General features: G+C 44.2%; 1 protein-coding gene across 1 annotated transcript; it reads left to right on the top strand.

Moving 5' to 3' along the window:
* The first annotated feature begins 25,959 nt into the window (after positions 1–25,959).
* On the top strand, positions 25,960–115,537 carry LOC147712962 (vomeronasal type-2 receptor 1-like). The gene is made up of 5 exons (XM_086919747.1): positions 25,960–26,000; positions 54,572–54,863; positions 87,320–88,156; positions 113,636–113,863; positions 115,457–115,537. The coding sequence occupies exons 1-5, from the start codon at positions 25,960–25,962 to the stop codon at positions 115,535–115,537; spliced, it is 1,479 nt and encodes a 492-aa protein (XP_086775873.1).
* Positions 115,538–144,179: the final 28,642 nt, after the last annotated feature.

Raw genomic sequence — 144,179 nt, forward strand, 5'->3', positions numbered from 1 at the left:
GCCCATTCCCAATTACCAACACCTATTTTACTACCACTGAAGAAGAAATCCGCACTTTATTATGGGATGGCAAGGCGCCTCGTACAGCTCTCCGAAAGGGTACACAGACAAAATATCGAGTTTTAAATTTCGATATACAATAATATCGAAGTTTAAATATCGATGGGACAAAATATCGAAGGTAAGTAATATCGACAGTCTTAATATCGATATTAGTATGATATCAGTAATATCGAAGTTTTAAATATCGATGTCAATAATATCGAAATAAATAACTTCGATGCTACTAATATCAATTTTTAAATAAATTTAGTGTATATTATATTGTATTTATTATGTTTTATTATTTATTTTTAATGTAATTTAATTAAATATTGTCTTTTACTACTGTAGTGGGTTGTGGGTTTATAGGGGAATAGGGTTGACCCTTCCTCCCTCTAGGCTCTCCACTCGGCTTACGGAAGTTCCCCAATGCGGGAGCCCACACGCCCGGCGGACGGCCCTGCCCTGGAGCTGCCTCACTGCTATTACATTAATTTGCAACTTACTCAGTGCCCTATCCAGACATCATCCGGGTGAGTCTCATACCTTAGACCCGTTTCTCAAGCACACTCCTAGCTGGACAGCACTGACTGGCCTTCTTTCCTCAGCAGTGCTACTATCCTGGCAAATACTCCTTCCCGCCGCCGGTCCTGCGCAACAAGCCACGATCCTCCACTTAGCCGCAAGTTAAAAGGTAGCCTTCCTGTCCCTCACTTTCGGTTTTCACGGGGCAGTCATGCACAGACCCGGTTACGATGACAACCGCATAGGTTCACTGCCCTCGAAACTGCATCCATGATGTAATTCATACACGCCAGCGGTTGGCCACTCCTCTAGACACTCACCGTACCTGCGATCTCACAATCTGGGGCACTCACTGTGAACACCTGTATGCTGACGTTCAACAAAACTGCATAAATCATGTATATAACAGTGCTGCATGATATGGTCCTTACTATATTCCTCTGAGCAATTATGATTGCGATGACAACCGCATAGGTCCACTGTTCTTGAAACTGCATCCTTGTTGTGACTTATTCACACCAGCGTTTGGCCACTTCTCTAGACACTCGCCGTACCTCCGATTGTCCTCCACTGATGAGATCACGCATGCTGTGATTAGCTGTTCCCTTAAGGAATTCTCACTCACTTTATTCACTTGATGTCACCGAATACGCTCTGTTGTGATATTCTCTTGCTGATATATTCCATTTTTCCTTTCTTCTTTAGGCTATTGTGTAATGTACTCCTTAGGCACAATATTTTTGTCCTGATGATGATCCCGTGTATTATGGTTAAGGGATCGAAATGCCGTCGACTTACTGTAACACCATATATGTGCATGTATACCGAATGAGATATGCAATTAATGGTGTAACTGAATTTCTGTTACTTTTTCATCTCTCAGAAATCGCTCACTTTCTGTCTAAACATCTCTCCTCTGCCTTTTCCTATCTTCCTACTTTGCCAATTTGTAAGCGTGAGGGCACAGGCTTGTGTCTCACTCTTTGTGAATGTAAGGTATTTTCCTTGTTGAATTTATTTCATAGTAAAAATTTGTGATCACTGTCCGGCTGGACAAATCACGCTACTCAATATAGTTCCATTGTGTCTATATTCATCTTATCTGGTACTTATCTATGCATGGGACCACTGTTGTTAGATAAAACAGTGGCGTCACTAGGGTTGGTGTCACCCAGTGCGGGTAACTCATGGTGTCACCCCCTCACGACTTACCCCATGAATCCATGATGCCCCCCAGATACCCTTACATGGCCCCCACATCTGCCTTGTCAGAGCTGAATGCTCAAGTTTACCAGTTCAATGTGTGAAGGTCATTCAGTCCAGGTGCATTCTGGTACTTGTTCATGTGTTTATAACAGAATGAAGAAGCCTGCAAGAACAAGAATGCAAAACAAAAGCTCAGATTTTGGGGAATTCTCAGGTTTGCATCAGATCGTACACAACCTAAGTAACCTGGGGAGAAGTGAATTTGCAGTTACAGAGACTAATGGCAGGGCCACTGGACTTATCTGATTTCTGTGTAAATGTGGGTTTACCGCACTTGCCACATAATTCACTGCTGGATGCATTAAATCCATATTTCACCAAGAAATGTGCTTTTAGTTCACAAGGATCAAAGTTCACTATAGGAGAGTAACACACATGCTGCTACACAGTGGGGGCTGCATACAAAGGCGCACTGGTCTCCTTTTAGTTGCAAATTGCTCTGTTCATGTGCTAAACTGGTAATTTTGAGGTGAGACGCCTACGTGGCCGTACAGTGTGTGTCACCCTTGGCCACTATTAGGCCAAATGTCCCTTTTCTTGCCGCATAATTCAGTTGGCGTTCCTATGGGGACAGAGGAGATTTCACGACAGGATGCCGCGGCAGTGCCAGCCATGTCAGGCGTGACATGCGACCTCTTCTGCCCAGTCTCTGGCGTGCTGCCGGGGGAACCAGTCTGCTGGGAAGACGCGCCGTTCCCCTGGGGTCTCGAGGCCAGCCCCTGGTTCCATCTTTCCAAGGCCCTGGCGCGTCTCCCTGCGTCTGAGAGGGGGGAATTAGAAGGAGGCGCTGGTCGCTCCAGGGTCCTTTGATGGGTCCAGGGAGCCACTCTAGCGCCCACTCGCAGGGGTTATCTTGCCAAAGCTCTAGCACCAAACACTCTTCCCTTCCTCTCCCGTCTCCTACTTTCATTACCAATTGCTTCCCTCTACTCTTTTTCTTTTTACTCCACTAAATCTTTCTTCCTTCGCTCTCCGTACCTCTCCATTTAATTTATTTTGCCTTTTCACTCCAGGTCTCTTTTACTTGCTTTGCCATCTATCCTCTCCTATGTTCAATTTAGTTCCTTTCGAACCCTTCTCTTCCGGTCTTCCTCATCGCTGGGTCTTACTTTCCTTTTCTTTCCTTGTTCCTTTCTCCTTTCCCTTCCTTCTCTCCCTCATCAATCTTTTCCCCTTCCCCTCAGCTTTCAAGACTACTGTTGGCACCAACTCTTTTTGAATGCATTTTTGCCCCCCACCCCCTTTGCCTGTGCGCGCGGATGAAGGCTCTGCGCCAAAAAGTGACTTCTCATTGCAAATGCATAATTCAATTTAACTCTTCACCGTCTCCTCCTGTGAGCTGATATTTCTAGGTCTCTTGTCTGGCCACCTCTCTGTGAGTCTGTCTCCCCCCCCCCCCACTTGGCTGTACCCTTCGCCCCCCTCTGGTCCTACGTTCTATCCTTCAACACTCTCGCCCCGCTGCCATGCGCCTCAGATGTCCCAACCCATACAAGTTACACACGCATTTTTGAACACGTAACGTTTGTTTCGAACTCTGAATGTCAATAACAGGGTGCATGGTTCAACATCACAAGGGTGAAACGCCAAGTCAGTCCCGCTGGATTTTAAACATGCCACTTAGACACTCTGGACATTGGTGCCACAATTGCATTAACCCACTGCGCCACCTTACCACGAGGGTTGCAGCATTGGGCTGAGGTGCTTATGGAACACAATGATATTGGGTATGCAATAGTGGAACTATTGTGGATAATTTCAGTACAGGTAATGAGCCTGTCTGTGGGAGCAAGAGGCGAGAAAGAGAGACAACCCTCTTCTATAATAAAGAAAACAAGGGAAGCCTCAGGCTCTCTGTGGCCATAACAAACGCCCAGCATTAACCCACTCCTACCCAGCAAGAAGGGGAGGATGGGCAAAGATGAGGCGAAAACACGGAAGAAAAAAAAGTAACTTACAGGCTGGGGCATTCTCTCCTGGGACTCCAGATGTGACGGAAAGTCGCGCAGCAGCCATCAGCTCTGGAAGGAATTATTCCTGGGAGCCCATCGCCTCTTCCTCCACTCTGCCACTTGCTTTCACTTTGTGTTAGAGGGCAGGGGCCGCCCCTCCAGCATGGGGCTTCTACCTGCTCAGCTTTTTCCACGGGGACTCCAGGGTGTAGGGCCAGTGCCTTCACAACAGGCTCTCCTTCCCCAGGGAGGGGGGCTGGGGCAGAGACAACAGGAGGGTCAGGCCTTGGCGCATGGTTGAAATACTACCAGCACCCCAGCGGTCTCGTGCAGGCATGCAAGGGGGAGGCTGTCTCATGCTGTAATGCAAGGGGGGCTGTCTCGTGCAGGCAGTGGGCACTCTCGGGGGGGTGGGGGGCTGTCTCATGCAGGCACTGTAGTGGGAGGCTGTGCAGTGCCAGGTGCACGCTTGTCTTCCTCTGCAAAACCCCAGGAGCAGTGCTGAAAACGGCGGGCTCGGGAGCAACGTCACGTGAGTGACGTTTCGAACGTCGCTGACGTCGTAGCCTAATTGGACAATAATCTTGGCCGGCGGCCGGGTAAGGTTCGAGAGACTAATATTATTTTGCATTTTGGTGTCATGGACTCCGTGACACCAAAATGCAAAATAATATTACTGTCTGTCGAACCTTACCCAGCCGCCGGCCAAGATTATTGTCCACACAGACCACGGTGTCACCCCATGTCATGGTGTCACCCGGTGCGGTCCGCACCCCCCGCACCCTCCTAGTGACGCCACTGAGATAAAACTATGTTACCCGAGGTCCTGTGCTGACTCGTTGGGTGCCCTTGTTGTTTTCTTGCTATGAGGCCCATTTGTGGCAAAATCAATATCAATATCAGGGAAGGTAAATCTTCCATCAGAGGTCCTTCTTCCCTGTTCATAATACTAGGCTGGATTGCACGATCTCCTTTTTACAGGTGCTTGTAAAGACCAACTTCCATGAACACAGCTTTTTGGCAGTCATAATTCAACCGTCAACAACCCTCAGCCACACCCAAAAAGGTGCAGTTTTGTCAAATTCCCACCTGGTTGAGGCCACCAGAGAGCAGATTCATCCAGTGATTAATAATCTGTTAGCTAAGAAATGAGGCGCATAGGAATGGTATGTTGTCACTCTGGTTCACACTGACTAGTCTATACTTGATTTAATCAAGAACAATAAGGAAAGGAGTGTCCACTATATTGCATAGTTTCTGTCCCAAATGCAGGCAATCCAATGTTAACAAATATAACAATGATGACCAAGAAGAAAGATTCAATCGTCAGGAGTCTTAAGAATGCGTCCAGTATCCAACTTTTGTTGATTTTTCAATACATTATAATTTTCTAGTCAGCCAAGCCAATGTGTTTCGTCCTCTACGGACTTCATCAGGGTTGTGCTTTCCAAACATGTGACTTTTCAGTAGCAAAAAGTATGGCGTCCTGTTTTAGTGTCTTTATGGGTACTAAATCCCTATTTGTACTATCCTCAGAATTTTTCTGTGACACTCGAACCCTGACACAAGAAGGAGAAAGATGATTTAGGCGGGTTCTACACCACCCAAAAAGGGATTTTTATATCTGAACCATGCTCCATCATAGTCGGCCATATTTTTCTAATTTGACCCAGTGACCAGTGGTTCACAGTTGGATCTTTGATTTTTTAGATTCTAGTATTTACTAAAAAGTTTAGAAATATATAACTCCTGTTCTACTGATTTGATTTTTTTCATTTTCCTGTCAAATAATTCATTAAAAAAGCACTCATCTTTCTAAATTGGTGTGGAATGTTTATTGTCTTGTGTTTTCACTTTATTGCTGTTTATGTGCTGCTCAAAAACTTTATAAATTGCCACTAAGTCACACCTGACTGTTTTTTTTTTGCTCAGCTACATGTTTAGTGACATTTTTGCTTCTCCCTTGAAAGGGATATGGCTGCTGCTTGACCAGATCTCACACCCTAGTCAACCAACATCCCATTTTCTCACAGCAACCTACATCACCCTCCCCCTGGATCTCTTGTAATAGATCTGTTCTGTCAACTCAACCTTGCAGCTGTTTGAGTAAGAAAGTGTCATCCAGTTTTACCTGAAACCAGCAATGCAAATGGGTTACACACAAAGGGGCATATTTACAAGATAAGGACGCAGCACAATGCTGCAAGCTATCATGCAGAGCTGAGTTGCACCATTAGGAAAGTGTAGGGATACCATGTATTTAGAACAATACAACGCATCCCTGTGATTTCTTCTGTGCTGGTACACAATATGCTGCCTAGCGCCACTGCAAGCACCCTTGCACCATGGTGCAAGGATGCCTGTGTTGCAGGGATGATTGTTTATGAGCAAGAAGGGACACATTTCTACACCTAAATAATCATTGACAGCCTTTTCCTCCTCTCACATGTGCTGCAGAATGCAGCACACATGCAAATAGGAACACATTAGTTAAAATAAATGCATTTTTCCTCATTGCGCCACTTTAGCGCCTCCCCTGGGGAGGCATTAGAATCTGACGCATCCTCAGGTTTACAAAACCTTGTAAATCGGGGAATGTGTCAGAATCCTTGGGTGCTGGTTGGCAACACCCATAGCAACACCCATGGATCACCCCTTTCACACAGAGTAATGCATTGAAGGGGGCCATATTTACAATGCCAATTAAAGGCACGCAGAGTGGCTTTGTGTGGCCTTTTAAATATGGACCAGCACACTGCGCCACTGGGGCATCGAAAAAAGTGACACTCCAGTGACGCAAGGGGCTTGTAAATATGCCCCTCAGCATATGCAGATAATCTACTTGAAAAAGATTTTTAGCAATGTGAGGGTTGGCTTGCAGGATGTAATAGGTGTAAGCAAGCTCTTGTACAGGGTCGATTCTTTAACTCTTGCCAGTAGTAGCTCTTCGGAGGAAGACCTGACATTGCTCATTCAAATGCCCCCTTGTACTTTAGATAGGACAAATCATAAGCCAATGGACCCCAAACCTGGGGGCCTATTTAGGAGTCCATGCGTCACTTTTGCGCCACCAGTGCGTCACTTTTTGTGACGCACCTGTCACGTAAAAAACGCACCTTGTTCTGCTATATTTACGAAGTGTTGCATCTAGGTATATGTGTCACTTTGCAAACCCCTGAGCTACATTATACCTGCGCCAGGTATAATGTATGCAGGGAGGGAGTTCCCCCCGGAAGAAAGCGTCGTAGGAGTCGTGCAGCGATATCTATGAGATTTCGCTGCACCACTTCTAGGACGCCAATGCGTCAAAACCTTACGCCTGCCTCATGGCAGGCGTAAGGGTGATGAAGGCCCTTTCACATGGAGCTTGCCCCATGTGAAAGGAAACATTGCTGGAGTTGCGTAACTTCTGTCACACACTCCAGCAATGCATCACTTTTGCGCCATACAGATTCGTCAGAAATACTGACGTATCTGTAACTCCTTGCGACATGATGCATCATACAGTAAATATGACACATCCATTATGTTATAAGGAGGGCGCTCTGAGAAGTGACGAATCACTGCTTTCACGGAACGATGCGTCACTTCTCATAAATGAGGCCCCTGGAGCCTTAGAATTTATGTTTATCTCTGTTAACACACAGACATAAGACCACACAGAGAGAAACAAAGGTGCATGCATTTTAAAGACGCAGAAGGGCACAGGTGAATACACAAGGCGTACATACACAATATAAACACACATGAACTAAAATGCATTCACACATATAGGCCAATAGAGGCTCCGGCCCCCAAAGGCCTGCTCACTTGCAGCACATATACACAGCTATAGGCTCACACGTGTGCAGTCATTTTCTCAATACATTCTTTACCAGTTGCAAAAAAAATATTCGTAGACATCACATGCACGTGATGGCACAACTATGCAATATAAAAACACATGGACATTGAAAAATGCACCTAGAGCATATGCATAAAGGTAAAACGGAAGTAAGATTACAATTTAAAGATGTGTAAAATCTTAAATAGTAGATGAGCGTCAGTCCACGCAGACACACGCATGGGCAGCCGGGGTGGCAGCAGCAATACAGAGGGCACGGATAGGGATAACAGTGCCAGTGCTGTGTGGCCAACGCATCAGCAGGGGAAGCTGAGGCACAGTGAAAATGCGAGACACTACCATTAACCATTTCAACACGGCTTAATTGTGGTTTGTTAAAGCAAAAACTTCTCTGTAACTCAGTTACATGTCTGCTGTTTGAACGCTAGATGGCATCTCTCACCATGAAAATGCTCATGTCAGAAACGAATCGGTCTGAGTGGAAAATAAACAAAGATGGCATTGTATTCTGTAACTTAAGCCAAGTTCTAAGTAATGAATGCTTTAAGTGACTTATACATATTTTGCTGCAATTGTGAATTAATAAATTGTATTTAAGTATACACAACCATTGGCTATTATTGGAGATTTGGTGGAGGTTTCCATCCCGATATACTCATTGTAGTTTTCTCCACCACACTGTAAAGAGACTGGGGCTTGCTGTTTCCGGCATGTATGGTATGCATGTCTTTAACTTTTGTGGCAAATACACTATTTCAGAAAATTGAATGAAAACTCGTTACAGTAATTCACTTAAGCCTTTTAGTTCCGCTTTATATTTCACTTTTTATTCAATCTTGCATTCCCTGAGATTGTAAGCTATTTCCTTGATTTTGTGTTTCACACATTGTAGTTTTTCGTGTTTAAGTTAAGTTGGATTTTAAATAACTAATAAAATAAGTCCTTAAATTATTTCACTAGCTGCTACCTATCTGAATTTCATCAAAAGCTGATTTTTAACACATTAAGGTAAATGATTGTGGGCGTACATATACATTTATCAAGGCATAAAGTACTCACATACCCCATAAATGTTTACAAACATGCAGACTTTATTCATCATTCCTTAACTGTTTCATAATAATTATTTTCAATGTATATTTACTTTGTCGTAATCAGGCTAGGTTACCAACTTAAATCAAATGAAAAAAATATTCTACCATGTACAAATAAACAAAGGCATTCAGAAATACATTGACACAAAGCATATTAATATAAATAGACAGATAGTGGCTGTGATCCATATTTTCCCCGATTTCATAATCTAACTTCTAACTTCTAGAATTCATACATTGGACTTTTATAAGATGTGTCCTGCTTCGATGTAAAATTGCTTCGTCAAATGAAATTAATTTCGTCCCAGAAGTGGGTACTCTCAAAGATGTCTAAAATTCTTCTTGTTCAGAGTAATTCAATAAAGATGGCACCCAAATACTCTACCATAGAGTCTAAACGTAACAATCACATATTTCAGTCAAGCATAATTTATATAGTGCAGCTTATCACCCGAGAGCGTATCCAGGCGCTGTGCCTGGGTCTTAGTTGAAGAGTAAAGTTTGGAAATCCTTCCTGAAGTGGGTCAGGTAGGGTGAAAGACGGAGGTGAAGGGGAGGGTGTTCTAGGCTTTGGTGGTGAGGTGGCAGAAGGAGTGTCCTCTGGCGCAGCAGTGGCGGGTACGAAATATCTGTGCGAGGGCTAGGTAAGTGGAGCGGAGGTTCTGAGAAGTTGGTGGAAATTTAGGCGATGGTTCATGTAAGTGGGTCCTTGGTCGTGGACGGCTTTGTAGGCATGGGTCAGAAGCTTAAAATAGCATCTCTTTTGGATAGGGAGCCTGTGGAGGTGATTTACATGCTGGGTGATGTAGGTCTTCTTGGGTAGGTTGAGGATCAGCCTGGGTCCTGCTTTCTGGATAGTCTAAAGTCCTTTCATGAGTCTGGTGGTGGGTGGTGCCTTACTTAGAGTGCGTTGCCGTAGTCCAGCTGGCAGGTCATGAGGGCATGCATCACCGTTTTCCTGCAGCTAAAGGGGTGCCACTTGAAGACCTTGCAGAGCACGCAGAGAGTATGGAATCAGGCTGAGAAGACGGTATAGACCTGACGTTTCATGGAGAGTTGAATTAATGTGTGAGGTATGATTGTGAAATGGCTGAAGATTTATGAATGATGGTATGTGTGATTTGTTGGTTCATTTTTTGTGTCATTTTTCATTGTTGTTATATACTTTTGTGGAATTGGATCTGAACTTCAAACTATTTATCCTAAGTATTCCTAAATAAACAGCTATTTAATAGCACCTGGATGCGTTGAACTGTGGTCTATGCATTTTTGCTAACTTTTTGGTTTCAAGTAGAGTATCAGTATTGGCATCTTCTCTCGTTGTTTAACTATATTAGGCTCAGCCTTACTCATTAGAGCCATCCCTTCGTTTGTTATTGGCTGGTCATGAGGGCATGCATCACCGTTTCCCTTCAGCTAAAGTGGTGCCACTTGAAGACCTTGCAGAGCAGGCAGAGAGTATGGAAACAGGCTGAGAAGACGGCATTGACCTGACTTTACAGGGCGAGTTTGCTGTCTAGGATGATGCCAAGGCTGTGTGTAAGGTCTTTCGGAGCGGGGCTGGGTCTCAGTTCTGATGGGCACCAGGAGTCGTTCCAGAGTGCGGTGAGTCTGCAAAAGATCATAACTTCGGTTTTGTCCATGTTGAACTTCAGGTAGTTGTTCTTCATCCAGGCTACGACGTTCTTCATACAATTGTGGAAGATGGTTTGTGTCCAGGAGGGTTTTACGGAGAGGGAGAGGATGAGTTGGGTATAATCAGCATAGGAGTTCATGTCTTGGGATAGGACCATATCTGCGAGAGGCAATTTGTAGATGTTGAAAAGGGTAGCAGGTGTGGCCCGTGCAGGTAAGATCAGTGGGGCAGGGAGGCAGGCTGGGTGGGGAGTCAACAGACGATGAGGGAAACTTAAATTAAAAAAAAGAAAAACACTTACCTTGTGCTTGCAGCGAGTTCAAGGGAAGTGTTTTTCGTTTTTATTTAAGTTTTCCTTGTTGTCTTCTGTCAACTCCCCCCCACCCAACCACTCTTACCTGCACGGGCCACACCTAGAGGTAGGGCTGAGTGATGAGCCTTGAGGGAAGCCGCAGATGGTATGCTTGGGTTATGGGGTGAAGGGACGAGACAAATTCTCTAGAAAAAATCTGTGAGAAAGGATCTGAGCGTGTTGTTCATGATTCTGATCTGGCATAGTCAACAAATCTGTGATGTGAGACAGTGATGAAGGCTGCAGAGAGGTCAAGCAGGATCCGGGTTGTAGATTCTTCTCTGTCGTGCAGGATGCGATTGTTCTCTGTTACTGCAATGAAGGCTGTCTCAGTGCTGTGATTGGCTCTGAAACCTGATTGATGGGCTTCCAGCAGGTAATTTCTTTCCAGGTGTTTGGTGAGTTGTAGGTTGATGTCTTCAACAGTAGTTCTGGAGCATGCTGGGATCTGCAAAGGGTTTCTTGAGGACGGGTCTAACCTCTGTGTGAGACCAGGCATCAGGAAAAGTGGCTGTGATGATGGAGGCATTCAGGATGGTGGTGAGTGTTGGGTTTGAAAAAACCCATTCTTATTATATACTAATTCCGTAGGTTAACAGTGTGCAGCTAAATGACGTTCAATTTGCATTCACGTTATGAAACCCACTGAGTTATCCTTGTAAAGCGTAGGCCACAGTTAGCAAGTGTGACTCCATTTTGTATTTCGCAATCCCCATCAGGCTGTGTCTGAACTAGGTCTCATTATTCGTATTGCTTGCCTGAGCAGAACACTGTATTCATCTATTATTTCCTTCCCTGCTCAAGGTTGGATTCTGCCCTCACATAACTATCCTTGTGTGTAACTTTGCTCCCATGTTAGGAGACGCGAAGCCTCAGTACAGCAACCTTGAGACACTGATAGCCCTCTGTGCCTGCATGGTTCATGTTCGGCATGAGCCGGTAACGTTCCACTGTGGGCGTGGTTGGAGGCTCTTCGGAAGCTTCATTATGTGCTGTAGACTGTTGCGGGGTCAGTCCCTTGGCAGACATGTTAGGGTGCAGGTCAGATTGGACTCCTCTGCAGAGTTTTGCTAACAAATGTATGTTTATATTCTCTACTGTCTGACCGACTTTTCATTCTTGAGAAGGCATAGCAGGTGGTTGTAAGTAACCCGGGTGGCCCCTAAGGGCCACTTCCTTCATGAGCTGCAGGAGATATTGTCTTTTATGAGGTTAAAAAGTCAATGGGGCATGAGTCGTGGGTGCTCTCGAGTTGATGGAGTTCATTAGAGCAGTTTAGTTTGTTGAATTGTTCCTATGTGGTGTGTGGGTTGTCAGCAGTAGCGGTAGTTGTAATATTGAGGTGGCCGGTAGGTTAGGGATCGAAGTTTGTGTAGATGGTTGCTTCTTCTTGTGGAAGTGGTCAGTGAGGGCTTCTCAGAGCTGCTGTGAGGAGGGAATCAAGTTTTTGGTGGCTGACGGTCAAGTGAACTCTCTAATGAAGGTGAAGAGTTCCTTGGTTTGGTTGGTGCTGGTCTCTATTCTGTGCGTCAGGGCCTCTTTCTTCATGGCTTTCAACTGGCAGTGGAAGTTGTTGAGAGTGGACTTGAAGGTGGCTCGGTCAGTGTGGTTCATGTTGTACGCCATTTTCAATCCCGTTGCTTGCATCTGTGCTTCTATGTGCTGAACTTCAGGGTGTACTATTTGGCTTGTTTTGTGGATCTGTGCGTTTTGTCTGTGGGAGTGACTCGGACGGCCATGTTGGTGATCCAGGTGTTGAAGTTCTCTAATGCTTGATTCAAGTTAGTGGTGATGTTTGGCAGTGCGATGCTGAAGGCATTGATCCACCAGTGCTGAGTGACCTTGGCCCATCTACGGAGTGGAGTGGTGTGTTTATTGGTGGTGGTACAGGGGGTCAGAGTTCCATAGTTTGGCTGTATCTGATTCTGTTGCTGGATGTGAAGATGAGGTTCAGAATGTGTCCTGCTTTGTGTTTGGGGTCTGTGACCAGTTGCTTGAGGCTGATGTTGGCCAATCTTTCAAGTAGGCACATGGAGTTGATGTCAGTGGGGTCATCCAGGTGGAAGGTGAGGTCTCCAAGGAGGACACATTTCTTGGGTTCAATGGCAAGTGGGGTGATAAATTTGGCAATGGCATCAAGGGAGGCCGACTCGTGGTCCCGGTGGTTTGTAACCAAGGGTGTCTTTGATGGTGATTTTGTCGTTGGTGCAGAGCTGGAAGTTCATGTCTTCCATATTTGGCATGGTTTTGTCATTGGTAATGGTGCAGGTAATCTATTCTTTGTGAACAATTGTGATGCCACTTCCATGTCTGTTGGCATGGTGTTTCAGCTTGTAGAAGATAGTTGTTGCGGTAGAGATGTCTGGGGCCGTTGCACCAATATAACGCCTGCTTCTGCATGACATTAGATTTTGGTGCTTCCTCAGATTTACAGATCCTTGTAAATCTGGGGAAGAATCAAAAAGCAATGGGTGTTGCAGTTGAACACCCACAGCAACACCCATCGCACGACACAGAAAACTGTGTGAAAGGGTACTATATTTACAATGTGACATTAAGCCACACAAAGTGGGTTAACACCACTTCGCAAAAATTATGCAGGGCATTGACCACTGGTACATCATAAAAAGTAGGGCTGGGCATAGTTTGCGAACTAGCGTTTTGCGAAGCTACGCAAAGTGCACTTTGCACTACGCGAGCTAAGTGTAGCACTTCGCGAACTGCGTAGTAGCTGTTTTCACTGTACAAGATGTGGTTTTCAATGATTGCACAGTGCGTACAAGCATTCAATACTGTGCAATCACTGAAAACGGCATCTTGCACAGTGCAAGCTGTCGTTTTCTGCGGCTCGAGTAGATTTTTACTCGAGCAGCAGCTTTCTCAACCCGGACTGGTAGTTTCTCATCGCGAGGGGTTACGAGCATACTCGACCACTCGCAATGAGAAACCTGACCTCCCCGCGTTGAGAATCTTACTGGGAGGTTTATTTTCCATGCTCGGGATCAGCAACTTGATGTTGCTGATCAGGAATGAGGAAAAAGTCTTGCCGGGATGTCATTTTGCTCGCTCGCGGTCGCCGACTTTACGTTGAGGACTGCGAGCAAGCAAAAAATTACCGCTGCACTACTCTACGCCACGCTATGCGTGTTTGCACTGTGCTACATGCAGTTCGCATAGTGCGAAGTAGTGCAAACTTTGCAAACTACGCGAGCGTAGCGTAGTGCTTTGCCCAGGCCTAATAAAAAGTGATGTTTAGGTGGTGCAATCCCCTTGTAAATATGCCCACTAATGGGTTCATGAAGGCCTGGGTCTGTCCCTTGAGGTGAATGAGGTCCTGTAATGTGCTCACCAAATATGCTCTCATTTGGCTGATGGTGGACTACTGTCCCTGTCTACCATGTAAAGTAGAAGTGGCATGAAAATTATGAATGAGTAGTTGTGACTAATCATATTTATCTGTGTTGCTGGATTGGAGGCTTACTTGCCCATGTTTGTTACATACTTCTATGCACTAACCTAGATCCATGGGCTAACAAAGTGAGTGTTGTAAGTGTACATAGATGTGGCCTATCTGGTGAATTGAATACAGAGTGTGTATGAGGGAGCTAGAGTAATGGATACTTGTGAATTGTATTTTGTGTGACACTGGCCAGTTTCTGTTCAGAAGATGGTGGTGAGGGTTTTTTTCATAAAGTGGAGCTCTATTGCTGACATGTGATAAGCTGGAGGAAGGAGTCCTAGGCACTGAAGTGGGTAGAGGGTATTTGGAAAAAAAATTGAGTTCTAAATATCGGGAGAAGAAAATATTGGGCAAATATATTGTGTTACAAAAATATTGTGATGCAGATATTCTGTTGTAAAAAATACTGTTATTTTCAGGTAAGTAATATTGTTGTGAAGAATATTATTGTTATTAAAATAGTTTTTAATAGTATGGGTGTAAAAAATATTGCATTTGAATTATCTTAATGTGTTTTAGTTCATATCAAAGGTCAAAATATAGCTTTATTCGATCGATTTTAACAAGGAAAATCATAAAAGCACATTTAATACAGCATAAAAATGAGTACGAGGCTCAATCATAAAACATACAATTTTAGAAATAAAACAAAAAATTTAAGGTTGTGCAAATTATGGCTGTCGGGGAGCAGAAGACAGTTAATTCATGGACGCTCTACACCTTACTGCAAATTTCAGGAAGCTAGTAGCTGCAATGATTGTAAGTTCATCTTCGAGCATGTATAGCTTGAGTAAGGCTGGACTGCACTGTCTTAAGCCCCACAGTTTCAAGAGTGGGAGGAGATGTTTCCTTCTGCCCCAGTCATAAAATTTGCAAAATAAAATAACGTGAATGTTGGATTGTATAGAAACATTGTCACAGGGACAGGCCACCAGAGTAGTCGACCAGTCATTTATGGTGGGGAATGTTAATAGACGGAAGAAACAATCCGTCCTCATCCTTGTTAGCAACAGTCTCGTGTAGGTTGTATGAATCGGGGAAAGATAAAGGGGAATGCCAGCATCATAGAGTAAGAGGTTGTGGTGAGCGATCAATGGTTTATTACTTTCGAGATAAGAGCGTCTGTCTGAAAGTAGACCTAAACAGCGATCCTTGAAGTCCTTTTTTGAAATAGTTTGGCACATAGTCTGGTTAATATACAAATCAGCCAGATCCAATGAGATTAAAAATTTCTCTACATAGGCGAGCCAGGGTATTTTTCTTGAGTCAGTTAGGGCCATACAGTCCTTGATTACATCTTGGTTCAGCACCGTTTTTTCCGAGGACCATACTTTATGCCATAGTAAGATTGGTGCGATTTTGATAATGTCCGAGGTATGTACACGTGCGAGCTCATTGTGACAGACTGTGGTTGAAATAGATCGAGGAACAGCCAGCAGAAATCTTAGGAAAGCACTCTCGCTGGTTTGTATCTCTCCACAGTCCGCCAGACCCCAGATACAAGCACCATATGTTGCGGTGGAGACGCATTTGGCAGCAAATATGTAATAATACTTAGGCTCGGTCTCAAAACATCCCTCTAGCCCTACAACAGTGTTTGGTTTTTCATTTCAAGAGCAGCGTACAGCTGCGGGCTTTAGGATCGGATCACAGTGTTAGTGATCAGCTCCATTTTATTAATAAGAGCAGGTTTGAATTACTGACATAGGCCTGCAGGTTTCCTCCCTTTTCCCTCCTTCCTGCCTAGTGACTAGCTACGATGGCTGAACGCCATGGTTTAGCCTATGATGACTCAATGTACCAGTCCATCTTAGACAACATGCCGAGTATTTTAGATTCACTTCCTACACCAACAGTCAACACGACTGATGACTGGACCAAAGTCCTAGCACTGAAAAAATCTCATTCTCGGACGCAGACTCATGGGATTATCATGGCAGAATACATGAGAGCCAGTTGCGCACCTCCCGGACTCATAGTTACCAATGCTCCACGACTTTTTCTTAACGACAAACCATTTCTTAAGGATTGGTCGATGATTGCCTGGCGCTGCACCCGTGACTGGCTAATACTCATTATTAGTACAGCCAAACGGGTAGCAGACGCAATTTTGGTCGAAATACAAATCCTGGAGGGACAGATCAAGGCAACCGTCACTACCAACTTTAAGAAATACAAAGACGAATCAGATAAAACCAACAAAGAATTTGCCGACTCCATTCTTCAGACTAAGCTAGATAAATTTAAGAAAGATTTGGCCAAGTTTAGTTTGGAAACTGTCTATCCCTACACTAGTGATAACTATAAAGCCCCAGACTTCAACAAGCGAGGGAGAAGATATGGATCCAATTACTCAGGATCTAGTTCGGATACAGGGAGTGACTCTGAGGCCAACAACCAGTCACCGAATGTCGGACCCAATCTAGGGAGAGGAGGTAGATATCAAAACTTTAGGGGCCAATACATTATGCCAGGTCAATCTTGGTGGCCACCGGGACCTTGGGGATATCCAGGTAATTTCCAGCCACCTATGGCTCCATTTCCCGGTTTTCCAAACTTTAACAATCAGTCTTTTTTAGTGCGTGGCCCCAGACGGTCACGGGGCAAAAGAAGACCGACACAAGGACAACCTCAGGTCCAATGGGAGGATACTGCAGGCCCCCACGCAGGAACTCTGAGTCACACGAGAAGGAGTGCCCAGGAATAAGAAACACTTCTGAAGAAAGTTTGGTAGTCAACCTAAGCCAAAGAACTCTATCAGACATTGAGGAAGCTGTACTGAACAAGGGTCTAGGGTTTGTGACGACAGATGAGGGTGACCCATTTGTACTTCAAATTGAACTAGCACAGTTCTTTCGCAAACTAAGGCTTCACTATTTCTTTAAGAACAAGAGTAGTGAGGAATCAGAACAAGATATAGATACGAATACAGGCTTGAGGACCAAATCTACTTTCTTACCTCCAGCACATGTCATACCACACCAAATCCTTACTTTCGAACTGGCAGTCAAAAATGACATAGAACAAATACAATATTGCTCCAGATCTGGCTATAATAATTTGACCTCAGCTGAGAGACAGGCTTTAAAAACTTTGGCCCAAGACGGGACTATAATTGTGAAGCCCGCTGACAAAGGGGGCTCCACCGTTGTCCAAGATGTGGAAACATATAGGGCTGAGTGTCTCCGCCAGTTGAGCAACAACAATGCGTATCAACTCTTGACTACTGATCCCACTCCTAGATTGATGAGTGAAATCCAAGTCCTGGTTGAAGAGGCCTTAGCAGAGGGTTGGATAACCACTTTAGAGGCACAATTTTTGCAAGCTAAACATCCTACTATGCCCTATTTCTATACCATACCGAAGGTGCACAAACCACAGAGAACTCCACTGGGCAGGCCTATAATATCTGGCCAGGGCTCACTTTTAGAACCACTCTCTGCGTTTGCGGACTACTTCCTCAAACCCTTGGTACACGCAACGCCTACCTATCTCAAGGACACCACTGATGTCCTGAGAGTAATCCCTGACATAGCCTTTGATCGAGAGACTGACTATTTAGTCACTCTCGATGTAGAGTCCCTATACACCTCTATTCCCCAGGATGCGACTCTAGATACCATCAGATCCATCCTGGAGGAAACGGAACTCGACTCAATCACCCCTGTGCCTTTCATCATGGCGTTGGCTACCATAGCCATGAAAGAAAATGTCTTCATGTACGAGGACCAGGTATACCATCAAATCTCCGGGACCAGTATTGGCAGTATTTTTGCCCCTTCCCTAGCGAACCTATATGTTCATAAGTTCGAGCAAACCATAGTACTGCACCCCACCAATCCTTTCTTTCCATCTATAATTTGGTGGAAAAGGTACATAGATGACATCCTTATGGTTTGGAGAGGGACCAGTGAATCGGCCCTTATGTTCCACCAATGGCTCAACAGTCAGAACAACTATTTCCGCTTCACTATAGAACTGAGCAAAGAAAGACTGCCTTTTCTGGACCTCTCTATCTATAGTACCGAGACAGGTTTAGAGAGTGAACTATACCGGAAGCCCATGGCAAGAAATTCCCTCCTGTTGTATGAAAGTCAACACCCTAAGTCTCTGAGGGATAATCTGCCCTTTGGGCAGTTTCTCCGAGTACGCCGGAATTGTCCCACTCCAGAAACTTTCAAACGCCATGCAGGCGACCTCTCTAAGCAGTTGTAGCCAGACACTATCCCAAAAAACTTGTCCAGTGGTCATATAAACTAGCAGCGAATAACCACCGAGCTGCACTACTTGAACCTCGACCAGAGAAACCACCTTTGGATCGTTTGACATTAGTGAGTACTTTTAACACGAAGTCAAACCACGTTCAGCAAATTATCAGAAAACACTGGCGTATTCTGAATAGTGGCAAAGAGAAAATAGATTTCCCGCTCTTTGCCTTTAAACGCTCTAGAAACCTAAGGGACTGTCTGATACACACTCACCCCCGAGCCACACCCAGGAGAGAGGTAGGCACTCTGTGGGACCTGCCTCCTGTGGTTGGTCACCATCCTTGCGGAGCATGTTCTGTTTGCCCTCTGACATCTAAAATCACCAGCGTGGACATTGGCACTGATCGGCCTTGGGAACTGCGACAGTTCTCTAACTGTAACAGTTCCAACCTGATCTACCTTATAACCTGTACGTGCAATGAACGCTATGTGGGAATGACCACGAGAAAGGTGCGCCTGAGGATGCAGGAACACAGAAGCACTTTTCGGTGTAAAAGAGACATTTCGAAACTCACCAAACATTTCATAACACACAACCATGCAGAAACTGATTTTAAGTGTCATGTCCTGGAAAAACCATTCATTCCACCACATGTTAGTGATGTGTCTAGGTTTCTGTTCCTGCGAGAACAAAAGTGGGTTTTCAAACTGGGCACAGATAGACAAGGACTGAACGATGACATACCCTGGTTCAACCTATCTTAAACATATATGAAGACAGGTGTGAGTGTCATGATCTTTACTTGAGATGTACTGAACCTGCTGAGTAATTGTGGTGATTGTATCCTTACATATTTTACTGCAAGCAGGGATTTAACAATATGGACAGTCACTTACGGTATTCTGTTTGTGTGCCCTACAGGTGTTTGGTGACTTATCCGAACCACATAATTCAGCTGGTGCGGTAACTATGTAGGCTCTGCGAGTTGAGCGTATCACATCTTCACTCTTAATTAGGGCTTGACGAGTGTACCACACACTAGCAATATCCTTTGTATTGAAGTCTCTTTTCCACTATGGTACGCACTGGAGTTCTGGCTTGAGGTGTGATTTATATATTTTGCCAGGACATATAGGGAAATATTGTCATGACTGCATCCCTTTATAAACTACAGAGGATAGTAACATTACGTCATTTTGGTAGTTCCTCTGTAGCCCGCTATCTCGCCTCATATTCGGTGGCTTACATACATCGCTAGGGTTTTGTGTAGTCCTTTACCCGAGAGCGAACACCATCGCTACTTGGAGCGGAAGCTGTACCAGAACTACACAAGCCTCGGGTGTGACATCACATTGTAGTCCGCCTCCTGGCAATCCCGCGAGATCTCGCGCCAGAGCCCCGTTCGGCATCACGAACAAACCGAATGCAGACAGAGGCACATACTTGCCCCCCTCTGTCATTATTCAATCCCTTACACCAATATTTGAGGAGTGACAACGCGACTGACAATAATAGTCATCCCAACCCTTCGGTATAGCCCCTCCTCCGGAGGTTCCGATTGGTTGGATTTTTCAGACCAGACTAGTGATATGGAAGGAACAAAGGAAATTCGGTGCCTCCCCCTGACTCAGTCACAGTCGGAGACAACGACGGACAGGTAGGAATACAGCCCCACTGTTCCCAACGCAATAATTTTGTATCCAGGCGGCTTTCCAGTCTGTCCACCGCCTTTTAACTTTTGACTAAGCTACAAGTATGTGAGTACAGACTTAGTCCATAGCTAAAATGGAAGGGATAGGAGGGTTAATAGGAACCTGCGGGTAGATGTTGGTTTACTCCAGGCATAGAAGACCTTGTGATTTTGTGTTCTGTACATGGTCAGAGTAGATCAATGCTTGATCCCTCTGTTCTCTGTATTTATGAAGTCGGTTTCTATTCTTGTAGAGCGGGGTCTCACATATCCTGAGCCAGGTCCAGGAAGAGGTGAGGTCCACTCCCCGGACACTCTGGGTGAGTAATGAAGCTGTATATGTTTGAGAAACGATGTATCTCTTTTAACAGACCATGATAGCTGATTGTGATTTACTTGTACGTTTGTCCCCAACAGACATTATTAAGTCATCAGGTGCCGATGAGAGGAGTTGACACAGATGAAGGAATAATATATCCTTTACTGGTTCTTCACTTGTGTGTTTTTTTGTATAATATTTTCACACTTTATTCACTCACAAGCAGTAGCATATATATAGAACAGAGACCCTGACGAAAGCCTGGGGAATCTCCCGGTTTGGCTGAAACATGTTGGTCTCTTCGCAGCTATTTGTGTGGACTGCGACGATTATGTTACACTGTTCTTGTTTTTAACGGGGAAGGGGCTAACGTCTATTAAAACTGTTTTTTTGTTAAGTTCCCTATCCTTTTTTAACCACCACATATATAATTTTTGCACTGCACATTCCCATCGTATCAACACCATGTGGTAGTACCTAGTGAATGTGGGTCGCTACCCCGAACTGAGTATCAGGGTATACTAGTGGTCTCAATGATCAAGAGACACAATACCCAATAAGGATTACCAAATGAGAACATTGATTCATACAAGACTTTTGATGGGAATCCATAACTAGGGGTGACTTACGTTTACTGGAGCCTCACGTTTTGGTGATATGGTCTGTTAGATCTACTTTGCTTGTTCCCATGTACTTTCGACATGGTGACAAGACTATAGAATCACAATTTGGATTTCTAAATTAGACCCCTAAGTTTTTTGTTTATTAGCAAATATGTCCAACAAAATCCTAACCGGTTTCCCACCTAGTTTAGTGGCAAATTTCTTTAAGGCTCCAATTTGTCTGATAAAAGCCAAATTTCGAGTGTGTACGGCATTCTTCCATGAACCTGTGCTGCTAAAAAGTATACCCAGGTAGGTGAAGGTTTTCGTGAGGCTGATCTTGGTTGCGTCAATGAACGTATTGCAGGAAATGTTCTTTTTGTTACTGCAACACATTGTAAAAGTTTTGCTTACATTGATCTTGAGACCTCTCGAACCCATAAAAGTTGAAAAGGCTGACAATGCTTTTTGAAGCCCTAGTTGGGTCCTGGACATGATAACAGCGTCGTCCGCATATAAAAGAATTGGAACCGCGAGGCCATTTATTTTTGGGTAATCAACATCTAGATTGGCCAGGCAGTCAGCGACGCTGTTAATATACAGATTAAAAAGAAAGGGGGCAAGGATGCAGCCCTGCCTGACCCCCTTTTTGATAGTAAACTTGCTCGTACAGGCTCCGTCCTTTCTGTAGCGAACCTTGGCCCCAGCTCCTCGATATAGTTCTTTTATAAAGGCTAGGATGTTAGAGTCAACGCCCATGTCAATGAGGGTAGACCAGAGTAAGCTGTGGTTAAGGCAATCAAAAGCAGAGCTTAAGTCCACGAAAGTCATGTATATATTGCCCTTTTTTGCCATCACGTATTTGTCGATGATCAAAGCTAAGTTTAAGCATTGTTCCACTGTCCCGAGACCAGAAACAAACCCATATTGAAATTTAGACAAAATGTTATTTTCCTGAGCCCATGTTTGTAATTGGTTCAGCAGGACTCTCCCAGCCACCTTCATCATGGAGTCCAATAAGGAAATTGGTCTATAACATTTTGGGTCCGTTCTTTCACCTTTTTTAAAAATGGGTATTATGATCGCTTCTTGCCAAGTTGCAGGGAATCCTTTGTGGGCATAAGAGTTGAGGACGTTTGTAAGAATAGGTGCCCATAGTTGAATATTGTCTTTAAATAGATCTATAGGAATTCCGTCCGGGCCGGGAGCTTTGGCATTAGAGCTTTCAAGGATGGCCAATTCCACTTCTGAATAGTTAAAGTAGATGGATAGCGGGAACGGCTCTGTGTTGTTGATTTGCGGCTCATTACTCTCCATTGGTTGAGTTTCGAGGTTAAGTGGTTCAATCTGGTCATCTAATTTGTACAGTTCGGTGAAATGATTTATCCAAACTTCTTCCGTGATGGCAATTTCTATGAGGTCTGTTGACCTGTTGCTAAAAAAGGGGGCATTGACCTCCCTCCAAAAGGCCGTATTGTCTCTTAAAGTGCTAGCTTTCAACAAAGCTTCCCAGGCCGCAGTTTTCAGTTCCTTTTTTCTGTTTTAAATTGCCTGTTTATAAGCAGCACGGGCGGATCTTATTTCCACCCGATTTTTTGGAGATTTATTAAGGGTAGCCTTCAGAATGTTATGAGTGTTTGAACACTTATGGTCAAACCAACCACGACTCTTGGAGACATTGTTTTTGTTGCTATTTCTAGTCAAATTTTTTCTAATTTGTAAGGCAATTTGGTCAAAGGCAAGGATGATTTCTTGTGGATTGGGAGGGTATTCTAAGCAAGACCGAAAGAGATCAGGGGCAGTTTTGATCAGATTTTCAAGAAATTTCGATGTATCAATTTTTGCCCATTTAATAGTGTACCCATTTCTTGATGAAAGAGATATAGTATGTGAGAAAAGATTTTCTATGTTGCTCCCAGGCTTAGTTCCACTGGAGGGGGAATATATTTTGGCACTGATGGGATAGTGATCGCTCAGAACCAGCTCCTCTCTGCTGATTTCTAGGGAGTCGCCATGATGACTGTGAGACAAGAGGATGAAGTCTATTGTCGTGAGCGATCCCCTTCCATGAAATGTGGGTAGAAAGTCGGTCGGGGGCGCTGTTAAATCGTTGAAAAAGCCCAGATCCCATTCATGTAATAGATTGTTCAGTTGGGATCCCATGGTTGAATGTTCGAAATGGGTAGTATGTTCATCATTTGGGGCTCTATGATCACAAACCCTGGTTCCACTGTGTGGGCATAGGTGACAGTTAAAATCACCTAACATAATTAAACGTCTGTCTGAGCAGGACCCTCCCATACCCTTCTTTATAAGTTTGGAAAGAAACTCTATGAATTTTGGTTGGTCGTCTCTCTGTGCACTGTTATATAAATTTAAGATGAGAGAGCTGACAGCCTCTTTCCCGGACATTTTGAAGGCCTGTAGGGAGCGACCAAAGGACTTTGAGCTAGAATCGGTTGGGGTGAGCTCAACGCGTTCTAAAGATACATTTAGTCTGTTTGAGACGTAAAAACAAAGACCACCCGAAGGCCTACCTCTGCTTGACTGGATGGATGGGGTAAAGTGTGTGCTATAGCCGTCCAGGTTTGTAGGTGTCAGATCCCAACATTCCTGAAACGCTATGATGTCAAAGGTATTTATATAGTTCAGGAAGTTTGGGTCCTTTGCTTTATTTGAAAGACCGGCTATGTTCCAAGTTAAAATTGACATGTGTTGGTCAAGATCAGAATGAATTAATGGACGGTGATGAAGGCTTAAGTCGGGGTTGAGAGTAAAAGGGGAGCCAGAGATCCATCAGTTTGTGCGATTCCCGGCCCAGGAGGGCCATGTAACGGGGACATGTTAGAGGAATCCACAGTGAGTTGGACCGAAACAGGTTCCCCAGGTTGACTTGGAGATGGGCCCAAGCTATCAGGAGACGGGGGGGTTTTAGTCATGTTATTGGGAGGTAATTGGTTGTTTGATGGTCAGTCAACCATTTCTAGGGTTGAGAAATAATTACTAGTTGGAGCCCCTCTCCACCCCTCTGCATAGGGGTGATCCCTTCTTGGGTTCCAAGGATAATGATCCCAGTCCCTCCTCCTGTTACGCGTTTCTACTTGAGTCCAACTCCAGCCTGGGGATTGGTTCCAACTAAGAGGATAATCTTGTTCACGAGGAAACCTTGGGGGATAGAAAAAGGACAGACGATTAGTGTCTATACTTCCCTTTCTCTCCAAGGTTGACCAGGAACATATATAACTGACTGTCTCTGGATTATCAAAATTGATGATAATACAGTCCCCCTTTATTCTTTTCCTTGTTTCCCCAATCCAAGAAACTCTACGAACCATAGAAAGTCTGCTTTTACAATGTGAGGGAAGGGGTCTGTTAATCTGGAGCCACTGCATGACTTTATTTTTTAGTGACCAAGTGGATTCGCTCATATTTTCCTCCAGTTCTGGGACCCCCGTGAGGATCACAGTATAGGGGCTTGCCTCTGGAGGAAGATGGACTGGCCTCTTTAAACTAACTGGATTGCTGGTAGTATCGTCAGACTGTTGGGTGGCCGAAGGTTTAGGTGAAGGGGGCTTTGATTTTGTTCTAGGGGGGTCAGCAGTTGTTACTGGCTTTCCATGTGCTTGTTTAGTGGTACCCTTGGTGTCTGTTGGAATCGCTTGTGTGATAGTAGGGGTTTTAGGGATTTTTCCTGTGGGTAGGGGAGTTTTATGAGTTAAGGATGGGGGTACAGGTTTCTGTACAGTGACTGCCTTAGTGTGATTGGTAGTCGTGGGGGCTAGTGAAGCTAGGGTGGTGGTAGGTGGTTTAAGATGACTTGTGTGGTTAATTAATCTGGCAATCTGCTTCTCGATGTTATTTAAGGTTCGCTCAATTGGTAGTAGTTGGGATTTTATGAGATCCTTGATTGTGTCTTGCACATGTGCGTTGAGCTCAGGGTGGTTTATATTGGCAGCATCATGACCCCTCTGAGCGTCATCCAGCAATGCAGCTGTAACAGAGGGGTCATCCACATTAGCAGGCAATGAATGAGTCGCATTATTTTGATGGTTGGTACGAGGGGATTTTTTAGACCTGGTGTGCTTTGGTAGGCAGTGCTGCTCAGTCTTAGCTACTGGCCTTGTGCTATCTTGTTTGGGAATGGCACCCTCCCTTGGCTCCCTATCAGTTTTTGTGGGGGAAGCTACTACTAGAGGTGGCGACTCTATCAAGGGTTGCGACTCTATCAAGGTTAGCGGGGCAGTTTGAGTGGGGCTAATCACCAGAGTGGGTGTTTTCTCCAAATCTTCCAGAGTAACTTCCCCTAGAGATAAGTGAGTGACAGATAAGTCGACACTCATTGGGATAGTGTGGAGTTCAGCACGAATTTCCTGCAATAGTGGGACGTTAGTTTCTTGTTGAATAGGTGTTTTGGCTAAAGCCAGAAGACCCATTGAGGATCTTCGTGCTGCAGCAAGGTCCTGGGAAACACGTCTTTCTAAGAGTATGATCCCCTGATTGATTGCATCATTTGCTTTTGTGATGAATTGGTCAATTGGGCCAGTCACCTGACCCACACCTTGAGCCGTCTTGTTCCTCATGGCCCTTGTAGTCATGATGACGCTGTAATACACGTGGATTGGTGAGAGTAGAAGGTAATAGCAAGGGGCTACCAAGATGCGGTGTAAATATCAATAGGCAAGATGAAAAGGAGTTGGCCCAGACCAGACTTGCCCTGGCTTGAACGGGCTTAAACGGGCCCGCCCTTTTCCCGGGCTTCGCCCCGGGCTGCGACCCGCGCGCGTCCCGCGATGCGCGTTACCGGCCCTGCTTAAGTGTCTGTGAGGTAAGGGGGGGCGGGGCACTGGGAGGGGGCGCGGCTCACGCGGGAAGAGGAAACAGCTGATGTTGTTGACGCTGTACCTCGCAGTCCCGGGGCCGCGCCTCTCACCTCCTCTGCGGCCTCGCGTCTCCTCCCTCTGGGTCACAATGGAGTTTGTGGATGAAGGCTACTCCTGTAGCAGAGTCAGGTCAAAACTCGCAAAAACACTGGAACAACCTCTACGGCGAGCGGCATATAATAATTGTATGTGTTATTATTGTTTGTACAATTGTTAATAGTATTTTAACATATAGTTATTTTATATTATATTAATGTTATATATTAAAATATTTAAGATTCCCTATTTAAAACTACATACATATTTAAAAATCTATTTTTTAGTATTGTTTTTAACAACATTACTGTGAACCAATATTTTTCTTTTTAGATATGTTTGTACTTACTTACAATTTTAAGGAAATGATATTTATGTAAACAATATTTTCTACACAATATTTTTGTTACACAATTTGGCTGTTTTCGATACTGTGTCAGAGATCCACGTAGAGAGGAGGTAGGGTTCCTTTATAAATTCAGATATGTTATTTTTTTGCTCAGAGGACTGTTGACTAGGCTTTTTGTACACTGCCATTTTGGGGGGCAATGGAGGCAGCGGGTGGGACAGCCGTTTCAGTTGTTCAGTCTAAGAAGAGTCCTTTAAGGGAAGCCAGATATTTTACTCTTTTCTCATCACTATCAGACAAAGAACACATGCATGTCAAACTTTGGAAAGCGGAATCGATGTGTTTCAAAAACGTGTATAACATGCACAATGTGATTATATTATTTCTTCTACCTCTCGCAGTTCTTTATTTCTATGGTATGATGGGTGGCATTGGATTTTTGTAACTTTTGCTGTGCTAACCAAGTATATTAGCACATAGAGGCCTAGCAATATCATACTGAATGTATTTTCTATTTATTTATTCACTTATTTAATTCATCTGATCGAGTATATATATTTAATTCTCTAAATCCTGGACTTGCTTTAGAGGTTCACAATTACTGCTTCTCAAAATAAACCTCCTGACTGATGTTTATTAATGCCACAGGTGGTCAGAAAAGGAGGACATATTATTACAACGTTCGCATAATAAGAAGGCAGAGGGATTGTACTGTGGTTCATCCTCCTGTAATTATATAGTTTCACATCTGCCTACAAATACCTCCAAGGAACAAAACAGCTTCAAGTGGAGCTATTCCCTAGAAATTTGAGTCAACCCATCAATTTGCTGACTCCCTTTAGCCTGACTGCCCTCGTGCTTGTTCACACTTTTTATAGTGTGTCTCCCCATCACAACTATATAATACAAGGAATATCATATCTGACAAATACCCAAATAGGACTTACCACAGAAGAGAAACGCTAGATTGTGTTCAAGTAATTATCAAGATCGCAATTCATACAACTAATAAGCAATTTAAACAGAAATTAAAATTTATATCGAAAAGTGGACTTGGCAGGGCATTATAAACATTTCCATAAAAATTGGACTTGTGCTGCTAATGTGTCTGTTTCTGTAGTGTCTTGAATTTGAAGCCGAATATCGTATTCTTCACGTTCAGGAAGCATATTCTTGATTTGAAACACTGACATATTTCCCGCATGGCTCTCTCTACTGCAGTTTTGTTTCTCTTGCACATTCCCACCCGGGAAGCAGCCATACCGCTTTGTTCCCTAAAGAGCCCACAGGAAAGTGGGATGGCCTGGAATGGGGACTTAAACATTGGTGGCATCTTCGCAGTGCATTTCAGCAACTTCTATCCTGGAACTGATTTCACCACAAAACCACTCCCCACTTCGTGCAAAACGTGAGTATCTCCCTACATGTCAAACTTGTGTCAGGTTGTTTGCGCGTCAATCTATGCCAAACTTACCTAGTTAAAGATCTTCAAACTAGTTGATTCTGTCAAAGGAAAGTTAGACTAGACCTGTTGTTAGAAGAATGTAAATGGTTGATCCAGCGAAGCTTACCAACACTCCTCCAGGTATGAATTAATTGTATTAGCTTTTAGATTGTGGTCTTTTAGAACAGTGGTTGCACCCATAAATGGTGAACCTTATCTCTTGACAGGTCTCAAAGATGGAGCACTGTTACCTGTATCATAGCTCGATTCTGGATACTATTACATCTTCAGCGCAGACCAGATACGAGCACATTGGATCTGTTAGAAAAGTCGTTCGTTATTAGATATTGTTAGCCCGAGCTCAGCACAAATAAAAGCCAACTTCCTGTCACTCCCCAACCAGGTAAACTGAATAGTATAGGTTTGTGGAGATGTCACAGTACACCCCACTTATGTTACACTGTGGATAGCATGACTTGCATCACAGCAAAGTCCAGCATCAATTTCTTCCATGGAAAGATATCACAGATGAATGGCTCACTTGCAGGTTCTGTTATTGACTTGACATGGGTTGGAAGATACTTCTTCCCAGTAAATAACCGTTGTTTGTAGATTTTACTTCCAACATAGCTTCTCCAAATGTATGTAAATGTAATGTAAATGTATAGGCATTTATATAGCGCACTACTTACCCGGAGGGTCCCAAGGCGCTTCGACCGCTGCGAAACCCTTCCTGGCTTCCCTGAGAGATGGTCCCTTAATGGGTATCTCCAGGGTGAGACCAGGCATCCCCGGCGGTCTGGTGGGGCCGTTAGTGAAGATGAGGCAAGCTAATGCCCAGAGTTGCCGAGTGTGATCGCTGATCAGAGTGGGCACCGAGGCGAGAGAATTATCGAGTCCGCTGACCCTGGTCCAGAAACCTGCCGCGCCGGGAATCGAACCCTGGTCCCGGGCCGTCCTCTGCTCTCGGGTCTGCCGCCTCTAACCAGTGAGCCACACTTCTCCAAAGGAGATTAAATCCCTGATTTGTATTGCAATCCAGAGTGTAGGTGGTATAACTTTGTTTCCCTCTTGCTGTATTAGGATCTTGTATTTTAAAGGCAATTACATAATAACTCCGCTTATGAATTTTAGTGGACACCCCTAGAGGGAATCTTATTTTCATAGAATATGGGAAAAGTGTGGCTACATCACATGAGGTTTCTATCCTATGTTTGCATCCTCCCACCATACATCTGTGACCTAAGCCCCAACTTTGCACAATGTGAAGGAGTGCAATACTTATTCACATGTAAATTCAATTAATAACAAACCTTCTGAGAAAACCTGGAATTTGATGTGTGTTTTTTCTGAACCCATGGGGCCCCATTCGCAAAGGACCTGCACACTTGTGGCGAGGTTCCAGGGGGCAGATTTATGAAGGCCTTGCGCCGCCGGTGAGTAATTTTTAACATGGGAAAAAGTGACGCACCGGTGGCGCAAGTCCTTCATAAATCTGCCCCTAGGGGTCTGGAGTTGGGGGGGCGGGGAGGGGTAAGGGGAGGATTGAACTCTTGGCGCAACCTCTGTACTGCAGTAACGCATTGCAGAATTTCCATCACGAGTGCTGATGCTCTTGTAAATCGTCCTTCATGTGTTTCTCCTCTCATGCTTCTGTTTTCTCTTTCTTAGCTGTTACATGTCATCATATTCTTTTGTGCCTCTTTTTTCTTGTTTGTCTTTGATCAAATTGCAATTGTCAAATCTGTCCTTTTCCGTTGTAAGCAGTCTTAGCTTTCGCTGGGGTTTCTTCTGTTTCACAAAACCTGTCCTCATCTTTACCTACGTACGTTTGTTTCCGACATCCTATCTCACTACACACCTACTCAGAACCAACCCATTACCTATATCACTATAGTCATTCCCAGACGCCAGTAGCTGCCTCCAAGTTCAGGTGACCCACTCTCTCCAAGATTTGAAAACTACCATGAAGGTTATCGAAGTGTGCTAGGGAATTCTACCCCACTCCTTTATTAACATGTATATTTTCATTCAGCCTTCTTACTCAATTGTGGATTTATAGTTCATGTAGATGGATGTCTGTTAAACCCTGATCGATGACTTATGAGCTTCATCTCTCCCTGCTACTCCTGTTTATTTCATCCGGCTCTCATCGCCTAGATCTTAACCTCCCTTCATTCACTTGGTTTTCCTTTTTTTGTCACTTGCACTCCTCAACAGTTCCTGTATTCTGCTGCTTCCCTTCTCTGTTAGTCTGTCCCTCACATGCCGCTCTGTTGTTTGGCCCTCTTTCAGCTCCAAATTCTAGTTGACTCCTTCCGTTATACCCCATCTCGATGCCACTGTCTGTGCTTCCTGCTATCAGTCTTGCTCTCTTCTGAATTTCCTGTTCTCTGTTTAACATACTAAATGCCATGCAACAATATACTGTTAATACACACTGGCAAACCCAAGAGCTCTGGCTTTCCTTTTCTGCTATAAGCCAGACCAGGCTTTTAAACTTTGTTTGGCGTCTTAGAATGCAGAATCCACGTGGTCCTGCTATGCAGAATACAATTGTTATTGGAGTATCTTCACATATGTCTAGTACCATTGCCTAGGCATTTTATACATGCCCCTCATATGTAAAGCACCAGCACATGATAGGCCCCTGCTGCTCTTCGAGTGAAACTGGTCCACGCACTGTAGATGCAGCAGTTGTGTGCACACTCCTGTGGCCTGCAGTTGAATGTGAGGTACAGAACTCAGTGCATGCCTGGGTATAGCTTCCAGTGTCCTCTTTAGCGAGTAGACACCCAGCAGCTTGGTTCAAGGCACATGTATATGCCACAGATAAAGGAAAATGAGAATTGCGAATAAAATTTTGTAATGGCAAACTACTTTGTGAACGAAGTCTTCTTTCTATGCAGTGGCAGCACCAGAAACAGCTTCTCTGCTGGGGCTGTGTGGGGACATGGAGTCTCACTCAGTGCCTTGAACTAATTAATGAATGAATGATGTGTAGAGCACTTGAATGACCCCCTCATGGGTATCTCCGCGATATAGAGCATCCGTCCAGTGTATCAGTTGCGAAACAGTCCAGTTTTCAGAAGCTTCCTATAAGTAAGAAGATCAGTGCATTTGCGGAGATAAAGACTTAAGGAATTCTAATATAGGAGATCCAAATTGGAAAAGGGCTTGCCCCCGGTGCAAGACTTCCTAAAATGGGCGTGATAAGGAGGGATTTTTCTCCTCAGCATAAGGATCTACTCGGTTGATAAGGGAGGAGTTTTTCTGTTAAATAGCTAGGTCATTTGTAATTTAATGCTTTATATACGATGCAGCAGGTCTTAAACTTAATTCTCTGGCATATGGCATCTGGCTTCTGTTGCAGAAGAGGCAGAGAGGATGTTCATGGTGGCATATTCTGTACCAGGCGAGCCACAGTATTCTGGGCCACTTGAAGTTTATTCAATAGAGATTCATTTGTGGCAGCCAAAAGTGCATTAAAATAGTCCAGGCAACTAATAACGAGCGCCTAAATCAATGTTTTCCACACCTCGAGTGGAAAGAACTGAAAAACTATCTCACAAAAGAATCATCCTATGGAAACAGGTAGCGATAATAGCTCTTACTTGGTCTTTCATTGTGAGAGGCTGATCCAATCGGATACCTACATTTTCAACCAGCAAATTGGAAACCGCAGCTGTCCCTAAGTTTGAAGGCCACCACCCTGCAGACCAGAGCTTCTGGGCTTTACCAAAAAGCATAATCTTTGTCTTTTCGGCATTTAGTTGGAGAAACTTTCTGTCATCCAGTCTGAAACCCCTTTATTGCCTGCCATAAAGCGGGATTTAGTGGATGTGCCACTGTTTTTGAAAGATAGAAGAAGTTGGGGGTCGTCTGCATATGAAAAAGGGGTAAACTCAAATTATTTGGCAGTCTTAGCAAGGGGAGTCACATACACATTGAATAGGGTGGGGTTAGGGCAGAAGCCCTGCGGTATTCCTTTGGTGAGCTCAATAGTGCAAGAGCGAAATAGACCCAGACTAATGGTCTGCGTACACTGACATAAAAAACTGGAAAACCATTGTAGAGCACGCCCACCGATTCCTATCTCCTCCAATCTGTGGAGTAATCTATGATGTGACACAGTGTCAAAGATACTGATAGATCTAATAGCATCAATAGTACAGACTGAGTGTTGTCCAAGGAGAGCCTGATGTAATCATTTACAGCTATAAATAAATCGTAAATCATACGTTCTTATATAGCGCCTTTCACCGTAAGGTCTCAAGGCGCTTGCTTTGGCAACCCGTCCTGGCTTTTCCCTGCGAGATAACCCCTACTGGGCATCTCCAAGATGAAAGCCAGGCATCCCATCGCTGGGGGCTGTAGTGGCGATTAAGCAAGCTATTGCCCAGAGTTGCAGAGTGTGAACCCATGATTCGAGTAGGCACAGAGGCGAGAATTATCGAGTCTATGGACATTTTGAGCTCAAGACCCTGCCGCGTCGGGGATTGAATCCTGGTCCTGGGTCTGACCTCTGCGTCCGGGTCTGCCTCCTCTAACCGGTGAGCCACACTTCTCCACAGCTATCAGTGCAGATTTAGTATTATGCTTGGGTCTAAAACCGGAGAAGTGTCCCAACAGCCTCGGGACTCTATATGTTCCATAAGTATTTTGTTGATATGTCCTTCTAGGAGCTAACTATGGAGTAGCAGTCCCAAAGTCCTTAGGCTGTCTCCCTTGGCACAGGTAAAAAGTGCTGAGTATCCAGTCAAGTTAAACGAAAAATAATAATGCTGCGTTTGTTCTTCTGACTTTATTTAGTAATTCATTGTGTTTTATTCACACCATATTCCTCCACATGTCGGTTAAGAGACAGGTTTTGATATTGATGTCCGTTTAACAAACACGTCACCACTAGTCGTCAGCACGTAAGAACGTAGGTTCACAGCTTTAGGCAACAACTAACGACGTAACCGTCGCACACGATTAACGCAGGAGAGACCCTCACCGCGTTTTAGATTCCGGTAAGCACCCATTAATCTGTTAACATACCGCAACTCTTAGCATAAATGCAGGTGCTACTCATGTTTTTTAACTACCGTTCTCATAGCGCGTAATGGATGCGATTGCATATATCGATATAACGTACATCAGAGACGGCCGGATTCTAACTAAAGACTACAACACGGGGGAAACAGCACAAGTTATGATATAATAAACATGTTGCATTTGATTCAATCTAAAAATTCTCACCTGATGAAGGCTCGTGAAGCCGAAATGCATTGGGAAGGAGGAAAATATGCATGAAAGCACAATGTGGATATAATGCATTATGGGATAAGAAGTTTCTACTGACATGCGGAGAATTATGGTGTGAATAAAACACATTGGGGCAGATTTATGAGGCCCTTGCGCCACGTTTACGCCGCTGTTGCGTCACGCAAGGCGGCGTAAACGTGGCGCATCCCTATGAACGATTTACAACGTGACGCCTCTAGGCAGATGCGTCACGTTGTAAAGCCCTGCGCCGCTTGTGGGCGTTCTGGCGCAGGGTGGGCGTTCTGGGGCAGGTGCGCCTCGCAAAAGTGGCTGAGTGAAATCTATGAGATTTCACTCAGTCACTTTTAAGCCAATGCTGCGTCAAAAGCCTGCGCCTGCTTGAAGCAGGCGTAGGTCTTGACGCAGCATTGTTAAAATGGGGCACCCCGAGCCTTGCTGGAGCTGCGTCGCGCTTGCGACGCAACTCCAGCAATGCGCCACATTTCCGGCACAGATGCGTCACGCATCTGTGCCGTTTTTGCACCATGGTGCGCCGCATTATAAATGCGGCGCACCATGGCTGGCGGAGTTGTGGCGCACTGTGGTGCATGTTAACTGGCGCATCCCTGGGGATGCGCCAGTTAACATAAATCTGCCCCATTGAATGACTAAATAAAGTTAGAAGAACAAACACAGCATTCTTATTTTTCGTTTAACTTGGCTGGATACTCGGCACGTTTTACCTGTGCCAATGGAGACAGCCTAGGGACCTTGGGTCTGCTACTCCATAGTTTATTATTTACACTGCCAAGTGGGGAGTGATTCCCTGGAGCACGGTTTACTGACAATATAGAGAATAGGCATCCGCAGTGCACGACCTATACCATATGATATACATAATTCCTTCTAGGAGCTAACTCATCAGCAGAAGAAGTGAAATTGGCCGATAATTTGAGAGACAAGATGGGGGAGGCCTGCCTTTTTGCAGATTGGAAGTATCTGAGCCTTTTTCCATACACCTGGCAGATGTCCTTCGTTCTGAGATATGTTTAAAATTGTGCAGGTGGATGGAGCAAATTGTGTTGCTAGCAGCGCAAATATCTTTGATGTTAAAAAGAGAAGCATTCCCAGTAAAAGATGAAATGGGAATTTTCAGAATATCTGTAGCATTAGGGAATTTATCATATATTTTGTTAATTTATTCTTCAAAATGTTCGGCAAAGGTGTCACATAATACTTGAGAAGGGGGTATAGTGTTGGCACAGGCAGTGGGCTAGGCAAAGGATTTAAGGACTTTATGAAGTTCTTTGGTAGAGTTAACTGCCTTGCTCATTTGGACTGTGATGTGAGTTTTCCGGGCTTCCTTTTTATTTTTGTGATAAAGTGCTAGGGCATTTTTGAAAGTTTCTCTCTTCTCCAATTTATGAGACTGTCGCCAATATTTCTCTAGTTTTTTGCACCTTGTCTTCTACTTTTCCAGTTGTGTGAAAACCAGGCCACGTGACGTGCTGCCTCAGTGTGTTTTTTGTATTGTTGTTTTAGAGGGGTGAGGGTGCTTTTGTAGTTCCGTGCAAGTCATCTGATTTAGAATTGATATATCCTGACTCTCCAATAGTAGGGGCCTTAAATTCCTCCATAAAGTTATCATGGTTAACTCTGTGCCATTGTTTCCTAACACTGTAAGTGGACTTATTCGAGGTAGGGGACACTTTAATGTCAAGGATCTGAAAATTAATCAGGGAGTGATAAGACCGTACAACCGTATGAGGAGCTTCAGTATATATGCATAGAGAGTTAGTCAAAATTAGGTCAATGTGTGGCCCGTCAAATGGATGGGGCCAGAATTTCTTTTTTAATCCGAGTAAGGTTAAATCTTTAGTGAGGCAAAACGAATGTTAAAATCGCCTAAAAGAATCAAATGCTTGGAGGAGATAACATGAATAGCAACTGGTTCCATCAATTTGGAGGTGAAATACAAAAGTGTCCCTGGTGGGTGATATACCAGGGCACCTTTCCAACAGTCCTGTGGCATGAGCTCGATGTTACAGATACAAATCTCAATATTTTCATCCGAGCTATTCTCAACTATAAAATCTCTTTCTAGATAATAGCACTGCCTCTACCTCATTTGACCTTCCTGTCCAACCTTAGTATGTGGTAGTTCTCAGGGGAATGGAGGGAGTGGAGGCAGGTTTGAGCCAAGTTTCAGTGAGAAATCCCAAATCAGGGGATTTCTTAGTAATCATGTCCCATATGTAAAAGGCACGAACCTCATGTTACTTAAGAAGCATTTCCAACCATAAATGGGGTAGGGGACAGAAAGTGAGGGGGAAGTGAAGGCTTAGGTAATACTGACTTCTGATCAGCTTGGGATTTAGTACACTGTGTGACAGCCTCCTGATCTTACGTATGGTTCTGAAAATAGCTGTGTATACATGAAAATGGACCTTCAACGGTGTGGAGGGATTTGAATGTGTTACATGCATTGTGTGTGCTTTGCTCATTACCCAGATGTCTAACCTCTCTAAGTGCCTCTGCCGAATAAAAACTTATCGATGAAAGATGTGTGACTGAAGTACAAAATGTAGGGGTCCTGGCTCCTGGCGACGGCTGGGCACGGACGGTTATGGATGGGCTTGGATTTGGTGGGCCTTCGGCGAGCCAGCAGTATGCCCGTTGCGCATCAGCAGTGGCATGCTGGTTGAATAGGAGAACCGGTGAACCACTAGCGATAGAGCGGGAATTTATCATACTCACCTGGGCCCATAATCAATAATACATAATTTAATCAGATAACCTTCACTCTACTGCCAGTTATTTTTCCCTACTAGGTCCTATACCATTGACTTACCAATCCTTGTCACTGGTACCTGTAAACCTATTGGATCAGGGTGTTAGCATAATAGAAAAAATACATTTGCACTCATATAATAACCACAGACTCTGGAAGTTTTAAACTCTTTATCAAAGTTTCTTAAATGGTCATGATCCAAAGATTAAACACAAATAGACTCTCAATAATGAAGATCAGAATCAAAATATAACTATGCAAAAGATGTATTAAACTGATTTCGATCATTTAGCAATAAGGAGGGTAAGAAAAGGAACATAAAATATGGATCAAAATGTTTAGGCATTTATCAAAAGGGAAAGGAAAAAAGGAACATGTCAAGCTTAATCAATGGGAAGGGTAAAGAGAAAGAACATAATATGCAAGCTCAATGATCAAATATGTAACATTTAGGGAGGGTAAGAGTAGGAAACAAATTAATGACGAACCCACATACATTTATATTTACATAGGAATGGTGTGAAGAACTAACCCTGGCCACAGGTCAGTTTAAAGGACACAACCTCGAAAGTTGCAGTCGCCAGTAGGCTTGTAGGTACAGATCAGAATCAGGACAGGTAAAACCAGATTTGGATCAGGTCAGGACCACCAAAGGTTAAGACCAGCACCTGCAGTTCAGTTGCAACGCCTGCGCTACTCCCTCTCTGCAGCTAATAGTCAGAACTCCAATTGAGTTATCAATTTCACTGATAAAGTGCTTCGCCAGCACCTCAGCTTCCCAGACCCCGATTGGGTCAATGAATCTTCTGACAGAGTGCTTCGCAGCACCTCTGCTCTCGATCACCTATTGAGTGCGTTGGGTCAGTGAAAGGTCAGCTATTCGGACAAGTCGGACAGTTTCTCTAGCTAAACCTACGCTAGTTATACTATTTTCCAGGTCAGTGTACCAACCCCCATTGTTGTAAGTGTAAGGATCCCCAATTTTGATTGGACAAAGAATGAGGAGAGGTCATCACACCACACCAAATTTTGATACCTTAGTGTTGAATATTAATTTTATGTTCCCGCCCTTCACTTTATTTTTACATGACATCTTTATTCCACCCAACAATGGATGTTCTATTGGCAAATACATTGTTATAACATTGTACAATTTTGAGTTCAATAGTTCATGTTCTCAGGAGCATCTTCTAGTCAGTCAGCTCCTTGGCTGCAGTCCAAAGGTCACTGTGCCAGAGACTTGAGACTTTCGCGCAGTTGCAGTTTCAACAAAGATGGAGTACACATTTATTTATTTATTTATTTATTTATTTATTTAGAAGCTTGTAGAGCGCACGGCTACCTCCGGCGGAGGTGTCCCGGCGCTAAGATTACATGAGAGTCCCCACAGAGAGTAACCAAGATCACATCCCACTGAGGGAAAAGGAAAATACTGAAGACCTGAAAATGCTGAAGACCTAATGTTTAGTGAACAACCAGGTCTTAAGTTTGCGTCGAAAGGCTGGCTCGGATTCAGTGAACCTGAGGTCAAGAGGAAGGCTGTTCCAGAGCTTGGCAGCAGTGACGGTGAAAGATCTGCCGCCACTACGAGAAAGCCTAAATCTTGGCACCATCAGTAGACGCAGACTGTTGGATCTCAGGTGTCTAACTGAAGAAGAGATCTTGAGACGTTTTCTCAGATAGAGCGGGCCAATTCCATGGATTGCTCGGAATGTCAGGGTCAGAATTTTGAAATCGATGCGTCGGGCTATAGGGAGCCAGTGAAGCTCATCCCGGTAGGCTCTGACCGAGGTGCGAGCAGGGATATTACCGATGAGCCGAGCTGCCGCGTTCTGGACAATTTGCAGACGGTCAATTAGGTATAGGGGGGCACCTGCATATAGACTATTAGCATAGTCTAGATGGGTGGTGATTAGTGCCTGGACAACTGTTTTGCGAGATGATTGAGGGAGGTAGGGGAAAACTTTCCTGATCATGCGCAATTTGGAAAAACAAGCCCCTACAACTTTGTTGACTTGGGCAATTCCAGACAAAGAGTTGTCAAAGGTGAAGCCAAGGTTGCGAGCCGCCTGTACAGGAGTGGGAGGAGGATTCAAAACGGTAGGCCACCAAAGAATTGCAGGGGGAGGAGATTTCTTGCTGAAAAAGAGAACCTCTGTTTTGTCGGTATTGAGGGCAAGATGATTGGCTGACATCCAGGTGCAAATATTGCCAAGGCAGTTTCTAAAGTTGGAAAAGAGGGAGTCAGAGTGGTCTCTAAAGGAAAAAACAAGCTGAGTATTGTCAGCATGAGACCACCCTGACACCCCAGGACTCTACTACCTTGGCAAGAGGGGCCACATAGGCATTGAACAATAAAGGGCTCAAGGCAGAACCCTGGGGCACTCCGCACAGGAGGGGTTTATCCTCAGATTCAAATGGGTGCATCGTAACCCTCTGAGATCGACTGGACAGGAAAGATTTAGTCCAGGCCAGCACTGTCCCACCTACCCCTAGCTGTTGTAAACGGGTGGCAAGTATATTATGGGATACAGTATCAAATGCAGCGGATAGGTCGAGGACGACCAACATGGCCTCCTCGCCCCTATCCACTGATTCCCTGATGATCTCAGAGACTTCTAGCAGCGGCGTCTCAGTGCTGTAGCCGGTTCTAAAGCCGGACTGGGAGTCGTGTAGAAGCTGGTTTGATTCTAGATACTGCGCCAACTGTTTCTGTACCACTTTCTCCAGAATCTTGGCAGGTTTGGGCAGGAGCGATATGGGCCGATAGTTGCTAAATTGCAAGGGGTCAGCACCAGGTTTTTTCAGTATGAGGATTAGCCTGGCCTGTTTCCACACTGAGGGGAACTGGCCGCGTGACAGGGAGGCATTCCAGATGGAGAGAAACGGATTTACTAGAATAGGGGCAAGAATGCCCATGACTTTGGCCGGGACTGGGTCCAGAGGGGAACCAGACTTTACGTTGTGTAGCAGAGACAGCGCTAGGTCCGGGGTCAGCTCACTAAAGGAGTTGAAAGAACAGGGGATGGAACATGAAATGTCTTCAAGGAGGTTAGGAGGAGCCGTAGCAAAGGAGGAGGAGAGTTTGACTATTTTCTCCTGAAAGTAATCCGAGAGTCCATTACACAGATCTTGAGTGGGGATACATTGGGATTTCGAGGCCGGGGGGTTTACAAAGTCTTTCACGATAGAGAAAAGAGTTTTGGAGGAGTTCTGTGCCTGTTGAATGAGAGTGGAGAAGTAAGCTCTCATTGAAGAACGTTTCAATTTGTGAAAATTGTTCCGGGCAGATTTATAGGCCAGTTTGGCTAGAGGGTCATAATCCTGTCTCCATTTGCGTTCCAACTGCTTACACTTGCTTTTTTCCTCACGAAGCAGAGGGGAAAACCAGGGGGCAGAGGGACGTGATCTGGAGGAAGTAAGTAGAACAAGAGGGGAAACAGAGTCAAGAGCGGCGGAGAGGGTCGAATTAAATCTAATAGTCTCTATGTCGAGGTCTTCCAGCTGATTAAGTTGAAAATGAAGATGGGCTTCCAAGGAATCACAGGTGACTTTGGTCCATTTACGACCTCTGACTCTGTTGAGGGGGGTGGGGGAAGGAGGAGAGGGGGCCGTGATGGTAAATGGAATAAGAAAGTGGGCCAGTTTTCCGTGAGTAACAAGAAATGGAAAAGAAACAGTTTTAGAACACAGAATAAATGAATACACTGTATACCACGTATCTCTACTCTATAAAATTTATTGTATATTTAACTATAGGATTAAGCAGAACAAACAGCTTAGCAAAAGCAGCAGTGCAAGCTTCTTGCATGTGAAGACATAGAGCAGCCATATTAATAGTAGTGCGCAGAAGCGACAGATTCCCTCCAAAGCAAAGAATACATCATGTCACGTGAGTATGACAGACGCATGCGCAGTAGAAACCCTCGCGTAGCAGCAGCCATCTTCGATGCAAGAGTATTACGGTTAGTAAAACACTTAAGCAATTTTCTATCAGACACCCAATGTTTATTTAAAATGCGATTTTAGTAAAACAAACATGTTGATTAGTGTTTTTAACGTTATTTGAGGTTCATGAATACAAGCAAGTCACTTCATGTGCGAATCCTTGCTCCATCACTAGACTGTTAACTCCTACAGTCCAGCTGAATCCAGAAGTGGATGATTGCTTGCTCTCGCTCGCTCTCTCAACTCAAACAGAAAACACCAGGGTGGATCGGAGAGCGGGCAGGAGAGAAGCAATAACAGAAAGAAGCAAGGATAAGGTAAAAGTATATGCGCTAGAAATATAAAAGTCAGGCTAACCTGAAATTTTTAAAAGAAACTAAGAGTAATGAAAGACAGCTGTTTGAAGCTCAACTCAGAAAAGACAGAGGTACTCATCCTCCGTCCCTGTACCTCCTCCTGGGACAACACCTGGTGGCCCTCTGCCCTCGGGAACCCACACACCCCTACAGACAACGAACAAAACCTTGGCATCAACCTCGACTAGTCACTCTCCATGAACCGTCATATCAAAGCTGTTGTCTCCACCAGTTTCAACAGCCTGCACATCCTCTTCAATACCTTCAAATGGATCCTCCCCGACTGCAGAAGGACCGTCAACAACCATTCATAACCAGCAGACATGACTACGGAAACGCCCTATACGCCATAATCAACAGAACCCTTCTACACAAACTCCAAACCTTCCAGAACGCAGCAGCCAGACTCATCCTTGGGACACCGCGTCATGAACACATGACCCAACACCCACGAGAGAGAGCGGTTCGAACGAGGCAGAAACGCGGAGCCCACAACACGGAGAACATATCCAGTTCCCGTGAGGACCCCAGATAACCTATGCCCGTTCAACGAGGGTTTTATAAAGCTTTAAGATATTCGCACTTATAGAGTAAAGAGACTGAACATTTGGAAAAAGAAACCCCAATATGAGGAGTTCGGTCAAGAATATGAAGGCCACAGCAACCAGAAACTGCAGAAAGTGATTGAAACTCTGCACAGGCTCTGTTGGATCTCCAACCATATTCATTTTTGAGAGAAACAAACTTTGAAATCTTCTTGACACAGGAACCCCTATCAAGAAGTCCTGAGGAAGGTGCCGCAGAATTAAATGTATTGCACCGAAACGCGTCGACGCATCCTTTAAGTAAAGAATCCAAGTTAAGCCTAGTACACACTGGATGTACATATATCTATGTCACAGTTGGTTACGCTAGCAAACACAATTTTAGGCCTTTGGATCTAGAAATCTATAGTGGCAATAATATCTAGGAGCCACAAGTACAATAGGGGTTGCTTACTTTGTAGTGTGATTTGTATTTCTAAACTGTTTATGAACTGCCAATGTATCATGTATGTATTTCTTTGCCATGTATGTTTTAATCACTATAATGTTTAATTGCACATTTTTGATAATGATTTCATGTATTTTTACTGCTCAAGGAATATTTCTTTGACATTTTTAATTGCTATGGTTTTTATTATTCAATGTATGAATTTTTATTAAAGATAGATTGTTAACGAATCCTATTTTTTCTGTGGAAATTATTACTACACTCCACCTCATATTACTATGAAGTAGAGTGTCCTGCTACTTAAAAAGTCTTGAGTGCAAACTGTAAAGGTACAGCTATATGAGTTCTAATAGTGCACTCCAGGGATTTCCTACTGACTTGTTGTCATTGTGCCCTGTTCCCTGGTGAAAGTGGGGTACCCTCTCTTTTGAAACCAACACCCACGAGACCTCCACTGGCTTCCCGTCGAGAAGAGGGTCACCTTCAAACTCCTCACCCACACCTACAAATCCTTCAACAACATTGGACCCAAATACATCAATGAGAGAGCATCCTCCCATGTACCCAAGAGGAACCTCTGCTCCGCCTTCCTCACCCTAGCAGAGGTCCCCCACATCCGCAGAAACAGAACAGGTGGGAGAGCCTTCTCCTATATCGCAGCCAAGACCTGAAACGAGCTCCCTGTGAACATAAGACCCTCCCTGACTCTGCACACATTCAGGAAGGACCTCAAGACCTGGCTCTTTAACTGATCTGGAGCTTCTCCCAACCCCCAGCCGCTTGAGACCCTCACTGGTGAGTAGTGCGCTCTATAAACCACCTGATTGATTGATTGATAATATTAGATAAAACCAATCAGTTGCTACTGGCCTAGGCGTCCACTGTGCGTGCAGTAAGCAGTGGCTTACTGATTAAATAGGAGATCCGGCGAACAGGTAGACCGTTAACTCAAACGGAAAACTCCACGGTGGACAGTGGAGCGGTGGGAGAGGAGCAAGAACAGAAAGAAACTGGGCAAGGCATGAGGACAATGTTAAAGTATATGCACTAGAAATATAAAAGACAGGCTAAAAAATAAACAGAAATCTTTAAAACAAACTACAAGTAATAATAGATAAAAACCAAGCAGTTGCTGCTTGCCTGGGTGCTAGCTGCGAGTCAGCACTGGCATGCTGGTTAAATAGGAGATCCGGATAACAGCTAGACAGTTAACTCTGAAACCTGGGAGTGGATGATTGGTTGCTCTCGCTCGCTCTCTCCATTCACACGGAAAACACCACGGTGGACCGGAGAATGGGCGGGAGAGGAGCAAGAACAGAAAGAAACTGGGCAAGGCACGAGGACAAGTTAAAAGTATATGGACAAGAAATTTAAAAGACAGGCTAAAATGACTAAGCAGAAATCTTTAAATCAAACTAAGTGTAAAGCCAACCAGTCACTACGGGCCTGGGCGCCTTCCCACCATCCCGCATTATCAGCTATTGCAGGGTGGCCTGACTGTCCCTGCATGCACCTTACTCACCTTTCACTTCCAAGCCAGTGACTCGCTCATACTATCAGTCTCTGTGTAGCATGCTCCAGTGAGCTCAGTGTACCTTGAAAAATACTGCTTGCATGAAGAGCATATGTCCTAACAAAAGAAATGGGCGGTATTGACCAAATTAGGCAGTATGTAAGCATCATCACGGCTCATGACATATCAGTTTGAGACATCATGATGCGAGACATCACATGTGGCATCACCGTAAGTGACATTACAACCCATGACCTCACAGGAAGTGACATCACAAGTGACATCAGATCATAAGAACTCACACATATGTTTAGCAGGTCTGTAATGAGTGCATTTGAGTGCATAAGAATATTTAACAAATTAACATTTACGTCAGAGTTGTGCCCAAAAAAATGACACATTTCTGGTTCAAAATCTGGGCCTGAACTTATAAGTTAATTTGTTTAAACCCAGCCACAAATAAATTGCCAACATTAGGAATTGTATTTTGTTAAGTCTTCATTTTAAAATATAATATATGGTTAAGACACCTGCTGCAGAGATCTTTGTGTACCCAGTGAGTCTCAGGGAAAAATAAGAATGGCAAAATAAGTCTGGAGGTTAACGGATGGTGCTGGAGAGATCTGTGTTTTGTCTAGTCCTAGTTTTGAACCAAAGTATCATAGAAGGTTAATATGTCTCCTGCAAAGCAAATCATGTAACATGCAGATGATAGAATGTTATTTTATTTAAATGGGTAAGTGGGCTACTGCTTTTATCACATACATCCTTTTGTTACTTGCAGTATAGATATATTTTAATTCTTCTAACATAGCATGGTCAGCTATAAAGGACATGTGAATCCTACAGGTTTTAACCCTCACTGCCTTATGTAACACATCCTGCACATTGATTTACACACATATGATTTACTGTCAATGTATAATGTATAAAGTATAGGTGTGATGTAAAGTGCTCTGACACACAGAATTGTCATGAGTAGAATTATAGCACTATGAACAAATTCAACTAAACAGTGGAGTTTAACTTGTTAATTGTGTAAATACTGAGTGAGACTTTACATTTGACATTCTTACAGTACATGCAGATCTCTTATATGCAGGGATGGAACAAAGTCAAAACATGCCTCTAACACGTGTTAATGAAGTAATAACAAGCTGAGTGCCTTTGCTTCCCCTCCATTGCATTTAGGTCGAGGCTCTCTATAGCTCCCAGCAAAGATACTCCAACACAAGAAGGCCTAATGGCCCCCCCTAACTTTGGCCTTTGTTATGGGCCCACCTGGAAACTGATAAACCACCTTCCCCCTGCAGATTGCTGGTATGAATGAAAGCAGACAACTTGCAAATGCTGCTGAATATGTCCTGGTATCTGAAAATTACACAAGGAAAAGTGTAGCTTATTTCTGTTAGGCCCAACCTCTTGGGAGGATAGATGACGTCCACCCTGTGAAAAGAGTGGATAGTCACCATCTACCTATGTAGGAAACACGAAAACTACAACAGTTAATATGCTGGCAGCAGAAAAAATAGAAAAATAGTCTCTCAGTAGTAAAAGCAAAATGTTTCATGCTCTCACAGAGATTTGTGTACTTAAGTTGCTTAATGACTCATACACAACGCATTACCTGCCGTAGTACAGTAGTGAATAGTAGCAGCTTCTCTTTGTAGAGCAGCAGTCCCAAACAGAAAGCCAGGAGCATAACAAGATTTCTAATAACAGCCATAGGATTTGAGAGGTCGTCTTCAGGACATAATACAATTGTCAGGGTGAAGTCACAAACATACCCCATATTAACCTGTTCTCAACCATCTTGTAGCTTAGCATAAAAAATTCAGGCTTAACTCAGAGTCCATGTGTAAAGTATTTATGTAGCATATCAGACAGTAGCACAGTCAAAACATGCCACAAAAGCATCTGACATATATTTAGAAAAATAGAGTATTTATTATAAAGAAAGCTAGACCAACAGAAATCCACTCAGTAGAACAGGAGATATGTAGGTTCAATCTGTAGATTGAACAAAGTCACAAGTTCAGTCTAACCATGATGGAGTGTGGGCCGACTATGGGGAGCCAGTTAGGCCCTTTGAACAAGAGTACCTTCGATCATGGTTGCGGAGCATTGTGACCTCCCGAATGAGGATGCATCATGCAGCCGAGGTGATGTGTCAGTTCCGAGGTGCTACAGAATTGCAATGTGAGGCCATGCGTTATCATCAAGGATCCTGTCGATTAGGGTTTGCAATGGAAAGTCTGGCGTTGAAGATGTGTCACCCAGTCAAGGCGATGCTTTGGATCAAAAGTGCTGTGAAGCTGTAATTCATGAACCTGAGTCATTGTCATGGCTGCTTTCTACAAGTGTTTTGCAGTGAGAAGAACCACATTAGGAAAGCTTCTCACAGGCAGCAGTCCTGATGTAGGATGCAAGGTCTATGAGGAGTCCTTTACGTCAAGAGAAACCTTGCAGCAGAGGTCATGCACCAGTTCTACTCTGGATTGTACAGAGAATAGGACTTAGTATACAGATGGGCTGGTAGAGAATCTTCAGGTCACTTATAAGGGTCTAGAACTACGGTGGCACAATTTTGCAGGGTAGGACTCATAGATCTATGAGTCCATACACTGGGTTTAAGGTTGTTGGAGCCATCTGCCCCAGAGTCTCTAGTCAGGAGGCCAGGCAGATAGCCCTTGGAGTCACTTGGGGTCCTGGGTTCAACAGATGCAGGACCGGTCCTTCTCCATCAGGCAAATGGGCAGCAGGTCAGCATAGCTGGACAGCAACTAGTTGGGGCAGCAGTACAGTAGAGTGGAGTCCTTTCAGCATACCAGCAGTCATTCTTCCTGGCAGAGTATTTACAGGTCCTTAAGTGTACTGAAGAGTTGGTATCTGAGGTCCAATATTTATAGCTGGACCTTCCTTTCAAGCAGGATAAGCTTCTATAGGTTTCCATTTGAGGTCCACCGGCATCCTGTCTTCCTTGCCCTGGCTCCAGACTAACTAAAGGGGCAATGCAACTCTCTTTGTGTGTCTGCAGGACACACTCTATTTAAGTGCAAGTATGGCTGTGCCCAGTTCTGCCCTCCCAGCCGGCCGGCCAGTGGTGGCCCATCCAGGGACACCTGTGCCCTCAATTGTGTGTGGCCTTCTAGGAAGAATACACAAATCCCAACTGTCAGCTACACCCTGTCATGTGACCTAGAGACAGGCTGCAAATACTAAATGGCTAAGGCAGGAAAACGCCAACTTTCTAAAAGTGGCATTTTCTAAATTGTAATTTAAAATATGATTTTACCATAAGAGGGTTTTTCATTACAATTCCAAGGACACCAAAAATGAACTGGTTACCTGTTTCTATTTAGAAATGACAGCTTCTTATATGTAATACATTAACTGCAAGGTTATCCTTTGGGAGAAGTAGGTCTTGCAATAGTGACATGTAAAACGAATATGTACATATCCACCTTTGTTAAATACACTACACTCTGCTCAACGGGCTGACCAGGCCCTAAGGAAGACATGTGTGTTAAAATGGTAGTTTAGAACTGCACGCACAGGCTATGACAGACCTGAGATATATTTAAAGGGCTACTGAAGTAAGTGGCATAAGAAGTAATGCAGGCCCACTAGCTGCATTCAATTTCCAGGCCCGGGTCACAAGAACTGCCAGTTTACTAAGGACGTGCTAGTAAATGAATTATGCAAATTGATTATAAGCCATTTCTATCATGTTTTATTGAGATAGCACAAGCACTTTAGCACTGGTTAGCAATAGTGATGTGCAGAGTCGTGAGGCCAGTATAAAGGAAGTCAGCAAAACAAGAGTGTTGAAGGCAAAAAGTTAGTGAGAAAACCACATCAAGTATGCCAGGTCTAACAATGAGAGAAGGACCTTTCGAACTACTGATCTTTCTCCATATCCTTTTAAATTGCTAATATCCACAATGAACCAACCACTCTCAGTGTATGTCAAAAACAAACACATATGGAACAATCTCCTCTGAGGTCTCTGGCAAATACATGGCCCATAAACATGTGACGGGGAAGTAATACAAACTCCTCATTTTAAAAATAAAGGGGCAGATTTAAAATAACTGGCACATCCCTGCAAATCAGCAGGGATGCGGCAGATAATTTGTGTGACGTTAGGAACCTCTTGCGCCATCATGGATGTGCTGCATTTACAATGCGGCACACCATGGCGCAATGAGAGACAGATACATGACGCATCTGTCAATGTAAAGGTGACGCAGTGCTGGAGTTGTGTCACAATCGAGAATCAACTCCAGCACTGCTTAGGGGCGGCCCATGCTCATAGTGCTGTGTCACTCCTTACGCCTGCTACAAGCAGGCGTAAGGTTTTGACGCTGTGGGGACATACAAATTACTCAGTGAAATCTTGTAGATTTCACTGCATCACTTTTAAGGGGCTTCCTTGCAACGGGACGCCCACCCTGCATTCATTATACCTGACACAGGTATAATGTAACGCAAGGCTTTACAACATGACAAATATCACTAGATGCGCCACGTTGTAAATCTATTGCATGGTGGTGCATTGTTTACGACGCTGCTGTGTCACAAAAGTGACCCAACGGTTTCGTAAAAATGACGCAAGGGGCTTGTAATTTTGCCCTAAAAAGCCTCCTCTCGCACTCTTCAATAAAGTAGAGTATTATATCTTGGTTTATTGTCATGGGAAATGGCTATGAATTTGCAGGCATCTCAGGGCTGGATAAAGTATTTCCTTTCCAACTGAAGCCAGTGAGTTTGGAAAGTGTGCTTCAAATTAATGATTCACTCAGTACACTGAGGAGTATCTCAAGGTATATAGATCTCCTGAGTGCTCTTCAAAATGTAAGGGCACCCCCTGGCCATACTTATAGAGAAATATCAGAAACACTGAATGTAGGCCAAACATGCTCAAACAAAATATTCTCTGCAAACCAGTCCGTTTTCTTCTTTTGCATGGGTTATGTATTTCACTATATAAAAAACAACTTTCACTGTCTAAATGTAAGAAAGACCAAGGTGCTGATTAGGATGGCAAGCGGACGCTCCCTATCAAAAATCATGACTGCCCAACAGACTGTTTCCAGTCCTGACACAGGACGGAGGAATCGAGCACGGAGGAGCAGGGAGGCCGAATCAAACTATAAAGGTTAAGAAAAACAAGAAGCAATTTTAAATTTAACGGCACCAGACAAGTGATCAACTAGTCGCACCGGCCGCACAAAAATGAGTACATAAACTCGCGATTCCGAATTGACGAAGGGATCCTGAGCCCTACGTTTGAACTTGACCCGAGAGTAAATTCCGGTGGCTCCTCCGTGTCGAATTACTTCACGCAGTTACCTTATCACAGGTATCGCATGACCATAAAAAACAGATGTATATAAGTATCCAGTTGTTTTAGAAGTCTTTTAAATTGAAACAGAAGCTTCAAAAAATCAGAATACCAATCAAACGTCAAAGTGTCCTGATGAAGGTGTGAATATTGTAAACGAACAACGAAACGCTGTGTCGACTCTTTCTTTTGACTTTTTTTTATCACAGATTTGTTCACTATGTGGATAATTTATTTTAATGCTTTTTAATAATTTAGATTGTAACCCTTAAGGGAGGTATTATAATAAATTGTGTTTTTATATATAATTCTAATATCTTTGGTGGATTTGTTTATTTTATAATATTTGGACATACAGTATGAAAAGTGTTCTATATATTCATTTTCCATTATAATGTAACTGACAAATTAGGACTTCCTAGAGACCTGTCTTGCCCCCACACTGTCTTGTTTTGATTTTAGTCAGTATTGTTGACTTCATTTAATAATAACAAACCACAGGGTCTCCTATTTTGCACTAAATGTAAGAAAGACCAAGGTGCTGATTAGGATGGCAAGCGGACGCTCCCTATCAGAAATCATGACTGCCCAACAGACTGTTTCCAGTCCTGACACAGGCATTATGATGAGACAGCCACCACGGCAGTCGCAATGCCTAAACTTTGCATTGCCGCAGGAGCTGCTGGCTTCAGCACCTGCCACAATGCAAAATAGGGACAGCTGACATATCCCTGAACTATGTAGCAGGCACCATACAGTGTCTACCACATGGTGCAGGGATATGTGCCCCCCAGAGCCCATATTGGAGTGCCGGGGGTAAGGGGGACCTGCTACAGGCCACCAAATACCCTTTCCATCTGCCTTTTCAAGGTGGTTAACTTCCATGAAAAGTAGGACGGAAAAGGGACATTGTAATACTTATGGCGGTGTCTGGCAGGCACCGCCACCATGGTAGGGAATACAACCCCTTCCACCACACCTCTACAATTGAAATATGGCAGGCAGATAAGATGGTTCTGATGGTGGTGGGACTGTCACTGAGCGACTGTCAGTGGTGGTCCCACCGTTATTATAATCGGCCCATAAGTTCTTGATGTTAGGCAAAACAGAAATCTAGACTCCACTGTTCATTTGGCATCACAGCTAAAGCAGACACCCTGTTTAAGAAACGTAGGATTGGTCTCTAAAGCTCTCCTCTGTTAAAAATTGTTTTTTGGTTGGCAGAGGTATGCACCATGTCCACGCAGAAACCACAGTTCTAGGCAGCTGAGTCAGATGCACACATTCAATTAAGCTGTTGTCGCCCTGTGGTAGCTTTTTTACAGAGCAGGCAGGCTTAAGAGGCAATGTGTAAAGTATTTGTGCAAATCTTCAAACAGGTATACATATTAAATATCAGAAAAAGACTCCACACAAGTTTAGAAAAATAGATTATACAGATTATGAATGTATAAATAAAACAAGACCATAAAAATAAACATCCAATAAGTAGAAATCAAGATATGAGTATTTGAAGAATAAAAGTAAAAAAATAGTGCCTAGAAGCAAAAAGTCCCTAGAGGGGTTATCTGGTCTCTCTCTACCAACTGGGACTGCCAACAGCGATGGAGCATGGACCAGAAACCGGAGCCACGCAAGACCACCTGAACAAAAGTCCTCCCTCCCACCTCTTTCTCCAGGCGCACTACAGGAGGGTATCCATCCCATTGTGTGGGGACAGGACACTGCTTATTCAGGTGTAAGTGTCAACTTCTCCCTCAAATGTTGCCCGGTATGATCCATCAGGATGTGGATGGCAACTCAGTCATACCTAGCCTTTCTTTGTGTTTGGCTGTCTAGAGGTAATGTACAAAGTCCATTTGTAAGCCACCGCAGATGTGTATTGGAGACAGGCTGCAGATCCACAGAGCTAAGAGAAGAGAAATGCGATCTTTCTAAAAGAGGCATTTCTATAATAGTGATAATAAATTCAATTTTTCCTGCAAAGAGGCTTCAACATTACCATTTCAATTATATGAAACATGACAGAACTACTATTTCTTAATCAGGAATTATAGCTCATATGTATACAAAGGAAGTCGCACTATTAACCAATGAGAGAGGGGCAGGTATCACAATAGTGAAAAACTAATGAGGGTGTTTTTCACTTACATGGCATACAGAACTTAACACTACATGTTCTTCCATTTAATTACACAGCACCCTGCCCTATGAGCTACCAGGGCCTACCTTAGGGGTGACTGATATGTAATGAAAAGGATTAACAAGGCAGTTAAACTGCACACACAGGCTCTGCAGTGGCAAGCCTGAGACTTGTTTAAAGTGCTTCATGGGTGGGTGGCACAATCAGTGCTGCAGGCCCAATAGTAGCATTTAATTTACAAGCCCTGGGCACCTGAAGTGCACTCTACTAGGGACTTACAGATAAATTAAATATGTCAATTGTGTATATGTAAATCAATCCATGTTTTAGGGGAGAGACACATCACTGTAGCTCAGGTTGACTGTGGTAAAGTGCTAAGGGTCCTAAGACAAGCAAAAATATTTCAGCGTATAAGTGAGGCAAAAAAGGCAAAGGATTTGAGGAAGACAACCCTAATGCTGTCAGGTCTAACATCCTTCACGCCACAAGTTAAATCAGTGGTGAAGGAAATCAAACTGCAAATTTATTTTCTTCAGAAAAACCTCCCAGCCCTCCATCTGGATTGTTTGGAGGAGATAGGACCTGTGGTGAAGGAAAGACTGAGGGACTGATTCACAGAACTAACTTAAGACAGAATCCTAAACTTACTACCATTTTGGTTTTCACAGAAGGCACTTACTCATTTTGCTATTCACAGAAGGCACTTACTCAGAAGTGTGGAGAAGTGTGGTTCAATGGTTAGGGCTGGCAGACCCTGATTCAGAGGTCTAGCCCGGAACCAGGGTTCAATTCCCCGCCTCCGTGGGTCTTGGGCTCAAAAATTCCACAGACCTGATCATTCTTGCCTCGGTGCCTATTCCAATCATGGAGTCCCACTCTGCAACTCTGGGCAATAGCTTGCTTAATCTCCACAACGGCAGCCAAAACGCTAAGGATGCCTGGCCTCCACCTTGGGGGTGCCCAGGAGTGGACGCCTCACAGGGAAAGCCAGGATGGGTTCCACAGCGGTATTCGTACAAGTGCCTTGAGACCCTTGCGGGTGAGTAGTGCGCTATACAAGTTTAAATTTACAATTTACTCATTTCGGTATTCACAGAAGTTAGTTGTCCTAACTTTAGGACTCTTAAATACCTTCTGTGAATACCGAACATCTTTTCTTGGTTTAGCAGTAGTAGAGTTAGGACTCCTAACTTTAGGACTCCTAAACCGAGAAAAATCCTAACTTTAAGACTTTCGGTATTCACAGAAGGCATTTAGGAGTCCTAAAGTTAGGCGTCCTAACTTCACTACTCCTAAACTGAGAAAAATCATAACTTTAAGACTTTCGGTATTCACAGAAGGCATTTAGGAGTCCTAAAGTTAGGACACCTAACTTCTGTGAATACCGAAGTGAGTAAGTGCCTTCTGTGATTACTAAAATGAGTAAGTGCCTTCTATGAATATCAAAATGGTAGTATGTTTAGGATTTTGTCTTAAGTTAGTTCTGTGAATCGGGCCCTATGCTGTTGTAACCAAAATATACCAACTCCAGAAGAAAGTAATGTTTTCAGGATACACAGACTCCAACAACTGCTAGGTTCTGCTTGAACCTGGAAAGCCTATGTACAGCCTTTCATTAAAGACCTCCAGTGGTTCCCAGAAGAGGCTGGTAACATTGTTATGTACACTGTATTTCCCAAATAGCCCAATGGATGGTTAAAGGGACTATATATCTAAAAAATGACCTGCCCAAGACCTTATAGTGTATCATGTATTTCCGATTTTACAAACACATTGTTTGGACTTATATTATATTTGATCTATAATGAAACACTGATATTATTAGATTCTAACGGATCACTGACATAATATAGAATGACAAAATATAGACTTACCAAAATATAGTCACCAAAATATAGAATGCCAAAATATCGAATTCCTATCTACAAACAGGTAAGTACAAAAATATCGAATCCAAAATATAGTCTGTAAAAAATATAGTCAGTCAAAATATCGAATTTTTTTAAATGTCTTAAAAGTAATTTAAAATTAATGAAATAATAAATATAATTAACTAAAACATACTTAAAAATACTCAAATAACCTTAAAATTAAGATATAATTAATGTAAGTTATTAATAAAAAATGTACAATATTTTACCGTAGGATAGCAGGAGGGTAACATTTAATATTACCATTCCAGTGAGTGCAACAGTAGGGAAAGCGTTGGATAGCGTAGCGGTAAAAAATACTATTCCCACTCCAGTGAGTGCAACAGTAGGGAAAGCGTTGGATAGCGTAGGGGTAAAAAATACTATTCCCACTCCAGAGTGCAACAGTAGGGAAAGCGTTGGATAGCGTAGGGGTAAAAATTACTATTCCCACTCCAGAGATGGCAACAGTAGGGAAAGCATTGGATAGCGTAGGGGTAAAAAATAATATTCCCACTCCAGTGAGTGCAACAGTAGGGAAAGCGTTGGATAGCGTAAGGGTAAAAATTACTATTCCCACTCCAGAGAGTGCAACAGTAGGGAAAGCGTTGGATAGCGGGAGGGTAAAAAATAGTATTCCCACTCCAGTGAGTGCAACAGTAGGGAAAGCGTTAGATAGCGTAGGGGTAAAAAATACTATTCCCACTCCAGAGAGTGCAACAGTAGGGAAAGCGTTGGATAGCATAAGGGTAAAAATTACTATTCCCACTCCAGAGAGTGCAACAGTAGGGAAAGCGTTGGATAGCGTAGGTGTAAAAATTACTATTCCCACTCAAGAGAGTGCAGCAGTAGGGAAAGCGTTGGACAGCATAAGGGTAAGAATTACTATTCCCACTCCAGAGAGTGCAACAGTAGGGAAAGCGTTGGATAGCGGGAGGGTAAAAATTACTATTCCAACTCCAGAGCGTGCAACAGTAGGGAAAGCGTTGGATAGCGTAGGGGTAAGAATTACTATTCCCACTCCAGAGAGTGCAATAGTTGGGAAAGCGTTGGATAGCGGGAGGGTGAAAATTACTATTCCCACTCCAGAGAGTGCAACAGTAGGGAAAGTAATGATTTAATATATTATTAAAAATAAATTAAATATCAATACCAATAAAACATCAATTGAAATTAATAACCAATGTAATAATATGTAATAATTAATTAGAAATACAACTACATATTAGTTATTAAAAATTAATAACCTATTCATAATTATTTGACAACTAATTAATTTTCAATAACATAAACGAATTATTAATAAAAATTAATACCAATTAAAAATTAACAGTAAATTAATTATCAATACACAAAAAGTATTTTTTATATGTAATTAATTACAATTACATTACTTCCCACCCTATTCCCCTATAAACCCACATCCCACTACAGAAAATACATTAATACAATTATCATAATTATCAAATATTTAATTAATACAAAATAATTACCAATTAATAAAAATTAATTGCCAATTAATAGAAATTAATTACCAATTAAAAATAATTAACAATAAATTTAAAATCAATACCAATAAATGAAAAAAAGTATTTACTTAATTACAATTAAATTACTTCCCACCCTATTCCCCTATAAACCCACAACCCGCTACAGAAAATAAATTTAGAAAATTAACATAATTAACAATTAATCAATTAATACAAATTAATTGGCAATTAATAAAAATTAATTACCAATTAAAAAATAACAATAAATTCAAAATGAATACCAATAAATAAATAAAAATATTTAATTAATTACAATTAAATTACTTCCCACCCTATTCCCCTATAAACCCACAACCCACTACAGAATTAAATTACGCAAAAATTAAATAACATAAAATTAATTACTTAAAATACATTAAACATACATTACAAAAATTAATATACACTTTTCACACATATACTAACATACCAACACTTTTAAAAGATTGATATTATTAAAAAATCGATATATTTAATGCCTATATTGTATACTTCGATATTTTGACTTCTATATTTTGAAAATCGATATTACTTACCTTAAATTCGATATTTTTAACCACTATATTGTGTCCATTCGATATTTTGTCCATTCTATATTTTTACTTCGATATTATGTCCATTCTATATTTTGGAATCAATATTATGACTGTTTACCGATTCTAACCTAAGTCCCTCTACAATACAGATGTTTTCCTCAGATGTACTTTCTTTGGCTAGTAAAAACTGTTATTTAACACGGCCTTACATAACAGGGTTTGCATATCCAAAAATTATTTTCAGTACAGAAATAGATTGTGTCAAAAGAGGTTAGCATTTCAGTAGTTTGGTATTATGATGAGAATTTGATGATATCTTAAAAATTTTGATTTGGGGATCCTATGTAGTGTATTTATGCGTTGGCATAATGTGAAGGCATTCATCATGATAATATTTCACCATATTGACACTTTATATGTTTCTTAACTTAAATGAACTTTCTGGATGCAGTGTATGTTTTTTATCATACACTTTGGGGCTCATTTCAGCCCAATTTCTTTATTTTAAAGGGCCAAGAGTGATGAATAAAAAACTGTATTTTCCTGCATTTTCAGATTTACTCTCAGGGCTTTCCGCTGGGTACAGGCTATGGTTTTTGCAGTGAAGGAGATTAATCTGAATACTGCGATCTTACCCAATGTCACACTGGGCTTCCGTATCCACGATTCCTGCTATGAAGACACCAAGGCCATCAAAGTGGCAATGTGTCTCTTATCAGGTCAATATGAAATGGTACCCAACTATCACTGTCAATCTCAGTCTGTCCTGTCGGTGGTTATTGGAGATGTTTATTCATCCACTACACTAGCCACTGCCAGAATCTTGGGGGCATACAGATACCCACAGGTAAGAAGCTCACCAAAAAGATGTTTTATGATTTCTTTGAGGTGGTGACAGAAGAACAATCATTATACAAACTCTTTGCTTCCATTAATATTTACTCATATTGGTATCATGTTTTTACTCACTGCGTTGCTCTCCTGATATTTACTATTAAATGCAGTTTTCTTCTCTTGCTCAGTTGCAGACAGTTTGAGACTTCCTTCAATTTGTTAGCTTTATTTTTCCTTAATCAGTTTTTGCTTAAACCTGCCACCTCAACTATCTCCTTCACCACAATACCATCATGTGAAAATATATAGAAGCAATTTCATACTGCTTAGGAATATAAATTTAGCTGATTGCAGTGATGGTATAGTAATGTGTGCACTCTAACAAAAAAATCTTGAATTGCCTCCGAAGATCTTTACATTCACAAAGATGATTTTTGGGTCCTTACGTTTTCTTTGGTGCCATCATTGAGGCCCATTTGCTGTACCTGGAATGGCACTAGATACAAACAAAGCTGAGATCCCTTGAAATCTGATAATATCTGCTAGTTATTCATGTTCACATTTTAAAGGTAAATACCTCCGGGAATGAGTAGGGTCATGGTGTGGATGGTGACCAGGGAACAGAGTTTGCACCATCTGGGGATGAGCTGAGTATAGGCAAACTCACTGACTGCATGTAGAAATCCATTAGCGTGGAGGTGCCCCATTGCATATCCGAAATGTACATAAATGTGCCACAGTTCTCGTTCATGCTCAGTGTAAACTTTCTTTTGCCTCTGAAACACAAGGAATACAGTGTAAGTTTCTGTACAATTAAGGGTTGCCCCTTCACTTCTAGCCAAGTGGATCCAACATCCTTGGTACCCATATTTCCTGACATGTATTGTTCATGCTCTCATACAACCTTCCCCCATGTGACTCATTCCCCTTTTTATCCTTGAACTGGTTGGCCCTACACTGGAATTCCATGTTGGGTATTCTCTGTTTTTAAAGAAGACTGCCCCAGGTACATTAAGGACCACCCTTGCTTCACAAATGGAAGCGGGACTGACGTTTTTGTGCATTGAGTTGAGGGTTCTGCTACTTCCAAGAATCTCTTCTCTTGGAAGTCTCACAGCCAAACAATATCCTCCTGTATGATGCCCTTTTTGTGCATCCTAATTAGCTTGCTTTAGATATCTGTAGGTTCAGTGAAGAGGTTTAATATCCTTGGAGTTGGTATTGTACTGGCTCAAATTCACTACTACCCTATTGGGTTCGGATTTTGGCTTTAAATCTGCATAGATATAAGTGAAGAAGGCATTTTGCTTTTTTCAGGGGCTACCTCTAAAGATGAGTACTGTCGGCACTTACTGCATGCCCAATCAACAAGCAGCCATAACATGATACCTTATATTGAGCAAAAGAGTGCTGGTCTGTGTGATAAGGGGCATATCTCCCTGCAGTGTTGTGTGTGGTTGCAACATGCTCTGAGATCATGTGTGTGTGTCTGTACGTCCACAGCATGGGGTGTGCAACTTAACCCTCCATTTTGGCTTCAGACAGCTCAACCCTGCCCTTTCTCTAGAAACTTCTTTTTGGGCTAACTCTGGGCTTTGCGTTTTCTGTTTTTGGCACTTCCCTAGATCTCATGCGATCTACTACCTTGTTTTTCAAGAAGCTGAGGGGGTCGAAGACTGTTCCATGGCTCAAATTTACCCTTGCTTATTTGGAATTGTGGTGTCTGAGGTCAGGGCCCATTGCTTTTCCTGGATGGTGCATGTAAGGCTTGGAGCATCTGTAAGTCACTAGGGGCCATATGTAGGTAATCTAGATTTACCAATTCTAAAATTCCGAATTTTACCGATTGTGGTATGTGGTATGTGAAGCAGTGTGTACAGCTCCAAGTCTCGCCGCAAGTAGAAAGTAAATTTCACAGAAAGTATTCCAGTAACCATGCGGTCGTGGTCTAGTCAGGACAGCAGTGGCAGAGTGCTGCGCAGCATGTGGTCAGTTGCTTTGAACTGCACACATGCACGAATCAGAGGTGCAATAGGGTGTCTATGTGACACCCTGCCATAGGGTGTCAATGTGACACCCTGTCTCCAGGCCCATAGGAATGAATGGGAATTACCTAATCTGTAAATACTTATTCTTAATTACCAAATCTTACCGATTAAGTAGAAATTAACACATTTTTTCCTACATACCATTTGCCGATTCTGAAATACCGAATCGGTAAAATTTGGAATTTTAGAATTGGAATACTTTCTGTGAAATTTACTTTCTACTTGCGGCGAGACTTGGAGCTGTACACACTGCTTCACATACCGCTGAACAGCGATAAACTACCTTGAACTAAATATTTACCACGCTGCAATTTACCTTCATTATTTTTATTAGATTATCGCCGTATGGTTGATTACACATCTGTGTCTGAACTCTCCACGTGAAAAACTTCTCTATGTACCGTTATTAGTTTCTGCTCACCGCGTCTAAGCTTCATTCAACATACCGCTTATCAACAGATGTGGCCAGAAACCTCCCTTCTTTTAAATAAAAGCCAGCATCAATACAGCGAAGCCCACAAACTTTTTTAAAGTCAAGAAGTCAACTAACACACCAAATAGAAGCGGTTCCACCTTGAAATTAGACCGTGGCAGCCCTCAAGCAATCATAGTCGGGCAGTGCTAGGAAGTCAGATCCCAATTGACTTCAGTCCTGAAGATGGTTTCCGCAAATAATTCATAGGAAACCGAAACGTCGACATTTCATCTTATCCCTGTCTTGTTTTCTTCAGTCTGATTTGGGATAGGTGTTTTTAGGTTCTGTTGAGTCACGTATTAATTTACTTATGTGTGTACCCACAGTCCTAATTTTCTGCTTGTTCACTTATCTGTATATGAAGTGATTTCTTTAAAAATTCTTTTGGATAAAATTATATTTTTCTAGTACACCTTGTGTTGTTTTTTGTATGTTGTGTCTTGTTGAAACAAATTGTTTAAATTGAATTGAAATTCCACAGTTTTTGATTGATTCTTAACAAGGATCACTAACCGATCCTTCCTAAAATTAGTCTAAATAATCAAGTACGCATGAAATAAATTCCCTTGAAGGCATCTTCACCCATTCATCTCCTACATATGGCCCTAGATCTGATATGGGGGGTGCATTTGGCATCCTGCCCCTTGCCTGGCTCTGCAGCAGGTACTGGGTGCACCCTCTTTGAGGCACCAACCCCTCCCTGAGAGCACATCCTGCTTTCTTTAAGTGCATGCAGACCTGCTATCCGTGGCTTGTGGCTAGGATCTTCTAATAAGTTGGTACACTTTTGTCACTAATTTGAAGGGGTATGGCATGGTGGTCGGACTTTGGAAATTTAGGAACATTGATAAACATGGCTGGGAAAACAAAAACCTGGAAAAGCCAGGACTTTGACCAAAATGTTTGCTGAAGTCTGCTGGGTGATGATGAACTGAGACTGCTTCAGAAATTCTAGGATGCCTGGTCACCCTGGTAAACCCCTCAACTGACTCATCACCATGTAGATGCCTTGCAGCTTACTGGTTCATTGTGCATGCACTGTGGAGCCAGTAAGGGGTTTTCCCATCCCTGTTGTATGGGAATCCTGACTCCCGCCACTGAGGACAGCTTCCTTTAGAATTGCAAGGGGGTCTTCATTTCTCCATTGGCCGAAGGCTTCTAGCTTTTTGGAGTCATGGTTGGCACTTCACGCCATAAGGGAAACATGCTTTGTGGGCCAAATGCCTGACAATTGGGTCCTTTCAGCTTGATGATTGGAACACATCCCCATTGACTTTGGACACGGGGACCTGGATGCCCTGCCCCTTCGTCAGACTGCCCTTCCCTTGGGGTGTGGCCAGCCAACCCAGCCCTGGGGGACCAGTAGTAGAGTGGAGCTTTGGCTCCCTGAGGCACCCTTGATGGTGAAGTTTAGGGGGATATCCGGTCTACAAAAACACATACACCAGTCCTGAATCCCTGAACACAAGTAAAAGTTTGAATTACCAAAGTGTGTTACAATCTTTTGGGAACAAGGGTGATTGGGTGCTAATTATTCTTATTTGTGATGAGGGTTGATTTTACTACACATTTTGACTCTGTGATTGTGCAAAGGCAAGGCATTACCTCCCCAGACAGTTAACCCTCCACGCCCAGGATGTGGTCCCATTTCCTGTTGGGCTGTGTTCACTGTCTTCAGTTGCTGCTGCCAAGTGTTTGTCCAGTTATCTGATCCCTGCTGTGGGGGCTCAGTGGCTGGCAGACCTCTCTGTGGCTGAGTGTAGGGTGCTCACTGATACCCCTATATCTATTTTTGTGGGTGATCATTTACAGGGTTTTGTGGTGACTGGCCTGGCTCATTTATCTATGATCATGGTATGCCTTTATTTGGCATATGCCTACCAGGTGGCAAATCCTATGACATTAGTAGCACTCCCTAGAGTCTTGTTGCTGCCAATCTCCCTGGCCTCTACTGCCATAGTTGGGCCGGACCCCAGTGGGGTTCTGTGGTGGTGCTCCCTTTAAGGCTGGTGATATTTGCATGCTTGCGGCCAACGCTATCCCTTGAGGGCAGACTTTTTCAATATGTGTTTGACCAATTTAGGAGTGTCTCTCTGGGCCTGCTCTTGTTTTTCCCTAGTTTTTTCTTGTTAACTTTTGTTGTAATATGTGGGCTTGTAACTCCTGTGCAGGTTTGGTGTTTCACCCAACCGTGCTGTCTAGTCCACTTTGTATCTCAGTAGGCAGCCTCTTTTTGAGAATGTTGAAAAAGAATGCAACTTGTGGGTACGTATCAATTGATGGTTATCCTGTTCCTTGTCCCCATCATTCCCTTATTCTTTCCAAGAAATATGTTATGCTCTCCCCTGGTTTTGTAGTTTCTGCTATTAACACTCCCACGTCAGGGAACATCTCTTGCAGGGCTAACCATATTCGGTGCCTGTATGAATTAAATGTGGCCCTGTCAAGTCCTGTGCCTGTCACCATAGTTGCTGGAATTCGAGCTTGAGTGAACACTGCATTAGTCTGCACTCCGATAAGGCTACTTGGAAGAGTTTTAATATTGCCTATTGTTAGCTTTAACCCTGCAGTGTTCTTCTCAATGCCTGAGATATATTTAACTGCACCATCTAGCAATGGCAGCAATTTCATCCTTAATCACTCTTTATCCATTTGTGGCCCTCTGCATGTAGATGGTACCTGATGTGTCCTTTTGTCATATCAGATACAGTCTTACTTCGGGTAACTCTACAGGTTTCTTTCTGATATGTTGTTTCCATCTTTTTAGATGCTCCTACATGCTGGGGAAGTTCTACTTGGGATCTCCTCCTCCATGTCGGATACAATCTTTTGCTATAGCCATGCCCTCTAGCTCAAAGAATTCCTCCAGCCAAGGTCTATCATATTGGTTCCTTTTCTCAGTCCAGCAGGCTAGTAGGTAGCCAAACAAGCATGCACATTTCTTACCTTCCTCTCTTGCTACTATCTACATTGGTGTTAACTTGTCCTTGCTGTGTGTAAGGGTAGAGTCCACATTGCTGTTTCCCCAGTGTTCACACAAAGGTGCCATCAAATTCTTCCTACATCTTGGTTGGGCCAGTACCAGGATGCCTCGTGCTCCTAGTTCCTAGTCATCCCCACTAACATTCTGATTGATTGGAGATGATCTGATCCCTGCTAGAAGACTCTCATTTAATTCTGTCTCTGATTCATCACTAATCAGTGGCCTGTGTCTGCCCCCGCTTCCCTTATCTGGGGACGCTCTGCACTGTTTTCTCGCTGTGCTTCCTGAGTGTCTGCTCTTTCTCTCTCTAAACGTAGGTTGTGCCTTTATTACTCGTCCCGTCTTATTTGCCTCATTTTTCCTGAAAAATGAGCTGTTCTTTTTGGCCAGACTTCACTTTCAAACTTGCTCTCTATGGTCACTTCAGCTACTTAAGTGAGCCCTATGGCCTCAACCTTGTCATCAACTTCCATGGAACTAGGGCTCCCTTCCGCTCTTTCACTGGCTGTATCAGTGTCTAAAAGGCCACAAATCTCTGTGTCACTTTTGTGCATTCATTTGATCATGTGGGGGTGCATGTTCTCTCTGCTGTGGAGCTTCTATGTGTCAGATATGGAAAACAGGCGTCGAGCTTCTGAGGACTTTGTAGAGGACATGGGTTGCGCTGCAATTGTCTGGGTATGTTGGGTTGTTAGTTTCTCATGCTTTAGCAGAACCGTTTTTCTTTTGGTGGGGGGTCCATCTGCTCCTGCTATTAGAGAAATTGAGTATCCTAATGTGCGGGTGCTTGCTTGAGCACCTCTGTACCTGTATAAGGTGAGAAAGGTGCAGATGCCTTCCTGCTTATCGGTAATGTAGGCGTATGCATCTGGGCCTACTCGAAGATGGCCCATAATCTAATAATGCCTCTCGCCTGCTTTTCTTTTGACCTGTGTATTTAGTAGTTATGTGTATTCTTGTATATTCATTGGTTTTAGTGTCAAAATGTCCCTCCTTTCTCCAGGGAAGTGTGTGTGCGTGCCATTTTTGACAAAACATATTACGTTTCTTAGCCTGTGAGGGGAACCTGGTTTGCATGTGTTTTATTGGGAATCCATGATAACTGTGGTAGTTTTAGTGGACAATGTACAACTTGGCTCTTTGTTGGTGAGTCTATGTTGTGATATAATCATGGGGAGGACATATTTGGTGCACTCTTATAATTATATACTATTGAGCTTAATGCTAGGTACAGATGCATCACACAATTCAATATGAACATTTCAACAAACACAGATGACAATGCATTTGAAGGGTTGCAACATTGGAAAAACGTTCAATTATTAACAACGGAATCTGAATGACATCAACGTTTGTCATCAAAAACAGCTTAGCAAGAAATATCAGTATCCTCAAATGAAATATTTAGGCATAGATAATAAAATGCAATGCTTTAGGACATCACTTCTTGTACAAAATACAGTTTGAAAAATTAACAGCATCATAGCATTACATATACATTATACCAAATCAATAAAAAAGGACATACAAAAGATGATTGCTTTGTTAAAAAATCTCTCAGCCTGCTCCTAGAGCATGCCATCCTGTGACTTGGGGGAGCTCTGCACAGTACACAGTACTATCAATCAAACAATCAATCAGGGGATTTATAAAGCGCAATCTACTCACCCGGTACGGGTCTCAAGGTGCTGAGGGAAAGGGGGGTGTTCGGGGGGTCCACATTTTTAGGTCTTACAGAGGAGTTGCAGGGTGTGGTAGCAGGAGGAGGTGATGGCATTGATCTGGCTGTCCATTTTGAGTTCAAATTCCAGGATGATTCTGAAGTTGCATGCTTGGTCCGTGGGGGAGGGGGGCCCGAGGGCGGGGGCCACTAGGTGTCGTTCAAGGTGTCAGGGTGTAGGCCCATGATAAGTACGTCAGTGTTGTCCAAGTTGATTTGAAGGTAGCTGTTCTTCATCCATCTGGTTACGGCTTCCATTTCATCTTTGAATGTGCATTTGGTAATGTTCGGTTTGTTGGATAGGGGGAGAATGAGTTGGGTGTCATCTGCATATGATGTGATGTTGAGTCCGTGTGTGTTAACGATTGATGTGTGCGGGCCATGCAGATGCCAAACAGGATCTGGCTGCTGGTGGATCTTTGTGGGACTCTGTAGGTGGTTGGAGTTGGTTCTGGGAGGAATGGAGGAAATCTGACACATTGCGTTCTCCTGGAGAGGAAAGAGAGGATCCAGATGAGGGCCTTCTTTGTGACTCCTGCATCATGGAGTTTGCGGGCTAGGGTTTGGTGAGAGACTGTGCTGAAGGCCGCAGAGAGGTCTAGGAAGATGAGGGCCACAGTCTCTCCTCTGTTGCCGAGGGCATGAATGTCATCTGTTGCTGCGAGGAGGGTGGTTTTGGTGCTGTGGTTCTTTCTGAAGCCTGAGTGGGAGGAGTCAATGATGTGGTTTTCTTTGATGGAGGTGGCGAGTAGGCTGTTGAAGGCTTTTTCCCCAGAGAGATAGGTCGGTGGCGTCCGCTCAAGGTTTTTTCAGGAAAGGGTTGGTCTCTGAGTTTTTCCTGTCATCGGAGAAGGATGGGGACTCAAAGGAAATGTTGATGATATGTTGAATCTGGAGGCGATGATGTCTGCGGCTCTGCGGTAGATGTGGTGGGGGCAGGGGTCCGTGGGGGCCCTGGAGAGGGTGGTCTTTATTATTCTCAGAGTGTTTTCGATGCTGAGGGCAGTCCAGCTGTCCAGTGTCAGCTGTGTGCTATTAGGAGCGTTGGGAGGGTGTTCCTCATGGGGGTTGTTGTCGTCAAAGTTGTCATAGGTGGTCTTGATTTTGTGATGAAAGAAAGTGATGTGTCTGTTGCAGAGGTCCTAGGAGGGAGTGATGTCTGTGGACTCGCTGTTGGGTTGAGCGAGCTCTTTGATGATGCCAAAGAGTTCCTTGCTGTTGTCAGCATATTCTGTCTTGTAGAGCTTTCTTCTTGGAGAGTCTGCTGAGCTTGTGGTGGGTAGCAGTAGCTATTTTGAAATTGTTTAAGTCTGTCATGGTTATGGAGTTCCTCCATAGATTTTCAAGTTGTATGCAGGTGCATCTGGAGTCTCAAAGTATGGTGAAAAAATAGCTAGCTTTCTTGGCATGCGGATTGGAGGCTGTCTTGAGGGGGTGATGGTGTTGGAGCAGTTGGTGATCCAATGGTGTAGATTGCAGGTGGTGGTGGTGGGATAATGGTCTATGGTGGTGGGTGCGGAGCCAGCAGCGAACTGGTCATCAGCAATTTTGTTCCAATTCCTGCACAGCAGCTGATGAAGGTGTCTGCGTAGGATGTTGGATTTGTAGGTGAAGTGAACACAGCAGTGGTCCGTCCATGGGAGTTCGGAGGTGTGGCCGAAGCTGATGGAATTCCGCACTGTGAAAACGGGATCTGAGATGTGCCGAGCTGTGTGCGTTGGTTCTGGTCCTATCTGCTTGAGTCCTATGGAACGGAGGTTGTCCAGGAGGGAGGCTGAGTTGGGGTCCTGGGGGTTGTTGAGGTGAAAGTTGAGGTCTCCTAGCAGCGTGAAATCGGTGGAGGTGATGGCATGCGGCATGATGATGTTGGGGATGGAGTCAGAAAAAGGAGATCGGGTTCCAGGTGGTCTGTAGATGAGGGTGCCTTGGAGGGTGGAGGACTGGTTGGTCTGGATCCTGAAATGACAGTGTTCCATCAGGTCTATGGGCCCGTCAGAATAGGTGCTCAGCCAGAGATTGGCCTTGTGGACGATGGCGATGCCTCATCTGGGGCAGTTGGGGCGATCCTTCCAGGTAAACTTGTATCCTTCTGGGATGGTGATTGCTATGTCTGGTCCAGAGGCAGAGTATGTCCAGGTTTGGTGAGGAAGGTGATGTCCGGGGGGTTGCTGTCGAGGAAGTCCCAGATTTCTCTGGTGTGTCTGTTGAGGGAGTGAACGCTGATTTGGATGCATCTCAGGGTTTGGTTGTTGCTGGAGGGAGGTGTACGGTCCTGGGTCTTGGCGAAGGAGTGGTGGAAGTGATTGCAGGTGAAGGGTCCGTGGGTTTTGAGAGGTGAGGAGAGCTGGCAGTTGTAGTTATTGCTGGCATTGAGTTTGTGGAGAGCTGAGGAGCTGTAGCGTTGAAGGCCTGAGGACTAAGGGGGCCTGGTGCTGGTTGTGGTCAGGTCTCAGACAGGGCTGGTATTTGGAATGCTGGCAGCGTGGCTGCTCAGTGGCCTCCATTAAGTGAAGGTTGGGAAAGGGCGGAACAGCTGGGAGGCATGAGCGGGAAAGCACAGGAGGGGCAGCGGGGGCCGCAGTGGGGGGGACTGCAAAGAAGGGAGAAGTGAGCAAAAGGATGAAAGAAAAGAAGACAAGGGCTAAGAGCAGAAATCAAACTAAGCAGAAATTAAATTAAATAGAACAGCAGAAATAAATAAATAGAACAGCAGAGATAAAAAATAGAACAAGACACCAGTACGGGGCCCCGAGGCTCGAGAGAAGGTCCTGGGCCTCCAAAAGCAGGGCACTGCCAAGGGGAGCTATGGGGCTGGGCACTGGGAGACCAGGAAGCCCAGAGTAAGTGGGCCTGATAATCTGCTGATGTCCGATTTGGGATAAAGGTAATAGCAACATTTGTGGAAACAAGTGAATAACATGAAAAGTGCAGGCCCCTTTTTGGCCAGGCACAAGTTACACCTAGTTTCTGAGGTCCAGATCTTTTTCTCAAAAAGTCCTGATCACACCCTGTATCACACTCATGGGCCAAGTGGCCAACACCTTTTGCTTCTTTCAGATTCTAACAGTTTCACGAAATTGGTGTAACTTAGAAAATCTTTTCGACAAAAAAATTGGATTGAGATGCCAACGCTGCCCAATCAGGACAGCTCTTTCACAAAAATAGCATCCTGGGAGCCATAAAGGGATATACAATAAACTCAACTTTCCTGCACGCTGACTCTCAGAAAATTCAATGAAGGTGACTTCTGCAGGATTGCTTCTTAAACCTCCTTAAGACTACTCAGCTAGGTCATATAAAATAGCTAATATGAAAGATTCTGTCAGTGTCAGGGCACTCACTGTATCTTTTTACGTTTCTGCTTAGTTTACTGCATGCCATATGCTTTAAAAATGTGGTTCTGATGCAGCCTTTTACCCCTGTGATGGCTGCTTCAGGACAGACCACTGCCCCATGTATTTAGCAGAATTTGCAATCAGTTGCAGTGTTGGTTCACCTTCCTTTCTGTGCAAATGTGAATCCGTCCAGGCGGGGTCCCCTTCCTTTGGTTGCGGTCGGGTATGAGGTACCAATCAGCTCAGATGGTTGCTCGGCAAAGTGGTGCTTGAGCATTAAACACCTCGGAAACACAAGAGATAAGAGGCATTTGGCATAACTGGGATAGTTTGTTTAATTAAACTTTGCAGCCAGAAGGTCAGTTACAGGCATAGGGTCTGAGTACTGTCTCAATTTACAATCGATTTGAGAATTTCTTTTATACAGATCATTGTATGCCACTAAATGGTTTCAGTGATCTTTGTATGGTAAGGAATGTCGTTGTTGCCTTTGGAGCCATAAATTAAGTGTGTGATTGATAATCCAGGTGGGCCACCACCTTGCATCGACACAAGGTGGCCAGTGAGTAACATGTTCAGATGCTCAGCATGGGGAGCGCATGATCACTGCATGTGTTGTGTGTACTGTGTTCGAAATATCTATATGTTTCTTCCTTATGTGGCATCTGAGTTTATGGTGTTTTTGGCCATGTGTGCTTTTATTGAGGCCAATCTCCCTTGACCATTGTAGGGTCACTGTGCCTGTCTGTGGATTGATCTAAGGTTTCCTGTTCGTGGGTTTGTCTGCTGACTATGTGCTACCCCACCTGTGACCTGTCACTCAATATCTTCGGGCCTAGGTCTCAGTGCTTGCCTAACTATGTATTTACAAGGAGGGACGAAGTGGAGTTCACAACCTGCAAATTCGTTAAATTAGGACAAAATATTTTACAAAAATGAATGTAATGTATCTTATATTAGCATAAATGATTTCCATAGTAACATGGTCAACACTTTGCTTAACATAGACAGAAGCCCTCAAGAGACACTATCATGATTATATTTCGACCAGACATTGATCCACTTCAAGTAAGTAATACACTTCCACCACTCCCTTTCATTAGTGCTCTGTACCAGGGTGAGCGTACTCCTCTAGACAATTGTCTTGCCACAACTCACCAGCAATCAATGTGATACTCTTTTGGTCACATAAGTCTAATAATATAACTTTTTAATTTTGAATACTGCAAGTTCTTCAAATTTTATCTTACCTTTTCAGCAACTGCATGGATTCACTTTATGTATTAACTCAATCAAATCATACAATATGATGATAGTTCCTAGAAACACCAAAAGTAGAGTTCACGTTTGCAAGGGTCACCCACATACAAGAGTCAAAACATGCCCATATCATGCCACCATGTTTAACTCTTACCTCGCTTGGTCTTCTTTGGTCAGGGAAAGAAGATATATTTTTGCCAGAAGTACTGCAGCTATTTTTATTTTGTGGCCAGACTGGGCCATAAATCAGTGGTGTCCATGTTAGAGATTCACAATTCCAAGCGTAAACCTATGGCATCTTATGGTTGTGGAATCTGTGGGTATGCTAATACCGCTAATTTGCAGGCTGTTAAGAACATGTTCCACAGAAGGCTACTTGCACTTTCAAGAAGTTACCCCACTTTCATTGCCCACAAACAATTAGGACAGAGAGTTCTGGCTGGCATGATCCAACTAAGAACTCTTAAACTTTGGTTAACTATTTGGATCAAGCCGGAACTAGAGCTTAACAGGGAAATGCTTAAGGACTCCTTGGGTCTGGATCGGGTCTCCGACACATCCTGGATCACCTGTAGTTGTGATTGCACCCCTCCTTCTTTAACTGCCATGAGAGCATCAAGAAGGCTGACCATGCCTGGATTAAAGCAGCCTTTCACAGACACATGTTTGAAGAGAGGGAATCCCTTGCTTTTTTGTCAATAGAACCTTATGTCCTGTTTGACATGCCTAACACTCAACATTAACTGTTAACTCGATTTAGGATACACATGGTTCATTTTTACATAGTATATCTAAGGGATGGTCCCGTAACTCGGACCCTAATCCATGTATGCGTGATGCCACATCTACTCAACACATGATGCACTTTACTTTCTTCTGTCCTATTTACAAACACTTTAGATCTCGTTTTCTGAAGTAACTTTCAGTGGGCAGAGATTTCACTCAGGTTAGACCCACCGTATTATTTTTAAAGTTATTAAGCACGTCTTTTATCTGTCATTCTGTTGCTTGTAAACCGTGCTATCAGACTCCATGGTTGATGATTCCCAATGTCTTGCTTTGTTATTTATTGTAGTATACTGAACAATCTTTCCAACAATTAGTAATGGATTTCAATGCTGCTGAAATGAGAAAATTCAAACCTTTACATTCTAAAACATTTAAATCATGTGATAAGATAAGCGATTTACAAATCAAAAATTTATAAGAAATATCTTCTTGAATATTTAAAATGTTAGTTATAATAACCCAAACATCTGACCAAAACTTGGAAATGAGAGGGCAATCAAATAACATATGTTGCAATGTACCGGATTCTACCTTACAATGCCAACAGTCAGGAGAAGGGAGAAGTTTAGCATGAAATAAACGGTAAGGGTTCCATAATCTATCAAGCAAAATATAATAGTTTGAAAGAGGGAAACAGGAAGCCAGCCAGATATACCATTACACCATATATCTTTCCAAGTGTCAGTAGATAAAGTGATAACTCATTATTCCAGAAAGTCGAAAGCATATCTATATTGTTACCAAGAGTGTCCGATAACTTTTTATATAAAATAGAAACACCATGAGAAGAAGAAGAATCCGTTTGAATGTAAATTGATAAATCAACAGTAATATTAGAGGGAATAGCATCTGGAAAAGAATCCAAAATTGAATACATAAGTAGTGGTATTTGAAAACATGGGATCGAGATAAACCATATCGGGATTGTAAATGTTCAAACAAAATGAAATTATTATTGGCATACACATCTTTAAGATAGAAAATACCTGCTTTAATCCATGAGGACCAAAAAGTAACATTCCTATTCAATTTGATAACATTGCCATACCAAAGGGAGATATCTCCAGTAGTATTCATGGGGGGAAGAAAAATGAAGTCTAAATCATTAAACATCATATTAGTAGATTTAATAATTGGCTGATTTATGGAAAAATGCTGTGGTATTATACATTGTTAAAAGAGATGGGAGTGGGTGAGGATTTACTAACGATTTCTTTACAGATAACCAAGCAGGCGGAGTATTTAATAAAGAATGATTAAACCAAAGTAAACTTTGTTTCAAAATAAAGGCTTTGTAATAAAGAAAAAAATCAGGAATGGCAAAACTAGCATTATGTTTGGGAATTTTTAGCAATGTATAACTGATACGAGGTGATTTGTTGTTCCATAAGAACTTATACAAAACTTTATCAACATCTTTATAAAACTTCAAAGGAAATTGAATTGGAAGCATTGCAAGGGTATAACAAATTTTAGGCGGTAAAGTCATTCTGATAGAATCCAATTTGCCCCACCATGAAAGATGTAATGATGACTATTTAGAAATTTTGTCTTTAATATAAGTTAAATGAAAATCACAATTTAAAGTAATTATTGACTTTATGGATGTAGAAAATAAAATCCCAAGATATTTCAGTTTATTTTTTTGCCAAATTATACCATTCATAGGAAGCGTATCAGGAGTACAATATATATTCAAAGGGAAACATTTTGTTTTATTTGTATTTAAAGTATAAACAGAAATTGTAGAGTAATTTGACATAATATGAAATAAAGGTGAGAAAGAGGACCCAGGATCACTTAGAAATAAGAGCACTTCATCAGCATATGCAAAGGATTTAACAGGAACACCCTTAATACTGATACCTTTAATCTTATCACATTTCCTAATTGAAGAGAGGAAAGCCTCAATGCCAATTAAAAATAAAAGAGGAGAAAGCAGACATCCTTGCCTCGTACCTCTAAAAAGAGAAAACTGATGAGAAATGTGTCCATTTATGAATAAACGAGCAGTAGGGGCAGAATATAAAGCAGAAACCATACGTATAAAAGAATATCCAAAATGTAAAAAGGATAATGTATGAAATAAAAATTTCCAAGAATCTTATCAAAAGCTTTCTCAGCATCTAAGGCTAGGATCCCTGAGGGGGATGATAGAGTAGAACTTTGTTCAATAACGTGAAGTAAAGTTCTGGTGTTATTAGCAGAAACTCTATTTTTCATAAAACCAGATTGGTCAGGAGAGATAACTGAATCCAAAATAGGTCCTAATCTAGAAGCGAGTATCTTTGCATTTAATTTACAATCTTGATTAACCAAAGAAATAGGGCGACAAGAGTGGGATATTTATCAGGCTTTGGAAGTAGAATTATTAAAGCTTATGTGAATGAACCAGAAGCTGTACCATTGGACCCCAAACAAGTAAAAAGTTGATATAAAAAGGATAACAAGTGTAATTGAAATTGTTTATAAAACTCTGCTGGGATCCCATCTGGACCAGGCGATGTATTTTTCTTAAGGGATTTAATGGCTAGCAAAAAAATTTTTATACGTATGTAATTAGCTAAAAGTCGGCCAGATCGATTGGTATTAAAACTAAATCTGGCTTTAGCATTAGAAATTTGAATGCCTGCTCTCTTACTAAGAATGGAGTTAAAATCATATCGTAATTTTTGAAGCATAAACCTATATTGGGGATCATTAGAGGTTATAAAGAGTCTTTCATTTTTCGCAATTTGTTTTTGTACATCTGTAATGGATGCATTGAAGGTTTTGTTTTCGTGTGACATAATGGAAATTGTGGACCCCCTAATATAAGCTTTAGATGCATCCCATTTGTTAATTAAAGAGGTAGAACTTTTGTGATTAAATGAAAAATACTCTTTTATGGCTGATAAAAGTTTTGTTTCATTTTTCAATACAATATCAGTGTTCATTCGCCACCTAGATTCGTTAGTGTATGTTGATTGTAAATTTAAAAATAATGAAAATAGGCGTGGTTAATGATATCGATATTAAAAATTCTCTGATCTGAAACAGAATTAATTAAGTGTCTGGAAATCAATAAACAATCAATTGGGGAATGGGAGTTATGATGATTGGAGAAAAAAGTGAAACTTTTTTCTGTGGGGAAGTGTAATCTCCATATATCAACTAATTTAGTGGTTCCAAGAAAAGCTTTGAATGTGAAATACACCTTAGAAGGGTGGAATTTAGTACAAGAAATTCTATCTAAAAAGGGGTCATAAATTATATTAAAATCCCCACCAACAATTAAAGGGACATTTTCAACCTTTAAGACCTCTGTAGCAAGAGTAGACCAGAATGTAGGATCGTCAGCAGTATGACCATAAACATTTAATAAAAATAAGAATGTATCATGAACTTAAATTTTTGCTAATATATATCTACCATCAGCATCAGAGTGTTTGCGTAAAATCTGACAATGTAATCTTTTTGCAAACAAAATACCCACACCATTTTTCTTTCCAGTAGCAGAAGAAAAGACAATGCTATCAACCCATTTCATTTTCATATATTCTAAAATGTTGCCATCCATATTAGTCTCTTGAATAAAACAAATATCAGCGTTGAACCTTCCTAAATAATCTAATATTTTTGTACGCTTAACTGGATGACGCATCCTTTAACATTTAATGACACTACATTCAACTTATGACATTAGCCATAGTAGAAAAGCGTAAGAAATGAGATCCAGAAGACAGGCATAAGAGAAAAAGAAGCATATAAGAAATTGGACTAAAATAAAAAGGAGAAAAAAGTAGCTCCAAAACAGACCAAAAGATAGAAGAAAAGAAAAAACAAGGAAAAAACGACAAACAAAAGACATAAATGCAAAATGTGAAACGCACACGGTTACAAGAATGTCCGGAACCGCTGGAGCCCTACAGAAGAAGGTCTCAGTATCCTGTCAGAAAAGGAAGAACTGTTATAACTCAAGTATTGGAATCATGAGCATCCATTGAATGTTGAGACTGCTGATCAACAAAATGTCTCAAGTCTTCAGGGCGTTGAAAAGATTTGGAGAAATTATCTTTCCATATACGCATCGTCGAGGGATCAAAAAGTCCATGCTTGAAGCCAAGACGTCGAAGATGAGGACGAAAAGTAGAAAATTCTTTGCATACTGCGACAGTTTCCTTGGCAAAATCATGATGAATAAAGATCTTATTTCCAATAACCATCAGCGAAGGAATTTCTTTAGCTGTCTTTCTAATTAAGACCAAGTGATGGCGACAAAGAACCTTTAAGATCATTTGTCGTGGTTTGGAGTGATGAGGATTTCAACTGGAAGGAATTCTGTGAGCCTTATCTATTTAAAAATTTTCAGGAACTTTGAGTTGCAAAACACCAGGAAGCAAATTTTCCATGTATAATCTGCAGTTAGCCCCTTCAACATCTTCATTTAAATTAAAAATGCGAAGATTGTATTGCCTATTGCGATTTTCCAAATCCAGTAACTGAGAACACAAAGGTGAAATTTTGGCCACCAGAGGAGTGAAAGAGTCAATTCTAGCCTTATCATCCTGAATTTTAATTGAATTATTTGAACTTTGCATGGATAGACTAGCCATCTCCTTGCGAACATTTTTAATTTCTGACGCAATGGAATCAAAATTGACTCTCAAAGCTTGAATCTCCTCTAATATTAAAGATAAGAAAGGCTCCGAAGATTGGCCAAAGCCATTTTCCTGGAGGAAACTCTACTGACAAATAAATCTCAGGCCCTGTTTAAGATTGTAAGGGATTTATCCCTCCGCGCATGTGCCTCCAAGGACATACCTGCCTCCCAACTGCTCTGTGACTCTTTGGCAAAGGCCTTTGAGGACAAGATCACCCTTATTTTGAGCAATTTAGGGTCTCTTTCCTTGGTGACCCCTCATGCTACGTCTAACCTGGCAAGAGGAACCACCCCTGCGATCCTGATGGAGTCGGATGCTAGGAAGGTTCGGTTGAACGGTTTTCCCCTCCCGTCCTTTGAGGATTTTTGAACCGTGGTGAACGGGATCTCGTCGGGTTCCCCCCTTGACCCGCTGCCATATAAATACTGGAAACTGTTTCAAGAAGACCTTTTCCCCCCTCTTCACGCCATCTGCTGCAAGTCTTTCAGTACGGCTAAAGTCCCGAATTGTTGGAGGCTGGCCATGGTATCGCCAATTCTGAAAAAGGACACATTGGACCCGACCTGCTCAGCAAATTACAGGCCTATTTCATTACTTCCTCTGCCAATTACGATCTTGGAAAAACTGGCGACAAAACATCTGTCCAGCTTCTTAGAGACCAACACCTGCTTGGACGAGGCTCAGTTTGGGTTCAGACCAAGCCCCGGCACTGAGTCTGCACTGGTGACCGCTTTGAATGACCTTCGCTCACGTGTCGACTTTGGTCGAGCAGCCTTCCTTGTGCTGCTTGACATGTCGGCCGCGTTCGATACGGTCAACCATGCCATTCTGATCAGGAGACAAGAGGAGATTGGGGTATCTGGCCTGGCCCTTGACTGGTTGGTCTCTTACCTTGGTAACAGACACCAGGTGGTAGCCTTGCCGCCCGACCGTTCGGACATCTGGCGGGTGGGGCAAGGCGTACCGCAAGGGTCGGCCATTAGCCCTATTTTATTCAATCTATATCTCCGCCCCTTGGTCAGTTTAATTAAGTCCTTTGGCATTGCGGTCATCAACTAGGCGGACGACACATGCAACTTATCTTCTCGTTTGAGGGTAGGGATGCCGTGTCTTAGGAGACCTAGCACAGTTTAGCGCTATACAAATATGCCATACAATACAATACAATTTATATTTAATAGGAGGAGGGGAAACTTGCTGCCTCCTTTTATTATTAACAACAGCTTTATTCTCCATGTTGCCAAAAAATAAGTTGAAAACAGTAAAAATACGAGAAATTAGCCCAAAAAGCTGTAAAAGTTGTGAAAATGCAATAAAAACCACTGGTGCAGCAGCTAAAATGAGCTGTGGGCGTGGCTAGGCCCAAGCCAGGCCCTTTCCTAGAACTGCCTCCGCCCCTCTGACTGGAAACCCTGCAGTACCTTAGAAGCTGGGCTGGGTCCAGGAGCCACACTGCCAAAAGAAGAACTTCCAGTGCTCCAAAATTGATGAAAATGGCTGGCTACAGCAGGTAGGCAATCCCAAGGGTCTCCATTCACTTTTGACTCGAATTCTGACAGGAATCGTCGCTTTAAAGGTAAAAACGGGAGTAAAACGAGCTAAAAAAGGAGCTCGGCCGCCATCTTTGTTTGCGTGCTTGCGCGTCTCCCAAATCAGATGATGCTTTGACTTGGAGTCCCAGGCTCAGTCAGCCCAGGCTACATTACAAAACAAAGATGGTGTTGTGAGATATTTACATCGTCACTACATGATCATGCTTCAATTCGAATGGATTTTTACCCCCCCAAAATCAACAGACTCTATGCTGCAACATGCCTTAAGCAGAGGCATGTGATCTACCATCAGTGTAACAGTTGTCAGTTTCCTTGCCTTTCTGTCCTTCAACATTGGCAAATTACAGACATGTTTGGCCTGAATCCCCAGTATTGCTTCTGACTGCATCACAGATCAAACAGCATCATTGGAACTGCCAACATCACTGTTCAGCCAACCATGGGCATGCTTCTGTTTGTTTCATCTGCCCCACTTCAAAGTCAGCTGACCTGAGAGTGATCAGGCATTTAAACCTAAGCTACCTTGGACTGCACCACGACTTAAGCGAGGTCATGTGAACCATGGCTAGCCTCTCTGCCAATCCAACTATGTCCAAGCTTAGTTGTACCACCTTTCCCCTTTCCAAAGGCAGATTTGGCTTGAAGACTTAATTTTGTCTCTATGTTGCAACTCAGTTTTTATGACCCACCAGAGGCGTCACCGCAAAGCCAGCCAGGTTTGTACTTCAGTTTTCCACTTGATACCAAGCAGCATTAAGTTATCTAGCATTAGTTCATTGTGTAGCACACCTATCAAAATCTACCTGTGGTCTTGGCACTAGTAACCTGGCAATAACTGGATACTGAGAAGGTCTGTAGAGTTCCCTTCTAGATTTACAAAGGGAAGGGTGACTTGTCTTAGCAACTTTGATGCCACCCTGCCCTTAATAATATGTTACGGGCAACAGGTGAGCACAGTTAGGAGGAGAAACCAAAAGGGTAAACCTCTTTTGGAAATGTTGTAATTCCGGATAGTAAATGGAATTAGTGTTAGAAATCAGCAAGGTACCTTCCTGACTTCAGGAAGTATAAAATAGTCAGGCTATGCTTATGGAAGAACCCAGAAGGAAAACTATCCAACCTTCTTGAATTGAAAATTAGGCACAAAATATCAGCAAAAGTGGAAGATGGAGATGAAAAATCCCAGAATAAAAGGGTTGCAGCTCATCCTCCCCTTATGGGGCCTCTTTCATATACGCTTTAACTGGCATCATAGGAAAACATCTTGGCCTTGGAACTTCGGAAATCCTTTAATAAACAGACCACTTGTGATCTTGGGAAAGGCTGTTTGTAAGGTTTGTTTCTGTCCTAATCAAGGAGCTCCTAGTGTTCAGCTGACTGAAGAAGAAGCCTAATAAGTATGACATCCAGCACTCAGCACAGAATATTTAAGTCTCACGTCACCCTTTATACATGTCCCAAAAAATAAAACAAAACACTGTACAAGTTTATGCTCTACTTACACCAACACCTACACGCATACAAGCACACATACATACATACATACATACATACATACATACATACATACATATATATATATATATATATATATATATATATATATATATAACGATCCAAGTAGCGAGGATGCTTAGCAGCGGTCTGAACACACCATCTGCTCATGTCAGATCGAGAGCATGTGGAAAGCTTAGTCTTTTGATGGCAGGCAGCTACTGACTGGTAAGCCCTAGGGAAAATCATCTACAGAGATCCCAGGACTAGTGTCATATAAACTCTCTCTCAGACCCACATGTTTGTGTTTCTGTTTGTGGTATTACTGTGGGCTTCCCATAGTAATTGGGAAGAGCAATATACACCAATGATACATGCAGTAACTACCAATGATTTGATTCAGAAGCTCCTATTCTTGGCAATTACCCGAGCTTCACGTTCATCCTGAAATAGATATTAGCCATATATTTCGTAATGGAAAGCAGAAAACAGTTTTACATGATCTGCTGCAATTCAGTGTGCAAAGTGCCAATGTTTTCTTGATACTTTGTTGCACGGATGGTGATATTATGTTTCAAAATAATTGGAAACAACTACAAATTCCAACTCAGTAAAAAGGTGAGTTGGACTTGGCCCTTTTTGCAGTGTAGTTCCCAAACTTTCTGCTTCCTTCTCCTATTTTTTCTTGACCTGTGTTTGTTGGTTTTAGGACTATTGGCGCTTTACCACTGCTAATTAGTGCTAAAGTTCATATGCTCTCTGTGTAAATTGGGAACATGATTAGTTATCCATGATTAGCATATTTGACTTACTGGTCAGTACCTAGTAAAGTGAACTAATTGTGCCAGGGCTAATAAATCAAATACTACTAGTGGGTCTGCAGCACTGATTGGGCCTCCCACATGAGTAGCCCTGAAAAGATGTCTCAGGCCTACAACTGCAGTGCCTGTGTGCTGTTTGTTAACTGCCATGTCGACTTGGCAAGTGCACCCACTTGCCAGGCCCTAACCTTCCCTTTTCCTACATACAGGACACCCCTATGGTAGGCCCAAGGTTTCTTTGGGCAAGGTGCAGCATTTGTGAAAGGTAGGGCATGTACTGATGTGTATAACTAGTCCTGATAGTGAAATACTGGCAATTTAGTTTTTTACTATTGAAAGACTATCTTGCTTCATAGGATATAATGGGGAATGCTTTGTAACATTTTACAAGCATATCTTCCCATACAGATAAAATGGAAAATTCAAGTTTAGGCTCTCTGAACTTGGAATTTATTAACACATGTTTTACTAAATATGGTTTTTAAACTCTGTGTTTGAAAATGCCACTTTTAGAAAGTAAAAAGAAAAATTGATGGACAGAGTGCAGAACAATGTTATAAATTCACCCCAGTACAGAGATCTTGGCCTAAATCCATTGTTTTTTTGCTCGCCATTTCAGCTTGGACACAGCCATATGCAAATTAGTCTTGACACTGCACCCAATGGGAATAGTCCAGCCCAAACTGCCATGTCAGGTCCACCCTGGACTGGAAACAAGCATCCTAGGACCGGTTTTGGGCTTTCAGCCCTCATCAGCCAGGATAGCCTGACTCCAGCTGGACTGTTAAATGTAAATGTAAATGTCAAGGTATTTGTAGAGCACACTGCCACCAGGCGGTTTCCTGGCACTATTACTCATACCACTGTGAAACCCTTCCTGGCTTTCCCTGCGAAGTGTCCACTCCTGGGCACCCCCAGGGTGAAGCCAGGCATCCTAGCACTGTTGTGGCCAGAGTGGAGGTTAAGCAAGCTATTGCCCAGAGTTTCAGCGTGGGGCCCATGATTAGAATAGGCACCGAGGCGAGAATTGTCAGGTCCGAGGAAATTGAGCCAAAAACCCACCAAGGCGGGAATTGAACCCTGGTCCCAGGCCAGAGCTCTGCATCAGGGTCTGCCGCTGTAACCTTTGAGCCATACTCCTCCACTGTTCCCATTGGGCACAGGATCAAGACTGATTTGCATATGGCTGGGTTCATACAGCAATGGCAAGGGGAGCAAAATAATGATGGATTTAGGCCCAGATCTCTGTCCTGGGGTGATTGTAGGACATTGTTCTGCATTCTGTCTATCTTATTTAACCATTCTGTGTGTCTCTGCCTGTTTGTATGTTGACTGTCTGGTTTTGGAGTGACTGGGGCTGGGCAGGAGCATTCTCTCAGACAGCCAATGGGGGGGTTGATGTGTGTCCTGCTTTTCTGAATGAGTCAGGGCTGGGCTGAATAGACCTGGACTGCATTCAGAGTAGGGGAAGGAGTTCTCACTAGCACCTGAAAATGCCAGGTCTGCATTTAGAGTGGTGGGAGGAGATTTACCTTGCACCTGAATAGGACCTGTCTGCCTTACACAATGCTTTCACCACCTCCTGCTGGGCAGCTGCATCAGAGAGGACCGAACTGGTTTGGACAGGGCTCAGAGACCCCTCCAAAGAGAATAAAGACAATCTGGGGTATAAGTATTAGAGCTAAAACCCTGAACTTTGGACTACTTTAGGAATAAAGAGGAACCTTTGCCAAGGAGAAGAGCTGGAGAAACTGAAGAGAAGTACTGTCCTTGTTGTGTGTCAGGGGTTAGCCTGCAGTTGCTGTTTTCTGCCAAGGAAAGGAGAAGGACTCTGCTCTGGGCTGTGTCCCCTGCTTGAGGAAAGTCTCCAAGGCTTGAGTAGAGCTCCCCTCCTGTTTTGAATTCTCAGGAACACAAAGACTTCACCCCTAGCTCCCCTGAACTTCCTTGCTAGGAGTATTGACCTGCCAAGAGGTGTCTGTGACTGTGTTGGGCTTCTGGAGGTTGTTTCCGCTGTTAGGAGCTGGAAAAGCAACACAACAACAAGGAAATCGATGCCTCACTCTTCTTGTGACAGTTTTCCGATGCAACACCGTGGTGTGAGAAGAATCTCCCTGCATCGGCCTGCCGCTGCCAAAACCAATGCAGCATCTGTTGTTGCCGCAAGAATTGATTATTATTATTATTATTATGTTCTTATATAGCGCCTGATTCGACCCCCGAAGGGGTATCTCCGCGCTTGCCTTGGGAACCCGTCCTGGCTTTTCCCTGTGAGATAGCCCCTACAGGGCATCCCCAAGGTGAAAGCCAGGCATCCCGCCGCCGGGGGGCTGTTGTGGAGATTAAGCAAGCTTAATGCCCAGAGTTGCAGAGTGTGAACCCATGATTAGGTCAGGCACCGAAGCGAGAATTATCAAGTCCATGGACATTTGAGCTCAAGACCCTGCAGCGTCGGGAATTGAACCCTGGTCCCAGGTCTGACCTCTGCTTCAGGGTCTGCCTGCTCTAACCAGTGAGCCACACTTCTCCACACCAGTGAGCCACACTTCTCCACCAGGGATTGTGGCTGAAAAGGTAGACCCAGCGCCGTTCGCCGCACCATTCACCAATGCATCCCAGATATCCATCCAAGGTCCCTGTGCGGCAAGTTTTCCCTGACGCATCACATGAGGATTGGAGTTGTCCCAAAATCAATGCATTGCTTCCACCTACAGAGAGGACTTGATGCATCACTCCCCTGTGTACAGCGGAACTGTCGCATCTCATCCACGAGGGTCTCAGGAACTGACACATCTCTTTATTTTTTTACACTTCCCATCGCTGTGGTTGATTGGCTTGGTGAATTTTGTCACAACCGCCGGTACTGTGCAAGAATTTACGCATATATCATTTTGTACGGATTCAGTTGCTCAAGTGTTTTGAAAGTAATTTTTCTTAATACTTATATGTTGGATTGTTCTCGTTTTGGTCTTGTTAAAATTCAGATAAAGATACTTTCTTTTTCTAAACCGCTGTGGTGTCAATTTGTGGTGTTATCACTGTGTTACTGTGAGTGTTGGTACAAATACTTTACACTTTGCCTTTGGGATAAGCCTATCTCATCGTACATAGCTACCAAGGGGGTGAGCACTGGTTATCTAGAGTGTGTATCCTCCTTACCCTGTCTGGAAGCAAGGGTCCCTATTTAGACAAAGTTACCTACCACTGCCAACTAGAGACCCCAATTTCTAACAAGGTGTTTCCCTAATACCTTAACTCACTTCATTATGATTAGACTGCACTACAACACATTAGGAATAGCTTTCATAAAACATCAGTTTCTCTGCTACTAAAAACCAAACAATGAAATTCCCGTTAAAGGTCCTCCCAAGGGCACATGGCATTATGGTCAAATTCAGATACTGCCAAATGTCAGTTCACATCATTTTGGCACAGATTCACTAAGTGAAATATCTAACTTGAACTACTTGATAGTGTGACACTAGGATGCATATCACAACTACTAAATAGCAAACTAGGGTGTCAGACAGCAGCGGGACGAGGTAGATGTCCCTGGTCCCTCAACTGGGCTTTCACGGTATGCTCGGCATCACTGACCTGTCTTTTACAATGGTGGTGAAATGAAATGAAATGAAATGAAATGAAAATGAGATTTGTAGAGTGCTGCAGCTGCCCTGAGGCGTCCAGGCGCTAGAAAACAGAAAAAACCCTCATAAGGTTACTATTCATTAAGCATTAAAAAGGAGAGTTTTTAGCTGTTTGCGGAAGCTGGTTAGGTTGGAGTTGTTTCTCAGCTGCAGAGGGAGGGTGTTCTAGAGTTTGGAGATATTGTACGAGAATGAGCGTATTCCTGCTCTGGCTCTACAGATTCTGGGAATTTTGGCTAGGAATGCTGTTGAGGAACGAAGAGTCTTGTTGGGCCTGTAAGGAGAAATCAGGGAGCGGTTGATGTCTGGACCCATTTTCCAGAATGTCTGGTGGGCAATGCATAGCGCTTTAAATTTTACTCTGTCCCTAACAGGCAGCCAATGTAGGGTTTTTAGGCCAGTTTTTATTGAGGTCCTCCGAGGGATTTCCAGCAGCGCCCGGGCAGCGCAGTTCTGGGTGCGTTGAAGCTTTTGTAGGGTGTAGTCTGGTGCTCCCAGGTAGAGGGCGTTGTTAAAATCCAGACGAGATTGGATGAGGCGCTGTATAATTATTTGTTTGGCCTCGAAACAGGTGGCTGATACCTTAGTAGCCTGTGTATTGAGGCTCAGAGATTTGTCGAGCCAGACTCCTAGGCTTTTGATGTTATCTCTAGGGGGTGGAGCCATTCCCATGCTTGATGGCCAGATCAGCTCTATGGTGGCGGGGGAGGCCGGGCCCAGGAGCATGAGCTCAGTTTTGTCGTCATTGAGCTTTAGGCATGAGCTCGTCATCCAGCTCTTTACGTCTTCCAGACAGGCCGCTAGGTCTGGTGGAGACTGGAGGCCGCTCTTCTGTGCAAGGGAAACCACCAGCTGGGTGTCGTCCGCATAGGAGATGATATTGACACCATGCGGACGGACAATCCCAGCCTGTGGCTTCATGTATGCATTAAAGAGCGTAGGGCTTAAGGAAGAGCCCTGCGGGACTCCGCATCCCAGAGGTCTACTGGATGAGCGGGATGTGCCGTCGAAGACCTGGAAGGTTCTATCTGATAGAAAAGATTCGAACCATGTCAGGGCATCTCCGCTCACTCCTAAGTCGGCTAGGCGAATCAGCAGGATTTTGTGGTGTACCGTGTCAAACGCGGCACTTAGATCGAGGAGGATCACTGCCACTGACCCCCCTCGATCTAGGATCTGTCTTGCCTCCTCAGTTACGGCCAATAGGGCGGTCTCTGTCCCATGTTTAGTGCAAAAGCCCGTTTGGGAGGAGTCGAGGAGGTGGTTTTCCTCGAAAAACGTCGTCAGGATGGTTTTGACGTGTTTCTCTAGGATCTTAGACGCCCATGGGAGTAGAGAGATCGGGCGATAATTACTGGGGTTGGCTGGGTCAAGGGAGGGTTTTTTTAGTAGAGCTCGCACCATTGCGTGCTTCCAGGTCGTGGGAACTGTCCTGCTCACTATGGAAGAGTTCAGTAGGTCCAGGAGGGTAGGGAAAATAGTTTTGCTGGCCAAGCCCAATGAGCCTGGGGGAGCAGGGTCACATGGGGAGCCGGTTTTTATTTGTTGTGCCAGTTTCTCTAAGGTTTCCAATGCTATCAGGGGAAAGGACTCCAGCCACTTGTTCGGGTTTGAGGCTGAGTGCGAGCATTGGACAGGCGAGTCGATGGGTGGGTTGGGGAAGGAAAGATACATTTTATTAACTTTTTGTAAGAAAAATTCCACCAGGTCATTGCACTTGGACGGTGAGTTGTTATTATCTGTGACAGGTGGGGGAGGTTTGATCAGGAATTTACTATACGGTATATTTCTTTTGGTTTAGATTTCGCCGTAGTTATTTTAAGGTTGTAGTAGGCAGCTTGCGAGGTTTTTATGGCCAGCTTGTAGTTCCTGATCATTTCCCTATAGGTGGCTTTTTCTTCGGGATTATATGATATGCGCTATTTCCTCTCCTGTCTTTTGCAGAGGCCTTTATGGTTTCTAAGATCTTCTGTATACCATGGGGCTGTTTTGCTATGCCTCTTGGAGCTTGATGGGTATACTGGAAGGACTGAGTCAAGAGAGGTGGTTATCCATTCATCATATTTTCTCTTGTTTGAGGTTGGGTCTTGGGAGAGAGCGGGTCTAGTGGTGCAGAGAGCCTGCATCCAATTGTCAATGGGAAGTTTTGACCAGTTGCGGGTTTTTCTGGTAGTAAATGAGGAAGGGGGTTGTTTGCTCGTGGTCCAGTTAAAGGCTATCAAGAAATGGTCCGACCAAGGAAGTCTAGTAATGTTGCCCACTTTGAGCTGGTAGCAGTTACTGAAGATCGGGTCTAACAGATGCCCCTTTTCGTGTGTAGCAGAGGGGACCAGTTGCTCAAGTTGAATGGCAGCCAGGCTTGACTGTGTCTCTAGTGCCGTGAGGTCTAGCAGGGTGTCAAAATGGATGTTGAAATCTCCTAGTAAGGTGAAGTTGGAAGGAGAGATAACCGACTGGGAGGCCACCGAGAGTAGAGAGGTGTTGAATTGTCCAATGGGACCAGGAGTGTGGTAGATAAGAATACCGGTGCAGCAGGTATTAGGAGAGAACTTGATAGAGAAAGAGAGGTTTTCACAGTCCTCAATGTCTTCCGCTGAATGGCGGCAGGTATAGCTTTCTTTATAGATAATCGCGAGGCCGCCACCTCTGCCCAGTAGTCGGTCAGCCCGCGCTATCTGATATCCCGGGATGATGGCCTGTGCCAGGTCTGGCTGAGAGTCTTGGTTCAGCCATGTCTCGGTCAAAAAGATTGCGTCTGGGGAATATTCCTCCAGTAACAAGGCAATTTCTAGGCAATGCTTTACTAAAGACCTGCAATTAAGTAGGAACATAGAGTAGTTCTTTACCTCGGCTCTGGGTTTGGTGGTTATAGTGATTAGGTTGGATTTACAGTGCTTGCAGTGTCGAGGGATCTCCAGGGGGTGTCTCGGGGTACCACACTCGGGAGAGATCGGTGGCCGTAGCTGATGTAGGAGGCTCGGGCTGTATACCTGTCTATCGTCTCTGTTGGGGCCAGGGGACATGGCCCCTGGGCCCGGCTGGGCGCGGACGAGCGCAGACAAGCTTGCCTTAAGCGCGCCTTCGACGCGCAATCGCCGCGCCCGCTGCGCTCGTCCGCTGCGCGTCCTACGAATGATCATGGTTTTGAGGGTGGGGGGGAGGGAGAAAACAAGGGGGCGTGGCCTGTGTAGTGGGCGTGTCTCCTTGTCCAGAGAATGGCGCCTGGAGTTTTAGTCAACACTCTCCGCGACAGTTTTCAATCAGCTGTGCGGGGTGCCGGCTGGTCAAGTAGCGAGCGCTCAGGGGTGAGTGAGTTAAAAGAAATACAAGTGAACACGTTTTACAGTTTTTAAAAATAGAGCAATGCGGCTCCCGGCTTTTCGCCTCAGGAGGGGTTTGTCTGAATGAAGCGCCGCTCTCAGTCAGCGCGCGCTTATGAAGCAAAAAGGGACGTGGCCTGTCGAGTGGGCGTGTCTCCTCGTCCAGAGAATGGCGCCTGGAGTTTTAGTCAACACTCTCCGTGACAGCTTTCAATCAGCTGTGCGGGGTGCCGGCTGGTCAAGTAACGAGTGCTCAGGGGTGAGTGAGTTAAAAGAAACACAAGTGAACACGTTTTACAGTTTTTGAAAATAGAGCAATGCGGCTCCCGGCTTTTCGCCTCAGGAGGGGTTTGTCTGAATGAAGCGCCGCTCTCAGTCAGCGCGCGCTTATGAAGCAAAAAGGGGCGTGGCCTGTCGAGTGGGCGTGTCTCCTCGTCCAGAGAATGGCGCCTGGAGTTTTAGTCAACACTCTCCGCGACAGCTTTCAAGCAGCTGTGCTGGGTGCCGGCTGGTCAAGTAGCGAGTGCTCAGGGGTGAGTGAGTTAAAAGAAACACAAGTGAACACGTTTTACAGTTTTTAAAAATAGAGCAATGCGGCTCCCGGCTTTTCGCCTCAGGAGGGGTTTGTCTGAATGAAGCGCCGCTCTCAGTCAGCGTGCGCTTATGAAGCAAAAAGGGGCGTGGCCTGTCGAGTCAGCGTGTCTCCTCGTCCAGAGAATGGCGCCTGGAGTTTTAGTCAACACTCTCCGCGACAGCTTTCAATCATCTGTGCGGGGTGCCGGCTGGTCAAGTAGCGAGTGCTCAGGGGTGAGTGAGTTAAAAGAAACACAAGTGAACACGTTTTACAGTTTTTAAAAATAGAGCAATGCGGCTCCCGGCTTTTCGACTCAGGAGGGGTTTGTCTGAATGAATGGTGTCCTTGTCTGATGTTTTACAGCTTCTAAGGAACTATGCTTCATGTGAAAGACAATTATAATCAGAAGATTGAGAGAATGACAGTTTTCTGGGTGATATAGAAAACACAGTCCCTAGTAGTATTTTCTATGTTTCTGCCACAACCCCGTTAGGAAGTAGCTCCAGAAGCCAGCTGGGGACAGTGGAGGAAATCTGGCCAGATGAAGAACTATAGTGTCAACTTATCAGTTGACGAATCAAGAAAATCCTATGGACTGAAAAGTTGACCTTTATTGATTGTATACTAGGATCCTGTGGTACTGAAAAATCTGGACCCTGCTATGGTGTGGTACCGAAGCTCTACACTCGTGTCAAAAATATAATCATACCATGACGAATTTGGTATTGGCAGACCGGTTATGATTGAGATGTTATGCCTGTGCATTTGCGTCACGATTGAGTGATGAAAACACCCTTAAATCATGGTTTTCGTCTTGAAACCTCGGGTTCCATCTTGTGAGCGGCGTCCATCTTGTGATTGCCCTTACATAGTCAAAATGACCAAGGCTGAATTTGATCTGAAAGGACACATACACCTTTGCTGACTCCTCTATGACCTGGGCGAGCTGACTCCACTGCCTCAAGCAGAACCTGTTCAGGCAGTTCCTTTCCCAGTGGCCAAGCGAGATTAGTATCAAGGCACAACATACCATAAGCCTTTCATCGCACACAAACCATGTCTAATCTTACACACACCTGTCTCTGTTTCTTTCTTTATGATCTGCTTTACGACGGGGAGGTGCCCGTTTTTATTAGGGGTCCGTCGATATCTGATGGAAACACTGGACCTTGCCGGATGGTTAATTATAAACTGTACAAACTGAAATATGGACTTGTCATCATGACTCTGCTTTTTCTATGTGTTGGAAATGTGTGAATTATCTACTGTAAAACAAAGAATGTTTGCCTAGGGCATGATAAACGGTATAAAAGGTCTGTGCGGAGACCCTTCAAGAGGTTATCTCATTCAGTTGCTTTAGTTGTGACTGGGCAACGTAGCCTCACAATTAATTGTAATAAAGATGTCTTTTCATATTTCAGATTCTCTGTTGATTTCTTTGCTGCTTTTGAATGGATTGCTTATTGGTAAGACCCCTGAGAAGGAGTATGAGGATTTTTAGGTACATCAATCCAGAACCTCTAGTCAAATGTATTGCATGTCAGCTAATCATCATCTTGTGGCAATGTATAGCCTTATTGCATGCATTTAAAAGTACATTAGGATACTGCCTCATAGTGACCTATGGCTTCACAATATAAGCTTCACTAGACATATTAATAATTGCTCTATGTCACTCTACTTTCTATGATAATTAGCCTCCCATTTCCTTGGTGGTCTTATATACAACTTTTTTTACAGTCACCCGCTTCATACATATTTGTGGGAGACTAGTTTACTGTTTTGATTAAGAGCTAGCACAATTCGATTTGCACTCTGCTTTCCACTTAGTCCTAGCCCAAATTTGAATTTTAACCTGTGCTCTTGTGATGGGAGAAGTGAGCAAACTATTATGCACTTGATATTTTTCTGTAAACACTATATCAAATATTTTAAACAGTTTTTATGTCCCTATTTTAATAAAAGAAGACCAATTAGTCTGGAGGTTGCATATTGATTAATGATGTAAATGTATAGGCATTTATATAGCGCACTACTTACCCAGAGGTTCCCAAGGCGCTTCGACCGCTGCGAAACCCTTCCTGGCTTCCCTGAGAGATGGTCCCTTAATGGGTATATTCAGGGTGAGACCAGGCATCCCCGGCGGTCTGGTGGGGCCGTTAGTGAAGATGAGGCAAGCTAATGCCCAGAGTTGCCGAGTGTGATCGCTGATCAGAGTGGGCACCGAGGCGAGAGAATTATCGAGTCCGCTGACCCTGGTCCAGAAACCTGCCGCGCCGGGAATCGAACCCTGGTCCCGGGCCGTCCTCTGCTCTCGGGTCTGACGCCTCTAACCAGTGAGCCACACACTTCACACTTCATGATAGAATTAGATGATGTTGAACTTATTTTCCGCACTGGCACTTTCCTAAAATCGGCAACAAGGGCGCGGAGATCCATGATGGACCCCTGATACTGTTCACTACAAACTGTGAAGTGTTTCTTCTTTTGAATAATCGCATACATTGACATGATGGACAGTTTTGCACAAGTCACTTTTTGAATTTGTATATCGTACTTTTTAATCTTTTGTATTAACTATTGTGATGTATTTGTCTTGAGTACTTTTATGGGTACTTTGTATCCGAATAAAGTTGAACTGAACTGAACTGAACAACTCTTTTTTTTGTGTTTGATATAGCGCGAACTAGACCCGAAGATATCAGGTATCAGAGATCTTTACAAGAGCACACGTTTTGTTCTAGAAGGACACGTTCATTTTTGTTAGGCGCTGGGAGATTAAGTGGTTTGCCCAGAATCACAGGATGTTTAGCGTTGTTGCCGAGACTGGAACCTGGTTCCCCAGGTTCGAGGTCGACAGATCTAGCCGAAAGGTTGCCTCTTCTCCCCTAACTCTTCATATAAATAGGTGAGGTACTCCGGACCCTCTCTACTAGGTCTCTATTTGTGTGGATTGTAGAACTACAAATAACTTCCCCCATAATAAGAATAAACATTTTGCGACTTTGATCACAATTTTCCGTGGGTTGGAACAAAACTGAACAGGATTTAAAAAAAATAAAAATGTGTGGTCTATATTGTAAGAGACATTCAAATATTATTGCTTTAAAAATTGTTTATTTACCTATTTGACAGAAATAAGGTGAATGATATGCAAAATAGCCCTGATTTTACTACCATTAACTTAGATTGCATTATCGCAGACGTATGATATTCATATCCTAAACCGACTCATTGTTTCAAAAAGTTTTGGGCAGGGAAACATGTTTAATAATCCATGCTATAACATGGAATACCCTTCAACTGTATTTTTTTTTAATATGCTATTTTTAAGTTCCTTCTTTTACATTGTTCAGGAACACATGTAGTCCAAACATGTTTAAATATTTGTTGATAGTTAGTGACACCACTTGTAATATTGGTCTGCTACAAAATAAAAGTGATATTAAATATTCTGCTATTCTTTAGTTGCACGTAGCTCCCGTCCTTCCCCCCCAAGCAAAAACTCAACACTATGTAATCAGATAAGAATTCAAACATTCTCTAGACCTATTACGTTACTGGACACCGCACGGATACTCACGAAGAGAGAAGAATTACACTTTCAATGCCAACCACTTGGTGAACTATGTTTTATTTTGTAGATCTTCTAACCCAATCCCATAGATTCAGTCCCTACCTTTGAAAATGTTTGTTCCATGTGAACCATTCAAATATATATTGGAAGGCACATCTTCCCGTCAGTGGAGTTATTAATGTTTAATGTCTAACTTGACCTGCTCACTGAAGAACTTTCTTCTCCCACAGGTGAGCCATGGTGCCAATCTGCAGATCCTGAGTGACAAGGTCCAATTTCCATCTTTCATGCGCACTATGCCCAACTCGGACACGGCAAGCATAGGCATTGCCAGGTTACTGACACACTTCAAATGGTCCTGGGTGGGTCTTCTCTCACTGGAAAAAGGTGCTACCCAGACCACGCTTCAGATCATCAGACAGGACATCCTGAAGGCTGGCGCATGCATTGCCTTCTCAGAAGAGATCCCCGTTGTGCTCTCCAGGCAAAAGATGCTGCGGGTGGCAGAAGTGATAAAGAAGTCTTCGGCAAATGCTCTGGTGACAGTCTGCCCGGAGCCCTACTTGGTGCCCTTTATGGAAGAGATGGCGCAACATAACATCACGGGGAAGATATGGATTGCGACTCATACCTGGTCCAGCTCGTCTCTTCTGTCCCTGGACCGCTTCTCCAGCCTGCTGACTGGAACCCTGGGGTTCGCCATCCGTCGGGGGGTAATTCCAGGACTGGCACACTTTCTATACAGCCTCAAGCCCACGATCTTTCCAAGTGATCCATTTACTAGAGGATTTTGGGAAGAAGTATTTGACTGCAGGTGGGAGAGCAATGGAAGCGTAGCTTTACCCGAAGACATCCAGGAGCACACCCGACCTTGTACTGGCTCAGAGAAGCTGCAAGATCTCAACAAATCCATTCTTGATGTTAACAATTTCAGACTTACTTACAATGTTTACAACGCGGTGTATGCAGTCGCTCATGCCTTGCACAGCCTCATTTCTTGTCAGCCTGGGACAGGGCCGTTCCGTGACGCAATGTGCGCAAGAAAGAAAGACTTCGCACCGTGGCAGGTAGGACTGGACTGTATCTATCTATGTGAGCTTAAGTCACGAACCCTTCACGAGTTTCAAACATCAATGTTGGTGATTTTGGCTCCTGTGTTTTCTGCATCGTTAAATCACGCGTTTTTATGACCTGTATTGTCAAACATTCAAAGTTATGCAAACTTTGAAAACGCATCGATATTTTAGGGAAGGCTTAAACAGTCTTTCATCCACAGCATCAGCTCAACTCTATGTAACTGAATTAGATTTCAGCCGAAATTATTCACCGGGCATAGTGACTAGGATTTTGTTTTTACATTATCACCTATGTTTGTTTTCTCTACCCTCGTTTAGTTTGCAATGGCTGTACACTTCCTATGTCATCCTATTCTGAATAGGAACACACAATTTGAATTAACCTAATTAAAGACAACTCTGCACGGAAGCACGAACGTCAATTGGCAGCCTATATGGCTGCCAAAACTTGTGAAGGATTCACTTACAACAATTTACTACAAAATAAACTGTGATTTAAGTGCAGTATCTGTCAGAGATAAAATATGCATGTTCTTTTCTACTACCGGTTTACTGTACAGATTCCCAACTCACCTGGACATGAAGTGCATTAGCCAAAATATCAAGCAAGTTAAAGCCACCTTCTCTTATCTAAAATACCATTTTGATACCAACCAAACTGTCCCTTAAATTATGAACACTCTTGTGTCATTCTTTTCCTTTAAATGAGCATACTTTCAGTAGTGCATGGTTCTGCTTACTGCTGTCCACAACAGAAATTTGGCAAGGACCAATTCACAAGAAGGTTCTTGCACTTCTGGAGATGTATGCTATATTTCCATCTATCTGTTCTGTCTCGATGTGAGAAAACAGGTCTTTTTTGCAGTGTACTCCCACCTTTTGCCCCTGTTTTCGTATACTAGTTGTTGGTTTTCTGACTCTCAAAAAGTATATTGGGACTTTTTAAATGCAATAACTATGTTGCTTGTAGCCCTAGGAAAACAATGAAAGATTTCCAGATCAAAGGGCAGAGATTTGATATAAGACAATTTTCCAACTCCAATACACTGACGGGGATATGTACAAGAAAATGTCAGAGCTACTGGTGCTTGTCTGGTTGTTTGCGCGACATGCAGTGCATTACACTGGTGGTGTATGTGTATTGACTTGGTGCCGGACACCACACACACATTGCCATACAAGGATATTAAGAAAAAAAATGTACCTTACCACCACGTCTCCCCGCCGCCTCTCCTCGTGTTGGGAATGAAACAGGAAGCAGGCAGCCAGACTCTCCTGATCAATCACAAAGCTGCAATGCAGAATTGTGATTGGTCTGAGCACCGTGGTTTGGTGCTCAGCCTGGGACTGGGGGCCAGGGAATGTACTCCATGCTGGCTGTAATGCAGCCTGCATGGAGAACAGGGAAAGTGCGCATGACTGTTTGGCACTTAGGAGGGCGCTACCGCTCCTCCCCTCTTCTGCCGCAGCAGTAATACAACATAAAATGATATTAACATTATGTTATTAGCATTTCATTGTTTCCTTTCTTTTACTGCTTTAATGCAGTAGGGCGACATTCCTCCGCCTAAGTGGAGGAGCCGCTACTGGCCATACTCTTCCAGACTCAGAATGAAACCACAAATGTCCTACTTCCCATGTTTTCCCACAAGTCTCCTGATAAAAAAACTACCTCAATTGTAGAGTGCCCTACATAGAACAACCTGGTTTTGAAAGGGAGGCACCTGCATTTTTGGTCCCGGGCTCAGTGGCCATCTAGGGAAACCTGCCAAACCCAGACATTTATGAAAACCTGACACCCAGGGGAGTCCAAGGAGTTTTATCTGGCGAGGCTCACCTAGGGCTTTTACCCAGAATCCCCTGCAAACCTACAAACTAGCTAAAAAGTCCCTTCTTACCCCAAATCCTCTGCAAACCTCAAATTTAGCTAAAATGACACAATTTCCTCATAATTCTGTGTTAGAAAGTTGTGGGATCACTGGGCCGGCGCAAAATTCGTACCACCCAGTGTTCTGCCAGGTCTTCTGATAAAAATGCTACAGCACTTTTGTGTGTGAGCCAAGTGCCAGTGACGAGGAGGGGCCCAAAACATATTTTGGGCACTACTAAATATCAACCAGAAAACCACCTGTTTTTGCAAGGGGGCACCTGCATTTTTTGGTACCGATCTAGGTGGCCTTCTAGAAAAACCTACCAAACCCAGACATTTCTGAAAACTAGACACCTGGGCGAGTCCAAGGATCTGTGACTTGCATTGATCCCCTAAAAGGTTCATACCCAGAATCCTCTGCAGACTTAAAATGTAGCTAAAAAGTCACATTTCCCTCAAATATCTGTGTGGAATAGTTGTTGAATCGCAAGTCCGGCACACATTCCCTTCCACCCAGCATTTCCATTGGCCTCCTGATAAAAATTATACCACATTTGTGTGGGTGCCCAAAGCAGAGTCAGGCAAAAAAATGTAAAAATGAAAAACTGGACGGGAACCAAAGTGTGTCCGAAAGGGAAATCTCTAGGCTGCTCCGTTTGTGGAGTTTGCTGAGCTTTCCACACTCAGCATTCCATTGAGCACTCAGTGTTGTGAAAAACTGAGTTTTTTCCTCACTCACACTCGCCAATATTAAGTTGGTGAGCGCAAGCAAGAAAAATCCAAAGCAAGACCATATCCCAGTGAGATTTGTTATGTTAAATTTTTTTATAGAGAGCACATACAATGATTGGTTTCTTGGCGCTGACCTAGGATATTGCCTGAGCCCCATGTGTTTGATCCTCTGCTGGGTACTAGGTTTACGGTACAAAAGGGGGTGGTGATGAATGGGGCATCTGAATCAATCAAACACTCACACCCAGTCAAAAGATCTGGGTTTAATGCATCACCGTTCTTTAGCCCACTCTGCCACCCCAGTTCAGACATGGCTATATGCAAATCAGTCTGACAATGTGCCTCATGGGAACAGTCTAGCCCGAACTGCCAAGCCATGTCTTCCCTGGACCGGAAACAAGCTTGAGGCACAGCACAACCATGAGGAACAGGGTCAGACTGATTTGCATATAGCCATGTCTGAACTGGGGTGGCAGAGTGGGCTAAAGAACGGTGATGGATTAAACCCAGATCTTTTGACTGGGTGTGAGTGTTTGATTGATTCAGATGCTCCATCCATCACCACCCCCTTTTGTACCGCTTTTGGCCGCCATAAGTGTGACAGGGTATGCTCAGACGTGAGTCCCTTGCTCACTTTGCCACTGGATTCAAGCAAGCCGGGCTGAAGACGGCTGGAATGCCAGAAACCAGTCCTCGGAAGCTTGTTTCCGGTCCAGGGAAGACATGGCTTGGCAGTTTTCTTGCTGGACTGTTCCCATGAGGCACAGGGTCAGACTGATTTGCATATAGCCATGTCTGAACTGGGGTGGCAGAGTGGGCTAAAGAACGGTGATGGATTAAACCCAGATCTTTTGACTGGGTGTGAGTGTTTGATTGATTCAGATGCTCCATCCATCACTACTAGATTTATTCTTGGTTATATAGCTAAGTCTTAAGAAGCCTTCTGAACTTAGGGAATTCAGCGCAGATTCTCATATCCAAGGGAAGAATATTCCAGAAGCTGGATGCCAGTACTGCGAACCTATAACCACCTAGTTGTTTCCGTTTGTAGGACAGAATGGTTAGGAGGTTCTTATGAGCAGAGCACAAGCTCTGGGAAGCTATGTATTTTTGAACAAGCTTGGATATGATTTTTGGGTTCCCTGAACCCTCACCAACCACCCCCGACACCCGGAAACCAGCGATTATTGAGTGGACAGCCCTCACAACCGAAGACACACTGAATACAATGAAGTCAATCCACTCAGGGGCCCCCACGGACCCCTGCCCCCACCACATCTTCAACAGAGCCCCCATCACCATTGCACCCATGCTCCGCCAAACCATCAACCGCTCCCTGGCGACCGCCTCGTTCCCCGACGACTGGAAACACGCCAAAGTCAACCCCCTCCTAAAGAAACCCTCAGCAGACCCCTCCGACCTCAAAAACTACAGACCCATCTCCCTGCTCCCGTTCCCAGCGAAAGTCATCGAGAAAGCCATCAAAGACCAACTCACCACATTCATTGAAGAATACAACATCCTCGACTTCTCCCAATCCGGCTTCAGAAAAAAACACAGTACGGAAACCGCCCTCCTCGCCGCAACAGACGACATCCGCACCTTACTGGACAAAGGAGAAACAGTAGCCCTCATCCTCCTCGACCTATCAGCGGCGTTCGACACAGTCTCCCACCGCACCCTAATACGCAGACTCTACGATGCAGGAATCCAGGACAAGGCCCTCGACTGGATCTGCTCCTTCCTCTCCGGCAGGACGCAGCGGGTCAGACTCCCCCTTTCCTCTCGGACCCCACACCTACCACCTGCGGAGTCCCCCAGGGCTCCTCCCTCAGCCCGACGCTCTTCAACGTCTACATGGCTCCACTTGCCCCCATCGTCAGAACCTACATACTCAACATCGTGTTATATGCAGACAACACCCAGCTCATCCTCTCCCTATCCAACGAGCCCAACACCGCCAGACGCAACTTTTGAGAAGGCATGGAAGCCGTCGCCAAATGGATGAAAAACAGCTGCCTACAACTAAACACCAACAAAACAGAAGTACTCATCATGGGCCCAAACCCCGATGCCTGGAGCGACACCTGGTGGCCCACCGCCCTCGGAAACCCGCCAACCCCCACAGACCATGCACGCAACCTGGGAATCATCCTGGACTCCGAGCTCAAAATGGACCACCAGATCAACTCTGTCTCATCTTCCTGCTTCCACACCCTCCGCCTCCTTGGTAAGACCTTCAAATGGATCCCCCTCAAACACTGACAGTCACTCACGCCCTGGTCACCAGCAGACTCGACTACGGCAACGCACTCTACGCCAGAATAAACAAAAACCTCATCCGCAAGCTACAGAACATCCAGAGCGCCGCCGCGAGACTGGTCCTCAACCTGCCAAAACACTGCCACATCTCCCAGCATCTGTGCACACTCCACTGGCTTCCTGTCGAGGTGAGAATCACCTTTAAGATGCTCACCCACGCACACAAGGCCCTCCACGGCACCGGACCAGCATACCGGAACAGCCGACTCAAATTCCACGCACCCCAAAGGACCCTACGATCAGCCCAGCTTTCCTACGCTATGGTCCCCCGCACCAGAAAGACCAGATCGGGAGGCCGCTCCTTCTCCTTCCTCGCGGCCAAAGCATGGAACGCCCTTCCGCTCCACCTCAGACAGACAACATCGCTCCCCATCTTCGCAAGAAACCTCAAAACCTGGCTCTTCGACAGACCCCCTCCTTGATTGAATGGAACCTGCACCCCCCCACCCACCCCACCCCTAGCGCCTTGAGACCCTTACGGGTGAGTAGTCGCGCTTTAACAAACTCCTGATTGATTGATTGATTGGGTTAGCACCATTAAGGGACTTAAAAATGAGGCAGCCAACTTTAAATGCACATCTTTGTGGGATAGGAAGCCAATGTAATTTTTCCATAATGGGGGACACAAGTTCCCATCTGGGTTGCTGAAATATCAGCCTTGCTTCCTGATTTTGCACCAACTGCAATTTTTTAGTGAGATATAGAGGGATGCTGAAATATAAAGAGTTAGCATAGCCCAGGTGTGAAATCACCATGGCTAGGACCACCTGGATCAGAGCTTCCAGTGTAAGTAATCTCCTGATCTTTCTTATCTTTCTAAGCTGAAAGAAACAGGTGGAGGTTACTGCTCCTATCTAGGATTTCATAGTGAGGTCACTATTGATGATAACCCCTAGAATCTTGGCTGAGGGTGAAGGAATGGGGTAGAGCCCAACTCAATGGCCAAAAAAGTGTGTTCCAAGGGTTCAGGGGTTCCCCTATCAGAATTACTTCAGTTTTGTCTGGATTAAGTTTTAACTGATTACTATTCATCCAGTCGCAGATGAGCAATATTGTTGCCTAGAATTCAGTACCAAGTCAGGTGAATTATCGATAGTGAACACCAGTTGCAAATCATCTGCATAATTCCACGTGTGCACCTTCCTGCTTTTCAGGGACCGAAGTAGGGAAAAAGGTAGATGTTAAACAAATGAGGGGACAATGACGAGCCCTGAGGTATTCCACATGTTGTTTCCATTTTTGGTGCAGAAAACTGGGAGAGACGCACTGACTGAGTGCGATTCTCAAGAAATGACTCAATCCACTTAGAAGCTGCTTCCTTAAGGCCAGCAGCCCTGACACGGTCGATCAGGATACCATGATCAACCATGTCAAATGCCACAGACAGGTCCAGCAGCAACAAGGCCTGCAGGGAGACCTCATCGGCTTCCTCTCGAAGTGTGTCCAGTACAGTAAGTGTCAGTGCCTCAGTTGAGTGGGCTGGGCAAAACCCTGCATGGTTGGGATCAAAATAGTCAGACTGCTCAATAAAAGCACAGAGGCATTTGGCCACATGAGATTCCAGTATCTTAGCCAAATAGGGGAGCGGGGAGAAGGGCCAGTAATTGGTCAGAATTCTAGGATCCGCACCTGGATTTTTTAGTAGAGGAACGACAGTTGCTTCTGCCGAAGCGGGTCTGGGGAAGATAGTAAAAACTTCTTTTAGGATATGGGGCGGGCAGCTGTCAGTAGGTGAACCCGACTTTACTGTAGATAGGAGATCTAGAAAAGTCGGATTGTCTTTTGCTGAAACTCGTTAAGAAGACAGGGGTTTTTCCTGCATTGAAGATGATACCTCAAGGGAAAGGCAGAAAGGGATACTAGCTTTTATTGTTGCAATTTTATCAATGAAAAATGATTCAAGGGAGTTGCAAAATGCTTAAGATGGTGTAGATATTAGTGTGATTCTTTCAGGATTGTATAATTCATTCACAATAGAGAATATCTCTTTGGACCTATTGGCAGAGCTCAAGATTTTTGAAGAGAAGTAAGTATCCTTGGCAGAGGAAATTGACTTTTTATACTCTTTAAGTTGAATTAAATAGCTTTTTTTATCAAGGGAAGTTCTAATTCTTCATTTTCTTTCAGATTGGCGAAGTGCTAGTTTTTGCATTTTTAAGTCCAGAGCGAACCATCTTTGTGCTTCATGACGCCTTGCCGATCTTATTTTTCTAAGTGGGGCATGTTCATTGCTTGCCGCTGTGAGCCACGCTGTGAAGTTTTTCTCATTTGAATTAATTGACGCCTGATTGATTGGAACTGTATTTGCTAATGTGGCACAAAGATGGGTTCTGTTGATATTATTCCAATTCCTAGCCACTGATCTTTTGATACTTGGAGGTTTTACCATAGTAATGTTCTTAATGGTGAACTGAAATAAGAAGTGGTCAGACCATATACAAGGAGAGATAGTAAGTGCGGACACTATAATATTACCTGTCCACACCTGATCCAGTGTTTGTCCCTTGTTGTGTTTGGCCATAGTTATCTGCTGAGTAAGGTTTAGCCCACTAAGATAAAATGTCCTGTCGAGACCATGGGACATGCACATAACCTCCTCCAGGCACTTCTCTCATTGGGCACAACATTCCACTTTTTCTGGTTCTTTTAATGAATATTCATTTGCAGTATTTTTCGCTTGGGCCTCCTCCTTTTTTGTTGCCCATCTAGCTTTCCATTTGTCTAAATCACCCAACTTCTGCAACAGTGATAGCAACTCCTTAATCTGCACTTTACGTCCTGACACATTCATGTTTTCTAAATCTTTGTCAGAAAATTCAGCTCGGTAAGGTTTCTGTAAAACATTAGATTTTCCAATATCAATTATCAACATACCTCCTGACTGCGAGAAGCACTTCGTACCTGCTGTTCCTCGTGGGAGGAGAACGATACATCTTGCCCCACCCGCGGCTTAAGTCACTGGAGGGAGCATCTTTGGGAGCCGTGAGAGAGTGCACTGAGGGGCGAGTGGGCTGATTGAAGACCGTGCCAAACGTCACCAGGGACTCCAAGTACCAGGAGTCCCTGCCTGACCACACACAGCTGGTCCCGAGTTCGGCGGCTAGCCCCGCCCTCAGACATCCCACGTGATATTTAATAGACCTGATCACTTGTGGCGCGAGAGTATCCCGGGAGAAGCCCGGGACAAGGGCGGGACCGTTTGTGGCCGTTAGTGGCCGGGAGAGGCTGGGCTGGGCCACCCCTCTTGGTCCTATTGTACTGTCTTTAAGTTCCTATATACATAGCTTTATGTTCTTGTTATCTACTATCTACATGACTGTGAGCTACAACTGATTAAGGGCCGAAGGCGCATTGGAATATTTGTTGTAAGAACAATAATTCTATAGGGTTCTATCACCTTGTTATAATTAGGGCCTTGGCAAGTGCTACACCCACATTTAGTACTTAGCTTTTAATCTTTAACAAGATTGCTTAAGAATGGGAAGGCGTAACACTTTGAGATCTGTCCCTGCACCTAAGCAAAAGGTAGCTGCTAATCCTCAGCTTCCTAGCTTAACGGCGATAGATCGCATGCTGCAAAAGACAATTGGTGTAGTGGCTAATGCAATAGAAAGTACAGAACGTCGTTTGTCACTGCCTGTGGGTTTTCTTCCTCCCTTGCCCCCCTCTAGTATATCAATGTTTATCACCAATTCCAAAGATTCAATCTTGGTACCCTCCTTTGCTTCTCTTCCAGGTATCCGCCAGGTTACAACGGCGCAAGCTTCATCTCCCGCGACTAGTAATGTACCCTGCGCGACACCACCTCTATCCCTACATGATAGGCTGTCACAGACTCCGATCACCCCCTTATCCCAGCTAGAAGACTCTAAAATTAGCGAGACCCGTGGAAGGTCAATAATTTCAATCTCAATTTCTGAAGGCGACCAAAGCGTAAATAGCCCGCGTGTAACTACCAGAGGCCAGCTAGCTAGGCTTAGGTCTGAATTCGCTTTTAGAGAAAACCTTCTTGCCCAAAAGACCAAGGGGAGTCCAGGCGACAACAGGAAAAAGAAACAGAAATGGGTTGAAAGGAATAAAGTACAACAGGATACGAATAATAGCAGCCATGTATCAGATCCTGTAACCACTCTAGCCGAAACCGGAGGCCCAATACCAGGTGAACTTTTCCTGCAAAGACTGGAGGCCCTACTGGAGAAACCCTCTGCCCAAACCAACAGCGGAACTTCTAATACTAACATTGCTCCGCTGCCTGGTGAAAGTTTTAACCTAGAAAGCTCACCAAGTCCCCCTACAGATATTCCTCTCATTGCCCATATCGAACAGATCATGAAGTCCTTTATATTGCCGGTCCTTGAGAGGATAAATGCTCTTTCAATAAGGCTTGATAGCTTTGAACAAAGGACCCTTGATAACTTCTTTTCCGTAAAGGCATTAATTAAACTGCATTCAAAAAATAGCCTTGCTGAACAGAAGGTGCAAGATCAGCCGCAGGCATGTCATGCTGCTTCTCCAAAACAAAAAGGTCCCCTAGGGATAACGGGTAAAAAAAATCCCCCAGTATCAACTACAAAAAAGGGGAGCAAAATAAGTAAACACCTGACAACAAAACGGGATAAGGGACCCAGAGATAGGGAACCCTCCCAACCACAAGCAGACAAAAATATCCCTAGCAATGTAGCAGCCATAGAAGGTGAGAGTGGTAGTATCATTGCATTCACGCAGACTCATAAAGACAAAAATATTCCCAGTAAAGCAGCAAATGAGAGAATAAACTCAGCCCATAAATCGGGTGAAACAGACAGCGAATGGCCTAGTATTCCTGATTATTGACTTGCCTCCTGCAAGCATGCCCTATGTAGGTCTGCCTGGTAAAACAGAATCATACTCTGAACTCAAAAACAAGACTTCATATTGGCTAAACAACAACAGGCCTCTGATGAGACAAATAGATGGAAAGGTTCTGTTCGCTAGAAGAGTTGGCTGGGTGGGGACAAGAGCTTAGCATGTCCCAGGCGATTGTATCCTAGTTAATTTTCGGAATACGCGTGCCGTAAACTTCATTTGCAATCATTATCACGATCCCGACAATAGTGGAATAAGAGCACTTGGTTTGGGGCATTTTTATCCACAACAAGTGCCCCAGACCCAATGGCAGAACCATGGATATCACTCCTGGAGAAGGTTTTCTGACGATCACTTTACCCATCCCATTTTAAAAGCACCCTTTAATTTGATGTGTCAGAACATAGGCCCTAGTTCTTATCAGCCATGGTTGGGCTGTTGACGCGATGGTCATAAACCTACTAGAAAACTCCCTGCTGTCTCTGTAGTACCTATGAACTGCGGTATGAGTAATCATGAGGACAAGGGGGCTCTCTGTCCTCATGAATCATCTACTGCTCTCTTCTCTGGTTTACTGAACATGATTGTACCTGGAGGAGATTGTACCTGGTGGAGAAGTGTGGCTCACTGGTTAGAGGAAGCAGACCTGGAAGCAGAGGTCAGCCCGGGAGCAGGGTTCAAATCCTGGCTCGGCGGGGTCTTGAGTCCTAAAAAATTTCCATGGACTCGACAATTCTCTGCGACTCTGGGCAATAGCTTGCTTAATCTCCACAATGGCCCCTCGCGGCGGGATGCCTGGCTTTCACCTTGCGGATACCCTGCCGGGGTTATCTCACAGGGGAATACCAGGACGGGTTCCCTAAGCAAGCGCTTAGAGACCGGTTGGTGATTTGCGCTATATAAATTCCTGTACAGGACCAAGTCCGACTGCCTCTAGTGCATTGGTAGGGGTGGAGGGCGTAGCAAAAGAGTCTGGTTCCGAGTCAAGTCTGGGCACGCAGCGACCCCTAGCCGAGCAAGCGACAATCAATCATGATCTGAAAATTGTCAGCTGGAATATAGCGGGCATTTCCCGAAACTTAGAAGTACCTGAGTGGAACACCCTCATCGAGTCTTTTGGGTTAGACATCTTCCTGGAGACATGGGGTTTGGAACCACGATATAAGGTCGGTTATACGACCTTCTTCGTTCCTGCTATTGCCTCACCCTCAGGGAGGGGTCGTCCATCTGGCGGCCTGCTTGCTTGGGTTAGTATCTCATTGGGCTGTCAGATCACACACATAGTAACCAAGTCTCCTGACTTACAGAGGCTTTCAGTGAGAAGGCCCCTCAGAGGGCAGTCCCTGGAGATCTTTAATATTTATGTTAGAGGCCCCAATGGTGGCCTGTCTTCACTGACTCTAGGGGCCCTCGAGGATGAACTTAGAACATGTAGTCCCAATGCCTACCTTTTGCTTGCCGGTGACTTTAATTGCTCTTATGAGCCTCTGGCAGCAGATGTTATTTTGGGTACCATAGACGAGGATACCAGGAGAGGTATTCCACCTTTAGCTGTAGCACCCATTAAGCGGTGGTCCCAACGAGCTGTACAATTAAATACCCTAGTAGAACAAAGTGAGAGGTACCCCTTAACTAGGTTCAAGGGAAGTAGGGTTGACCAACCAGTACACAGAAGAGGTTCCCTTGAGTAAGGTGTTCAATAAGAAAACTTAATTCACAAATCAATTAGAACAATAAAGTTGAGATTTTTTTTTTACAGTTTATTAATTACACAAGATATTTAAAAAAAAAAACACAAGTGGACAAAAACACCACTGTACACAAATAAAACCAGTTAAGAAGTATTTTAAAAAAAAGATAAACATACATACAATTCAAAATTAACCAGCAATGTTGATACAAAAAAGGGGGGACAGACAACAGTAAGAAATCCAATTGTACAATACTGGGTGTATATTTAAACTCAATGTGACACCCATGTGCTGTGCACAAATTTATCTTGTATCAACACAGGTGTCCGAGTCTAAGAATTATACTTGGAAATGCGTCGACGCGTTTCGGTGGTTGGTTTGGTTTTGGACCTGAGAAGCAGGCAGTTCTCCATGGTTGAATAGTGAAACAATTGTTTCCACCGGGAGGACATGATGAAAGCGCCCCTGGTTCCCTCATTTTAATGAAAAAGACGTTATTTGACAAGCAATATTCCCCAAGCACGGCACGTTTATCTTTACGATCCTTAAACCATTAAACTGAAGCCGGTTATACAAATATATGAAGGAAGAACGATGTCAGTCAACCTATCTTAAAATATATACTGCCACAACAGAATCACTTTTTCCAAAGGAGATTACAGAGGGTGATTTTATTGACCCCAGAAATACGACAGACAGAACATAGTGTCTTGACAAAGGTGGGCCAAAACCAAACCAACCACTGAAACGCGTCGACGCATTTCCAAGTATAATTCTTAGACTCGGACACCTGTGTTGATACAAGATAAATTTGTGCACAGCACATGGGTGTCACATTGAGTTTGAATATACACCCAGAATTGTACAATTGGATGTCTTACTGTTGTCTGTCCCCCCTTTTTTGTATCAACATTGCTTCTTAACTGGTTTTATTTGTGTACAGTGGTGTTTTTTTCCACTTGTGTTTTTTTTTAAATATCTTGTGTAATTAATAAACTGTAAAAAAAAATTCTCAACTTCATTGTTCTAATTGATTTGTGAATTAAGTTTTCTTATTGAACACCTTACTCAAGGGAACCTCTTCTGTGTACCAATTAAATGCCCTCACAATGGAGTATGGGCTAGGGGCAGCAAATGGGAGAACAGTTTCTGACCCCCCCCCCCCCCCCCTCCCGGTGCTCACACGTTCAGCAGGGTTGGCCACTCATCCAGAATTGATTACATCTTTCTGGACCTTAAGCTTTGGGCCTACCTGTTGGACATGGTAGTTTTACCATCTACGGACAGTGACCACAATCCACTGATTCTGTCCCTGTCTCTCATATGGAAAATGGATAAAGTTCCTCAGGCGCCTCATGTGTCGAGGTTGACAGGCGCAGTCTGTCCCTCGAATTGCGGGTGACGCCTGAAATGGGACAAGGTTGTTATCAATGAGGGGAAGGTATTAGAAATAGGGTCAATTTTGTCCAAGACTTTAATTAGGCTGCAGTCCATTAGCATGAACACCCAGGAGGTATCTTCTCTCTTTTGCCACACTATCAAAACTTTAGGAGATCTCTTTATTATAGCCAGTCGACATGGCAAAACAGGGGAACGGGCCGTCTCAAGGGTAATCCAGGATGGTATTCTTACACCTGTCGGAGAGCAAAAAGCTAATTAATTATTGTAGTCAAAACAAAGGAAATCGGGTTGATTAGTGTTGCCAGGAAGAGGTATAGGGCAGCTATTAGTGAGACTAAGAAGGGGTGGGAGAATCAGTTTTGGTGTGATCTGAAAGCGGCTAGTCTTGGGAGAGATTCTAGGGGCTTTTGGGACTTAGTGAGATCAAGGAATCAGGCCCACATACTTACTTATTACATGTAATATTCCCGAGGTATTATGGTTTGAGCATTTCTCCCGCTTCTATAGTACCACTCGAATAACAGTAAATAGAGGTGTCCGCCAGGGGTGCGTCCTTGCCCCCACTCTGTTCTCATTATATGTGAACGGAGTGGTGGAGCATCTTTTAAAAAATCCTGCTGACGCACCTTCCCTGGCGGAAGAAGAATACCAACTTTATTATTTTCAGATGACACCCTTTTGATTTCTAAATCCCCGGCTGGTCTGCAGAGCCTCCTAGACAACTTCCAATCTTTTTGTGAGACTAGGGGCCTAAAGATCAATGCTGAAAAAACAAAATATTTGGTTCTGAACCCTTCTAAAATACTTTAGCGGCCGCCAGTACTGAATATGGTAACCCTAGAAAGAGTTAAGGAGTTTGACTACTTAAGTATCCGCCTCTCTGACACCATGAGATAGAACAGTCATCTCAAAAAAATGCTATTAAGTCACAAAAGGGTGGTGGGGGCTCTCCTTAAGGAACACAGATTATTCACTTTTAAACCTATTGCCCTGTTGTTAGATATTTATATGTCAAGAGGCGTTAGTGCGGCGCTATACGGGGCAGAGCTTTCGGGAGCACAGAATGTAGACCAGCTATCCTCTTCAGAAAATACATTTTTGAAGGACTTGATGTGTCTCCCCAATAGTACCCCCACTCTCCCACTGCTCCTGGATATGGGCTTCCGTTCCATTAAAGACCAGGCCAGACTGAGACCCCTTCTTCTTTGGGCCCGCATTTGGAGGGTCCCCAAACTTGACAGCTATGCAGAGGGGCTGAAGGAAATACTATCTATGTCTGGCTGGTCAAAAATAAGGTGGTTAATGGGTGTAGAGCATTTGCTAGGTGAGTTGGTTCTTGGAGAGGCTTGGCAGTCCAGGTGCGCCCCTCCCATTTCAGCTCTAAAAAGAGTGTATTGGAATTGGGTAACGAGTAGGAGAAACATTGATCCCAATTTATGCAAATCCGCCAGAGAATTTTTAAAAGTGAAGGATGCAGCCCTCCGGGAACCCTATCTTGACATTATTTTAATACCTAGAGATAGGGCTTTATATTTCAAATTCAGAATAGGCACCCTCCCCGTGGGAGAACTGACTGCACGCTGGAAGATCCCGGCACAAACTGCATCTTCCTGCCCTTCTAGGATTGAGTCGGTGCCCCACCTTTTGTTTGAATGCTCAACCTATAAAGCTCCTCACACTAGTTGGTTAAAACCCTTGTGCAAAGAGTTGGGCACCAGACATTATAGTGTGGCTTTGCGAATTTTGAAGTCTGATACACGGCCCCTATTTGTCTGTGGTATAGTGAAGTTTTTAAGATGGGGGTGGATGATTAGGTCAAAAAGGCTAATGTATATTGTTTAATTTAGGTCATCTTGTTAGACCATTTTATGTAATTTATTGCCGCCATTTGTATTATATTTAGTATGGTTGTATTCTATGGCAAGGCTTTTATCTTTTTATCCCTACTGTAATGTATATGTACTGCTTTTTAATATATTTTTATATCGAAATAAAGCCAATTTGACTGACTGGTAATATTAATTCCCATTTCAAAAGCCAAACTCATTAACTTTTCATTAAATGTTTTAGTATTGCGAGTGATACTTTGCCATATAAACAACAATTTGTCCTCACTGAGAGTGTTTAACCTTTCTAATCCCACATTTCCAGCCATCAGTTCCTCTAATTCAACTCTAATTTACCAATATCCAATACCTTCGGCTGGGAATTTGGTTTTTCCATTTCTCTGGACCATCTCTCTATTTCTTCTGGGGTTACTACAGTAGCACTTCTTGTACCTGAGGATGTTTCCATTCGTACCTCTTTAGAAGTTCCAGGAGTGTTTTTCCTGACAGAATCACCCATCGGTTCCCTTATAGGTAAATATATCAGGGAAATCACTGACTCACATTCACTTGCTTGATCATCAACTATCAAGGGTTCTTTTCTAGGTTGCACTACAGGTGTAGTTAAACAGGAGTTCTAGGACAGGTCTTCTTCTCTCCATATAATGGAACAACGGGACCTATGGTTACTAGAATGATCAAGGTTTCAGGACTCATATTTAGCTGTGAAATGTTCTGAATTAGTTCACTTCTCTGTTTATTTATGGCTTCTTGTTCCCTTTCCTGTAACACTTTTTCTAACGAGGTTTCATGCACTACTTGCTGAACCAAAGGTGGATTTAAGAACGGGGTGCTAGGGTTAACCCTATTAGCTTCCTCATGGTAAGGTGGTGGACTTTTCATTAACAAATCCTCCAAGTAGTCATCATCGGGCTCACAACTAATCATTACATTTTTCATTTTCTCTGTGCATTTGCTTCCTGAAGCTTCCTCCAAAGTCCGTACAGGAGATAATCCTCCTACTAACATAGACTGTCTCCATTTCTTCATTTGTTTATCTCTTGTCTATTTTGGAAATCTGAGATAAAATGTACTCTAATTCCTGTCACTTCTGGGTCTATCTCGCTCAAAAGCCTCAGTCTCCCATTCCTCTAATGCGTCCTACTGAATTAATCTAGGCCTGGGATCTAATTCATTCATGCATGTTCTTAAATTGTACAAACGTCTACCATTAAAGGTACCATGATCTGGAAATGCCAAAACACCATCATCTTTTGTGTACTCAGTCCAGTTCTCTAACCACATACAGGTGTGAGAGCCCCTCTCTACCATCATGTATGTTGCAGGCGCATTTGGTGGAGGAATAATAATCCCTTCTCTATTTTTAATCGGTTTGTCCTTTTTAAAGAAATTCTTAATCTTTTTAAATAGCAAAATATTTTCCTTTCCTCCGTACATGATATGAGGTCTTCCCCTTATGTACTACCCGTACGCAAAACCTAAGTACCCCCTATCAGGTCTACTTCATATAACTATTGGATCTAAATGCCACATATACTTTGCACTGATACATTTTAGTATGCAGCTACACTCAATTTGTTCACAAAATGCTTCACCAATACCAGCGTGTTTCTTATTTTCAAATGAACTCCTTTGCGATAAATTATTTACACATTTGGTCAGCCAGTTCGGTGGCATGGGGTCCACCCCGTGTATCGTTCCTCAATGCAGGCTGTCGCATATGGTCGCAACTGCTCGCGTTGAGAAACCATCTGTTAGCGTTGAGGAAGCTGCTGCCTGGGTAGAAAATCTTTTCAAGGGGCAGAATGAAGCAGCGCCCTCTTGCGCTGCACAGGGTACAGTTTGCAAATATTTTCCAGCATGGGACAAACACCCAGCGCTCAAAATCTGCATGAATTGCACAACCTAGCGCACTCCGACTCTTGTGGACCTCGGCTTGGTCACTTCACAGAGTTCTGTTAACTTCGCCTCAGCCTACTGTCAATTCAGGCAGGAGCAGCAATGAGCCGACCAGCAAGATGTCAGGAGAAGCTTAATGGCATCACATGGTTTTGTGAATGATGGTATGGAGGAGATGCCCTGACAAGGAGTTTTAACCAAGCATCGAAATGCCATTTATTTTGTGGCATGTGCTGTACAAGTGTGCACTATAAATGTTAATTTTTGTATCCTTTTGCACCTAGTGCGGTTTATTGCCAGACAGGTATCGCTGGGCCACAGGTTGGTTTAAGCACACATCAGCGATCTTCGGCTGCTTACCACCGACATACCTGGAAGAGTTTGCAGTCTTTCTCCTCAGCAGTGCCCACTGCTGATGCACCATGGTCCCTGTGAACATTGCTGCACACATTTGAATTACACGTGCTACTCCTCTCAAAGGCCCAGTGGTATGCTCCTGTTCGGTATCAGAAAGGAGAGCTCCTTTGAGGTAGCCTGGGTGGGTTACTTTTGTCTTGGAATATGGCTGGTTTGGGTCAAAATGAGGCGAAACAGAACTTTCTGAAAACAATGAATCCTTTAATCATCTGTTTGCAAGAAACTTGGTCTTGCAAGGATTTTGACTGTGAAGGTTATTTTATTTTCTACTGCCACGCTAATTGTTTTAAAAGAGGTCATGCTAGTGGGTGGGATTTCCATTTTGCTCAAGAACTCAATTAACTTGAACCAGAAGGTTTTCCGTCATTCTTCAATCTGTAAGTCCATTCCTGGGAGAAATTTTGATTACTTAATGAGCATTCTTTTTCTTTACATTCATGACATAGCCATCAGGGAAGAATGCTTATTAGTGGTAATAGTGGGAGACTTATATGCCAAGATTTCCAACTCTGCTCTAGAGATTTATGCGAATATTAATAAAGAAGAATCTTGGCATATCCCTGGGATTCTTTTATCATAAGAAATGAAAACAGATATACAGAGCTTCTCCTTGTTGGACAGTTATCAGATGTCCAGATTTGGAGGCATATTATCAGTCAGGGAATTAATAATTATCACTGATTTAGGAAGCAGAGATAATTGGCATGATAATATGCCCTTAAGAATTCCAATAAAAACTAAGCATGCAGAATCAGTTATTAAACTGCATCAAATAATGCTTTAATAAACCAACTTTACATGCTTAAAAGCATATACCCAATTCACAAAAATTAACTATGGTAATAATAAACATCAGACAATGGGAGAGGTGATGATTTTGGGGTCCCCTCTATCCTAGGAGGAGGACCAAGCAGATGCCTTGAGCACAAAGAGCATATCATTCTGAACAATTCAGTGGTGGTCCCATTCTCTTAGAACCATCCCAAGCACAGTTGTGGGCAAAAATATAACTAAAAGCCCCTGCAAAGCATTATGGGATAAGATTATCATCATTATTAGCATTCATGAAAGGGTTTCAATGTTTTTTAATTTTACTCATCAGGGACATCTTGGGACGAAGAGGTGAACTGCAGCTTGATGTATAATATTTTAAATGCTATTGCGTTCGGCTCATCAGGGACATCTAGGGATGACGAGGTGAACTGCATCTTGATGTATAATATTTTAAATGCTATTGCATTTGCCTCATCAAGAACATCTAGGGACGACGAGGTGAACTGCAGCTTGATGTATAATATTTTAAATGCTATTGCATTTGCCTCATCAGGGACATCTAGGGACGACGAGGTGAACTGCAGCTTGATGTATAATATTTTAAATGCTATTGCATTTGCCTCATCAGGGACATCTGGGGATGACGAGGTGAACTGCAGCTCTTTGTAGAATATTTGGATACTATAATATTCACCTCTCATTGCTAATCTCGGCCCATAATGTTTTGCAGGGGCTTTTAATTGGGACTGTATTTGTGCCCATAACTGTGCTTGTGGTAGTCCTAAGAGGATTGGACCCCCACCAATTTGAATCGTTCACCAACATGTGCTCTTTGTTTTGAAGGCATCTTCTTGGTTCTACCCCTAGGTTAGGGAGGATCTCACAATCATCACCTCTCTTACTGCTTGCTAGAAGATTCTCACTTTTGTGACACTTTTGTAAAATGACTATATGCATTTTAGCATGTAGAAATACTTGTTATTTAATCTTGAATATATGAGGTTTCTGTTTTAATAATTGGAAATATAGCATTTCACCCATTTCTCTCATTCTTAATAGAAACCCATGCTCTGGTGTGAACATAGGTTTTTATTGGAATTCTCCAGGGCATATTAACAAGCCCATTTTTGCTGCTTTAGCAGAAGTTTCCTGCCGCTAAAACGGCAATCATTTTAACGCCGCTCTTGATAATATGCCCCGTAGTTAATTCAAATGGAAGAGTGCCAGTTGATAAAATAGCCCAATTTATTTTTCACGTTCACAGTATTTTAGACTATGTGGTTGTGTCTTATCATATGTTTGGGGCTTGCGAAAATCTATTTGTCCTTCCATTGGTATGGAGTGACCATGGTATAGTAGGCATGACAGTGACTTTTGATCTTCCGGCACTGAACCCAGGGAACTCGGGCCAGGGCAAGGTGGTTTATAAGAGAGCAAATAGTTGCTCTTTCTGGACGTTTAAAAATGTAATTGAAGTGAGTTTAATAGTGAGGAAGGCTCATGTAGAACAGGAGGGCCATGCAGATGCAAATAATATACAGGACTTCGAAGCCCAAATGGAAGGCATGCAGAACTTAAGTTTAAGATCTGCTGGTCCCCGGTTGTTAAAAAAAGGGTATGTCATCATTGCAATTGTTAAACCAGGAAATTAATCGACTAATTAATAATCAATATGTCCAATTTTCAATAGGTCTAAGCAGGAAATTAATTGTCTTAAGCAAATAAGTAGCCATTGTAAACTCAGCGAAAAGAGAAGGGAGTCTGATGCTAAGTGGATTGGGCTGAGGGAAGCTGGAAGGGCCAAAGGCTCAAGAAAGTACTGGCATCTGATTGCGGAATATTGCGACTCAAGGGAGAGGGCTTTACCTATACCGATTCCAGAAAAGGAGTGGGCGGATTATATTTCTTCATTATATAAAATAAACATTTCAGTAGTTTTAACAACAATATGTATAGAAGAGTCTTCTCTCCTTGAATAGGATCTCCCATCAGGGGACGAGGTAGTAGGTTTCATAAACAATGCCCAAACCTCTGGTGCACAAGGGCCGGATGGAATTCCGATCACGCTAATCAAAAAGGAATCAGCCGCATGGGGAACTTGTTTAGCCCCACTGTTCAAACATTGCTTCGGAATGAATAACATCCTGCCCTCTTAGAAAGGGAGTATCATTTTCCCTTTATATAAAAAGGGTCCAAAAACAACACCAGCTAATTTTGGACAGATTGCTTTGTTGGATGCCTCGGGCAAGTTATGCGCAAAGAGTATTCTATGTCATCTACAGCAATGGGTATATGATCAGAACATCTTACCTCCAGAGCAAGCTGGCTTTAGAAGAAACCATGGGGCATGTTATCAAGGGATTTATCTCCGCATTTTTGGCTTTAAAAGCCAAGAAAGCGGAGATAAAAGTATCTCCCTATCAGCAACAGGGTGCTAACACGCAAATTTGCATGTTAGCACCCTTTTTCTCGATGCTTCCCCTTGCATCTCTAATGAGATGCAAAGGGGGCGTTCCAGGGAAAAATAATAGGAGAAATGTTGTTAAGCGACATATCTCCTATTATCAAGGATTTCGCTAACCCTGTTAGTGATAAAAAAAAGCAGCGCTAACCGCGTTTAGCACTGCTTTTTTTACACCTGGTATTTTCCTGACTTAGCCATGATATCCTATGGAAGGTGGATATCATGGCTAAGTTTGTGAGCCCTTATCATCAAGCTAACACCAAACTTTGAGAGATTATCGTTGGTTTTCCAGTGATAATCTCTCAATTGGTAGTTAGCGTGAGGATTTTTATCATTTCTGAGATAAACCTTGCTAATAGCAAGTTATCTCTGCGATAATTTCCGGCGATGCTTAGTGATAAAAAATTTGTTGCTAAGCATCGTTTGCGATAAATATCGCTTAACGTTGGTAATATGCCCCCATGGGTCTTTGGACAACATTGTAGTTGTCTAGACCATTGTTGAGAAATATGTTTTTTCGCGAAGTATGTCAGTTTACATGGCGTTTATTGATTTCTCCACAGCGTTTGACAAAGTCAATCGACAAATGATGTGGAGAAAGCTTACCCAACTTGGTATACCACAGCATCTCTTGGGTCTTATTATAGAATTGGACACAGATAGCTGTTGTCAAGTACTGACGGGAGGTGCACAGGGGCTATCACGTAGGATTAAAATGCACAATGGGCTAGAGCAGGGCTGCTTGTTGGCCCCACTATTGTTTTCTTTGTATATATCTGATCTCCCCGCTGCTTTGAATTCAGTACAGGGAGATGCCCCCTATGATTGGCATAAAGTCTGTTGGATCTTTGTTATAAGCAGTTGATGTTGCAGTTTTAATTTGACGCCTATTGGTCTGCAATCGCCTGAATGCCCTAACTAAATACGCAGAAGCCTACTTTTGAAATGTAATATTGCTAAAATCAAAATTATAGTCTTCCGCAAAGGAGGTGATAGAATCAAAAGATGTTTTAAGTGGTCTCTGGGATCGGAAGAAATAGAATTTGTTGATTCCTACTTATATCTGGGGAAGGTCTTTTCAAAAACAGGGCACGATCTAGAGCACATTAATCTCTGTGTTAGCAAGGCTGTCTCCCAGGCTGGAGCTTTAAACAGATTCCACAAAATATGTGGGAAATGCCATTTCAGTCATGTTTTGTCAGTTTTGAAGGTAAAAATTCCTCTCTCATTAATATATGCTGCTGAGGTACTGAATATGAAATACTGGCTTTCTTTTGACGAAGCCGAAGGAAGAATTCTTTGCCAAATTTGCAATCTAAATTCTCAGGCTGCTGTACATGTCTTGCGTCTGGAATTGGTTTAATTTCCTCATACATTTTATCCTTGGTTGCAGTTTTAAGTTGGGGTAACTCTTTGTGTTAGGAGGATGAGGGCACCCTTAGGGCTTCTTTAAGAATAGACATTTTTGACAAGCTAAAAGACCACTCAACATTATTTAGGTCCTTTTTACCTGCAAATGACTCATTTGGGCTTACCTTGCATACTGATTCCCCCATGCCAAAAACTGAATTAAAGCTGTTCATAAAGAAGTGGTTTCCTCTATCAGCTTGGCTAGAGACACTGGCTAAAGTCAGACTAAGTCTCACAATGAGGTAGTCTGTGGTAGCGCGGTGGGAAATAATCCACAGCTTTATTTAACCTGGAACCTCCCTCATGGTATTAGAAGACTAACTCTTTTACTAAGAATTAATTTGTTGACGTCATTGGTATATTGGACAAAATTCTAAGTGAGGAGAGAATCTGTGAAATGTGTCATGTATTATTTGTTTGCAGGAAGTTACAAAGTGCAAGGCATATGTTTTTAAGACTGCAACATCATCTGCTTATAACAAAGATCCAACAGACATTATGCCAATCTTAGGGGGCATCTCCCTGTACTGAATTCAAAGCAGCGGGGAGATCAGATATATACAAAGAAAACAATAGTGGGGCCCTGCTCTAGCCCATTGTGCATTTTAATCCTACGTGATAGCGCCTGTGCACCTCCCGTCAGTACTTGACAACAGGTATCTGTGTCCAATTCTATAAGCGATAATTATCACTATAGCTTGGTTAGAGACAAAAATTTACCGCTGAGCTGCGGCTATTTTTATCGCAGATAAACCTTGGTATTACCAAGGTTTATCGCAAATACGATAAAAATCGGCCGCATTGCATGAATATCGCTGAAAAGTCACCAATATTCATGCATTACCGAGCTAATGCTCTTAGCCATGTTATCCACCTCCCATTGGATAACATGGCTAAGAACTGCTCAGGGCAGGTGTTAAGCTTTTGGAGATATTCGAGTGTAGCGCGAATATCTCCATAAGTTGGTGATAGGAGATAGCGATGTTAGCGACTGTTTCCAGTCGCTAACATCTTGGCACGCCCACTTTGAATGTCATTAGTGATAAATATCACTGACATGCAAAGTGGGGCCAAAGATGGTCGCTATCTCCTACTAGCTGTCGCTAACTGGTGTTAGCGACAGCGAGGTAATAGGGAGATCATTTTATCTCCGCTTTCTTGGCTTTTAAAGCCAAAAAAGCGGAGATAAACCCCCTTGATAATATGCCTCTTAGTACTGTACACAAAGTTTCTCTTTTTTATCTATTTGTGTACTTTTGTGGAACTCCATTGGAGTTCCATATCAAAATAAATAGAAATGGAATTGAATTGAAATTATGCTCCTAAATCACAATGCAATTGCGCTTTGAAGGAAAACTAAACTGTTTAGCGGGTGCTATGCTTTCCATACAGTTGAAAACCATCCGTAGATATTTGCTTGGACCTGAGAATGGACATATTTTTAGTTCTTAATAAATACAAGTTAAGGAAATTATGGTCTGCTATTGTCGATCCCCCAATTAATTAAGTTTGTGAATTAGTAAGTGCTTCATCCTTCTGCGTCCCAGCTGTGCGTCAAGCCATCCCGTGTAAAGTTTAGGCTTGAGTTTTATTTATTTATTGGAATTGTACACTTTCTGCCTCTTTCTGGTAAGAGACGCCAGGAAGGAGCAGGGTGTGGTGGGGGTCGGGTAAGACGACATACAACGGGATAAGTAAAAATAAATAAATAAACACAACTTCTTACCTTGCCATCAAAAGTAACTTGATTAATAAACTATGATTACTATGCTTGAACGCCAAATTACATGTTATTTATTTTTTCCTGTAGAGTAGAAGAATAAACAAACTTGCATCAAACCTCTGCACAAGTGCACCACAGGTCTGCACATGTGAAATAAACATTTTATCATTTGCGCATAAGATCACGTTTTGCAATGAGTCCATTGACAGGGCATTAAATACATACATAGCAGCAATCTTAACAAATGGAAAAAATATGTTTATTTGTGATTTTATAAAAAACATACTAATGAGTAAAAAATACTGGGATGAGGATTTCTGTAGGAACAGAGTGGCATATTACCAACAACTAGCGATAATTATCGCTATGTTGGCTTAGCGGCAATATTTTTATCGCCGAGCTGCGGCGATTTTTATCGCTTAGGAACCTTAGGGCATATTACCAACAACTAGCGATAATTATTGCTATGTTGGCTTAGCGGCAATATTTTTATCGCCGTGCTGCGGTGATTTCTATCGCTTAGGAACCTTGCTATTATCAAGGTTTATCTCCTAAGCGATAAGAATCGGCCAAAATGCATGAATATCACTGAAAAGTCAGCGATATTCATGCATTACCGAGCTAATGCTCTTAGCGATGTTATCCACCTACCATTGGATAACATGGCTAAGAACTGCTTAGGGGCAGATGTTAGCTTTTGGAGATATTCACGCTTAGCGCGAATATCTCCAAAAGTTGGTAATAGGAGATAGCGATGTTAGCGACTGTTTCAAGTCGCTAACATCTTGGCAAGCCCACTTTGCATGTCATTAGTGATAAATTTCACTGACATGCAAAGCGGGGCCCAAGATGGTCGCTATCTCCTACTAGCTGTCGCTAACTGGTGTTAGCGACAGCTAGGTAATAGGGAGATAATTTTATCTCCGCTTTCTTGGGGCCTTTTTTTATGAAGGCTTTGCGTCAGTTTTGCGCCGCCGGTGCGTCACTTTTTGTGACGCACCAGCGGTGTAAAAAATGCGCCTCGTTGCGCCATATTTAAAAAGTGACGCATCTAGGTAGATGGGTCACTTTTTAAACCCCTGCGCCACATTATACCTGCGTCAGGTATAATGTATGCAGAGGGGGCGTTCCCCCGCAAAAAGCCTCATAATAGTGACGCAGTGAAATCTATGAGATTTCACTGCATCACTTTTAGGACGCTGTTGCGTCAAAATCTTGCGCCTGCCTCACAGCAGGCGTAAGACTGACGCAAGCCCTTTCACATGGGGCTTTCCCCATGTGAAAGGACGCATTGCTGGAGTTGCGTCACTTTTGTGACACAGTCCAGCAATGCGTCACTTTTGCGCTTACATATACGTCAGAAATACTGACGTATCTGTAACTCCTTGCGACATGATGCGTCATACATTAAATATGATGCGTCAGGAATGTCACAAGGAGTGCGCAGTGAAAAGTGACGCATCGCTGTTTTCACGCAGCGATGCGTCACTTTTCATAAATGAGGCCCAGGGCTTTTAAAGCCAAAAAAGCGGAGATAAACCCCCTTGATATTATGCCCCAGAATGCTTTATATAGTGTGGTTTGATATGCATATGTACCCCTCATATTATACATAAAAGTGTCAAATGTGAAATTTAGAGGTATCGAAATAGTGAAGATATTTTCAGAATCCTGTGTGAAATAAAAGCTCTCTACATCATTCTGCTGCATCATAGCCAAAATAACTTTTGTCTTTTTATGCAATTTTATAAACGTTAAGCTGATAAGTTAGCAATGTTTTGGATTCTTCAGTGGCGAACTAGACTTTGTCACAAACATCAGACCTATGTGGGTTTTTACATACTCCAGAAAAAGAAAGTTGCGCGTGAAATACACACAGTGGTATCACACACTTTTCTATACATAATAAATTGTCGAGGACTATTCTATTTTATTTTTATAGGCTCCAACTTCTTCACAATGCACTACTAAATAATCAGTGCCAGGTGTACCCACAGCAGTGCTCAGAAAGCAATGTACTGAAAATTCACACTCTGTGTAAGGAGCAAATAATAATGCATTTTTTGCTTCATCAGCTTCTTCATTACCTGAAACGAGTGCGTTTTAGAAGTTCTGATGGAGATGACGTGTACTTTAATGAAAATGGTGACCCACCTGCCGTGTTTGATATTTTGAACTGGCAACGCCAAACAGATGGTTCTATCCAGCAAGTAAAAGTAGGCACCTTTGACTACAGTGCCCCTTACAGTCACCAGTTCATTCTAAACGAGAGCGCCATCATGTGGAATGGTGACGAAAAGCAGGTCAGATTATTTGAAGGACCCACTGTGTATCATGTTTATTTATTATGTTTGACTATTTTATACAACACACACTGCGTAAGTTAATGTTTTGAAGGTAATCTCGAGAGAGGAAAATAATAATATGAAGGAGGCAATCAGATAGCTTTCAAATATTGCAGAAAGGAATTCCCATTTGATGGTAAACATATTCATGGAACAAATGTATGGTGCTGTGGATTTACTATGTGGAACAAAATAATTTTACTCTAGGCTTCTCATTTCACCTAACACTGGTAGGTGACGTGTCAAGCGCAAATATTGTTGAGTTAAAATAGGTAGTACAGGTCTATGAAGTTCTCGTAACATTTCTATAGACATGTCCCAGAATGACAAAGTTCTTTTAAAGGGGTGCAGATGTGCATATAATGGGCATAAAATGTCTATATTATATAATTCAAAGTCCCCATTGTGCATTATAAAATCAAACTATCAATTTGAAGCACCCAATTCCTATTACTTTCTCACATTTTAATATATCTGATATGCACATGCAGATAACAGTACACAGATAATAATATGGAAGGATACAGTGGCAGAGCGAATTACTATATCTTCTATGGAGTGAACACAAGTGACACATGGAAAATATTGCAGGTGAGTAGCAGTAGCAGCAGTTCCAAAATGCGGCCAGGTTGCGGCTGTACATTCTGTACCTGTTTTGTACATTACCGAATCTTGATGAATTCTTCATCACCTAACAAAAGAGAAAACAGAAAGAGCAGAAAGCATTGGGCTCCGAAGCAGGACTGCGTTAAATATGTAGAGAGGAGCAACGCAGGGTCCAGGAAGAAGCAGCAGGGCCAATGCCTTGGATCAGTGGGCTGAACCACTACATATATAAACTATCACAGGGTTTTAGTAAAATGAGTGAGATGAATTAGAATTTTGCTTGTGATACAAGGAGGAACTTCAGGCCTCTGACGTCTCACATCTGCTACCATACAACACACACATTAATGGTTGTTACTATAACCCATTTAAATATAGTATATTTATCCTCCTCTGAAGAATAAAAGGTGGAAAAGGCCTTGCCCGGTCCCTGGTTTTATCACTATCATTCTGATTGTTGTCATTAAATACTGCAAAGTGTATTCCACTGTCTTTCTCTACCTCCTATTCCTTTCTCTGTCTCCTTTTCATGCTTATGACTCCTTTCTGGCCTTAAATGTTTACTCCTTCCATCTTACTCTTCAAGGAACAATAAACAAAACCTAATTCCATCGGCAATTACCACTGTACTCTGCACTTAAGTGAGTATTCAAGTAAGGAATATACTACAAATGGGGCCCCTTGTTGTCTCTGAGAAATAGCACTGGAAAAAGATTGTACTAGATCTTGAGTTCACGTATTATCAGTGAGTAAATTGCTTGAATGGATGGAATCTGCAATACTGAAAAACTGTAAATGCTTTATTGGAGCACCGGATGATAGCTCAACCAATTCAAGCGTCTGTCCCCAGCATCCCCCTTTATTAATTTTCTCTGACTCAGAGCGCCAAGAAGCCATTTCTTAATTTTTTGAAACATGAAATCCCCAGCTTTATTTTTGTAACAGAATGTTGGCAAGTACACGGTACATCAGGCCATAGAGCCAGTCACAATTGTTTTTCAAAAGTTCCCTGTTGAAGTGGAATAAACCACTAAAATGTACCCAAATATATCTATACTACTATTATAAAGAGAGAACTTGCACCTTTTGGCCAGGTAAACTTGGGGACCACAGCGCCAATCTACACACCCGATACATCTATGAACATGTCAGGGTGTGTAGATGGACATAGGCTATTTAAATTTAAAAAAAAAAAGTAAATTTTAAAAAATTACGTTTGTAAACAAAGTAGTCCCCTGAAAGTAGTGCCGGCCGGGACCTAGTGCTGGCCACAACGCAACGTGCGTGATGACGACAAGGAGGAGGGCGGTGCAGTAATGCCTCGATTTCAGTCTCTCAGGGCCGTGTCTCTCTTCTATGTCTACGGCTCTGCAGCGAGCTGTGTGCGAGATGGCGACAATGGGGGAGCCGAGTGCCGGGCTGGAGAGTCCGAGCGACGAGTGTGGTGGAGCGGAGGGTCCGCACTTGAGCGCACTGAACAGAGAGTTCCTCTGCCGCTGACATCTGCAGCGCGGCTCGGAGCTGCTGAAGGTTGCGGGATCTTTGCGGGGCCCGAGGAAAGGTGTGGAGGCAGCAGTTTCAGAGGAGGTAGGGGCGCGAGTGAGTCTGGGTGGGAGGGGGGCACGAGTGAGTCTGGGCGGGAGGGGGGCGCGAGTGAGTCTGGGTGGGACTGGGGCGCGAGTGAGTCTGGGCGGGAGGGGGGCGTGATTGAGTCTGGGCAGGAGGGAGTCGGTGCGGGAGGGGGTCGGGGCGGGAGCGGGTGTACTGCCCCAGCCCCTTTCTGCCCCATGGAAGGCGTTTGTAAACAAAGTAGTCCCCTGAAAGTAGCGCTGGCCGGGACCTAGCGCTGGCCGCGACGCGACGCGACGTGCGTGATGACGACAAGGAGGAGGGCGGTGCAGTGACGAGCGGCTGTGCAGGGAGGAGCGGCGGTACAGGTAAGGAAAGGGAAAGGGAGACTGTGATGCAGGGGGAGGAAAGAAGGAGGCAGCAGTAAATGAAAATGTTGGGGAAGAAGGGGGGTGCGAGTGAGTCTGGGCGGGAGGGGGGCGCGAGTGAGTCGGGCGGGAGGGAGTCGGTGCGGGAGGGGGTCGGGGCGGGAGCGGGTGTACTGTCCCCAGCCCCTTTCTGCCCCAGGCAACGCTGGGGCGGGCTGCTAGTGTTCAATAATTTCCAATTTCCCTTAAAACCGATTTCCAAAAATGTGCTCTACAGACAGTTAAACTAATTTGAAAACAAATGGCACTCCCATATGCTAATTTCCTTTTTTGTCAAGTCTCTTCAGAAGAGTCCCAAACCGTATAAACTCTATTTGAAGTGCTTCCAAGGCAAATGGTGTGGGAAAGCAGAAATGACTCACCTTAATAGTTTCCATTTTGTTTGACTCTCAGAACCACGTTATTCTGGAAAAGCATGGTTTTGTTTCATTATTTATAAACGTAGTTACACAATGAGTAAATATTTGAAATACAAGCACATCAACTCTAATTGTCCAACATACTTTTTCACACTGGACTAGAACTCCCGGAATACATTAAGTTGTTAAATGTAAGCTACAAAAAACAAGACCTGAAAGCAAGGCAGATTTTTATCCCAATAAGGAATCTAGAAAATGCATTTTCTCCAAGTCACACACACGTATTTCCACTGATTTGATTTTATCCTGCAGAAGAATTAATCTTATAGCCATCTTAAACATTTGTGGGCTTCTTTGGGACTCCCTGTTCAGTATAAATATGAAGGTATTGCTCATTAATAAGATCTGAAAATTGTATTTCCTGAAGCATATCTGGCTCAGTATTCAGAAGAGCCATAATAATATGCTTAGGTAGCTCATTCTTATGAGCTTTAACTTTCATTACTACAATTCTGGACTAGAAAATGTTTGTTGAAAATTATGGAAAGTGATATATCAAACGAACAATCAGGGAATTTTAAGCGTGTTACTCTCACCCACGAGGGTCTCAAGGCACTGAGGTGGGGGGAAGCAGATCTGTTTAGCCGAGGAGCCAGGTCTTGAAGGTCTTCCTTAAGGTGTGCATGGAGGGTGTGCATCTGAAGTCTGCCAGTAGCTCGTTCCAGGTCTTGGCTAAAATGTGAGAGAAGGATCTTCTGCCTGCTCTGGCTCTGTGGATGCGCAGGGTTTCGGCCAGTGTGCAATTTGTTAGATCTGAGGTTTATTTTAGGTAGGTGGAGGTTGATTCTGTTGTTGAGGTATTTGTGCCTGTTGTTGTGTAGGCATTTGTAGGCGTGAGTGAGTCTATCAGATGTTATAGTTTTTTTAGGAAGGCAACATTGATATTCTTTTAAATGTTTAATGTTTTATTTGTTTTGAATTAATTGACCCACCAGGTAGGCCGCTCCTCCTCCGCACAGCTCCACCTGTGTGCCCCTGCCCCAGCTGCCACTGCTGAGGAATCTTAAGTTTGTTCATCTTCTACCTTACTGTTTTACTGTATTGGCTGTGTTTTCTTTGTTGTGTCTTTGACTGCTTTAGTCTTTCTTTCCCCGCTCCCTGTGCGTCGCCGGGCCCGTAGTCTTTCCTTCTGTACTCCTCACTGCCCCCGTGTCTCTTCCTGGTTTTTCTTTCTGTTCTCCATGCTGCGCCCATGCCTCTCTGCTCGCTTTCGCCTTCTGTTTCCCAGCTGCCCCGTACTTCTGTGTCCTTTTTGCCTTCTGTGCCACTCGTTTTTCACGGACTTCTGTGCCCTTTGCTTTCTGTGCCACTCGTCTCCCCCTCGTTTTTGTGCCCTTTTGCCCTAATCTGTGCCCTTTTTCCTTCTGTTCCCTCCGTCGCCCCTCACCGCATCTGCCACTGTGTCAACTGCGGCCCGCTCCCCTGACTGCCCACTCACTGCCCCCGCCTCCCACCTCCCAGCTGCTCCTCCCTCCCACCACCCCATATATGCCGGCTGCCGTGCCAAAGGCATGCCTAAGGCAAGCTTATTTGTGCCCATCCGCGCCTGGACCCCGCCCAGCTCCAGAACCCCCAGCCCCTGCTCCCGCCACGACGACCACCGCCGCTACGATGCCAGCACACTCCAAGCCCCCAACCTCTAACGCCCCACACCTGCTTCAAGGCCACCCCAAAAGTAACACACAGTCACTTCACCTGCCAGAACTGCAGCTACACCAGCCTCAGAACCGACGAACCACCTGCCAAGAATGACCGCCCTCACCTGCAATACATACTACTGAACACCCTCTATGCGCGCAAACACGCTGTCGAGCTCTGGGACCTGCTAGTTTCAACATCCCCTTACGTAGCATTCCTGACAGAGACCTGGTTGAACAGCTCCTCCGCATCCGACATCGCCATAGCCGTACCAGACGGCTACAAGATCACCCGCAAAGAGAGCCACAATGGAATTGGAGGAGGAATCGCCATTGTCCACAATAACAGCATCAGGTTCTCGACTAGCACCGACGATGCGCTCAGCTCCGCCGAACACATGCACTTCCAGATCCACACAGATCCCAACTCCACCCTCAGAGGCACCCTCATCTACCGACCCCCCAGACCCCATCCCCAGTTCAGCAACTCCATTGCCTACTTCATCAGCATGCACGCCCTGACCTCCACTGACTACATCCTCCTCGGAGACCTGAACTTTCATCTTGAGAACAACAATGACAACAACTCCACAACCCTGATCGATAACTTCGCCAACCTCGGACTAAAGCAACTTGTCACAACGCCCTCCTACTCCGCTGGCCACATGCTCGACCCCATCTTCTCCTCGAGCCCGAACGTATCCTTCAGCCACACCACCAAACTCCTCTCGACTAACCACCGCTACATCCACTTCACCTTTCAGAAACCCACCACACACCATCACACCCAACAGATCCCCGGCCGCTGCTGGAGCAAAATCACCGAAGACCAAGTACCTGCAAACCTCGCTCTCAGCCCACTCACTGAACCCTCCAACAAAGACGAGGCTGGCCACAGCCTCAGATGCTGGATCGAAGACTGTGCCAACCCCCTAGCCCCGCTGAAGACCCCCCCCCCCCCGCAGAGACACATCAAGAGGGCCTGCTGGTTCACCCCAGAACTCCTAGCCTCCAAGCAAGCCTGCCAGAAATTAGAGAAAAAATGGCACAGCGAACAAACTCCGGACAACCGTGCAGCACGCAAGGACGCCATCCGCAACTACCACCACCTCATCAGGGCGGCCAAGAGAACCTCGTTCAAAGACCTCCTCGACAACAACGCACACAATAGCAAGGAGCTCTTCAACATCGTAAAGGAACTCTCCAACCCCAGCTCCAACACCAATGACATCCCATCATCAAAAGCCCTGTGCGATTCCCTCGCCACCTTCTTCCACAGAAAGATAGCAGACATCCATGACAGCTTCAAAACCAAGACAGACCCAACAGATAGCAACACAATAGACCCTCCGAACATCATCGACCACGACCCGCTACTAGCCTGGGCCAGCGTGCGCACCTATGACACCATCAAGACCAGGAGCACAACCCACTCCGGCTCTCCGTCAGATCCCTTCCCGCACCACATCTTCAACAAAGCAAGCAGCTCCATCGCACCCCACCTGCGCAACGTCATCAATCTCTTCCTCAAGACCGCGACCTTCCCAGAGAGATGGAAACATGCTGAGATCAATGCCCTACTGAAAAAAAAACAAAGCTGACCCTAGAGACCTCATGAACTTCTGGCCCATCTCTCTGCTCCCCTTCCCGGCCAAGGTCATTGAGAAAATCGTCAACAGACAACTAACCCGATATCTCAAAGAAAACAGAATCCTGGACCCTTCCCAGTCAGGGTTCTGCAGCATCTACAGCACCGAGACGGCCCTCTTCGCAACTACCAACGACATCAGGCCCCTGCTGGACAATGGCAAGACAGCAGCACTAACCCTCCTAGACCTCTCCGCCACCTTCGACACCATCTGCCACTGCATACTACAGAAAAGGGGGTGGTGATGAACAGAGTGTCTGAATTAAGCAGACCACTCTTACCCAGTCCAAAGATCAGGGCTTGATCCATCACTGTTATTTATCTCACTGCACCATTGCAGCTCAGAACCTGGCTATATGCAAATCAGTCTGTCCCTGGCCCAGTGCATCATGGGAACAGGGCAGACTAAACTACCAAGCCAATTCTTCACCAGAAAGGAGACAAGCTACCGGGGACCGGTTTCTGGCATTTCAGCCGTCTGCGGCCCGGCTTGCTTGAATCCTGATGGTGCAGTGAGAAAGGGACTCATGTCTGAGTATACCCTGCCACACCTATAGTGGCCAAAAACTATTCAGAAAAGGGGGTGGTGATGAACAGAGTGTCTGAATTAAGCAGACCACTCTTACCCAGTCCAAAGATCAGGGCTTGATCCATCACTGTTATTTATCTCACTGCACCATCCCATCTCAGAACCTGGCTAGATGCAAATCAGTCTGTCCCTGGCCCAGTGCATCATGGGAACATGGCAGACTAAACTACCAAGCCAATTCTTCACCAGAAAGGAGACAAGCTACCGGGGACCGGTTTCTGGCATTTCAGCCGTCTTCGGCCCGGCTTCCTTGAATCCTGATGGTGCAGTGAGAAAGGGACTCATGTCTGAGTATACCCTGCCACACCTATAGTGGCCAAAAACGATTCAAAAAAAGGGGGCTGAAATGCCAGAAACCGGTCCCTGGTAGCTTGTTTCCTTCCCAGTATAAGAATTGGCTTGGTAGTTTGGTCTGCCCTGTTCCCATGATGCACTGGGCCAGGGTCAGACTAATTTGCATATAACCAAGTTCTGAGCTGGGATGGTGCAGTGAGCTAAATAACGGTGATGGATGAAGCCCTGATCTTTGGACTGGGTAAGAGTGGTCTGCTTAATTCAGACACTCTGTTCATCACCACCCCCTTTTCTGAATCATTTTTGTCCACCATAAGCGTGGAAGGGTATACTCAGATGTGAGTCCCTAGCTCATTGCACCATCAGGATTCAAGCAAGCCGGGCCGAAGACGGCTGAAATGCCAGAAACCGGTCCCCGGTAGCTTGTTTCCTTCCCAGTATAAGAATTGGCTTGGTAGTTTGGTCTGCCCTGTTCCCTTGATGCACTGGGCCAGGGTCAGACTAATTTGCATAAAGCCAAGTTCTGAGCTGGGATGGTGCAGTGAGCTAAATAACGGTGATGGATCAAGCCCTGATCTTTGGACTGGGTAAGCGTGGTCTGCTTAATTCAGACACTCTGTTCATCACCACCCCCTTTTCTGAATCATTTTTGTCCACCATAAGCGTGGAAGGGTATACTCAGATGTGAGTCCCTAGCTCATTGCACCATCAGGATTCAAGCAAGCCGGGCCGAAGAAGGCTGAAATGCCAGAAACCGGTCCCCGGTAGCTTGTTTCCTTCCCAGTATAAGAATTGGCTTGGTAGTTTGGTCTGCCCTGTTCCCATGATGCACTGGGCCAGGGTCAGACTAATTTGCATATAGCTAAGTTCTGAGCTGGGATGGTGAGGTAATATGAATTTTTATGGTCAATTGTGTCCCCTATCGTAGACCCCACCGACTCCATGTACGTGCCTTAAGTACATGTATGTTCCCTCCACTTCCAGCTATGAAGACGCAAATACATTTGCGTCCAACGTTAACATGTCCTCTTTCAGATCCACCATGAATGGGTCAGATATTCGGTTCCTAAGTGTGCCTTGCCAACGTCTTTACATGGTGCACTTTTCATGTTTCACTAGCTCTGGCGAGTTAGGCCCTGATTCCTGCCATCGAGCCCTTTCTGCCTTCTGTTTCCTGAAAGCTACAGTCTGCTGCTTCCTGACCTCTGCCTTACTCCCTGTGAGCGAGCGGTGCTTGGCTCGGCCTGTTTGCCCGCCAAGACTGTATTCAGCCTTCAAGTTATCTGCCCCGCTCCTCGAAAATACATTCCTGTCTAGTAGTTTAGGAAAACATCTTCCCAGCTGCAGAGCAAAGGGCCCGGCCTCACTGTCTCCATGCAAGTAATTCATAGCTCCCGTTACCATGATAGGCCCATGGCCCCCTTGCTTTACACGTAGACACGTAGACGCATATGCACGCACTAGCAGTCAGTATAGAATAGCCTCTGCCCGAGAGACCTTTCCTTCTAGATAATACAGTTCCTCAAACACCAGATATTAGATATGATTTGGCATTAGGTTGTTCTGACACCCCAGACTTCTGTCTCCTCCTGTAGGGCTAAATGTCAAGTCCCCTTCACCCTCCAATTCTACGTCAATCACACGTCATGCTGCTGCGCGCGCATCTCTGCCACATATTTCTGCTGACACTGCAGGATTCTTCTAGGGATCCACCCACTTGTGACACCTCTATGTGACGTTTCTAGCACATACCTTCGTGTACGCCCTCATGCACGCCTTCTGTTACGCACATGTGTCCTTATCTCGTTCCTCTCAGCTGTTACGCCTCCTGCATCTATCTCTACTGTAATGCATTGACTATATATATGATGTTCTGTTATTAAAGTATTGTACATGTCCATTGCAATTCCCTTCCTGAACCCTTGTGGTGATGGATCATGATACCTGGTTCGAACCAATTCCACCAATTCCTTTTTAAGGAATAAAACCCCTTTTAAAACCTCAATTACCACGGATTCTGTCTCTTATTTTTGACTGAGTTATTCTTATTGAACTTTACCGCATAAATTAAGTATAGGTAATTTAAATTTACCACATAATTGGCGCCCGAACAGGGACCCCTCCCCCACCCCACGCGCTGGCGGTGCGTTGCAGGCACGGTCCCCTGCCACAGCCGGACGGACAACTACGCGTACCCGCAGGATTTCCTGTATCTCCCTCAGGCCAACGGATGTGACTGAGGCTGCGATCGACTACCAGACGAGGCGGTGAGGAGTGCGGAGGATCCCGACCAGAGCCTAGCTGAGAGAGCAAAGTCCGAGGTATTCAGAGGCCCACCAGTTCCGAAGTTCCGAAGTACCTACGTCACGAGTCGAGTCGATGTCCGGTCCAGTCCAGTATCAAGTTTCCGAGGCCTTCTGTTCCGTGCTTCCCGGTGAGTACCGTTGCTGGGGACGCATCTAGACGAGTGCATTAGTTTGTGCTCGGTCAAGACGGGTTTGGGTACACAGACCCGGTCTGCACTGTTTTAGCGGTGTATCTGTACTGTTTAGCAGTATATCCGGTCTGCACTGTTTTAGCGGTGTATCTGTACTGTTTAGCAGTATATCGAGTATGCAGGTAGCTAGTTTTATTCTAGTTATTGTTGTTCGTTTTCAAAATGTTCCAATGTGTTTTAATGTCGTGGTATGAGTGATTGTTCGATCTACATTATTGTGTATATTGTATTAATTGTGTCCAAGTCCGAGTAAGTATCAAGTACCAAGTAGCACGGCTGAAACATGCCGCTGTTCTCCAAACTAAGACAGATAGGAACTAGAAAAGGGATACTAGAGGAAGCTGTTCCCATTCCACCTAGGGACACACCAGGGTACTTTATGTACCACAAACACGGCTTAGATGCTGTATTATATCTCGATTTATGGGTGGATTACACCAAAGATTTAGCAGAGAATCAGAGATGGCCCGCTGCTGGGACATGGAATGCCTATTGCATCATGAGAGTAGAAGAAGCATTATGGAAAAAGAAAGCCAGACAGTCACAGAAAGATGCCATTGAGTTATGGCGGAAAGAATCACACAGACGGACAGAGAAAGCAAAGCCCGAGAAAATGTATTAGTAGAGGAGGGGATACGAGTAAAAGCAGAAAAAGTAGACCGACAACGAAACACTCTTATGAATGGTATGTATCCTCTTCTGGCCGAGGGTTTACCTAAGGCCACTCCGGAAATACCGAAGAATCTGCCCACTCCATTGGTTCCGACTAAAGTACGTCACAAGACCACAAAAGATATATTCCTTTCTTCCTATTTAGACGATGTAGCCCCCGAATATGTTAATATTCCGCTGCCACGCACACCACCTGCTGACGGCACTCCACCCCGAGATAACCTACCCCCACTTCCGCAACAACAAACTCCTCCTCCCGTTCCACATCCTGCGCCTACTCTCCCAGCCCTTCCGGCACCTATTCTCCCTATTATTAACCCACTAAACCCTTTTGGACCTGGCACCTCGGGAGGGGCAGCAGGAGGTTTTCAAACACCGCCACAAGCACATCGATTAACTTATAGGGATCTAGCACAACAACGTACACCTCAAACAGCGAATTATGACATACTTAAGGAACCTCTTACAGATTGTAGATATGATCCAGTACCCGGGAAAGACGACAGAATGATGTTATCATCAGTACGTCTACGACGAGTTGCAAACTGTTTAATGTTACTACCAGGAATGATTGATCACCTAGACAGAATATATCATTTTGTCCAAACGGGGGAAGGCCCTGAAAGTATTTGCGAGGCCATGGCATACCAGAAAGTTGACACTCAAAAAATTATATTACGTTTCTTCATAAACTGCTTGATAAGAGACCAAGATAGGCCTGGCGTAGACCAGGAAGAAATGAAAGCACTTAACAAATGGGGTCAGAATATAGCAGACGGAAAACATGATAAACAGAGTAGTATAGAAAATATGTACCAAAGGATCCGAAAAGCAGTAGAACAAATACATGAAAGGAGACAGCCTGAAAGAGAAATAGATACAGACAAGACTGAATCCTCGGGGGAGGAGGAACAACTAGAAACGACAACAGGAACATTGCAATTACCAGCTAGAGAAACGATAGCCTAGGTAGGTAAGGGAAGACCTTTTAATAATTCAATACGTCCGGTACGTCCAGAAAGTAAGAGATTTTTCAAGCTGCCATGTCAAATTTGAAATCCCCTGAACATCTATTTCAGGCTACTGATAAAATACTTCAAGAACGAATGGGGTACCATGTACTCGATTCCATGGATGAACAAGAATTAGCCAGGTCAGCAGTACAATGGGCTGACAGTTCTGATAAATATAGTGATGACGGCTTAGCGCAGACCTTTTTGAACCTTTCCCCTGACGAACAGAAATTAGCCGGAATATACATGATTCAGCATCTCGTTACGTTGTTTAAAGGCCAACATTCTGATCCAGGCCCCCTACCTGATATTTTAATAGAGCTACTCTCGAATAGATGGAGAGGTCTAGGTACCGACTTAATTAAAGTAATTCTAGAACATCGACACAGGTATAGTGTTTTTCTGAATACACAGTTTGTTCCAGCTCCACCCCCAGAAAGAAAAATGTATTACATAGACAGACAGAATCCCTTGCGAGAAGTACATCCAGTTAGGAATGATGATAATACCTTTAGACGCGTGTTTGTGTACACGCCCATAACTAAAATGGAACTGTTAGAAATGAAGAAACTAGTGCCCAGTCACGATAAAGACCCTGCAGGTTTCCACCGTGAAATAAAAGACATGTTACTCATGGGTGATTATACCTATCCAGATATTATGAAAATCCTGAAAGTATTATTGCCTGCCGGTGTTTACGAGAAACTGAAAGAAAAAGAATGGGAGGTGGGAGATGCAAAGATTGAGTGGGCTGCATTAGAGAACGAAGAAAATACTAGAACCCCAGGCCTAGGGCTTGGGGACAAAACTAAAGCATTACCAGGATTGTTAGTACAAGTATTGCCACGTTTGTTAGCAATGAAAAAGGAGGACTGGGATGCAATCTCAGCCTGTAAACAGAAACCCGATGAAGACACTAGTGATTTTTATTCCCGATTTGAGAAATGTTTTGTTATTAATAGTGGCCTGAAACCAAGTAGTGAGTCATACCCACACCTTTTTGTATCCAAATGGGTCGAAAATTCCTTGCCCCAGGTTAAGAATCGTGTTCTGAAAGTCGAGAGCACATGGCAAGCTAACACGCCTTCCCAAATGTTACAAATGTTACAGTACCACCAGAACAGAATTAGAGAAGAACATGATCACGAACAAAGACGTATGAAAGACACGAAAATGAAAATGTTAGTTGCTCAGTCAGTTCCAGCTGACGGTCAGAAAAAGGGCATGACACAGTCCAATAATTCAGCAGCTCCTGTTAAAGGGATATGCAACTATTGTAAACAGCCAGGTCACTATATAAACGATTGTGCAGTTTTGAAACATAACATAGCTACAGGTAAAACTAAAGAAAGGCCGCGTCCTCCTAGACAGGACCAAGTCCAACAACAAGTACCACAGAATATCCAGCCTATGCAAGCTTCACAACAGACAGTACAAACCGTAGCGGTACCACAGCCACAGCCCATTGCCGCAACACAACATGCAACGCAACAGATGTACCAGTATGCACAAACAGATTATCCCGATTATTAGCGATACACATGAAATAGCCTAGAGAGGAAAGTTGGCTTGCCCCTTATTGAGGTTCCTGTAGATCAAGAGGGTCCTTACGTACATAGTCAAGTGTTAGGACAAGATAGAAAGTTTTTGATTGATACAGGGGCAAGCAGAACAACTATAAGTCATGACGAGGTTCCAGGGGCACCCCTCTCAGGCTCACAGAATGTTTCCCTTGGATTTTCAGGCAAACCTATTGTAAATGAAGTATCGCAACCACTTCCCCTTGCAGTTGGTCCATTGACTCGTACTACAGATTTGTTATTAACGAAATCATGTCCAGAAAACTTGTTAGGTATCAAGACACTGAAAGCTCTAGGAGCTGTTATTTGCTGTTCTCCGGAAGGAGTAAGACTGTTTTTACGTGACTTCAAGGGTCACTATGTATTGAGAGATATTGATCCCAGATTACAGAATGTTCCTGCACATTTATGGGCGCAAGGCCCAACTGATGTAGGTTGTATGCACATTACACCATATCGAGTCACACTCAGACCAGGAGTAGTATTACCACGAATCCGACAATACAAGTTACCTCCAGATGCTGTAGCGGCTTTACTGAAAATCATTGACGAGCTCATTGCACAAGGAGTGGTTGTAGAAACCGACTTGAATCTATGTAACTCCCCCATCATTCCGATTCTTAAACGTACTGATCCAAATGCACCCCCAGTCTATCGATTGGTTATCGATTTGCGCGAATTGAATAAATGCATTGTACCACAATACCCTGTGGTCCCAGATATCTCATCTCTATTGACTGCCATTGATTCCGAAGCAGCGTTCTTTACTGTAATTGACCTGAAGAACGCCTTTTTTAGTGTCCCCATTGATTCGGAAAGGCAATACCTTTTCGGATTCTGTTTAAATGGTCGAAGCTTCAAATTTGCACGCGCACCTCAAGGATTCACAGAAAGCCCCAGCATCTACAGCCAAGCACTGAAAAGACAACTTGACAGTATACACATGCCTGATAGCACTGCTCTGTTACAGTACGTCGATGATCTACTGATCACCGCCCGCAGCGAACCTGAATGTGAGCATGCGTCACTGACGGTTTTGCATTTCCTGGCTGACAAGGGACACAAGGTGTCCCCTTCGAAGCTGCAATTCTGTGTTCAGCAAGTGGTTTACCTTGGGCACTTGCTGTCCAAAGGGGGGAGACAGCTAACACCTGACCGCATCCAGTTAATTGTAAACATGTCACAACCCAAGACACAAAAGGAGGTACGAGCTTTTATAGGCCTCACTTCTTACTGTAGACAATGGATCCCTCAGTATGCATTTCTAGCCAAGCCACTCATACAGTTGACAGCCCAGGAGGCAGCGTCTTCGACTGTCCTCCCATGGACTCAGGAACATACACAAGCTTTTGATGACTTAAAGAAAGCCTTATGTCAAGCACCAGTTTTAGCGACACCATGTTACAGCAAGCCTTTTACACTCTTTGTCACAGAACGTGAAGGTACTGCATTGTCAGTACTCACTCAAGATCAAGCAGGTTCACACAAACCGTGTGCTTATTTTTCTAGTACATTGGATCCAGTGGCCCAGGCTCTGCCTGCGTGTTTGAAATCAGTAGCAGCAACAGCTCTAGCAATCAGACAAAGTGATTCCATAGTGTTAGGACACCAATTGACAGTACAAGTTCCACACTCGGTGGAAGTTCTTTTAAACCGAACACAGACCCAGCACTTGACTATAGCACGACTGACAGGTTATGAATTGACATTGTTTCAGCCACACATAGAAATCAGACGTTGCAATACATTGAACCCTGCTACACTTTTGCCATTAAGTGAGACAGACCCATTGGCACATGATTGTATTGAAGTCATTACCATTACGACGAAACCCAGACAAGACTTGACAGATACCGCATTACCAGATCCAGACCTGACACTTTATGTGGATGGTTCATGCATGAGAACAAGTACAGGAGAATTAGTGCCCGCCTACGCAGTCACGACAGAAACTGAAGTCATAGAAACAAATTGTATAGACACCCTGTCAGCTCAAGCAGCAGAGCTCATCGCTCTGATTCAAGCCTGTATTCGAGCAAAGAATAAGAGAGTCAACATATACACAGATTCACGCTATGCATTCGGAGTAGTACACAACTTCGGTGTCCTGTGGCGAGAGAGAGGGTTCTTGACCTCTCATGGAGCCAAAATTCAACACGGTCCCCTCATTCAAACTCTGTTAGATGCAATACATCTGCCTACAGCTATATCCATCATGAAGTGCAAGGCACATACAAAAGTTACTGACACAATTTCCCAGGGTAACGACCTGGCAGACCGAACAGCCAAGCATACAGCTCAGACCCAGACTCACGCAACTGATCTGACAAAGACAATAGTTCAGACACCAACACATTGCATGACAGTTAAGGATCCCGCCCTAGATGTAATTGATATACAGACACATGCTACACCAGACGAAATCAAGAAATGGATTGAACTAGGAGGGGTCCAGTCAGATCAAGGATGGATGACGAAGGGAAAATCTACATGGTTTCTCCCTGATTCTATGGTCCAAGTAATCATTAATACAGTACACAGTCCTGCACATTTAGGAGAAAAAGCCATGTTAGACAGTATTCAAAACCTCTGGTTTAATAAACATTTACGAGCAGCAGCCAAACAGAAAGTGCGTACTTGCATGATATGTTGTCAGTTTAATCCAGGTAAAAGCATTCCCGTAGAGCAAGGTGGATTTCATCCTCCCGATCACCCTTTTGAAGTCCTCCAGATGGATTATATCCAGATGGAACGTTGTCGAGGATTTAAACATGTCCTCGTAGTTGTATGTGCACTCTCCCGTTGGACAGAAGCATATCCAGTCCCAGATTACACTGCTCCGACCACTGCCAAGCAGCTGGTTCGTGAATTTTTCCCCAGATATGGTTTGCCCCGCGTCGTATACTCCGATAACGGTCAGCCATTCTCGTCCGAGCTTATGAAGCAGGTATCTCTCCTGCTCGGCTATCAGTGGAAGTTCCATTGTGTCCGACATCCCGAGGCAGCGGGCCTTGTGGAACGCCATAATCAGACTCTGAAAATTCGCCTTGCCAAAATTTGTAGAGAGAAAGGAGTCGACTGGATAGTAGCTTTGCCAGTCGCACTCTTTTACATAAGAATGGTCGCACACTCCAGAACGGGGCTATCCCCGTACGAGGTGGTCTTTGGTAGGCCACCGAATATGTGGGGGACGCCCCTGCCTCGCAAAATCACTGATGTTGACTGTAATATGCTGACAGATTACCTTGCTTCCTTGATGTCTGCACTACAATCATGTCGTTCACAGGTTGCTGCCGCCTTTCCCGACAACACCGAGGTGAAGCCCCATGAAGTGGTTCCGGGAGACCTCGTCTACATTAGAAATTTCGACAGGAGAAGTCCGCTAGAGCCCCGCTGGCAAGCACCAAGACTAGTACTTTTGACCACAAGGACCGCTATAAAAGTGGAGGGCCGCAAGGGCTGGCTTCACTCGAGTCATATCAAAAAGTTCCATGGACTGCCGCCAGCTCTAGCCTCCCAGCCCGGCCCTCCTCCACAGACTGACTCAAAACTCCCCTTGGTCGAGAAAACTTCTTCTCAGAACTATAAATTAAAATTGAGGTCTAGCAAGTCAGACAGTTTCTTTGTTTAAGTCCTCCCCTAGGTGAATCGGTTAGACGAGTTTCTGACATGTATCCCCTAGACCCCAACAGAGAGAGAGATAGACAGAAACAGCTCAAGAAACATGAATATTGTAAATCTCTTCGCAGTCACTGCATTGTGACACTATTGATTATGTTTTTTCTAAGTCTTTTGATTATTGCTGCAAGTGTATTGTTGCATGTATACTACCCTATTTTCAAGCGTGCACATTCTTCCTTCAATATCACTGCCAAGCACTCTTTCAGTGAACTGCCCCCGCATGAATTGTCTTACCGATTTGCGCTGCGCAACAACACATTCATTAGTATGTTACATCATTCCCATCAGACCAGCAATGCTACAAATTGTTGGATATGTGGCCGACTCCCTCCCTATCAGAAATACAAGGGAGTTCTGCCCCTCTTTCCGTACCCGTTCACACATAATGGTTCCTGTGGCGCATGGTTTAGTTTAATTAATTCCTTAGATTCTGATTCCGTAGTTTACCAGGGTAACTGGGTATGGGGAAATCTGAACACAGTTCTGCATAAAGTATGTTTCCCTGACAAGGAGGGTCTTCCAAAAAGGACAGGGACTGATCTAGAAAATGAAGTATATGGATTAGGTAACTTTACACTTAACCTCATGATTCTGAATGTTGAATCCGAAACCGAACCAGTCCTACCTGCTATGTCCGTACTACCAGTCAAAGGTGAATTATGTGTCAGAAAGAATGGTTCAGTACACCTGGGTCGTAGTAAATGTACTACTGTGATCGAATTCAGTGATAAGGGCAAGTCTACATTTAAAGCTTCACGTCATTCTTACGTCGTTTGTGGTCATACCGCATATACACGCTTACCTCTAGATTGGGATGGCACCTGTTACATTGCATTCCTTCTGCCACCTGTTTTTCTAGCCCCTCCTGAATATCATAGGGATTCCCATCTAGTACACAATAGACCACAGAGAGATCTCCCGATTGTCGACTACACTGAAACGGCATGGGAGCAATACACAGACTTCAATAAAGGTTTCTTTCCCTACTTAGGTACTGTTTCCAATAGTAAATTGATACGAAAATTAACTAGAACCCTCGAAGCAGTGGTGAATGAAACTACTTCCGCCCTAGGTAACTTAACAGAGGAGCAGTCTGCTATGCGGATTGTTGTTCTTCAAAATCGTCTCGTCCTTGACGTCATCCTGGCCGATAGGGGCGGAGCATGTAGAGTCATCGGATCGAGCTGCTGTGTTTTCATTCCAGAAAACGCGCCATCAGTATAGAGAGCCATAACCCGTCTTCATAAGATTGCAAGTCAGATACACCAGAATCCAGGCACCTGGACTTGGTCCGGTTGGTTCTGGGGCGTGTTGTCAGCCTGGGGATGGAAAGTCCTATCCTTCCTAGGTATTGCCCTTCTCATAGTATTCAGTTGTTGCCTATGTCTGCAATGTGGGCCAGCGATTTGCGGCTTGTGCGCCACATCTTGTATTCCTCATTCAAGTCCTCATTCAAAACACCGTAAGAAGAAAGAAGAGCAAATGATGTTACATGAACAGATTGATAGATTAATGAGGATTGATATATCATGAAGGGTCCGTAGGGGACAAGGAGGGAATGAGGTAATATGAATTTTTATGGTCAATTGTGTCCCCTATCGTAGACCCCACCGACTCCATGTACGTGCCTTAAGTACATGTATGTTCCCTCCACTTCCAGCTATGAAGACGCAAATACATTTGCGTCCAACGTTAACATGTCCTCTTTCAGATCCACCATGAATGGGTCAGATATTCGGTTCCTAAGTGTGCCTTGCCAACGTCTTTACATGGTGCACTTTTCATGTTTCACTAGCTCTGGCGAGTTAGGCCCTGATTCCTGCCATCGAGCCCTTTCTGCCTTCTGTTTCCTGAAAGCTACAGTCTGCTGCTTCCTGACCTCTGCCTTACTCCCTGTGCGGCGAGCGGTGCTTGGCTCGGCCTGTTTGCCCGCCAAGACTGTATTCAGCCTTCAAGTTATCTGCCCCGCTCCTCGAAAATACATTCCTGTCTAGTAGTTTAGGAAAACATCTTCCCAGCTGCAGAGCAAAGGGCCCGGCCTCACTGTCTCCATGCAAGTAATTCATAGCTCCCGTTACCATGATAGGCACATGGCCCCCTTGCTTTACACGTAGACACGTAGACGCATATGCACGCACTAGCAGTCAGTATCGAATAGCCTCTGCCTGAGAGACCTTTCCTTCTAGATAATACAGTTCCTCAAACACCAGATATTAGATATGATTTGGGATTAGGTTGTTCTGACACCCCAGACTTCTGTCTCCTCCTGTAGGGCTAAATGTCAAGTCCCCTTCACCCTCCAATTCTACGTCAATCACACGTCATGCTGCTGCGCGCGCATCTCTGCCACATATTTCTGCTGACACTGCAGGATTCTTCTAGGGATCCACCCACTTGTGACACCTCTATGCGACGTTTCTAGCACATACCTTCGTGTACGCCCTCATGCACGCCTTCTGTTACGCACATGTGTCCTTATCTCGTTCCTCTCAGCTGTTACGCCTCCTGCATCTATCTCTACTGTAATGCATTGACTATATATATTATGTTCTGTTATTAAAGTATTGTACATGTCCATTGCAATTCCCTTCCTGAACCCTTGTGGTGATGGATCATGATACCTGGTTCGAACCAATTCCACCAATTCCTTTTTAAGGAATAAAACCCCTTTTAAAACCTCAAATACCACGGATTCTGTCTCTTATTTTTGACTGAGTTATTCTTATTGAACTTTACCGCATAAATTAAGTATTTTAACTAAATTAAGTTAACTAAATTAAGTAAATTAACTTTACCGCATAAATTAAGTATAGGTAATTTAAATTGACTAAATTAACTAAATAACGGTGATGGATCAAGCCCTGATCTTTGGACTGGGTAAGAGTGGTCTGCTTAATTCAGACACTCTGTTCATCACCACCCCCTTTTCTAAATCATTTTTGTCCACCATAAGCGTGGAAGGGTATACTCAGATGTGAGTCCCTAGCTCATTGCACCTTCAGGATTCAAGGAAGCCGGGCCGAAGACGGCTGAAATGCCAGAAACCGGTCCCCGGTAGCTTGTTTCCTTCCCAGAATAAGAATTGGCTTGGTAGTTTGGTCTGCCCTGTTCCCATGATGCACTGGGCCAGGGTCAGACTAATTTGCATATAGCCAAGTTCTGAGCAGGGATGGTGCAGTGAGCTAAATAACGGTGATGGATCAAGCCCTGATCTTTGGACTGGGTAAGAGTGGTCTGCTTAATTCAGACACTCTGTTCATCACCACCCCCTTTTCTGAATCATTTTTGTCCACCATAAGCGTGGAAGGGTATACTCAGATGTGAGTCCCTAGCTCATTGCACCATCAGGATTCAAGCAAGCCGGGCCGAAGACGGCTGAAATGCCAGAAACCGGTCCCCGGTAGCTTGTTTCCTTCCCAGTATAAGAATTGGCTTGGTAGTTTGGTCTGCCCTGTTCCCATGATGCACTGGGCCAGGGTCAGACTAATTTGCATATAGCCACGTTCTGAGCTGGGATGGTGCAGTGAGCTAAATAACGGTGGTGGATCAAGCCCTGATCTTTGGACTGGGTAAGAGTGGTCTGCTTAATTCAGACACTCTGTTCATCACCACCCCCTTTTCTGAATCATTTTTGTCCACCATAAGCGTGGAAGGGTATACTCAGATGTGAGTCCCTAGCTCATTGCACCATCAGGATTCAAGCAAGCCGGGCCGAAGACGGCTGAAATGCCAGAAACCGGTCCCCGGTAGCTTGTTTCCTTCCCAGTATAAGAATTGGCTTGGTAGTTTGGTCTGCCCTGTTCCCATGATGCACTGGGCCAGGGTCAGACTAATTTGCATATAGCCAAGTTCTGAGCTGGGATGGTGCAGTGAGCTAAATAACGGTGATGGATCAAGCCCTGATCTTTGGACTGGGTAAGAGTGGTCTGCTTAATTCAGACACTCTGTTCATCACCACCCCCTTTTCTGAATCACTGCATACTACAGTCACGCTTCCACGCCGCAGGGATCCGGGACAGGGCACTGGAATGGACCTCCTTCTTCCTCTCCAGTAGAACCCAGAGCATCTGCCTCCCCCCATTCCGGTCCGAAGACTCCGAGATCATCTGCGGCGTACCCCAGGAATCCTCCCTCAGCCCGACACTGTTCAACATTTACATGGCCCCACTCACACACGTCGCCCGACAGCATGACCTCCACAAAATTTCCTATGCTGACGACACTCAACTGATCCTCTCCCTCACCATGGACCCCATCACCGCCAAAGCCAACCTCCCCGAAAAAATGAAGGCTGTCGCCAATTGGATGAAGACCAGCCGTCTGAAGCTGAAATTGGACAAGATGGAGGTCGTCATCCTCGGCTCCAACCCTTCAGCCTGGGACGACTCCTGGTGGCTGATGGCTCTGGGAGCAGACCCGACACCCACTGACCACGCACGCAACCTGGGAATCATCCTCAACTCAACGCTCTCAATTACCAAGCAGGTCAGCGCCGTCTCTTCCTCCTGCTTCAAAACCCTCCGCATGCTCTGCAAGATCTACAGATGGATCCCAACAGACACAAGAAAGACAGTCACCCAGGCCCTTGTCAGCAACAGACGCGACTACGGAAACGCCCTCTATGCAGGAGCCCCGACCAAGCTCATCAAACAACTACAACGCAGCCTAAACGCCTCAGCATGACTGATCCTCGACGTACCACACCACGGCCACATCCCCCTCACCTGAGGGACCTGTACTGGCTCCCCGTCAGCAAGAGGATATCCTACAAGCTCCCTATCCATGCACACAATGCACTCAACAAGGCCGGCCCAACCTACCTCAACAGACGGCTCTGCTTCTACATGCTCAACTGCCAGCTACGATCCGCTGACCTCTCACTCGCCACCGTCCCACGCATCCGAAGAACAACCACCGGCGGGAGATCCTTCTCCCACCTTGTCGCCAAGACATGGAACACACTCCCACTGAGCCTACAACAGCCCCCATACCAGTGACCTTCAGGAGGAAGCTCAAGACCTGGCTGTTCGATCAGTAGCACCCCCCCAGTGCCTTGAGACCCTGGCAGGTATGTTATGTTATGTTATTTTTATTTGTACCGTGCACAGCTGCCCCAGCAAAGGGGCGTCCTGGCGCTTTGAGAAGGTAAACACAACACAACATTAAAAGCAGGCAGAAAGGAGAAGAGACACAACAGATGAGCTAAACAAATAAAAAGGTCTTGATAGTATGTAGTGCGCTTTACAAAAGACTGATTGATTGGTTGATTGATTTGTTGTAATCGAATCTAGGCCCCTAGTGTAATTTTCCCGATTCATGTCCTTATATAGGTATACTTTATCATATCCTTATATAGGCATAGAAATCACTACCCTATTTGATCTAAGTCATACAGCCCAAATACGGCATGGCTACTTCCACTAGGTCCCGAGAATTAACAAAGATTTCTTGGAAAAACCTGCCTCCAACAGCTAGGAACCTCCCCCTTCTTGAATATTAAGTTCTCCAAGAACTCCTGGCGTTTTCCAAGAATTTTGCCTTTAATTGACTATATTAAGTCCAAACATGCGTCAAACTCAGCACTTTCAAAGTATAAATATGCTCAGGTGTGCCCAGTCAAACACACGGTGGTTTAGAGCAGATCGACTATCTACTTGCCCGATGCCCTGCAGCAGCAAGTGCCGAAGGAAGCCGACCCTCCAGCTGATGCACTGAGAAACACGCTGTCTTTTCTCTTGCCGAGAAATCCAGCTCCAGTGTTTCCGGCTTACCCTTGAGGGTATCTGAGAAATCGAGTTCTGAGAGAGAGAGATACAACACCTCCTTCATTCAAAAACCACGGTACGGAGCTGATTAGACCTCTGGCAGAGAACTACTAAATTTAGGCAACTCCTCACTTACCTCTTCCTTAGTACTAGACTTAGGTTAGGTACACCGGGGTAGGCGTATTTTAAAAGCACCAGTTGAGTACTTTTAGCCATTATTTATTACTGTATGTATTTTATATATTTTATGCACGTTGGGCCCGATGTAGGTGGCCATTTACCGGCCGGTAACGGCCGATTTTGGCCGTTACCGACCGGTAAATGGGTTTTTGGGATGTAGGGGGCCAATTTTACCGATTCGGTAAATTTACCGAATCGGTAAATTTACTGAATCGGTAAAATACTGAATCGGTATTTTTACCGATTCGGTAACTTCCAGATGTAGGTGGGACTCTTTTGAGTCTCAAAGGCCTTTCAGATTCGGTATTTTACCACCCAATCCAATTGGGTGGTAAAATACCGAATCCAGGTGTGCATGCACATGTGTGCATGCACACCTATGCCATGTGACAGACAGACATGCCCTTAGGGCATGTCTGTGTGCCACATGGCACACATGCCTGTATTTGGGGTGCTAGAGGGTGTCAAAGTGACACCCCCTGCACCCTTGCTGGAATCGGTATTTACCGAATCGGTAAATACCGATTCGGTAATGCCCATTGATTCCTATGGGCTTCAATGCCCATAGGAATCAATGGGCATTACCGAATCGGTATTTACAGAATCGATAAATACCGATTCCAGCAAGGACCAATTCTGTAATACCTACACCGCCCCCCCTTCTATTTTACCACTTCTTAAATACCGAATCGGTAAAATTCGGTATTTAAGAAGTGGTAAAATAAAATTACCTACATCTAGCCCTTTATGGCTTAGAAACCATATTATGCTTTTACAGTACTACTTTATAATACTGTTTGTATTATATGCATTGTACTTTATAACCAGTATTACGATTGTAGCAGTTCATTTCCAATGCTTGAGAAAGAAGACTTTTCAATAAATACTTTTATTGAAAACACCCTTCTCTCTATTTCTCTGCATCTCTGGTGAAACGAAGCATGCACGATTGACTGAGTAAAATAGCTATCTATTGTTTCCACGACTCTAGAGATTTGATTTCTTATTCTTAGGAAACAAAGTTGTCATGTTTATGCAGTTGTCAGAAACAAACCCCTTCCTGTGAATTCGAGAAAGTTTCTAGTGACCTCTGAGCTAGCTGGCACTCACTATTAAGTTTAATATATTCGGTAGAGACCTAGTAGACCTCAGTCCTATGTCTAAACTACAGTATAAATTATTCCAATGCGCAGAGCCTATTGGGAATATAGGAACTACACTACAGATTGATCCGATCTGTCTATGTCTTTGTGATGCTGAAAGGCAGAATTTTCATACTGTTCCCGGACTTCCTCGAGTTTGATGCTCCCCAGTGCCATGAAGAATCTTAAGATTTGGGCTCACTCCTCTGTGTTACGCCATCTGTCAGGGCACCAATTGTTTGAACGTATGCTTCTACCCCTTGAATAATGCCCTTCAAAGCAAGGGCGTGAGCAGATTTATTGTTTTATCCACTTACCATAGTCTCTGTAATCAGTATATGTAAGTTTTCCTTTACCCTGAATTCATACTCTTCAAATTGGCTTTTCAGCAGTTTGACATAAGACGGATGATGCTGAGAGCAACAGATATGTTCACATACTTTTTGTACAAACTGGCTCATTTCATTGAAATTCATCAGTGTGTCCAGCTGTAGGAGGTATATAGCATATCATATGGTATCTTGTGACGGTCATCATTTTTCAGTGAACCAATAACATCTTCGATTCTTTAATAACCATCTGATTTAATTGCTGAGGATAGATACAAGGAATTCCTGTTACCAGCATTTCCGAATTTCTTGACGTCCTCTTTAAGGAAATGAATGCCTTAGCTGCAACAAAATCCTAATGATTTCTAGTGTTCTGTGATCCTTTCATCTGTTTTCCCCCGAATACCATTCCCCTGATGTCAAAAACCTGCCTGCCATATTCCTTTTAAAAACACACATCTGTACATTAGCCCATTGCTTCTCTCTTCCATAATGCAGAGTCTGCATTTTCACCTCCTTTATGACCGGTGATCCATATTATCAATTCTTGTGACCTGCTTCCTTAGAGATATTGCCACTATCAATATACTTGTGTACTTTCATTTATTAGAGCCAGTTGTACTGAATTTAGAATGTATGGTAAAAAACAAATGATAAGCGCATCACTATACTTCTCCTTGGATACAAATGCACTATTCTGCAGTTTTCATTTGAAGCTTTTTTTCATGCAGTTGGTAAGCAGGCGTTTTTGACACTCTGATGGCCCTTTTCGGAATTCATTTGAAATTCGAGGCCATAGAGTTGAATAGGCTGCAATATTTGTAGTTGTTGGTTCAGGTATGTGTGAGTATTGCTTATTATCTTCCCTTTTTCTTTGAGAGTTGGTTTGTATATCTCTACTGCTAGATGAAATGGAAAAAATACACCTCCTGCAGAGACGTTTACTGACTCATCAGCAGTAGGGTAAATCCATTGATGCTGTGATTTTTCATCTATAGGAGTCATACAATGTTCTTACTGAACTGGGATATATACAGTTTACTTTTGTAAGTTTTTGCTTTAACTTCCTTGTTTATTCTTCTGAATAGCTCCACTTATATATACATGTGTCATGTTATCCAAAGGAAAGATATTTCAATGACAATAGCTAACGTTTCATTATACCACATGTTCAGAAACTGAGGATGTAAGAAAACACATCTGGAAAGGGGCGACCATTCGGTCCCCCCGAACGTATGGTGGAGTACCACGATCCCCCCGGGAAGCCATCTTGGGCGGGAGGCGAGTCTCGGCTGGTATGCCCGAAGCGGCGTAGCCGGGGCGCGCCTTTTCCCGCCCGGGAGTGGGTTGTCCTAGACACTGACGCACTCGGCCACGCCCTCGGAGGCGGGCGGGGGCGGATTGACGCCCGCCCTGAAGACGGATAAAAGAAGCAACAAGCCAAGAAAGCATCCTCTTGTTCCTGTGCTCTGAAGCGGCACCTCCCCGCTGCACGTGAGCTCGAGACGGAACGAAGAGCCAATTTTGAGCGTTGTAATCTTTCTTTTTGTCTTACAGATATCCCGTCTGAGAATGCCTAAGAAAGTCGGAAAGCGGGTCAGTACCGATCAGATGCTCCGCATGCTCATGAAGGAGGTAGCCGATTTGAAGAAGCAGATGGCGGCTAAGAACGGGGAGGGAGGACCGAAACGGCCTTTGCCGGGAGTAGTCCCCGGTGGGAGAGGCAAGAGGTCCAGAAGGGGGGCGCTTGGGGGGGAAACCCCGGTTCCTGATACCCTACTTGAGGAACCAGCCCCGGTGCCGAAGGAGGGGAATCCAATCCCCGTGGTGGTCACCCCCGTGACCGGGGATGATATGCCTCCCGAGTTAGCGGCACAATTGGCAGCGTGGCTGGGAAAAGATAGCGAGGGCACCACGGCTGACGACGCCCGGGCAGTAATGAGACAACTGCGGGAATCCAGGGAGGCTGGGAAGGCACCATCTTCTGTTACCCCGCCAGTTCCGGCGGCGGAAAATGCAACAGGCCCAGGTTCGGCGGCAAATGCAGCTTCTGGTTCAGGTAAGCGGCCATTGCCGATCGCGGGGGAAGGGTCTGTACCTTCACGAAGGGAGAAGGTGGCTCAGCATGTTCCACTGGAAATTAAGGAAAAGATTTGGGCGAATAAGTATGTTAATATTTTTTCTTTGCTTACCGACCATTACGAGATGGAGCATGTTAAGAGCCAAAAGGAGCTCATGCATCCGAGTGTTTGGCGCGCAAAAATGGCCGCCTTTAAGGTTGACGAAAACATCGGTACTTGGGGCAGAGCGTGGGGCATCTTTACCTCCATCATGGGTGAGCGCAGGCCCGAGTTGCTGACCGAGTTGCCTATTTATCAATCGCGTATCATGGAGTATTCCGTAGCGTATGGGGGCAATCAGTGGTTCTGCTATGACAATATTTTTAGAAAAGCTAAGGAACACGACCCAGTTCTGACTTGGGATTGTTACGACTCCGTGTCATGGCAAAAAATGGAGAGTACTGGAATGTTAAAAGTGCCATTGTCAGGGAGTAGCGGGGGTGAATCTTCCCGCCAATACTCTGGGACACCCTTTCGGACGGGGGCAGGTAGCGAGTACCACTCGAAGCCGGGTGGCAACGCAGGTAAAAGGGGGATCTGTTGGAATTTTAACAGAGGTAAATGTACGAGGCCCCAGGGGTCATGCAAGTTCAGACATGAATGTGGGGGGTGTGGGCAGCCATCCCATCCTGAGTCCATGTGCAGAGCCAAAACGGGTGATAACGGTGGTAAGGGAAGCGCCAAACAGGTCTGAAATAGTCCGAGGGGCAACTTTACCTACTCCAATTGATACCATGGCAATGATTCCTTGGCTCAGTGAATACCCGGATCATGCTTCCGCTGGGGTGTTGCGGAACGGGTTTTCATATGGTTTCCGCATCCCAGTGGGGGATTTTCAGGGTGTAGCTAACTGTACGAATCAACTATCGGTCTTACAGCATTCGGCTGTGGTACAGGCAAAGATTGGGAAGGAGGTGACTCGAGGTCGTGTCGCCGGTCCATTTGACTTGCCACCGGTTGATAATTTTGTTTGTTCCCCTCTAGGGGTGGTCCCCAAGAAGGACCCGGGTGAGTTTCGGCTGATACATAACTTGTCAGCCCCACGTGGTCTTTCCGTGAATGATGCGATAGACCCGGAAGTGTGTTCGGTGCGGTACGCATCTTTTGATGAGGCCGTCGCCATGTTGAATCGCCTGGGGCACGGGGCGCTGATGGCAAAATCGGATATCGAGTCAGCGTTTCGGTTGCTCCCGGTACACCCAGACGATCAGCGTCTCCTTGGTTTTAGGTTTCAGGGTCGCTATTACATGGACAGATGTATGCCAATGGGATGTTCTATATCTTGTGCCTACTTTGAAATGTTCAGTTGTTTTTTGCAATGGGTCTTCACAAAGAAGACGGGTTTTCAACATGTTATGCATTATCTCGATGACTTTTTGTTCTTGGGGGCAGCCGGGGATCCAGAATGTGGACAGGCTTTAAATGAATTTTGTGTCTTGATGAACCAATTTGGTGTGCCATTGGCGCCAGGTAAGACCGTGGGTCCCTCGACTTCCCTCGAGTTTCTGGGGATCGAGCTCGACTCAGTAGAGGGTTGTTTTCGACTACCAAAAGAAAAGGTTTTAAAATTCAGGGCATCCTTTGAAACATGCATCAGTGAGACTAAAGTAAAACTACATCAATTACAACAAGTGGTGGGCCAGTTGAATTTTGCCCTGAGAGTAATGCCGATGGCCCGCCCCTTTTCACGCTCGATTGCACAAGCCATGGTCGGCCTGAAGGAGGGTCATCACCGCACGAGGCTCTCGGCAGAGGTTCGCCAGGACATGCGCATTTGGTTGGCATTTCTGGCGGATTTCAATGGTCGAATTGTCTGGATAAAACCGGCGGTGTCCTCTGAGGAGCTGGGGCTGTGGACAGATTCGGCGGGGAGTATAGGTTTTGGCGCCATATTCGGCACACAATGGACGGCTCAAAAATGGCCGTCATGGTGGCATGAGTGCGGATTGACGAGGAACATTGCTTTTCTCGAACTTTTCCCTATTTTGGTGGCCCTGAAAACTTGGTCTGAGGGGTTCCGGGATCAGTCTGTGGTGTTTTGGTCTGACAACATGACCGTGGTGGAGAGTATCAATAGTCAGGCAGCACGTTGCAAATGGATGCTGAGACTACTTAAAGAAATTGTGTTATTGTGCATGCAGTTGAATGTGCTCTTTAGGGCAAGACATGTCCCGGGGGTATTGAACCAAGCGGCTGATGCGCTTTCTCGTTTCCGTATGCAGGCCTTTTGGGGTTTTCTGCCCGCAGCGGACCCGGTGGCAGCACCATTTCCCGAAGCTCTCTGGTCTCTCGGTGCCCCGAACTACAAAACCTCGTGGGAGAGAGTTTAGCGCCCAGGACAAGGAAGGCATACGAAGGGGCGTTCCGTTCCTATTGGTCCTTTTTGGGTTCTGCTAGGGGGGAGCTTTGGGGCCAGGAGGAGCTTGTCGTTAAATTTTTGCTGTCTTTACATCAGGCAGGCAAATCAGTAGCTACGGCCCAGAGGCATCGGGCCGCCATTTCCTTTATGGCAAGGGCTCATGGGATCCAGGACCCGACAGCATCTTTCGTAGTCCAGAAAGCGCTATGGGGGTGGCAACGCCTTGAGGGTCGCAAAGCAGATGAGAGGCGCCCGATAGGTCTGGATAGGTTGGCCCTGTTATTATCCGTACTCCCTGCAACGTGTTCATCACAGTATGAGACAGTGTTATTCCGAGCCGCTTTTGCGCTGGCATTCCATGGGGCTATGCGGGTAAGCGAACTAGTGGCGAGGAACAAGCGGGATACGATGGGGGGACTGTGCCGAGAGCACGTTCAGGTCAAGGGGGAGACAATGACTGTCTCGTTTGTCAGGTCCAAAACCGATCAGGGTGCGTTTGGGGACTGCATAATCATACAGAGGATTCCCGGGTCCCCCATGTGCCCTGTGGTTTGCGTAGAGGAATATTTAGCGCAGAGAGTGGCATCATGGGGGGGGACCTTTTTGAGACACGCTGACACCACCCCACTGACAAGGTTTCAGTTCCAGCGGGTGCTTGCGATGTCGATTTCGGCCGCGGGCTTGAACCCCGGCGAGTTTGGGACCCATTCCTTTCGGATAGGGGCTGCTACAGAGGCTACAGCCAGGGGTCTGAGTGTAGAAGAAGTAAAACGTGTGGGGCGTTGGTCCTCGAACTGTTATAAAAGGTATGTGCGGTTGCACATGTTATGAAGCTGTAATGATGTACTCACGCTTCTTGTTTTTGTTTGGTTTCAGTTGCGCAAGCCTACGAGGCGGGGCGGACTGTGCAGTCGACCCGACACCTGGGGACCGGCGGTCAGACATCACCGGCTGTGAAAAAGGAGGTGTGGGTCGTGGGCCACTCATACGTGAGGCGTGCCGCGGACGTATTCAAAGCAGGTGACATGATTCACGTGGCTGGGGAATACGGGTACAGTGTGTCCTTCTACGGAAAGGGCGGGCTCTGTATTGACCAGTTTCAATCCTTTTTCGAGGGTTTGTTAGGGCGGACAAGGTCACCGCCGTCTATAATCATAGTCCATCTTGGGGGCAACGATTTGGTGGCCACTGGTAGACGACTTCTTCTTGAGGCAATGCTTTCTACAGTAAGTTGGTTGGCAAGAAGAGTTCCAGGGTGCACAATTGCATGGTCCCACATGATCCCACGAAAAGTGTGGCGGGGGGCTATTTCTGTTTCTGCTCTGAATCATTCAGTAAGGAAAATAAATAACAAAGTGAGTAGATTGTTTCGTTCAAGTACACTGCATTCTGTTTCGCATGGTTGTATCAAAGGGGACAGTATGTATTTGGGGGACGGTGTTCATTTGTCCCGGGTGGGGAATGAGTTACTCATAGGAGACCTCATAGCTTGGTTAAAGAGTTTATGACATGACCTTTAGGCAGGAGTTGTTGTGGGGGGTCCGGATAGCCGGTCAACTATCCGGCCTGTGGCGGTAAGGTCATGATCGGTGAGCAGTAATTGGAAGATCCCTATGGGGGGGCGTCACCCATTACGGATGGGAGCGCTCGGGGGAGGTGGCCATTGGCCCCTCAACGGGGAGGCGGTCCCGTCTAAGGATAGGCCGCCGGAAGGAAAGGAAAGGTGGTCAAGGCCCCTTCCTGGAT

The sequence above is a fragment of the Lissotriton vulgaris genome, chromosome 5 (assembly GCF_964263255.1).
Source record: "Lissotriton vulgaris chromosome 5, aLisVul1.2, whole genome shotgun sequence".
In the NCBI taxonomy this organism is placed as follows: Eukaryota; Metazoa; Chordata; class Amphibia; order Caudata; family Salamandridae; genus Lissotriton; species Lissotriton vulgaris.

What these genes read in the sequence shown, in the direction of transcription:
- LOC147712962 (XM_086919747.1), top strand. Translation starts at nt 25,960, where the DNA reads ATGGAGTTTGTGGATGAAGGCTACTCCTGTAGCAGAGTCAG. An exon ending in TACTCCTGTAGCAGAGTCAG is followed by an intron (nt 26,001 to 54,571) that starts GTCAAAACTCGC and finishes CTGCATTTTCAG; the next exon opens with ATTTACTCTCAGGGCTTTCC. An exon ending in AAGACTTCGCACCGTGGCAG is followed by an intron (nt 88,157 to 113,635) that starts GTAGGACTGGAC and finishes TTGCTTCATCAG; the next exon opens with CTTCTTCATTACCTGAAACG.